A 144,179-nucleotide genomic window follows, 5' to 3' on the forward strand; every position below is an offset into this window, starting at 1 on the left:
AAGGGCACAAAGCGGTGTGGGTCTGACAGAGACAGCAGTGGTGCTTGGGAAAGCAGTTCACAGGCGGGGAGGCCTTGCCCCATCCTGAAGTGAAAGTCCACATGGAGGTCTTTGCTAACTCCCAGATCACATCTAAACTGAAAACTGGCAATGAGGATCTTGTGTGCGAGTCATCCCCGCAGAAGTGATTGCTGAGGGACATGCTTCACTAGAAACCAGACAACTTGTAATATAGAATCTGACACATTCTTTGTGGCTATATCCACCATGGGTTTACACCAGAATCCGATGTATTTGGCCTGTAGATTGCAATCAAGGATCACTGGCTTTTTGGAAGAGTTTTGTCTGAATGAGAAGGAATTAAATTGTTCTCAGATTTAAATGGAGTAAGTTTGGGATTGAAATAGACATTTAGCCGAAACCGCTTTGGCTCAGGGTAGAGCGTCGGTCTGCGGACTGAAAGGTCCCAGGTTTGATTCTGGTCAAGGGCATGTTACATTGGTTGCGGGCACAACCCCGGTAGGGGGTGTGCAAGAGGCAGCTCGTCGATGTTTCTCTCCCATTAACATTTCTAGCTCTCTATCCCTCTCTCCTCCTCTCTGTAAAAAATCAATAAAATATATTTAAAAAGAAAAGAAAAGGAAAGAAATAGACATTTAGCCCTGCCAGTGTGGCTCACTGGTTGAGCATTGACCTATGAACCAGGAGGTCACAGTTAGATTCCTGGTCAGAGAACATGCAAGGGTTGTGGGCTCGGTCCCAGGTTGGGGACATTCGGGAGGTAGCTGACCAATGATTCTCTTTCATCATTGATGTTTCTATCTTTCCCTCTCCCCTCCTCTCTAAAATCAATAAAAAATAGATATATAAAAAAGGAAAGACACTTTAAAAATAGATTGCTAGCTACTAATGGATTATCCCAGAGCTAAAAGTAAGGCCACATTTTTTTTTTTTTAAAGTCAAAACTAAAGTTTAAGATCTTTGTTTATTGGGAGATAAAAAGGTACAGTCCCCTTTGATCAGTTCCTACAAAGGAGAATGTTAAATGTTTTACAAATAGACTTGTCCAGTAAATTCCTTTATGGGAACACAGCCTAAGAAATATTTAGAGATGAAAAAAAAAAGACTTATGTACAAGAATGTTTTGGCTTTATTTATAAAGAGGAAAAATAAGAAACTACTTAAATATCCAGCAAAGGAATTCAGTTAAATAAATTATGGTACATTCACACATTGTAATTTTACATAGACTTTCAACATCATATTTTGAAGACCAATTATTTTAGAAAATTCCAATTTAATGTTAAGTGAATACATTATTTATTGTGATAAATTTAGTGTGAAGGTAAACCAAATTTAATTCCTATATGTTTTAAAATGTATAGATATAAGTCTAAAAAGAGAACAATCAAATTTATCTCAATATTTTTAGCAGTTATCTTTGTGTGTTGGAATTAATAATAATTAAAAAAAAAAATTCCCCTCTGGCCGAAACCGGTTTGGCTCAATGGTAGAGCATTGGTCTGTGGACTGAAAGGTCCCAGGTTCAATTCCGGTCAGGGGCATGTATGTTGGTTGCAGGCACATCCCCGGTGCGGGGTGTGCAAGAGGCAGCTGGTCAATGTTTCTCTCTCATCGACATTTCTAGCTCTCTATCTCTCTCCCTTCCTCTCTGTAAAAAATCAATAAAATATATTTTTTTTTAAAAAAAACAATCCCCTCTGGACCTTCTTTTATTGCATACATTCTTTATTAAGAGAATAGATTATTTTTAGAATCAGGAAAAAAAGCTAATTATGTAGCAAGATACTTATGCAGGCAGAAATTGACATACTTGTTTTCTGTGAGAAAATCTATGGGAAAAAAGGAAACTTGGAATCACTAGGGAGGAGGCGGATAATCTGCCTGGGAATTCTCAGAGCATCAGGAGAAAGAGAGACCCAGATTTGAGTCCCTGCTTCCTGATTCCAAGTAACTGAAACTGTTGGGTGGGCTGGACAGCTCTCCCCATGACCCAATGACATAATCACAAGGATAAAAAGAGGCAGCACCAAGTGGTTGTCAAAGAGGACTAGCATCTGCGACTGGTGGGGTGAAGATAGGTGTCTGACCTGCCTGACCAGGTAGTTTCTAGCTCTACCCCGATGCTTCAGGTTAAAAAAAAAAAATGCATCTCAGGCACATTAAATATTATTCCTAAAGAAGTCTCTGCTAAGGAGAGGCATTCTTTGAGAAGTGAAGATGTAGACACAAACTATTTTGCAGAAACCTTAAAAGAAGATGTAAATGAATTTTGTACCACTATTTAAAAATAAAATAAAATAAAAGGATAAATTAGCCAAGAACACATGCAAGCAAGATATGGAGAAAAACCTCTATAAAGTGAGATAAAATCCTATCTAATAAAGAGGGAATATGCTAATTGACCATCACACCCTCACAGAGATGGCTGCCTATAACCAGGCCAACAGGGGCTTTAGTGAGGGACAACCAAATGACTGAACAAGCAGGCTGCGTGGGGCAACCAGGCTGCTGGGGGTGGCCATGAGGAGCAACCAGGCTGGCAGGGGTGGCAGTAAAGGGTGACCAGGCAGGCAGGCGGGGGCCGTAAGGGGTGAACAGGCTGGTTGGGGGAAGTTAGGAGTGACCAGGCTGGCAGGGGGAGCATTTAGGGAAGATTAGGCCATCATGCAGAGGCAGTGAGTGGCGATGAGGCTGGCGGGGGTTGGTGGGGGCAGTTAGGGGTGACCAGGCAGGCAGGCAGGCAGGTGAGCAATTAGAAGCCAGTGATCCAGGATTGTGAGAGGGATGTCTGACTGTCTTTTTAAATGGGCAGTTGGACATCCCCCAAGGGATCCCAGATTGGAGAGGGTGCTGGTTGGGCTGAGGGGATCCTCCCCCAATGCACAAATTTTGTGCACTGGGCTTCTAGTGGTATAATAAAAGGCAAGATAAGAATGATCAAAATTAGAACAACCCCCTCAATAATTATAAAAATAAAACAACCAGATTAGAAATATTGAGATTATATAAATAGTAATAAAAATAATTAGCTTAAAGAATATTACAGATAAATATTGTTAATATATTCTGTATCCTTTGTGATTTTCAAAGTGTATACAACTTTTTTTTTTTAATTGATCCTTACCCGAGGATATTTTTCCATTGTCTTTTAGGGAGAATGAAAGAGAGAGGGAAAGACAGAGAGAAACATCTATATGAGACAAACACACTGATTGGTTGTCTCCTGCACTACCCACAACCAGGGCCCACACTGGGAAGAAGCCTGCAACCAAGGTGCATGCCCATGACTGGAATCAAATTGGGACCCTTTGGTCCACAGGCCAATGCTCTATCCACTGAGCCAAACTGGCTAGGTCTGTATTCAACTTTTTTAATTTAAAAATTTTCTAGATGTGGCCTGGCCAGTGTAGCTCAGTGGTTGGACATCCACCTATGAACCAGGAGGTCATGATTCAATTCCCTGTCAGGGCATATGCCTGGGTTGTGGGCTCGATCACTAGTGTGGAGTGTGTAGGTGTCAGCCAATCGATGATTCTCTTTCATCGTTGATGTTTCTATCTCTCTCTCTCCCTCTCCCTTCCCTTCCTCTCTGAAATCAATATAAAATATTTAAAAAATTTACCAGACATATATTTGTACATCAACAAATATAGCTCATCATCATCTCTCTCAATGGCTGTGTAGGATTTTTAACATTCGAATTGTGGTTATCTAACTTGGAGGTCAGGCTTATGATGGTGAACAGCATTCTGTCTGTAAGTGAAAACTTTCCTATACAGATGTTTTTCTTCTTGTTGTAAAAATATTGCAATCAAGAGCCATTCTCATATTTAGAGTTAAGATAATAAATTCCCATGGACTAAAAGATAATTTTGTGAAGGTCAACAGGACCCAGGCAGAAGAATACTCTGATTTACTAGACTTATCTCCCTATCATGCTTAAGATAGTTGAGCCAATGTTAGTTTGGCCTACTCCTCTCTTCCTGAGTCTTAAAGTGAAATATATACCAGAAACAGACATATAGCCCCTGTTCCTTCTGATAATTGCCTTGATCTGGGATAAAAAGTGATCTATTCTAGTGGACAGAATCTGCAGAGACACTGTAAATGCTGTGAGCATTGGATACACTGTCAGTATTACTTCTATCTTACATGAATGAAACCCTGATCAAACTTTTCCTTCTAAGTCATTTAGACTTGGAAGGCCTCTGGACTTATGTAGATGACCCAGAAGTAAAATACACCCATTCTGAAAAACATATCTGGATCCGTGTAAGTTCTAAAAAAACAAACAAAAAAACACACAACAAAACAACAACAAAAAACAAACAAACAAACATATATATACATATATATATATATATATATATATATATATATATATATATATATATAGTTGATTTCAGAGAGGAAGGGAGAGGAAGAGAGATAGAAACATCAATGCTGAGAGAGAATTATTCATTGGCTGCCTCCTATATCTCCCACACTGGGGACTGAGCCTGCAACTCGAGCATGTGCACTGACCTGGAATTGAACCATGATCTCATGGTTTATAGGTTGATGCTCAACCACTGAGCATGTCAGCCAGGTCCATGAAAGTCTTTAATTAAGACAAGAGTGAAAAAGTTTGGTTGGTGGGGGGAATGTCACTGGCAATAGCTATAGCTTTAAAATGTTTTTAGATGCAATAATTAGAATTATTTTCCTTTTTAAAAATATGGTGGTAAAAGGGCTTAAAATAAATGAACTCTTCAAGGGGCCTAAAGAAAATTAAAACAGGCTGAACCATAACTTATTTAGCCAATTTTAAAAAATAGATAACCATTTAGTTTATTTCTGGATCTTTTTTGTCTTGGCCTGGAAGCATTCTTATGAATACATCTTGTATATTAATTCGAGTATAGCCTAAAATAATTGCCTCAAATGCAATTGCTGGGTAAGAATTTACAAAACATTAAAGTTTTTTTTTTTTAATATATATTTGTTAATTTGCCCTCCAAAAAGATCATTTATCTACACTAATAAAAGAGAAACATGCAAATTAACCATCACTTCGCTATACCCATCAGCCAATCAGAAGTGAATTGGCTGATGGGTACAAATTAACCCAACTAAGATGGCGGCGGCCATGGAGCTGGAGCAAGCAGGAGGCTTGGGTTGCCCCTAGTAATGGAGGAAGCCAAGTTTCCCACTCACCCTGGCAGGCCCTGGCCTCCGCTCTAGGCTACAAAGTTTCAATTATAAAAGATAAATAAATCCCAGATACCTGCTTCCTGCCTGCCCTGGCCTCAGCTCAAGGAGGTGTTAGAAAAAAAGAAAAAAGAAAAAAGGAGGGGCTGGGAGCTTGGGTTGCCATGGGGTGTGGCCAGCCTGGAATCGGCCCTCAGTCCCTCACCCAGGCTGGCCAGGCATCCCAGTGGAGACCCCCACCCTGATCCGGGACACTCTTTAGGGCAAACCAGTCAGCCTCCACCAGTGCACCAGGCCTCTATCTAAACTAATAAGAGAATAATATGCTAATTAAACTAGGAGACTTTCCAGGAGACCTTCCAGATGTTCTTCTGGACAAAGCCATGGTGGCAGGGCTGAGGTAGAGGTAGTCAAAGGCCAAGAGGGGAGGGCAGTTGTGGGTGATCAGGCCAGGATGGAATGGTAGTTGTGGGTGATCAAGCTATTGGGGGCAGGGCTGTTGGTGGTAAGCAGACCAGCAGGGGCCACTTGGGAGCAAGCAGGCCATCAATGGGGATCAGTTGGAGGTGGTCAGGACAGCATGGGGGGGGGCAGTTTGGAGTGAGCAGGCCAGCAGAGGGCAGTTGGAGGCAAGCAGGCCAGTGGGAAGGGAAGGTGGGGGTGAGCAGGCCAGCAGGGGAGGCAGTTGGGGGCAAGCACACTGGAAGGGGGTAGTTTGGGTGATCAGGCTGGTGGGGGTGGCATTTGGGGGTGAGAAAAGTGGCAGTGGGGGGCAGTTGGGGACAAGCAGGCCAGCAGGCAGAGTGGTTAGGGGAATCAGGCAGGCAGGTGAGTGGTTAGGAGCCAGCAGCTCTGGATTGTGAGAGGGATGTCTAACTGCTAGTTTAGGCCCAATCCCTGTAAACTGACAGTAGGACATCCTTTGAGGGGTCCCAGATTGGAGAGGGTGCAGACCGGGTTGAGGGACATCCTCCTGCCCTGTGCACGAATTTCATGCAGCAGACCACTAGTACATGAGAATTGTTATTTTCTTAACATTATCCCCAATGTTATGTATTATATTAAAATTTAAATGTAAAAGAATGGCACATCGTTGTTTTATTGTTAGGTTATTCTTAATAACAATGATCATGATCATCATTATCACTAGTATTTATTTAGGACTTATGGTGTGGCAATCACTATAATAACCACACATCATATTTTCCTCTCAGAACAGTGCAGTGAGGTAGGTCCTGTTAATTCATATATTCATTGACCATCTATAATTTTTTTGGTTAATTTCTGTTTTTGTTTATTTTTCTTTTCTTGGTGTAGAAGTGCACCTTGAATAATAAGGACATTAGCTTTTCCCTTATAATCTCTTTCTTTGGGAAATATGTCTTTATTGGTATTTCTGTTGGTCAAAAATAATTGATAAGTTAGAAAATACTAAAAAAAAAACTTTGAAACTGAATACAAACAGAAATGAACCTCAAAGTATATCGAAATGCTAACATAACCACACAGAACAAAAATAATTAATCCACATTCAAGTTTAACCATAGTACATTGATGTATACCCTCAGTGGGATATATTTCAAAGCCAAAAAGAACTGTAAAAAGTTAAATTACTTAGTAGAATTTTTGATAGTAGAGGTATTGATATAGCAATGTTGAAATTATTTGCACATATTTTAGAACTGAGCAAATGAGAATAGATAAATGTAGATATTGATATTGTTAGGAAACAGGCTCTTAGAGATAAAGGTGGAATAAGAGATGAAAGATCTGTGATATTTTATTAGAATTGGAAACATTAGTGTGAACTTATGGTTTCATACATATTAGGCTTGTCTCTCTAAGCAACCTCTGGATTTGTAAATACAGTCCAATAGGAAGCAAGCTGCATAAACAAGCTCTGTAGTACCCAAGAAACATTTGCTCTCCAATGCCCTTCAGATGTGACCGTGGGGGCCGCTGTGCAAGGAATCACCTCCCCCGGCTCCTGAGGGAAGGTCTTCACTCCCGCCTCTTCAACATTCATCATTTGTCTTGTTCAAGATTCCTAATAGACTAGTCTTATGAAGGACACTACAATTAAATTGGTTACCCACTCCCCTAAAACTAAGAAGATTAAGAGACTAAAAAATCATTAGAATGAATTCCATCATCTGCTGATTTCCTAATAATTCCTTGTTTCTCTCCACCTCTGACCCTGAGTTTATTCCTCATTACTCTGACCTTACCTGGTGGAATGCCTCAATAAGACCCTAATTATGACACCAGGTAGGGTTACAGTTGCTGTGTAAATGTTGGGGGAATGCTATGAAATTGAATACAAATTTCCATATAGCAGACATATATCGCATACCTATCTATACTAATAAAAGAGAAACATGCAAATTAACTGTTCCTCTGCTGCCTCCACCAGCCAACAGAGATGGAGGTTAATTTGCATACACAGGCACAGGGTGAAGACTGAAGACAGCATAGAAGGAAGCCAAGCACTGCAGAAGGGAGTGAGGCAGTGGAGATGGGAGGGTAGTGAGGCATCGGAGAAGGGAGCGAGGCAGTGAGAAGGGAGGGAAGCCCGCTGAGACTTTGCTCCCTTTCTCTGCTTCTCTGCAGCCGCAGGAAGCCCTATTCTTGCAGGAATCTTCCTGCAACGGGCCTCTAGTATATATTCTATCGGCAATGATATGTAACTATATATCACTGTAAAATCATTGTGAGAAATTCCAAGAAGAATCAGATGCAGGACCCACATTAAAGGTATTAATTACTCTGATTAATAATAGGCATCACTTATTAATAGTTATTCTTTGAATTTAGTGGCCATCTACTATACCTTGGTCCTATACCTTAGTCATTTTTATGATACTAAAAACAGTTATGTTTATTGAGTCCTTAATTTGAGCCAATATTTTTATTTGTATTATTTTGTTTCACACACAGGTTATTTTATTGGCAAGAGAAGAATTAAGGTTACCAATCAGCTGACCTTGAGACAGGGAAATTACTCTGGGTTACCAGGATGGTCCCTACAAGGAGAGTCAGCATCAGAGGAGATTTGAAGATGCTATGCTGCTGACTTTGAAGATGGAGGAAGAGGCATGAGCCAAGGAATACAGATGGTCTCTATGAGTTGGAAAATGTAAGGAAACATATTCCTTTAGTGTCTCCAGCCCTGCCAATACCTTGTCTTTAGCTCAGTGAGACCCATTTTGAATGAATGACCTCTGGAATTATAATAATAAATTTGTGTGGTAATAGTTTGTTATAGCAGCCATAGAAACTAATCTGTTGTACTTGAGGAGAGATATATTGTCTAGAGAACTAGCTTTTCCCAAGGTTCCAGAAAGAATGGTGGTTTTATATGAGGTCACTTAGAAGGGTTCTATATCACCACTCAGATGCTGAGGGCGCATCGCCTAAGCACACCATGAGACATAAAGAGAAATTGTTGACAGGTAGGACTGCTTTTAGAGTTTTATTTGAGTGAAAGTTTAGCTTGATAAGCTCTGGCCTAATCTTAGGTAAAGACTTCCCTGGCGTTGTTTTCTCATCATAGTATAATAAATGTTTAAAAAATAATGCTTTTAGTGATTTCAGAGGGGTCGGGGGGAAGGGAAAGGGAGAGAAGGATCAAAACATCAAGGATGATGAGAGAGAATAATTGACCCACTGCCTCCTACATGCCTCTCCCCACCTCCACTGGGGATCAAGCCAGCAACCTGGGCATGTGCCCTGACTGGGAATTGAACCATGAACTCCTGGTTTATAGGTCAATGGTCAACCATTGAGCCATACCAGCCAGACCAGTCACTTTCTTTTTGAAATCTAATATTACAATTAACCCTTGAACAATGCAGGTGTAGATATGCCTACCCCCTCACTACATCACCTCTACCCTTCTCCTCCCCACTGCAGTAAAAAATTCACATATAACTTTTGACTCCCTAAACAGTTAAGTTGTCCCCCAGTATGTACAGGGGCTTGGTTTCAAGACCACCACAGATACCAAAATCTGTGGATGCTCACATGCCCTCTATAAAATGGTGTAGTTCAATGTATGCAGTCTGCCCTCCTCATCCACCAACTCCCAACTGCAAATATAAAACAATATAGTTATTGAAAAAAATCTGCAGATAAGTTGACCCACAACATTGAAACCTGTTTTATTCAAGAGTCAACTGCTTTCTTCACTTTAAACACAGACTAGCAGACAATATAATCCTAATTTTCTGCCAGAAAATTAAGTACCACTTTCATTATTTTAACAGAAGTTAAACCATCTGAATACAGATTATATTTATTGTGCTTTGAAGAAATATATTTCTCATCTAGCTTTATATTGGTGTATTTGGTATTTTATAGTATTTACCCAATTTGGTATATTGACTTTAATATGAACCTATTTGAGAAAGTGTTTCAGGTTGTTATGACTATGACACTTCCAAAATATTAGGATATTTTTTAGATTGTAAATCACACAATAACAAAGTTATCCCATAGTGTCAAGGGTTATAGTGTACCTGTTGAGATTTGACTTAGTTTCTGATGAAAGAGATTGGTGGGGAGGCAGGTTTGATCTGAAGGAACAGCTATGTAAAAATCATGTATATATTCAAAGAATTTCTGATAAGGATGATAATCACTTGGCTGTCTTATCTTAATATTAGAATCAGGCATCATGGTTATCTGTCCACTCAGTAGGTGGTTTTTATTTCTTCATGCTGAGCAGCATGGAGGGGAATGAGAAATGAGAATTAGAAAAAGAAACCTCAGGGTAGATAATTTATCCAAATTCATTTGGAATGGGCATGCTAACTAATAATATTTTTGAACCTTCAGTAATCATTTCCCCAAGAATGCTTGTATTGGACTTACCTGCCTCTACATGCCAGTATGCAGGTGATTAAACAATGATATTTGACAAAGTCCCCTTCTCTACTCTTATGTTAACTAACATTCTCCAGAAACAAATTTTTCCCACTTGAATTTTCAGTTTCATGTCAGGATGCAATTGAAATTCAAATTTCATTTTGCCATGAGCATTTTGGGATTGCTTACTTTTACATATTTTTTAAATATAAAATTGCTGTTTTTTATAGGAAAGAGTATTTTTTGTTGTTATTGTTTTATTTTGGGGAAAGAGACCTTTTATATTAATGCACTCTTACCTCTGTGCCTCTCATTCTATTGGTCTTCAGTTTTCTAATAGAGCTGGTTGCTTCTCAAGCCTCTAGGTGCATTCTGTTGGTGGGTTTCGTGGGCTACTACCTTATGGGGGCAAAGATATTTCAAGCATTGGAGATGGACACTCAGGAAGACTTGAAAAATACCTTTTGGGATGCCAGACAAGCTTTATTGAAAAACTATGTTAACATAACTCCAGAAGAACTTGAAATCTTTTTGCAGGTAAGAACTAAAGGGGTTTCGCTTTGAGAGTTATACATTTGCTAATTGTTGTAAAAGAGAGCTGTAGATAAAAGATTTTATAGAAAGTTTTCCTATGTGTTTGACCTAAGTTGATGTAAATAAGAACACTAGTTTTTTTGCCATCTGAAAAGAGGTAAAAAAAAATAATAATAATAATACAGATAAGCCCGTATAGTGATAGGAATCTTAAAGAAAGCAGAATGAAAAGGGGTAAAAGAGATCCAGAAAAGAGGAAAAATGACAGAGAAGATTCTGCAAGGGCATAGGAACACTAAGACAGTCTGAGGATCAGGAGAGAGAATCCTAGTATTGGATTAACTCTCTCATTGGTAACAATTATAAAGAAAAAGAAAAAAAAAAAAAAGGCACTGAAATAACTGACTGAAAACATAGGAGTATAAGCAAAACAGGACAGACCCAAAAGGGCATGGCCATTTGAAGAAAGCTCAGGAGCTGAGCTCCACATTTTCTTACATTTTCCTCTGGAGGCACTTTCTAGTTAACTCAGCTTGTTGAAGGCAATGAGCCCTCGGAGAAAGCTAGTCTGACTGGGCTGAAGCAACAAGAAGTAGAAGTTGGGGCCTGTGACAGTGGTTGGAATTGGAGGAGAAAATCCCGGAGAGGAGGAACCCTCAGAGTGAGAAAGCTCCCACATTCCAAACCTGCTATGAATTCCTCTCAAGCTGTTGTCTGGCTCCAAAGTTGTGCCAAATAAGACCTTAGAAAAACAAATGAAAGGAGCATCTGAGATTCTAACGATCTCTGTGGAGACTAGCAGCCCTTTGCTGCTGGGGAGACAGTCATTGGACTTCAAGGCTCGCCAAATCAGAGGGACTTGGTAAACACCCCAGGCTTTCTGTTGAGACCCCAGAAACACCACATCTAAGAGAAAAATTGAAAATAGAGCAAGCCCCAACAAAGGCTGATATGAACTCTCAAGAGGATCAAGGTGACCTATGGCCTTTTGGCTGCCTGCCAAAACCCACAAAACCTGCATTGAAGGAAGATAACATTATTGAAAATCTACTAACTTTCATAAACAATGGTCAACACCCAATGAAATGTTAGCAAGTGTGATGAAAAGTACCAACAGGTTATTAGAAACTAAGTGAAACCATAGATATTAAAAAGATAATCACCAATAATTTGATGTGGAGTTACCTAAAGACTTTAAATATGGTTAGTAGTTTAAGAAAATCTAGGAAAGGGGAGAGAATTATAGTACATATCTGGAATTCTTTAAAAAAGAATCAAACCTATATTGTAGCGATGGAAAATATATTAGTGCTTACAGAGGTGAGAGAGGAGGTGGTATGGGTGGATATGACCAAAAAGGAATAGACATGAAGGAGATTATTGTGTTTTGTTAATAGAATAGCTCTTTATTTTTTATTGTGATGGTGTTTACATAAAAGATAATTCACTTTAAAAAAAAGCAACAGCTTTCTTGAGATATTATTCACATCCTATATAATTCACTTATTTGAAGTTTAAAACTCAGTGGTTTTTAATTTATTCAGTGTACAATCACCATTTTATGCTATTTATTTTTCTGGTTTTGCTCTCAGAGTTATGTGAGTCCTAGAGAACATAGGAAACAAAACTCCTTCCTTCTTTCCCTCCCTCCTTCTCTGCCTTCCTTCCTGCTTGCCTTCCTCTCTCTTTCTTTTTCTTTCTTTCTTTCTTTCTTTCTTTCTTTCTTTCTTTCTTTCTTTCTTTCTTTCTCTCTCTCTCTCTCTCTCTCTCTCTCTCTCTCTCTCTCTCTCTCTCTTTCTTTCTTCCTTTCTTTCTCTCTTTCTTTTCATATATATATATAAATTAAATGAGTCTGACCTTGAGGCACCTTTGGGAGTTATGTGAAAAGCAGTATTCACCCCCATAGCAACTTAACCCTATTTTTCTTTTGAGTTTGAGGCTTTTGTCTGTTTCTTTAGCAATCAGTTTCATTTCTTTTAGAAATTCTTCACAATTCAGATTTACCTATGATTCCTGCTTTTCAATATATGTTTTACTATTTTGTTTTGTATCCTTTAGTGTTATTTTAATGGAGTTTTAGGTTAGCAGGCAAAAAAAAAAAAAAAAAAAAAAAGTAAAGGAGCCTATTCTACTGCTTTAAATCAAATCACAGGTAGCCCTAATGTGGTCTATGCCATTCTCTGTACACTATTAACAATTAACAAATGACTATGGTGTCTACCATTTCCATCCGCAACCTGCACACACTCACTAAATAACAGGGCGTATTTAAAATCTGTTCACAATCTGCTCTCAGCTTATAGAATGTACAGGTCTTTTTTGTTTGTTTGTTTGTTTGTTTGTTTGCCACAGTTGATCACTCTTTCCTTCTTGATATACTTTCTTCACATGGTTTCTACGACACCACACTGTAATTCTGATTTTCCTTCTATTTTAACAGTTGTCCCTTCTTCTTGCCTTTGCTGGTTCCATTCTTCTCAACTTTAAGGGGTTCCTGGGCTCAGTCCTCAATTTTTTTTCCTTTTCTATTTTTACTCACTTCCTTTGTAGTTCTTCTATCTTGCGCATGGCCTTAAGAACTAAGTACATACCAATAACTCCCAAATTTTTATATCCAGCCGAGGCCTTTCCCAGACATTACAGATTGCTAATGGAAATCTCCACTGAGATATTTAACAAAATATTCAGACTCATAATTTCTAAAAATGAACACTGGCTCTTTTGCTTCGAAAGGAAAATTTGCTCCTACCCCTAAGCACAACAGCCTTTCTTACTTCAGTTAATGGCCACTCCATCCTTTCTGTTTGTTTGTCTGTCTGTCTGTTTGCTAATCATCAGCCGAGGATATTTTTCTTTGGTTTTTAGGGAGAGTAGAAGAGAGAGGAAAAAACAGAGAGAAACATCGATGTGAGAGAAATACTAGATTGGTTGCCTCCTGCACTAGCCCCGACCAGGGCCGGGTCCAGGGAGGAGCCTGAAATCAAGGTGTGTACCCGTGACTGGGATGGAACCCAGGACCAATTGGTCCGCAGTCGGATGCTCTATCCACTGAGCAAAACCAGCTAGGACAACTCCATTCTTTAAGTTGCTCAGGAAAAAAAAAGTCTTGACTATGCTCTTTCTCTTGGACTCACCTTTAACCTCCCAGGGACTCTCACTAGCTGCGCTTCAAAACCACAGAATCTCACTGTCACTGCTCTACCTGGTCTCATTGAGTCACCATCTGGTCTTTTCTGGAGCTTCTGGAGTTTTGCAGTATTCTCCTAACAGAACTCCTGGCTTCACTTTGCGCACTATATAGTGTCCCAAAAATGTACACACACACATTTTGAACATTGATAAGAGTCAGTGTTCATTAAAACACATTTCATTTTTAAACTTGAGCTATCAGCTGTTAAAGTGTGTATACATTTTTTTGGGACACCCTATATTCTCTTTTAAACACAGCAGCCAAAAGGATCCTTTCGTAGTCTTTTAAGGGTGTAAGTCACCTTCTTTGTTCAAAAACTCTTGGTGACTCGCCCCACTTCATTCAGATTAAAAGCTATAGTTCTTCGAGCTTCCATGATCTTGTGCTCCTTCTCTATTTCCTCTCTTACTTCTTCCCTTACGCTGCCCTCATCTTTGTTCTGCTCATACTCATACTGCTGGATATTTCTAGAATATTCCAGGCTCTTGCCTTAAGGCTCTTCACTTCAATGTTGTTGTTTCTGCTTGGAATGCTCTCTCCTCAAATACTTGTTTGGCAAACTTTCTCACTGCCTTCATGTCCTTGTTCAAGTCTTGTCTTCTCAGTGAGGTTTTCTCAGTCTAACCCTCCCCCCCACCCCAAACTCTGCTTGATCTCTTAGTGCCTCATAACATATTTATATATGTTTATGTTTATTTCCCTCTGTCAGAATCTAAATTCCACAAAGGTGGATTTGTGTTCTATATTCTTTAAGAGAAAGATCATACATTTATCAAAATAATGCTTACTTCTTTTTGTTTTGTTTTAACTTAGAAGCTGATTTTTGCTGTAAAATATGGAGTTTTCCCCATAGTAAATGGAACGATTTATGTTAGTTGGGACTTAAAAAACTCTTTTGGATTTGTGGCATCAACACTAAGCACAATAGGTAAGTAAGGTACTTTATGTTCAGTTTAATATTTTTTTAAATTTAGGATGCCAATTATAAAATTTTTTATCACAGCAATGACTTTCTCTACATGAACCATACCCCTTCAACCTCTAAATTCAGAACCTGCTGTGTGTGTGTGTGTGTGTGTGTGTGTGTGTTCACTTATTTTAATAACACTACATGTACCATGTTATCACCATGGAATGTAATTCAGGTTAGAATTTCACAAGTGCAATAAAGCCTTCTGTAGTACACCAAAGTTCTTGTAGAATGTCTTTCCAGAGCTTGCTCTTGAGTCATTTATCACTTCCATTAATTTGTTTAGTTTAACATTTATGATTCTTAAAGAGAAAATGAACATACTGCACATATTTAAAAACTGTTTTTCATTACCTTTGTGTTAGCACTTAAAATACAAATATCTATTTCAAGGTGACATTTAAAAATTATTCTAATATAACAGCAGCAAAAATATAATTCTGCAATTAGAAAAGAGCTAAACTGGGACCCATAATTATCTTATGTTTACAAGTGTGTCTCTAAAATAAATTCTACCTTCTAGCAGCTGTGAGCATGTTAAGTTTGGTTTAAACACACACACATGTTCAATTGTGGGGAGGTTTGTAACATTATATGCCATGCACTGTTCTGAAAGGTTCTTTAAGAGCCAACCAGCCCCTAAAACTGAAGTCCTCATTCAGTCCACAAAGCAGACAGAAAAAAGTCCAAGTAACTGGGGCAAACAGGATTCCTATATAACATCAAAAGCACGTGAGATTCTGCAGCAACTGGGAGTAGTTCAGGATCGGCACGTTTTTCTTGCTTAGAACTAATTTCACCAGAAGAGTTTAACAAGGTGGACATTTTACCACTCTCAAGTGCATTTAAAAGTGATATGTTTCTTAGGTGCTAACCTGACACCCTGAATGACCTAGCTAGTGAACTAGTCACTAGTAATTTAGTCACCTGGCAAATCAAGCCTGCAAAAAAGGAAGCCAATATTCAAATGATTTATTTTCAACATAAACATATAACCTCAATATGAGATGTCTAACTATAGCAAAAACAACCAAGACAACATCTCTTCTATGGTTTAGATTTTGCCCAGAATTCCTTATACATGGAATATCCCAAGCCAAGAGTCATTGCTACCACAATAAAACCTTGGGCTTTGTGGATTAGGTGAAGGGACATTTTATTTTTCTAAATCTAGAAACGTAGTTTATTCTTCCACTTACTTAGGTCTTCCCCCGCCCCCGCTTTATTGATTAAGGTATTACATATGTGTCCCTATCTCCCCATTGCTATCCCACCCCCCTGAAGGGACATTTTAGTATTTCCCCTGGTCTTCAGTTTATATGATCCATAGGCAGTGATGGCACCATTCCAATAGGGACAAATGGTGCCTCTTTAGTTTTCCATGGGAAATTTAGATCCCCAACCTTCATCACATGAAGAAAGAGAAACATCTGTGTTGGTTGACGTACTGATTGAAGAACCTTCCAAACCCAACAGGACCACTCAAACTCCAGTTGGCTTCTCCCTGCTTTATTATTATTATTTTTATTTATTTTATTGATTTTTTATAGAGAGGAAGGGAGAGAGATAGAGAGCTAGAGACATCGATGAGAGAGGAACATCGACCAGCTGCCTCTTGCAGGGGATGTGCCTGCAATCAACATACATGCCCCTGACCGAATCGAACCTGGGACCTTTCAGTCCGCAGACCGACGCTCTACCACTGAGCCAAACTGGTTTCGGCACTCCCTGCTTTTGTTTTTAAGGTGATGTTTCATCAATACATGTAGCCTCCCCTCTATTTTGTATTTTTAAGTCATTTTTCTATTTGACAACAAAGTCTATGAGCCTTTTCTCTTTAGTGGGTGATCTTGGCAACGGAATTTCCATCTAGTCTTCCAACATATTGGTGAAATATGTAGCAAACCCCAGAACCAGTCAGATTTTTCTAGGACTTTTGATAGAATGATGATGCCTACTTATTTCTCTTAAATTCTGGGAAATGTAGCTAGAGGATTATGTGATTTAAAAACCACAGGTTCCTGCTAAACTTGAGATAATTCTAAGATGTTTTATTATTAACTAAGAGCCATTAGGATTTATAAGAAATAAGCATAGCTTAAGATAGCTATACCAAAGATTCTCAGGAGATCCCTGGCATCTTCAGACTACCAGAGACCTTTGGCACTACTATAGAATTTTCCTTTTTGTGGGAACAGGTTAATAAGTGATGACTGTTATTCTCAAGGATGGCATGCTCAAATCTATTTCCCCTTACTGAAAATAGGATGCATACCCAGTTTTGGAGAGTGTTACACACCTTCCAACTCCCAGCAAAATGGTTCTATTTGTTCAGAAACCCTTTTTACTTGCTTATTATAGTTCAATAAAAGAATTGGGAGAATCTTGAATTTCAGGGGTTGAATGAGGTCAAAGAGCTGGCATTGGATATCACATGACCCATAGTTTCTGCCCATGGAATAACATCAGGGGTCTGAACAACGCTCTTAATCTTGAGGCATGGCCTGCTTACAGAGGCCCAGTTGAATGGTGGGCATGCATTCTGTCATTGAATCCCTAAACCCAGTGAGCCACTCCAGCTCTGGGCCACATAAGATGAAGCCTCTTCGCTTCAGGCAGCTCACCGCATTCAATGGCTCTGTTCAACAAGGAATGAAGGGGGTTGAAAATATTTGACCATTCTCTATCATTTTGATGCTCTGGTATTTTTATGTTGAGACAGAATCAGTGTACCAGCTTGCCTGAAGAATGAAGGCAGTCCTACTTTGCAGTTCTGAAAAGATTCAATAAGCCTACTTTTTTCCTTTATTTTTTTTCCTTTTTATTGAATTTATTGGGGTGACACTAGTTGACAAAATTACACAGATGCACAATTCTAGAACACATCACCTGTATATTGTATTGTGTGTTTGCTACCTCACGTCAAGCCTCTGCCTATTACCATTTATACTCCTTTACCCTCCTCCACCTCTACCTACCCAACCTCCCCCCAGTAATCACCACCCTGTTGTCCATGTCCATGAGTTTCTTTCTTTTTTGCTCAGTCCCTCCACTGCCCCATCCAGCCTCCCACCTCTGACAGCTATCAGCCTGCTCTCTATCTCTGAGTCTGTTACTATTTTGCTTGTTAACTCATGTTGCTCATTAGGTTCCAAATAAGAGTGAGATCATATGGTACTTGTTTTTCTCTGACTGGCTTTATTTCACTTAACATAATGTTCTCTAGGTCCATCCATGTTGTCCCAAAGGGTAAGATTTCCTTCTTTTTAACTGCTGAGTAGTATTCCATTGTGTAAATATATCACAGCTTTTTTTTTTTTTTTTTATCCACTTATTTACTTGGCCTGTTTCCAAATCTTGGCTATTGTAAATAATACTGCAGTGAACATAGGAGTGCATATATTATTTTGAATTAGTGTTTTGGGTTTCTTGCATACATTCCCAGAAGTAGGATCCCTGGGTCATAAGGAAGTTCCATTTTTAATTATTTGAGATAACTCTATACTGCTTTCCACAATGGGTGCACCAGTCTGCATTCCCACCAATAGTGCACAAGAGTTCCCTTTTCTCCACATCCTTGCAAACACCTATTGTTTATTGATGATAACCATTCTGACAGATATGAGGCAATATCTCATTGTGGTTTTAATGAGTATTTCCCTGATTATTAGTGATGTTGAGAATCTTTACAAATGTCTGTTAGGCCATTCTGTATGTCCTCTTTGGAGAAGTGTCTATTCAGGTCCTTTACCTATTTTTAAAGTAGAAGTTTGTTTGTGTGTGTGTGTGTGTGTGTGTGTGTGTGTGTGTGTGTGTTTTGTTTGTTTTTTTTAGTTTTGAGTTTTGTAAGTTATTTATAAATTTGGATAGTAACCCTTATAAGATATATCATTTTGTTTTCTGAAGCTGGCCACTGGTTGTGTTGGTTCTGGGCCTCTTGTGAGGGACTCTTATGTAGACCAATGTCAGACACTGCCTGTGACTTGGCTCTGGGCAACCTTTTTGGAGCTCTAAGCAATCAACAGTTTGTGCTGCCTCAGAATGGCCTGCATATGTACTGGGAGGACCAAGCTGCACACGAAGTTTGCTTTTGTAAGCAGAGCCCAGGAGCAGGTCAACAATATTTCTAAGGCACCCCAAGATCTGCCTCTGCCTATCCTTTCTGCCAGCTGCCAGTTAGACTCAGTCACTAAAAGAGCCTCTGGCTATATCCTCAGCAGGGCATAAGCTACACAGGGTGGGGCAAGAGGGATTCCCAAGGATGGGGTTATTGCCTCCCACCAAACTGAAGCCACACAGAGGGGAGTGCTCCACCTAAGAAAGATGGCATCTGCAGTTTGGGAGAATGACTAAGCATAGGGATCCTGGCAGATGTCCCCTCAGCTCTATCCCCAGAGCCACAAACCCCAGACACTCCTCACATGTCTCTAGCCTTTTCCACCTCCTCCACCAGAGCCTAGGGTGAGTTGCTGCAAACAAAATTTGTTTATTGGCTCTTTAAGAGGTGAGTATAGCTTCCACCTACTCCATCCTCATCTTGGATCTCTTACCTTTATTCTTTGTTTAAAAAAAAATCAATATATTGATTTCAGAGAAGAAGGGAGAGGAGAGAGAAATAGAAGCATCACTGATGATAGAGAATCATTGATTGGCTGCCTCCTGTGTGCCCCCTCCTGGGGATTGAGACTGCAACTCAGGCATGTGCCCTTGACTGGAATCGAACCTGGGACCCTTCAGTCAGCAGGCCAACATTTTATCCACTGAGCTAAACCAGCTAGGCCTTTATTCTTAAAACAAATTATTTTAAACAAATGTGGGTCAAGGCAAACTATGAATTTATTTGTCTTCAGGCATGACTTAAAACAGGCATAAACTTCTCACTTGTAATAGCTTTGACATTGCCAGACTGTTTAAAATATTACCACAGGCAGCCAAGGGAGCTTTTGTGTAAACTCCATGAAAAACTGTGAAACTTTGGTATAGCTTCTTCCTGTGTGTGTGTGCAATAAGTATTCTTATTCTCCTTTTTATGTCAATGAAAATAAAAATTGAATTTAAGATCTGTAAGCATAAAAGGATCAAAATTGTTTAGATCAGCAATTATGTGTGTATATAGAACATTTTTCATAAAAGCAACCCCAAATCCATAATTTAGAGAAATAAGATTTTGTTAAATTTTGTGCTATACGTAAGACAGCAAATATTGACATGTAAATTAAAATTCGATTCAGTAACAGGGATTGGCTTATTCAAGTTTGTAAACAAAGTAGCAAATTTCTTATTTTTCTTTTCTTTATCCCATAAATATGTGTCATACATGGTTATAGTGAAATCCACAAAAATATATTTTTACTCAGAAATATATAATAAATTTTTCATATCATTGAATATACTTGCACTCCTTGGAGATTGCAAAGTATTTTATTGGGCCATTTTACTCAGCATATCCTTTCTAATGCTTAGAACTGTTTATGTCCAATTTTTTACTCAAATACTGCTTTAGTGATCATCTTACTTCCCACTTTTCTAGATCATTTTCTTAGGAGAAATTCTTGGATATAAAATGATTGGATTATATGTTTTCTCTTAAAAACTGTGTTTGTGGTTGAGACTCTCATAACAAAACATCAACAACAAAAATACATCAAAAGTGCATGTTCCAAGGAGTAGTAATATTGAGCAGATATTAAATTGTCTCTTATCATCCATCAGGTTATGGGATAATTGCTCCCAGAACTCCTATGGGCCAGATGTTCTGTGTCTTCTATGGTTTATTGGGGATTCCTCTAACACTTATATTCCTAAAGTTTTTGGGTAAGACAATATCACAACCATTTTCAGGACTTGGTACATACCTTCGGAATAAGGGACTGACAGAGGTAATATTTACTAAATAATTTTTTTACACATGCTTGAGTTTATAACCTTACATAGAATAAATACACAAGAGTTTATATTTTTTGTTAATTACATGCTAAAAAGACTCTCTCTATATACATATATGTTTACGTATATAAGTATAGACACATATATATAAATAAATAAATTAATGTATATATTTGATATGTTTGCCCCTTTTTATGGAATTCTTGATTAAAAAAAGGATATTCAACTCAAAATATCTTTACTGCTTTATTTTTCTTCTTTAGGAAATAGGAATATTATTTGAACTAATACTGGTAGAGTATCATAGTACAAAGGCAGTTTAATGATTTTGTTTGACTTTCTGAACCACCCTATGAAGTAAGTATATAAAACCAAACATCTAGATTTTTTAGAGGAAGTTATCAACTTGATCCTGGATTCTGATCTCCTTTTATCTCACAATTCCTTTCTCAACACTGCAAAAGGCGAGACATTTTTTACAGCTATAGATTACAAAAGCATGCAATTAGAAAAGGCTGTTTGGAAAACTGTTAGACAAATTTGTGTTGAGTTGGGACAAAGTGAGATAAAGAGAGATGACATGGATGGATAGTCCATTCCTGATAGTCCAGAAAGAGATATGCAGAGAGGACAGGGACAGGCAACTCATTGTTTTTATTGCCAGGAAGATTTGTATCAGGTTTTCTTGTGAACTAGTATGCACTTTAGCAATTATTCCTTATACCTAACTAATCCATTTTGAGTAGAAGACTGAGGCCAGATGTCCCTTTCCCTTCCTCTCTGAACTCTCACCCACTGATTTAAGAGTGATAATTAAAAGGCCAATTTGATCTCTAAACAGGCCTCAGGAAAGAGCAGTGCTGAGTAAGGGCAGGTCCTGGCTGATGTTACTTCCTCATTCTCAAAGGAGTGGAGTCCAGAGAAAGAAACTCCTGGGAGGTTATCTGTCCACTCCTCTCATAGTGGTGGTCAGTGAATGCTCTTGTACTTGACCCATTCATACCAGTAAGTCTCTTTTAGGAGTGGATTCTAGGAGGGGTAGAAAGAGATGTTAGCATTCTTTGGAAACTAAAATCCTCTGTGAAATAGTTCAACTAGACAAGTGTGTGTGTGTGTGTGTGTGTGTGTGTGTGTGTGTGTGTGTGTTTTCCTTCAAGGGAAAAAATCAGATAGCATCCAAAAAGATTTTGCCCATTTGTCTTTCCCGAGGCCATGTTATCCACTCCTCTAATTATGTCTGGTATCAAAGATTTGGCTGCTTCAGAAACTCAAGATATTTTGGATGCTGCCTTTCAAAGTCTACAAGAGGCCAAGCTTGTATCTTATTTCATGCTTATAAATATGACTAAACAAACTGGCCAGACAGGGTCACTCAAGTGCACCAGATAATAGCATGACCCAAATAAAACTCTTATCAGTGATACAGAATGCTCTGAGTTTGCCACCACCATACAAAGTTAAACTAAAGCAGCTATTAGCAGTGCTTCTCACAGAAAATGAAATTTGTAATATAAATCTCCTCTTGTTTCCAAAACTCCTTAACAGTCCACAATGTATACTAAAAGTCAGCTATTTATTTCTTTCATGTTACTCTAATTATGCTTTATTCTGCTCCAGGTATGTTATATAATTTGGCACACTTCCAAAGTCAATAATGAATCCATAGTTCCAAATTTCTAGAGAAATAAGACATAAGAATTTCATAGCATCAACTTCATATCCCTCCAAATTTAGAAAGCACTGCAATCCCCACAATCCAATGCAATCATTGTAATAAGCACTAAAGTTTACGGAAATAGTTATAATATGTCCCCTTACTATATGTATATAGAAAGTAGGTATAGCCCTTAGCATAGTGTCTATGCTATATGAAGGACTCTATAAATGAAAGTTTAAAACTGATTATTTTAATTAATTTACTTATCTTTTTCTCTTCCTCTCCCCTGACAAAAATATAATCTCTACGTGGACAGACTGACATATTTTTATATGTATATTGAGTATCTTTCATGGTATTAGTGGTAAAACTCAACAAGTACTTGTTGAATGAAGTTGAATTATTTCATAAAAAGCATTTAATCAACCAATATAATATAGAATTGGAAATGGAACATCCAGGTTTTAGATGGGAAAATAGATTAATTTTTCTCTTAGAACTTGAGGTGTTAGAATGTCTCTTAATAAAATATTATTTGTTTATTTGTCTCAAAAAGTTAATATCCTGAACTCTCAGGTGGTGATTGTCCTTTTTGCACAATCAGCGACACCCAGAGCTGAAGGTGTGAGTGAGCAGGTCACAAAGCAAAAGAACATTTGTAGTGTGAGGGAGGGCAGGAAGGGAGAAATTGCTCTACACTCAATAAATGTGAAACTGCAACAAAATGCGTGGAGTAACAGCTAAGCAACAGAGATTCATAAGGGAAATGATTCGTTTGACAGAGCTGGGAAATACTCCCAGATGCAAATGAAGTCTGCAAGTCAGAGGGTGGAATGGATATCCCAGCAAGCCCTTGATCACAAAGGAATCTGTAAAGGGCAAATGGTGGTTTAGTGGATCATAGCTTTCTGACTGCTGTTGGATTATTAATATTTTCTTTCCTTCTCTCTTTCCCTCCCTCCCCTCCTTCCTTCTTTCTTTTTTTCTTTTTGTTAGAGACAAATTAAAATTTGCATATTCACCTTTTTCTCGGTAACTGGAGTTATCATTTTCATCCTGATACCACCAATAGTTTTCAAGTATATGGAGGGCTGGTCATACAATGAAGGATTGTATTTTGCATTTATCTCCTTAAGTACCATTGGGTTTGGTGACTATATACCTGGTAAGTCAACAGATATTCATCTTAGAATTGTATTAGCACTCATAATCACAAATCAACAGGATATGAAGTAAAAGTATAATCAGAAATATAGCATTTATCTATCAGAGTTAGAGTAGAAGCCAAAACAATTGAGAAATTCTAGTCACCTGAGAATCCATGAAAGATTCCAAAATAATTCCTTTCCATCCACCTTTCTTGAACAGGCCACAGAATATACTAATTATGGGAAAATCAAACAGAGAAATTTCTCAAAGCATGTCACCATTTGCTCATATAGATATTCAAAGTTCATGTGTAACGAAAACAGTAGGTACAGAGGTTGAATTCCATGCAACACATGCTCAGTGTCTTTACCAGTAGATAAGTCCACTCTCACCTTCACATAAATACACTGAATAAGGAGATAATAAAGATCCCCAGACCTTAAGTATTAATGTACTTAACCTAAAATTCAACATAAAATATCCCACAGTCTCTTGTATAAAGGCTTATTTCTACAAGGCCTTTTGGGGCTTATAAATTCCTTAAAGGAACTAAACAAATTTTAGGCTATATATTTTGAGAAACCTTTCTATTTTTCTTGATTCATCTCTGCCTCAAATTACTATCATCTTAGTAGGCATCATTCTTACTATTAACATACTTTTTAAAAATTAGCCCAAAGAACATAGGAATAATACCTCATTATGCATACATGCCCAGGGCTCATACCTACATAGAACAATCAGTATGCTACCACAATAAGCACAGAGCCAAGGAGCTGAACATTAGATGTCTCTTCTACCACAATCTATCTGGGACAACTTGGACAAGCTACTTGACCAATAGGACTCAATTGGATCTAATATTAAGTAGCTGAGGTGAGGGAAACCTTAAACTAGTTGATTTTTTGGTTGTCAATAATCAGTCAACAAATCTAGGAATCAGTTCTTCCTGAGCGTTTCTTGCCATATGAGTCTTAGGTGATGCGTGCTTCAAAGTCAACCAGGACTGAAACTTGGCTCCTGCCTTTAAGGGCCACACATTGATGTGGGCAAGATTTAGACATAGAAAAAGGCCATTACAAATGGAGGAAACAAGCCACAGTTGAGTTAAATACATAGTGCTATGATGGCAACTAGGAAAATGAAAATGTTCTTGACCATGAGGATCTATTAAGCCTTACCAGGCACTTTAGGTATGATTGAAGGTGAGTCTTCAACTTAGCAGACCGAGAGTGAAAAATAACTGATAGTCCAGGAGAAATACTTATAGTACCCCTTTTAGCACCAATGTTTACTAATTTCTGATTACATTCTCATGTATGAATATCTGGGTATTTATTGATTGATTCCTAGGTCACAAAAATAGAATGATCTCTATGAGTCCCTTTATTTAGAAAAATAGCACTAAAAAAAGTCTGTGGACTATGTGGTACATATGGTATTGTGTGGGAATAAAAGCAGTCACACTGAAGAATGACATGGGCCAGCCCTCCTCCAGTGGCAAAATGTTGGCAAATTTGGTGTGGTGGTGTGGGGAGAATTATTTGGCTGAACAATCCTTTTGGGGTGGTTAGCATTATTAGATTCCAATTCATTCTGTGAGCCCAGCTGGCTTTTAAGGAGGGGCAAATTTTATTTTGTCTTTGTAAATTTTCACCTTCTCTAGCACCTCTGCTTGGTTTGCTGTGCCCATACAAGCCCAGGATTGGTATGGAAGTTCTTCACTGCTCTCAGCTCATTTGTGAAGAACTATTTTCTCTCTAGAATTTAGCTCATTGAATTTCTTGCATTCACTGTTTTTTTGCTAACACCATTGAGAAATAAGATTTTGGTTTTGTCTGTTCCCTCTTTTTTTGTTTTTACTGTAGAATAGAAAACCCGGCCTATTTTCCTTATTTTCTAACTGAAATTGGGACTTCATAGTTGTTTTATTAGAAATTTAAAGGGTGCTAGATAAGGGACTCTAATTAATATGCCATTTGAAGCTAGAAAACAAATGAAACCTTTTCCACATTGATCTCAATCAATAAAATCATCTGTCTTTCATAACGTTGTTTTCTAGTTAATGTCACTGATTTACATTCTCCTTCCCCTTGTTCTAATATGAGGTTAAATGCAGTTAAAAATGTGTTCTTTTGTGGAGTAGCCATTAGTTTACCCTGTGTGTTTTTTTTTTTTTTAAGGCCAATTTTTCTTTATGAGCAAATGCCAGAATGTGACCAAAGTTCATGTAATTATTTACATTTTGATATACAATATTAGTTTTAAGGATATTTGAGGCAAAATAAATAACATAAAGATTGTGGGACTGGAACTAGTGTTATTGAGTCTTAAAATAGTGTGAGATGATTGTTGGAATTATGGACATTTTTCTTTGTGCTTCTTATTATTACTTCAAATGGTTTTTTACAATAAAAAGTTGGGAAAAAATATTGCATGTTTGTAGCCATACAGAACAAACCAGTGGTAGAGTAGGAATAAACATTCATGGATGGCCACATCATTTTTAAACAAAATTTGAGTTAAAAAAAAAAGTTTGATAGGTTATTTTTGTTTGTTTTTTTAAATCCTTCACAGCAAGGAAAGGAAAAAAAAATCATATTAATATGTCCTAAAGGTTTATGGCACATCTAGGCACCTATCTATTCTGTGAGATATTCAGTCAGATTGGAATGTTTACACAAATACCGTTCAAATAATTCATAGAGTTTTTTTCTCTTTATATAATAGACATATTACCAAAAATATTATCAAAATTTATTACCAAAAAGTTCAATGTAATCTAAAATTTATAACTATAATCCCATACTCTCATTGAATATGGTATTCATTTCAGAAGTACCACTTCTTAATTTCTAATTGGTTTTCAATAATCAGTGATTAGATTCCAAATGTAGACATTTTTATGGGTTTATACTAATTTGGTATATTTTATGAGGGTCAAAAGAATATCAGAAGCAAAATCATCCTCCAGTGATTTATATGTGATTTACTTTTTGTTTTTAGGTATAAAAACTGCTGAGACGTACTCACCATTGTACACAGTATTTTTGGTACCTTGGTATGCCTTTGGTCTTGCTTGGATTGCTCTTCTGTTTAATTTGTTTTCAAAACTTTTGGAAAGAACTAATACAAAGCTCAACTGCAAACAGTTATGTCAGGATGAAAAAATAACGTCTATAAACCCTTCTTTACCTTTCTGGCATACGAAAGCATCTCCAACTCCTTTGAGGAATGGTGAGACAAGATGAAGCAAAAGAAAATAACGTGTTTTCTTTACTAACCTGCCATGTGAGCTACATCTATAATGAATTTTTGTAATTCATCTTATTGTGAATTATAATAAATAAAATGCAAAGCCTCTACTGTATTCATCAAACTTTTCATTTTCAAAAGATTTCATTGTATAATATTTAATACTATCTTCAAAACAATTTATTCAATGACATAAATTTTAAAGAGTAATCAACTCCCATGAACTCATCATACAACTTGAGCCATAGAATGAATGACAAGACAAGTGGAATTCTCCATGTGCTCCTTTCCAGCCCCATCCTCTTGCCTTCCCAGAGGCCATAGCTACATCCATCCCTGTTGTCAGCACACAGGTACCAAGTTGTTTTTTAAAGTAGTTACTCAGTTATTGCTCACATGGACATTTGCATTTCCATTATTCCATATTTTTACTTTACCTTTATATTTTTAGGTTTAAAAATGTTGCCCATATAATGGGTATACGATACTATTTCATTGTAATTTTGCTTTGTTTATTCCTGATGACTATGAGGGTGAGTACCTAGTGTTTCTTGGAATTTTTTTTGTGTTTTTTCTTTTGTGAATTGCCTCTTCATGATTTTTGCCCACTTTTTCTACTGGATTATTTTTAAAAAATATATTTTATTGCCGAAACTGGTTTGGCTCAGTGGATAGAGCATCGGCCTGCTGACTGAAAGGTCCCAGGTTCGATTCCGGTCAAGGGCATGTACATTGGTTGCATGCACATCCCCGGTAGGGGTATGCAAGAGGCAGCTGGTCGATGTTTCTCTCCCATTGACGTTTCTAGCTCTCTATCCCTCTCTCTTCCTCTCTGTAAAAAATCAATAAAATATATTAAAAAAATAAAATAAAATACATTTTATTGATTTTTTACAGAGAGGAAGGGAGAGGGATAGAGAGTTAGAAACATCGATAAGAGAGAATCATCGATCAGCTGCCTCCTGCACACTTCCTGCTGGGGATGTGCCTAACGTACATGCCCTTTACCGGAATCGAACCTGGGACCCTTGAGTCAAACCGGTTAGGGCTCTACTGGATTATTTGTCTTCTATTTATTAATTAGGAATTATTTTCTAATTAATAAATAGAAATTATTTTCTTTTTAATAAATCCTGAATACTAATTTATTTTTAGTTATGTTTACTGTACATATTGTATTCAATTTGTGGATCATCTTTGACTCTTGTGATATCTTTTGAAAAATAAAAGCTCTTAATTATAATACAGTTCATCTTTTCTCTTGTAATCACCACTTTTCCATTTTGTTTTAGAAATCCTCCCACATCCAAGGTGAAAATACTTTTTGATTAATGTACTTAACCAAATTAATTGTGGATCTAACATGGGTGACTGTCTAAGCACCCTGAGGAATATGAATTGAAGATATACATATAGTCACTGTCTTAATGGTATTTAAACACTGACTAATATTAGGTCCAAAATAATGAATGGCTGTTGTATGGCAGTGGTAAATGTTTTGAAGAACTAAAATGTATTTGAGCATTTACATCCTAAATACTTTGCATTTATCACTTTACTTAATCCTCACAATAACCTTGGAAGTATCTATTATTTATTCTGTTCTAAAAAATAAAATCTATCATGTTTTAAAATTAATTAAAAAAACCAATTGACCATAGATATATAGGTTTATATAAAAGTGTTTCCAGTTACCTCTTATCTCACTGCATTTTACTGATGAAGCAATAGAAAATTTGTCCAAGTCACCCAGCAAGTTAGTCTATTTTAAACTAAAAACAACTTTTCAATTACACACAGAAATTCAACACTTTTATTTCCCCAAAACATACTTTGTTATTGACATCAGAATTTACTCTTTAAAAATATTTGTGTGTTTTTTAATTATATATTTTTACTGATATCAGAGAGGAAAGGAGAAGGGATAGAGAGATAGAAACATCAATGAGAGAGGTGCGACTGGCATAGCTCAGTGGTTGAGGGTTGACCTATGAGCCAGAAGGTCATTGTTCAATTCCTAGTCAGGGCTTCCTTCAAGAGTGACTGAACTTTTCAGCTTGGATATCTGATCCCAATTAACCACATTATTATACAATATTTGATTTTCACATAAGTGATATTGATAATAGCAGATTATATTTGCCCAGAATAGGAGACATAAAGGATTTTTGAAATGAATGTCTTTAATTAGTTCACAGAAACCACATATAGTGCAATAGAGAAGTGACTGTCTTGGTCCTAACAGGCCTTCCTTTCTTTCCCAAGCTGGTAGACAGATACTGGCTCTTGCCAGACTGCTATTGTCAACACATTGAGTTCATGGGTTTGTAACAGAGGGAAATATGAAGGGAAGAAGTGTAAGAAGTGTCCTCATTTATGATCTCCAGGCGTGTGTCTAGGAACAGGAGGAGAGAAAACATTGTGCCTATCAACATTTGCAAAGCCTACAATAAATTTTGATTGAAAAATTCATTAACCAGGCCATCAACTTACACCATACACAAGAGTTAACTCAAAATGGGCAAAAGAGTTAAATGTCAGACACAAAACCATACAAATCCTAGAAGAAAACAAAGGAAGTAAAATCTCAGACAAGTCATGTAGCAGAATTTTTACTAATCCATCTCCTAGGGCAAGAGAAACAAATGAAAAAATAAATAAGACTACATCAAAATAAAAAGCTTCTGCACAATAAAAGTTTCCAACAACAAAATACAAAGAGAACCCACTGAATGGGAAAACGTATTTTCCAAGGATACATCTGATAAGGGGTTAATTTTCAATGTATATAAAGAACACATACAACTCAACAAAAGGAAGACAATCTAATTAAAAAATGGGCAAAGGGCAAAGTCCAAAGCCGGTTTGGCTCAGTGGTAGAGCGTCGGTCTGCGGACTGAAAGGTCCCAGGTTCGATTCCGGTCAAGGGCATGTACCTTGGTTGCAGGCACATCCCCAGTAGGGGTTGTGCAAGAGGCAGCTGGTCGATGTTTCTCTCTCATCGATGTTTCTAGCTCTTTATCTCTCTCCCTTTCTCTCTGTTAAAAATCAATAAAATATATATATAAAAAAATGGGCAAAGGACCTCATAGACATTTCTCCAAAGTGAACATACAGATGGCCAATGACATTTGAAAAAATGCTCAATGTCACTAATCATCACAGAAATGCAAATTAAAACCACAATGAGATAATACCTCACATCTGTCAGAATGGCTACTATCAATAAATCAACAAACAACAAGGGATGGTGAGGATGTGGAGAAAAGGGAACCCTCGTGCACTGCTGCTGGGAATGCAGACTAGTTCAGGCACTATGGAAAACAGTATGGGGTTTCCTCAAAAAATTTAAAATGAAAATGCTGTTTGACCCAGCTATCCCACTTATGGGAATAGAGTATATCCTTAGAAACCTGAAATACCAATCAGAAAGAATACATGCACCCTTATGTTCATACCCTGTTTCCCCGAAAATAAGACAGTGTCTTATATTAATTTTTTCTCCCAAAGTTGCGCTAGGTCTTATTTTCAGGGATATCTTATCTTTCCATGCGCTAGGTCTTATTTTCGGAGACTGTAGTATTTTGGGGGAAATACGGTAGCAGAGTTATTTATATAGCTAAGATTTTGAAACAGCCCAAGTGCCCATCAGTGGATGAATGGATAAAAAAGCGGTGGTAGCCGGACCGGTTTGGCTCAGTGGATATTGGTCCGCCTGCGGACTGAAAGGTCCCAAGTTCAATTCCGGGCAAGGGCATGTACCTTGGTTGCAGGCACATCCCCAATGGGGGGTGTACAAGAGGCAGCTGATCGATGATTCTCTCTCATCGATGTTTTTAGCTCTCTATCCCTCTCTCTTCCTCTCTGTGAAAAATAATAAAATATATTAAAAAAAAAGCAGTGGTACATTTACACAATGCCATACTTACGCAGCTTTAAAAAAGGATTTCTTACCCTTTGCAACAGCATTGGATAAAGCTGGAAAGTATTATGCTGAGTGAAATAAGCCAGTCAAAGATAAACAAATATCATATGATCTCTCTTATATGTGGAATCTAATGAACATAATCTAATGGCTCACGCTGACATATCTCAGTGGGGGTTGGGGGGAGGGAGGGGAAGAGAATGGAAGGGATTAACCAAAGAATTTATACACATAAGTACACTACCAATGGACACAGACAATAATGTGGTGCGGGCCTGAAGTGGGACAGGGTCTGTGAGGAGGGGAGCTAAGAGAGGGTGGAGAATTCAGGAGCATCTGTAATACTGTCAACAATAAAAAAAAAAAATTTCATTAACTTTCTTTTGAAATATTCATTGATCATTACCACCTTAATATAACAAAATAAAACAAAAAGCTTTTTTGTCTTTCTAAAACAAGCATATCCTCATTACTGGGAGTAATAAATACAATAATTGAGAGACCCTGATGCCAACTAAATCCCGTTAGCCAAGTATAAGAACCACTTAGGCCAAAATGCTCTGAGGAGAGTTCATTACTTAATCAGCCAGCTTCCAAAAGCAAAGCACCTTCTTCTGATTTCTTACGTATATTTTCAACCCAGCCTTTCGCTTTTGAAGTATTTTGACTTGTCGGTTATGAAATCCAGCTCCCGTGGGAATGACCCAGAGCAGTTTATTCCTCAATTTCTCTTGATCCCACAACATGATCCTTGCTGCAAAAACTACAACAGTACCAACGAGGTTCTGGAAGCACACCAACTTGGGTTCAATATTTGCTCTGCCATGACAAGTGAGGTGACCTTGAAAATTACCAGCCACTCTGAGCCTGCATCTCACCTGAGAAATGGGGATGATAACTGTCTGTTTTATAGGGTGGTCTGAAGAGTAAAATGAGGACAATGGTGGGGGGGGTGAGGGCAGAGGGTGGGGTGGGAACTGGGTGGAAGGGAGCTATGGGGGTGAAAAGCAGAAACAATAATCTGAACAATAAAGATTTATTTAATTAAAAATAAAGAGTAAAATGAGTTACTGCATCTTGGCCAGTGCTAAGTGGTTAGACCGTCAGCTTGCACACAGAAGGATCATGGGTTTGATTCCCAAAGGCATGTACCTGTATCTAAATAGTTTGCAGGTTCACTCCCCACCCACCCCTCAGGGCACATGGGGGAGGCAACCAATCCATGTGTATCTCTCACATTAAAGTATCTCTCTCTCTCTCTCTCTCTCTCTCTCTCTCTCTCTCTCTCTCTCTCTCTCTCTTTCTCTGAAAAAAAAGCAATGAAAAAAATATCCCCAGGTGAAGATTAAGGAGAAAAAAGAAGCACTTGTATGCTGCCTGACCTGGCTCAACTCAAAAAATGTTAGCGACAGTTACTGTTATTCATTTCCCAGAGTAACACACTCAATTTCCCAAGCAACAGAGCTTTATTAAAAGATGCAAAATTATTCAAAATAAATTTTTACTAATTTTTGATATTTTTAATGTTTTATTATTTTAATTGAAGGCACCAAGTGTGTAATAGCCTTGATGTAGTACCAAACTGAGCCTCCAGATGTCAGTATAAACTCAATTGATGGAAGCAGTTACTATTTCTTATGCATTAAATAGCATTGCAGATGTGCAATAACCACCCTTTGATTTTAGAAAGGTAATAAACAGACTGGCTTCTTTGACTTCAGAAGACATTGCACCATAAAACCAGTAATTAAAAATATGCAACAAGTGTATGAATCTGGAAATACCATTACAGAAAAGTTGAACACCACAAATAAAGACATGGAAGAAGGCTTATATTTACCGCTTGCTCTTGGGAAACAAATTGTTATTTACTTGATTGTGATATGTAGCCAAGGGGGCCTCCAAAAATTATTCAAGAGGACCAGTGGCCACATCTAACATTTTCTTTTTTCTTTTTTAAAAAAAAATATATTTTATTGATTTTTTTACAGAGAGGAAGGGAGAGAGATAGAGAGCTAGAAATGATGGGAGAGAAACATCGACCAGCTGCCTCTTGCACACCCCCTACCGGGGATGTGCCCACAACCAACATACATGCCCCTGACTGGAATCGAACCCAGGACCTTTCAGTCCACAGACCAACGCTCTACCACTGAGCCAAACCGGTTTCGGCACATCTAACATTTTCTACATACTACAGCTGTGCACTACACATTGAAGACCATTTCCACTAGAAAGGTAAATTGGATAAAATAATTATTCCATATCTATGAAAATCATGTACCGTCACTCTATATATACAGTGTCCCAGGTTTATTATGGCTTTTGCTATAAAAACCCCAAGAAGTTAGCTCTCAGACGGCACTGTTATCTAATTCAATCAATATTTATTGAGCACCGACTATGCCTCAAGCAAATTTCACATGTTGGGCATACAGCTGTATGACAGAGCAAACAAAATCCCTTCCCTAAATGAGTTTGCAGTTTAGGAGAGAAAGACAGTAAGTACAATAAATAAGAACAAATTAAAATAGAATATTAGAAAATAATTTCTACATATAAAAAAAAAAAAAGAGAAGAGAAACACTCAAAATGTAGTGATCAATATGGGCCACACTGAAAAAGTGAAGCAAAACCTTGGAGGGAGGGAGAGAGGCAGCTAGCAGCATGTCTGGAGGAAGAACACTCCAGGCAGAGGCACCAGAAAGGCGTCGGGGACAGCAAGAAGGTTAGTATGGCTGGAACAGAGTGGGCCAGGACTCCTGAGGGTTTGGGTAGAATCGTGATGTGTTCTGATTTATGTTTCAATAAAACCTCTCTGGTTGCCCTGATAAGAATAGACCTAAAGTGTGGGAAGGGTAGAAAGCAGTTAGGAAGCTTCTGTATGACTCTCAGGGAGAGATGTGGTGGTTTGGAGGAAGGCATCGGGTGCAGTGTCTAAAGGTTGATGTTCAAGCAGAGATCTCCTGGCACTTCTGGTGCCTGGAAAGGTCTAAGTTTAGGATGAAGGTGTTTTAAAATAAAGCCCACTTTAAAAAATCAACTAACCAACCAATAAATGAGCCCCATAATACTTTTATGCTGATGAGTTTCTTCTCGGGAACAAATTATAGTTGAAGTGCATAGACAATAAGCCTTATTTCATACTAGTACAAAAAGTAGGGTCAGAAAAAAATGTCACATCAATAATGAGAGAGAATCTTTGATTGGCTGCCTCTTGTAAGCTCCCTGCTGAGAATCAAGCCCACAATCCAAGGCATGTGCCCTGACTGGGAATCAAACCGTGATCTCCTAGTTCATAGGTCGATGCTTAACCATTGAGCTACACTGGTCGGGTAAGCAGTGATTTAAAAAAAAATTTTTTTTAAATTGATTTCAGAGAGATGGAGAAAGAGTAATGGAAACATCAATGAGGAGAGAGAATTTTTGATTGGATGTCTCCTGCCCATCCCCTACTGGGGACTGAGCCCACAACCTAGGCATGTGCCCTTGACTGGAATCAAACCTGAGACCCTATAGTCCACAGGCCAATGCTCTATTCACTGAACAAAACCAGCTGGGGCCACAGCTAGCTTTTATGGCAGACAAAATGCAAGGTTTCATTTTGACCCTGACAAAAATATTAGGATCAGATTTCACTTAACTTTCTATTTTTCAAATATTTTTTAAATGCCATATTTATCTCAGAAATACCAATTCAGTGGTTCCTTTTCAAATTAATACTTAAAAAATTTAAATTTATTGGGGTGACATTGATCAACAAAATCATATAGGTCTCAAGTGCACAATTCTATGATACATCATCTGTATATTGCATTGTGTGTTTACCACCTGAAGTCAAATATCCTGACATTGTGTGTTTACCACCTGAAGTCAAATCTCCTGCCGACGTGTATTTGACCCTTTGACCCTTTGCAATCCCACTCCTCTCTTTCCCTTCGGTAACCAACATACTGTTGTCTGTGTCTATGAGTCTTTATTTATTTGTCTTGTTCATTTGTTGCTTTCAGTTCTACGTCCCACATAAGAATGGTTCTTAACTTTTTCTGCTTCATTTCACTTAGCATGATATTCTCAAGATCCATCCATGTTGTCGTTAAGTGGTAGTATTTCCTCTTTTCTTATGGCTGAGAAGTACTCCATTATATATATGTGCCACATCTGCATCCAATCATCTATAGAGGAACACCTAAAGAGCAGTTTTAGGTTTATAGAAAAATGGAGCAGAAAATACAGAGCTATCCCATAAATTTCCTTCTTCCAACCTCTCCAAAGCAGATGCCTCTCTTATTAATATCTTGCATTATAATGGTACATTTGTTACAACTGATTAATTGGTATTGACACATTATTATTATTATTATTATTTAAAAATATATTTCATTGATTTTTTTTTTACAGAGAGCAAGGGAGAGGCATCGAGAGTTAGAAACATCGATGAGACAGAAACATCGATCAGCCAACTCTTGCACACCCCCTACTGGGGATGTGCCCGCAACCAAGATGCATACCCTTGACTGGAATGGAACCTGGGATCCTTCAGACCACAGGCCGATGCTCTATCCACTGAGCCAAACTGGTTAGGACTTGATATATTATTATTAACCAGAGTCCATAGTTTACATTAAGATTAACACTTTGGGTTGTACAGTTCTATGAGTTTTGACAATGCATAACATAATGTATCCACCATCACTGTATCATACAAAAGTTTCACCGCTCTAAAAACGCCCTGGACTCTACTCACTCACCCCTCTTCTCCTCCCCTGAACCCTTCGCAATCACTGATCTTTTCTGTTTCTATAGTTCTGCCTTTTCCAAAATGTCATATATTTGCAATCATACAGTATGTGCAATCACTTCTTTCACTTACTAATATGCATTTAAGTTTCCCCTCTATTTTTTTTTTTAACATGGCTTGATAGCTCATTTAATTGTATTGCTGAGTAACATTCCATGTGTGGATATATAGTTTCTTTATCCATTCGTCTATTTTGGCAGTTGTGAAAAAGCTGATATAAACATTTGTGTGCAGCTTTTAGGTTGAAACATACATTTTTAACTCATTTGGGTAAATGCCAATGCTGGACAATATAATAAGACTGTGTTTACCTTTGTAAGAAACTGCCCAACTGTCTTCCAAAGTGACTGCATCAATTTGCATTCCCACCATCGAGGAATGAGGTTCTGTTTGTTGCTCCACATCCTCTCCAGCATTTGATGTTGTCAGTGTTTTGAATTTAAGCCACCCTTAATAAGTGTGTTGTTTTATTCAATTACTAGAGGCCCAATGTACAAAATTCATGCAAGGGACTTATCCCCTAGGGTGGCTGCGGCTGCCTCGGCCCCCGCGGGGCCTGGCAGCTGTGGGTTTGTGCTTCGGTCCCCACCGCCTCTTGTACAGGACGGACGGACATTCGGAAGGACTTCCAGTCTAATTATCATATTATGCTTTTATTATTAAAGATTGTTTTAACTTGTAATTCTCTGATGACATTTAATTTTGAACATCTTTTCCCATACTTATTAGCCATCTGTATATCTTCTTTGATATATGTGTGTTCAGTTCTTTTGCCTTTTTTTTTTTTAATGTTGATTTTAAGAGGATTTTTTGGGATGTATTTTGCATATAATCCTTTATTGAATGTGTGCTTTGCAAATATTTTTCCCAGTCTGTGGCTTGTCTTTTCATTCTCTTAACATTTTCTTTGCCAGAGCAGAAGTTTTATATTTTAATGAGAATCCAAGTTATCAAATATTTTCTTTCATGGATTGTGCTTTTGGTATTGTGTATGTAAAAATTCATCACCAAGCCCAAGGTCACCTAGATTTTCTCCTTTATTAGAAATTTTCTTCCAGAAATCTGTTGAAATCTCTTGTCTGCTCAAGATCTCCCTCATTTCCTTTATCAGTATGTTTTACCTGAATAGAGCATTGAAAAAGACAGGAGATGAACATTTATGTCTGCCATCATATCTTAAAATAATTTTTAGTATGTAAGGAATGTATTAGGTTTTGAATATTTATTTTTATACCATTATGACACTCTTATGGTTGACTCCCATTTGATCTAATATTCTATTAATAGTTGTTCTTGGTTGACATAGTTTCTCAGTTGTTTTCTTAGATATTCTAGGGAAATAATAATGTTTGACATCCTTTCTAGAATTTATTACTCCTTTATCTTTATTGCATCAAATGCCTTCAGAATAATGTTTATGTTGTCATTAAAGATAACTTAATTTTTTTTCTGGCATATCTCTGGTTATTTTGGAAAGATGCCCTCTGTCAAGAAAAGGGATTTTTCCATATCTTTCTAGCTTAGCTTGTAAAATGTTTTCTCAAAAATAGATGCTGAGCCGAAACCGCTTTGGCTCAGAAGATAGAGCACACATGTCAAACACAAGGCCTGCGGGCCAAATCCGGCCCGCCAGGCCTTGCAATGTGGCCCGCACCGCGCTGTCATCACTGCACTCCGCTGTTCCATCACAATGACGCGCGGTGACATAGGAGGCTTGTGATCTCGCCCGGCCGCCTCGCCGGCCGGCTGCCGTACTTGCTATCTATTACGCATGCGCATAGATAACAAGTCACGCGAGATTCAGGAGGCATGACCTATAGTTCGGCATCCGATGTGGTTGTGCGGGTGGCAGAGCAGAGGAGAGAGTGAGTGTGCGGGCATAAAAAATACCCAGCAGAAGCTGCCAGTTCCTGGCATAAAGTGCAGGCATAAAAATCGCAACAGAATCTGCTATCTGTACCCAGCCAGGCATTTATTGACTGACTTTTTTTTTCTCCACTCCATCTGCCAAATCAAGCTATCCCTGTGCAGTTTTCAACTTTTTCCTTCTAACGCAGATTTCCAATAAACTACATCTTTTACTGCCAATATTGATCCCAAAATGTCCAGGAAAAGAAAAGTTGACGGTGAAGGCAGACAATTTAATGACAAATGGGAAAATGAATACATGTTTGTGCTTAGAGAGGGCAAACCAGTGTGTATATTGTGTTATGAGACAGTGTCGGTGATGAAAGAGTACAATATACGTCGTCATTTTGACACCAAACATAATGTTAAGTATGGCAAATATACTTTGGAAGAAAAGCATAAAATTGTTAAAGAACTAAAAGGCAAACTACAATCACAGCAGCAAATGTTTACAAAGGCTACAGCGAAAAATGATGCTGCAGTGAAAGCAAGCTTTATAGTGGCTGAAGAAATTGCCCGTACTTCAAGGTGTTTTTCAGAGCGTGCCTTTTTGAAGCAATGCATGCTAAAAGTGTGTGAGCAAGTATGCCCAGACCAGATACAGAGTTTTCAAAATGTCAGTTTGTCAAGAAACACCATTGCAGATAGAGTTCAAGAACTCTCAGAAAATCTATCATCACAGCTGGCCGAACAGGCATGCAGTTATCTCGCTTTTTCACTTGCTATCGATGAAAGCACAGACAACACTGATACAGCGCAGCTGTCCATCTTTATACGTGCTACGAAGACCGACCTCTCTGTCACTGAGGAACTTTTGGATGTAGCTGCCATGCATGGGACGACGACTGGTAGAGATATATTTGAGGCTGTGGAGAAATCTATAAATAATTTTAAATTACCCTGGGAAAAGTTGGTGGGGCTAACTACCGATGGCGCACCTTCAATGTGCAGAGAAAAGAAAGGCTTGGTTGGACTAATGAAGGAAAGAATGCAAAAAAGTCACTGCCACACACCCTTGATTACTTATCATTGCATTATCCACCAAGAGGCTATGTGTGGAAAACTTCTGGACATGAATGACATAATGACCACAGTCATTAAAACTATTAACTTTATACGGGCACGTGGCCTGAATCATCGCCAGTTCCAGCAGTTTTTACAGGAGGTGGGTGCAGAGCATGGAGACGTGCCATACCACACAGAAGTAAGATGGCTGAGCAAGAGTGCAGTCCTCAAAAGATTTTTTGAGCTCAGAAAACAAATTGCTCTTTTCATGGAAAGTAAAGGAAAGCCCTTGCCTGAACTGTCGGATCCCGCCTGGCTATGTGATTTTGCTATGATGTGTGACATATGCAAGCATCTCGCCCAACTGAATCTGAAGCTGCAGGGACGCAAACAAGTCATCACGAAGATGTCTGACAAGATCACAGCATTCCAGCGTAAACTTCAACTATGGAAGTCCCAACTGGAACAGGACAATCTTGCCCACTTTCCCATTTGTTTGAGCATCTCAACCACTATTTCTGGTACTTTTCCTTGCAGTCGGCTGGCTACCAAAGTTAGCCGTTTACTAAGTGAATTTGAGCAGCGCTTCTCTGACTTTAGAACACAGCACTCAGGCTTTGACATCTTTGCCAATCCTTTTACAGTTGATGTCAACAATGTGCCCCATCACCTTCAGATGGAGATAATCGAGCTTCAGTCTGACAGTGGCCTGAAATCAAGGTTTCAGGATGTTGAAATTGAGGACTTCTACCCTCTACTGCCCACTGACTCAATGCCAGAGCTCCGACTTCATGCTGCCCGTATTCTATCCATGTTCGGGAGCACCTATCTTTGTGAACAGATGTTTTCAATAATGAATCTGAACAAAAACAAGCACAGATCACGCATTACCGATGACAACCTCCATGCTGTTTTGCGGGTTGCTACAGCCCAAGAAATAAAACCGAACATTGACTCATTGATCCGGGGAAAACGGTGTCAGACATCTAGCCAGAAAACAAAACAATGAGCATTTTAGGTACATTCCAATATTACTGTTTTGCTTGATACCAATATTACTGTTTTGCTTGATAGCATGTGAGTTGGTTAACAGCACTGTTAAGGAAAAGATTGTTCCACTCATTTTAAATTCACATTTCTGGTTAACATTGTCAGTTTATGACTGTTCAGTAAACCATTCAGCCTGCGATTTAGGCTGGATTTTAGATTTTGGCCCCTTCTCTGATTGAGTTCGACACCCCTGAAGAGCATCAGCTTGTGGACTGAAAGGTCCCAGGTTCGATTCCGGTCAAGGGTATGTACCTTGGTTGTGGGTACATCCCCAGTAAAGGGTGTGGAAGAGGCAGTTGATCGATGATTCTCTCTCATCGATGTTTCTAACTCTCTATCCCTCTCTCTTCCTCTCTGTAAAAAATCAATAAAATATATTTTAAAAAATAGATGCTGAGTTAGAGCAGATGGCATTCGGTAGAAGATAATTTTTCAAAACAATGCTGAGGTTCTTAATTCTTTCATGTTATCTTCTGTGAAACCTGCATCTGCCTCTTTAATTCTGTATTTCCCCTTTGTCTGAGGATGCGTCTCTGAAGAAATTCAGTGCACCGGAAGTAAGGATATCTACATTCTGGCAATGACCCCCTTCCGGCCATCTAAAAGCAAATCTCACCAGTCATTACAGCTTTATCCGAGTGCATTCTCAGATATTAATGAATACGTTAAGGCCATAGCATTACTGAGACTAGTCTCTAAAATGAGAGACCAAACTAAAGAGTCAGAAGCAAATGGCTCTGAAGGAAATATAGATGGTTCACAGAAAAAGGGAGAACCCAATCAGTCTCCGGAGAATCTTCATGAAAACATTTCTTCTTAAAAACAAGAACTGGATGACAGGAAAAACAAATAAGCAGCACATTTTTTAAACAGCCCTTGGACATAAAAACTATTATCTCCAAACCAAAAAAAAAAAAAATTAATAGGTTAGAAGATAAAGCCAAGAAAATATTCCACGAAGTAGAGCAAAACAAACAAAAAACAACCTACCAAGACTCCCGTTAAAAAATGTGTACGTATTTTTTATTGTTTTGAGAGAATGACCAATAGTGTCAAATCCATAATTCTAAGGTGGGTGAGTTTGTAATATTCCTTTCTACAATAGATTAAAAAAGGGGGAGGAGCCGAACCAGTTTGGCTCAGTGGATAGAGCATCAGTCTGCGGACTGGAGGGTCCCAGGTTCGATTCCAATCAAGGGCATGTACCTTGATTGCGGGCGCATCCCCGGTGGGGGGTGTGCAGGAGGCAGCTGGTCGATGTTTCTCTCTCATCAGTGTTTCGAACTCTCTATCCCTCTCCCTTCCTCTTGTAAAAAAAAAAAAATCAATAAAAAATATTTTTTAAAAAGGGGAGGAGGGGCACCAAAGGAAAGCCACTTGACTGTAACATTAACAGCCACTTTAAAAGTATTTCTTATTAAGGCCAGTGCTTTAGAGACACTTCTTTGTTTTTAGATGTTATGTCTACATGTAAGTAGCTGTTGGTAGAACAAATGGTGCTCGTCTAAGTGTTGGCTTTGGGAACTAACCAGCTAGGGTTTCACCAGGCATGGGAAAATGAAATACCTTGTTTACACATAATCAAGTTAATTGGAAATTGTTTAATAAAATGGAGTAACAGAATTTAAAAAATTAAAATAGTAAGCACAACCCTTATGTCTACCCTGCTTGAGAAGGAATTGGGCATTGGTTTTCTATACCTGCTGGGGCCAGAGAAAAAAGGTGGCTAGAACAGTGTCTGAAGGTATACTTTCTGTCTGAAGGTTTATAATATGCCTAGAGGCCTCACCCTCATCACGAGGCCCTGCCCTTGCAGTGAAACCTGCCTTGAACAAACCATGTAACAGGGAGTTTGTGAAGCTTTGGTAATGGACACACTCTAGGAACTGACGGTGGTGGTGCTGGTGGTGGTGGTGGTGGTGGTGGTGCTGGTGGTGCTGGTGGTGGTGGTGGTGGTGGTAGTGATGGTGGTGGTGTTGGGGTAGAGGTGGTAAGGGTTAAATCTCAACAACGGTACTTGGGCTTTTTTTTTTTTTTTTTTTTTTTTTTTTTTTTTTTTTTTTTTTTTTTCTTACTAACATAGCCTTGACCTCTTATGATCTTTATCCTTTCCATTTCTTCTCTGGTTTGAATTCTTTTATGGCTCTGATCATACATACTTACTCTTTTTTAATGAATTAAAAATTTAATCTGAACCCTTGTTACAATTGCATTTTCTCTTGAAACATTACATCACAGCAGGTTATAGCAACTATGGGATAAAAAGCAACCAGTAAACTGTCCAAAACAAGGTTCCAAATAAGACCTCTTATTGATTTACCCTACCCATACGTATCCCAAATAAAATTTTTGATTAAAAACGTGAAATAGATCCACCCGCTTATTTGAAGCATATTGAAAAGGAAACTAATTGGACCATTTCTATTTGTTCATTTTTATACAAAAAGGCTACACTCATTCAAAATCACTCTGATTGTAATATAAATAGTATAACATGTATGCCCTGGCTGATGGCTGATGCTGCTCAGTGGTTAGAGTGTCTGCCCACTTACCAAAACCTTGCAGGTTCCATTCCTAGTCAAGGGAGAATACTTGGGTTGCAAATAGATTCCATCTCTGGCCCTTTTGGGGTACATGCAGGAGAAAACCAATCGATGTGTCTCTCTCACATTGATGTCTCTTTCTCTCTCTCTCTCTCTCTCTCTCTCTCTCTCTCTCTCTCTCTCTCTCTTTCTCTCCCCTCCCCCCTTCTCTCTCTCTTCCCCACCCCTCCCTCCTTCCTGCCTTTTCTCCCTTCCACTCTCTCTAAAAACAAATCAATGGACAAATACCCTTGGGTGAGGATTAACAAGAAGAAAAAAAAAGTGTAACATGTTTATTTATTCTTAATTTTATTATGCCATTTTATATGACTTATACTACATTTACCTGAAAAAAGATTTTAAGTTGAAGGATGTTCTCTTAACTATTTTAGTCTGCAGTTTATAATCTATCAGTCCCATTTACCCCTTGAAAGTACAAAGTAACTTCTCTTCTGCCAATGTTCTGATCAAGCTGCTGGAGGCCGGTGTCAGTAGTGGTTAAAAGGGCTTCTGCTCCTCTCTGGGCCGCCCTTCTGGAATTAATCCCTTCAAGTCTTAGAGAAGCATTTCCTGTCCAAAGGACTAATCCTGGTTCTTCCTGCTTTGTCCCTGCAACTGAACTAGACGCGTCCTCCAGGACTGTGGGGTGATCTACGGTAAGTCTGGCCTGGGCTCTCATGTTACAGCGTTTCATGTTCACGTATCAAGATTATTGCTCTCAGGAAGACAGCATCCGGACAAGATCCTCTGCTGCTTGCAGCTCTGCTGCTTGCAGCAGCAAAGGAGAAAGCAGGGAGCAGTCTGGGTGATCTTCAGGCATGTTCACCATGAACAGCTTTGTAAATACACAATGAAGAGCCCTGGGCTTGAATGAAAATTAGAATGGCCTCACTTGATTAAAAAAAAAAAAAAGCATACTTTAAAAAAAACATTGATTGATAATTAGAAATAATGTGTATGAGAAGTAAAACCCAATGAAAATAGCTCCATCATTTTGTATGTGCATTTTTCTATCTTTATTGAAATACATGGTAGAGAAACATGGAAACAGTTTTCAGGATAAGCTTCTATTTACACAAATGCCAGTGCGGATCCACCAAGGAGAAAGCCTGATGTGGGGAAAGTAGACAAGTAAAGGTGGAGATATGCATTATATTTCAAAACTATTTTTTTAAATGACAGTCAAAGTTAAATTTTGATGTGGAAAGGCAACTCACATGAGAGGTTTATGGAGGTTGTTTTCCTGGTCCTCCTTCCTGGTCTGACCCCACCTGAAGGGGCTCCGTGGAAACCTCTGAAGTCTGCATGGAAGAAACCTACTTAATAAACTGATTTTCAGGAACTGTCTCCTCTTCTTCTCCGAGTTCTTCAGATGAGTCCTCAGTTAGCTTTAATTCCATTTCATAAAAGAACTTCATTATCAAATTAAATAGAAGAGCAATCCAGACCAGACCATGGGTATTCCAAATTAATAATAAGATTGAGTAAGTGATGCTCTGATTGTCTTTCAAAGGATTTGAAACTAAAGACAGGAAGCAAATAACATGCAAATAATCAGATGATGACTTTCTCCCATAACATTTTCTTGTAACTCATTTCTACCTAGAAAAAATGCCTCCTTTAATAAAAAATAAAAAAAATCAGAAAATAAATTATATCTAAAAATGTCACTGCTTTCACGGAAAGAATAGAATTTAAATTGCAAATATAATACTAAGATTCTTTTTTTTTAGAGCCCATCTGAATTTCTTTTACCCTTTGGAAATCATTCTTTTAAATCCTGCAATAAGTATAATATTTTTCTACGAGGCAATTTATTTGCTACTGCTGGGAAACTATTAAAATGAGGTAAGAAAACAATAAACATATAACAAAATTATTTAAAGTGGAATTCATATCTTGTTGGAAACACACACACACACACACAGTACATTTCACTGGGCCACTTAATTATATTTCTGAGTCTAAAATTCTATAAATTCATTGCTTTTGTCATTAAAAATTTTGGTATAACAATTTAAAAAAGAAAAAGAAAATCAATTATAATTCAACAATCCTAATACCACAAATGCTACAACTTTTATAGTTCCTTCATGTGGTGTCATTTATTTTTCATGATGAGCCACTTACAGTATGTGTATGAGGAGGGGGGAGGGGCTGAAAGTGCATGAACTTTGAAGTCAAAGAGAAGTGACCAGAGAGAAACAACACATAATGATTTATCACAAAAATACAATTTGGCTGTGCTTATTAGAGCATAAATAACAATAAATAGTTTAAATTATAAGACATTAAATTACTCGATATTTCTTTATAATTTTATAAGTTAACCAGCAAAGCTTTATGGAGCATAATGATCAGAGAATAAATATAAATGAAAGGCTACACTCACTTTCAGTTTCAAATGATATTCGGTTAACTCTCTCTGATCCAACTTCTTCAAAACAATGAATTCCAAAACACACACGTGCACACGTGTGCACACACACACACACACACACATAGACACCAATAAAAGAAAAATATACATAAGAATGGGAGTCCAATCTATTGCCATCATCTGAGTATATATTTTACTAATTAAAAAGAAATGTAAGGAACTTATGATTTATTACATAGAAAGACACAAGATATTGTCACCCCACACTAACAAAAAGATAAAAGTGAGATAAGCTACAATATTATAGTTTTATTTATTTTTTAAAGTCTGAAAAGGATTTTAAAGGACATGAAAAAAATCCCTAAATAAACTAAATTTTAGACTAGACAATCCCTCTCTAGGAAAGAAGGTATTCATGGCTGCTTTTTTTCCTATAGATTGATACCTACTATGGGCAAGAAAGCTTGTCCACTGAAGCCTGGAGGAGAACTCAGGGAATATGTCTGAAGCACATCAGGCTTTCAGAGAATAAAGGCAGCAGTTGACAAAGGGGAGGCACTGGGGTCCGGAGAGCACACAGAACACCCCAGAAACCCAAATAGCTATGAGTAGACCATAACTAGAGAGACATCCCCCATGCTTGCCTCTAGTGTCACTGGGTCTCGGCTCCCATGCCCTGCTGAAGAGCTGGTTTTAGACTGGTCTCAAAATGCCCCAACCCAGTGATGAACTGAATCTAAGTAAAGCTGCAACAAAGCCCAGAACCAGATCATCTGAAGATTCAATAGTTTTGCCTCACCCCCACACCGCCATCTCATACTAGTAATTGAAAAGAAGGACAAAGCCTTTTTCTGAAGGTGCACATTATTTCCTGCAGTCTCCATGGCTCTTTTACACTCAGGCTTTCATAAAATGAAAACTTAGAAAAAGAAGAAAATCATGTGACACATTATCAAAAGAAAATACAGTTAGTAGTCTTAGAGATGGACAAAATATTAGAATTATCAGAAAGATTTAAAATAACCATGACAAATGTGATAAAGGATAGAATTGAAACTGTAGGTAATATAGAAAAATTTGGGGGGAAATTTCAGCAGAAAAATGGAAATTAATGGGCAAGGAAATGGGAATGCTAGAAATGAAAATACAGAATTTGAAGTAGAAAATTGTTTTCTAATTATGTGTTTTTTTAAAAAAGAATAATTTATTGATTTTTAGAGAGAGGGGAGAGAGAAACAATGATGTGAGATTAACTGCTTTCTGCATGCCTTTCACTGAATATCCAGCCCAAACCTAGGACATATACTTTTGACTGGGAATTGAACCAGCAACCTTTTGCTTCATAGGATGATGCCCAATCAACTGAGCCACCAGCCAGGGTATTATTATGGTTGTTTAAAAATATAAGATAATATGGAAAAGTGGATGAAAAGGTGAAGGATTTCACCAAAGAATGGGAAGCTGCCAAAAGAGAGGGATTAATGGATACTTTATAACTAATAAAAACATTATATTAATATTAAAAGGTCATTATATAAATTTAAAAGCACATTACATATAGCACGAGTTAGTACACTAGAAGTTGATAAATAGAAGATGTCTTAAGTGAAGTCATAGAGGAAGATGGAAAATACAGGAAGCTTATTAGAACACATGAAATGCATCAAGGGGGTCTCACATTTATGTGATTGGAGTCCCAGAAGTAGAAGAGAGAATAAGAAATAATCAGCATTCAAATACATGGTAGCTGAAAATTTTCAAAACTGATAAAATATTTCAATTCTTCTACTCAGTAATCTCTGTCATCCCCAAATAGAATCAATACAATGAAAACCACACTAAAATAAATTACAGTTAAATTGATGAAAATTAAAGACAAAGAGAAAAAATTAAAAGTATGTGGGGGTGAGGGATAAGAAAGGGAAAGGCTCTTTATTTCAAAGGACCAATAATAAGATACAGCTGACTTACCATCAGAAATGATGGAAGCCAGAGACAATGGAATGGCACCTTTAAAATATTGTAAGAAAGTAACTACCAATTTAGAATTATATACCCCAAATAATTGATGAGCTATTTTAATTGTGAGCCACAGTTATTTATGGACACATCAAATGTCAGTATGGCTCTATTCCTTTCCCTTCCCCATCTTTATTTTAGGGAGGAATTTGAAAATTTGGAAAAGCTATGTAAGGTACATGATATAGGATTAATCTCTTAAGCCTAATGTTTTGATTACATATGCCTTTTGTTTATCATGTGTGATTATACAGAAATACTTAGTTTAAAAGGAATTATTTTATATCATATTCTGATAGTGATAATTGTGTGTGACGAAAGGAAGGAGGATGGGTGTATTTATTCATACACTGGAGATTTGAAAAGACTTGACCTTTATCTTAACATTCAAAGAAATCTGTTAACATTTTTAATTTTTTTTAACTTTGTTTCAATCTGTTGCTATGATTGAAATCTTATTTCAAGATTATTAAGACTCACCTGTTGCATAGTCTCCTAAACCAATAGCACTTATTGTGGTGAATGAATAATAAATTCCTTGGACATAAGTCCAATTCTCTAATGACATAAAAACAAATGGTGGTAATACCAGAAATAAAAGTGTTCCAGTTATAATGAAAAGTACTATCTTCCAAACAGTAATATTTCTCTAAAATATATTAGAAAAAGAGACACAATGTTAGCAGTTATATCATAAACAAGCAGCATTCAAAAACTATTGTTTGCTCTATTAGTTTAGTGTTCTTACCTTCCCCTTCATTGCTCAAAGGCTTAGAGCCTATAGAGGAATCCTTCCTTTGAATAATCTTGCCCCTAAGAGTATGTTCAGGCTCTATTAATAGCCTTACCTCCTGTACAGCATTCTTTGTTTTTCCATCCCTTCTCTTCTTTCTTTACTATTCTCTGCATCTAGACTTTGATTTAAGATGAATTTTCATGTAGACTTTAGCACCTCCCACTTCCTCCTGAGATTGTCCTTGCCTAGATATCAGGATACAGTTCCTCACTTTTCTGGGCTCTGCCCACACCCCCCACAGGCTAGTCCAGAACATCCAATCTGGACAGAGTATCACGCCTTCCTGCTTGCTTGCTTAATAAGGTAAGTTAGACAACTGTCAGCTGAAAGATCAGGGTACTATTTGGAGTCAATAAATATATTATTTATTGTTTAGAGAGTCACACAGAACAAATATATTTTCAAACAAAATCAAGATACTCATCTTAAATTTTCTTTTATCAATTTATTTTTATCATATGATTCAAGTCTCTAGCCCTTTATTATATGTAATTCATCAGTTATCATTCCTTCAATATATTTTGCCTTTATTGCTGGCCAGCACTATATGAGATGCAAGGCAAACAAAAGAAATAAAATCCCATATTTCATGCCTTCACTAAGCTCTGATAAGTAAATAAACATTTAGAAAATTTGTCATTTATGTATGTACATATCATTTACTTAAATTTAAATATAACTATAAAGTTCTAAGTACCACAAATAACAGTGCTAGGTTTTTAAAATACAGTTGCACAGAAGATTTGTATTTTGATACTAATTTGTTATAGTGATCACATTAGAGACCAAGGTGTACTGTGTTTTCTTTTGTGACAATGCCAATCGAATAACAAAGTAAATCCTACAGGAACCATAGACCTCCAAAAAGGGCACAAAGAGAGAACAAAGAAAGTGGTGCCTCCATTGTGAAGTGCTCTGACCAAGAGTAAGGACTTGATCACATCAACGATTAAGGGAAATCTTTCCTGATTCCTTGGGCTCTCTGAAGGGGACTCTGTATTCCTTTATAGAAAACAGAATACCTTAAATAATATCGCAAACTTGATTTAATAATAAATTCTCAATTATTTTAATAAATTACTGCGTTGTGATTATTTTAAAAAGGGTAAAACCTGTGTTAATTATTGAGTTGACCACACAGGATTTAACATGATATGTGGTCAAAGCCTTCATCCAGCTTCCTCTTCCTCTCCTTCTTTTTTTCCTTCCTTCTCCTCCTTCCCTTTCCTTCCCCTTCCTTTTCCGGCTCTGATGACTCTATGGTGGTCCACACCCAAGTGGAGATGCCGGAGATTTGGGGGCGTCTGGCTGAGAACCCTCCACACCATTGATCTGGACTATGCCAGAGGGAAAGAACTCCAGGCCTAGGCATTACTAGTCCCCTTGAGCCAATGGAAGGAGAGCAATTCATGGGCCAATCACAGGGCTCCGGAGCCTATTTCTTCCCACCCCCAGTTGCCACTCATGAAGGACCCGCCAGGAAGACCTGGAGTGGTGAGGCCCTAGCTGGTTTGGCTCAGTGGATAGAGTGTCCGCCTGTAGACTGGAGGGTCCTGGGTTCGATTGTGGTCATGGGCACATGCCAGGATTTTGGGCTTGATCCCAAGTAGAGGGCGTGCAGGAGGCAACCGATCAATGATTCTCCATCATCATCATCATCGATGTTTCTATCTCTCACTCCCTCTCCCTTTCTCTCTGAAATCAATAAACTTAAAAATCTAGAGTGAGGATCAATAAATAAATAAAATTAAATAAATAAAAAACAACAACAAAAAACAAAGCCTTCATCCAAACATCTCTGGGGTTAGTGCCGGCACTGCCACTGGTTCTCTAGGTAATCTTGAACAAACCACCTAGTCTTTATGAAATGTTTTCCTGTTCTGTAAAAGGAAGGAGTTGACTAAATGACTTCTGAGATGACTTAGTTCATACACAATTTACCACTACTCATCTTATTGTAAGTTCAGTGATTAGAGGTTAATTACCAAAGAGGAAATAGATGGTCTCTTCAACAATGGATTTTCTCACATCTGTTTTATAACACAGAATGACTTGCTCATTCTACTCCTACAAATTGCATTCAATGTGAGTTCAGTAAGTATTTATACATGTCATATGCCTAGTAAATCTAAAGTTGTGAATCCATATATATATTTAAAGAAATAAAACTTCTCTACTAGGTGTGTGTGTGTATGTAAAAAAAAGAGAGAGAGAGAGGTCTTACCTCATTTACACCCTTATATTCAAGGTAGTCTCCAAGTTTTTCAAATGGCAGAAAAACTAATGTACTAATATAATTAAAGACTATAATAGTTAGAGGAATTCCAATTGCAGCAAAGACAATACAGAACAGTTGTCCATAAGGAGTGTTAGGAAAAACTGTTCCATAACCTGATAAGAGAAAAAAAGATAAATGCAATGCCCCTCAATATGGAAACTTGGTATAATATACACATTTATCATTAGATTTTGAGGGCAAATTTTTAGTCATTGGTATTCTAAGAGCCCCAGTACATACTGCACATTTTTAATAAAAACAAAAATCCACAATGACTTAGCTAGATCTTATCCTAAGCAAATAATCAGGAAATGTAAGCTAAAATGAAGAAAAGTTTTTCACACTATTGCTATTTTGAAAAATGGAATCAACATAAATGTTCAATAATAGTCTGATTATGTACATTATAATATGATATAATTTAATATTGTGATGTCTATTAAAATTATAATAAAGTGTAGAGAGCACCTGGGAAAGGTCCCTGAGCTGACTGTCATCTGAATTCAGTGATGCCCTGCAGAGCCATGCCCTGGAAACATAACTTGCCAGAGGCAGGTGTGTTGTCACCCTGACCTTCAGCTCAGGTCCCAGGGGGTAGGTTTTATTATCTAAATCTAGCTAAGCACCAGGAGCAAACACGATTATCTGAGCCCACCCAGAAGTGACAATTACAAAAAAGCCCCAAAAATGGAGATTATGCTTTAGTAAAACTTCCTGGTATTTTGCTGTATAAAACAAACACACTGTATCCCACCTGGCCCCAGCTTTTTCCTTCTATCTCTGCATCTGTCTCTCATTTTCTCAATTCCCAGTTGCCCCTACTCAGGAACCAGACTACTCTCTAGCAGTGCTGGATGCAGAAAAGAGAGCAATATTTATAATAAAGTCTATATGACATAGAAAGATGTTAATGACATTGCTCAGAGACAGTAGTCTAAAACTATATACTATAATTATATGAAGAATTTTCTATGACAAAGAAATTTCTATTGTGTGTGGAGCAGTGAGATTTCTATGTTTTCCAAGTTTTCTACATTTAGCACATTTTACTGCTAATTAAATAAGAAAGTTAATAGTATCAACACAAGACTCAACTAAGTTTAGAATGTATGCTCAATTTTATGTTCTTGAGCCTCACTCAGATTCTCTTGACTTTTCTGGTATACTTACCTCCATCTGCCTTTAGCATATTGCCTGCTAAGGCAGGTGCCTCCTTCTCTAAAATTATATATTTTTTTAATTTAATTGATTTATAGAGAAAGAGAAAGGGAGAGGGAGAAACATCAATATGAGAGCAAAATATTGATCAGCTGCCTCCTGCACACCCCTACTGGGGATTGTATCCACAACCCAGACATGTGCCCTAATTGGGATTTGAACCAACATCCTTTTAGTGTCCAACTAACTGAGCGACACTGGCCAGGGATATTAAAAAAAAATAAAATAAATAAATAAATAAATAAATAAATAAATAAATAAAATAAAATAAAATAATATATGAGAGAGAGAGAGAGAGAGAGAGAGAGAGAGAGTTGATTTCTGAGAGGGAAAGAAGAGGGAGAGATAGAAACATCATTGATGAAGAAAGAAGAATCATTAATGGGCTGCCTCCTATATGCCCTTTACTGGGGATCAAGCCCACAACCCAGGCCTGTGCCCTTGACAGGAATTGAACCTGGACCCTTTAGTCCACAAACACTCTATCCTGTGAGCCAAACCAGCTAAGGCCAGGGCTATCTTTTTTAAAAAAAATCTTTATTGTTTCAAGTATTACATAAGTCTCCTTTCCCCCATTGATTTCTCCCCTGCCACTCCCACCCCCCAGTACATGCCCTCACCCCCCACTGCCTATGTCCATTGATTATGCTCATATACATGCATGCATGTCCTTTGGTTGATCTCTTACTCCACACTTAATTTTATTTTTTATTTTTTAATTACAGTTCACACTCAATATTACTTAGCAGTTAGATAATCATATAGTTTACAAAGTGTATCCCCAAACATTTCCAGTACCCACTGACACCATACATAGTTATCACAATACTAGAGGCCCAGTGGATGAAATTCATGCATGGTAGGGTTCCTAGCAGCTGCTGGTTGCTGGCCAGGGCCTGCCTTCCCCAGCTGCCAGATGCCAGCCTGGGCCTCCCTTCATTCCATGCCTCCCCTTTGTGGTCAGTGCATGTCATAGCAAACAGTCAAATTCTCATCCAAGTGGACAATTTGCATATTAGGCTTTTATAAATATACATTATTGACTAAATTATCTATGCTATTTTCTACGTCCCTGAGACTATTTTGTAACTACCAATTTGTACTTTTAAAAAAATATATATTTTATTGATTTTTTTACAGAGAGGAAGGGAGAGAGATAGAGAGTTAGAAACATCAATGAGAGAGAGTCATCGATCAGCTGCCTCCTGCACACCCCCCACTGGGGACGTGCCCGATGCTCTATCCACTGAGCCAAACTGGACTAAGCCAATTTGTACTTTCTAATCCCTTTACTTTCTTCACCTGATCTACTAACCCACTTCCCTCTGGCAACCCTCAATTTCATTCTCCGTGTCTACAAGTCTGTTTCAATTCTGTTTGCCTCCTTTTGAGAATTGCCTTTAGCCCAGTGTAACTAACTCATCTGCAAGGTTTCCCCACACCTATACCAACAGCTATCTGACAACCTATCTAATAAAGAGGGAATATGCTAATTGACCATCACTCCATCACAAAAATGGCTGCACCCATAACTGAGGCCAAATTCCCAAAAGGAGCCTTAACGAGCAATCAGCAGGGACCTAAGGCTATGCCCTTCTCAGTCCCCGTGGGGCTTGATGGGAGACCTCAAGGTGCACTTCGGTTCTAGTGCTGGGCTAGGGGACCTCAGGCTGCTCCCCCTGCCCCAGCGCCAGGCTGGGGGACCTCAGGCCATGCCCCGCACCCAGTAGGGCTTGATAGGGGACCTCAAGGTGCACTCCCAGTGCTGGGTCAGGGGATCTCAGGCCATGCCCTTGCTCAGTGGGGCTTGACGGGGGACCTGAGGCTGTGCCCCCTCTTCCTGTGCTGGGCCAGGAGACCCAGGGCTGCGTCCCCCTGCCTGGCGGGGCTTGACAAGGAACCTCAGGCCATGCCCCCCACCCAGCAGGGCTTGATAGGGGATCTCAGGTTGTGTCCTCACCTGGCAGAGCTTGGCGGAGAACCTCAAGGCATGCCCACCACCCCTATCTGGGCTGGGGGACCTTAGGCCATGTCCCCTGTCCTGGTGCCAGGCCTGGTGAGGCTGTGCCTCCTGCCTGGCAGGGCTTGACAAGGGTAGGACTGGCCTGGTGTGGATCAAGCCCAATGTGGGGGGGTGAGGGGGAAGAGTGGGGGCTGGCCGGGTCTGGGTCTCATGTAATTTTGAGGTGCATGTGGGTGGCAGGGACTTGACTCTGGGTCCTGTGGTGAGCCCCAGACTCTGATAGAAGGAAGGTTTTCATATACATTTTACTAATTTTCTTTCATCTCTGATACTTCTATTATAGAGAAAGGGCAAATAGCAATAGTAAATTATTTCCTCTAATTAATCCCCTTTTGATGTGCACAAATTTCATGCACTGGGTCACTAGTAGAAATATAAAATGCCAGACCCTCTCTGCAGCATGAGACCAATTTTGTTGTGAAATTTTTGCTTCAAAACTATCCTGTTGAGTTAGACTTATATATTTGGTTATATATCCATGTGCTGATTTATGAATTTTAAATTTTAGATAATATTTTATTGATATTTTTATGTAAAATATAGGGATTCAACTCCTATACACCACCTTCTTTATGCTCCTCTCCAGGTTTGATATTTATATTGCTACTTTTCATTCTTTTGTATTTGCCTTTGTACTTTTAAACAATATTCTTAAACCCCTGTTTAAATTCTCTTTATAAATTCCTGAGTCCTGGTATTGTATAATGAAAGTTCTTACCTCTCTCTCATCCTGTTATTTTCTCCCTCTTTCCTTCCTTCTCCATCATTCCACATTCTGGTTTCTTTTCTATATAATCCTATGCAATCACATATACACTCTGTTTTGTATCTATAACCTTACCCCTTTTAGGAACATCTAGTAATAATAATAATAATAATAATAATAATAATAAAAAATAGTAATAGTTATTATTATTATTATTATTTTTTTGGCCAAAGACTTGGTGATGCAGCTTTTTGGGGAGTGGGAGAACAGAATTAAGTCCCATTTGACTTATTTGGGAATATTTTTTTTCTGGATTTGAAACATTTTGTTGTTGTTGTTGTTGTTGAAGTGTGTGGAGGGAAACCTTTCTTATTCCAGATAATTCCTGGTTCAGAGACCATAGTCTCAAGATTTTAAGGGACCCAAATGCATGGAAAAAGAAAAATTGACTTTTTTTCACAGACAGCCAAAATATTGCTAGCTTTCCTCTTTTATCTTAGTAGACATAGTGCCCCTTAAACTAACTACTTTATTTTATTAAACCTAAGGTACTGTATAAAGGTACGGGAAATATGTAGGTGTAATACTTCATGCAAAAACAATTATAAAATATTTAACATCCTAAGTGGAAAAAGAAAAGTACAATACCTACCTATTGTAGATATGATAATTATGGAAGTTATAAATGAGTTGAAAAAAGTCCAAGACACAGCATCAGTTTTATTTCCTGTGGGAGGTATTCCTAATAATACAAAAGAAGCCATCATCTACAAAGTAAAATAAGAGAAAGAATAAAAATTGGGATTGTGTAATTTATATTTCTTTAAGTAGAACTAAAGAAAATTAGTTCCATTTAGTTGGATTCAAACCAAAATCCCTATTTAATTGGGTCAAATAAAAAATTTTCCCTAGGATCAAGGGAAAAAGAAATGTGTATGATGATAACTTATAATGGCAGGCCTTATTTTAGTGTTGTCAACTGTTTTAGATGTTTTATATGGGTTTAATATATGGCTATAGCATTTTTTTTTTTTTTAGGAAATTTGTGAGAGTATGTATATAGACTTAGCACAATTATTTAAAATGTTAATAAAGTTCAATTATTTTTAAATAATTAGCAAATCTGGGTCAAAGATAGCTGCAGAGACACTTCCAGTGTAAGCAAACCAATCATGAGGAACAAAAGAAAGAAGGACATAGTAATTGTATCACAGCATTGGAAAACAAGAAAGGAATTCATGAGAGGGCTAGCATTTTTGGAAAGCCTAAAACACATAGAAATCCATTCATGAAAGAAACTCAGCCAAATAACTTTGCAATATAAACAGTAATGAGAGTCAGAGATGTTGATATCTTTATTCTCTAAATACCCCAAGAAACTTCAAATACAGAGAAGAAAAGGAAGATGGGATGAAAAAGTGGTACAATGAACAGGATAACAGAAAGATATTTTTGTACGCTTCCTGATTCTTTATAGAATGCTCGAATGAATTTAACACTAATCAAGGTCAGACCTGAGCCCTAGCCAGTTTGGCTCAGTGGATAGATGTAGGCCTGCAGACTGAAGGGTTCCGGGTTTGATTCTGGTCAAGGGCACATACCCGAATTGCAGTCTCAATCCCCAGTTGTCTAGTTGATCAATGATTCTCTTTCATCATTGATGTTTCTATCTCTCTCTCCCCGTCTCCCTTCTTCTCTGAAATCAATAATATGTAAGACCAGACATGAACAGCACCGAGAAGGAAAGAAGAAAGACCATGTAAGTGATTAGATTATATGAGACTGTAGTGCTGATCTTGCTAGAGACTCTCTCTGCCCTGCTGGCTTTGAAGAAGGAAGCTGTCATGCTGAGAAGTGCTGACTAGAATGATATAACCAATGTAAATGTCCTTCTTTAAAAAAAAAAAAAAAAAAAAAAAAAAAAAAAAAAAAAAAGGCAAAACAAACGCTTTTTTTGACAAACAAAACCTGAGAGGCTTCATCACCAGATTTTTGTGGTTCTTCATATGTTGAGTATTTTAGATTGTATTTTGAATACTATGTTATGAGACTCTGAGTCTCCCTGAAATCCTATGGAGATGGTTGGCATTTTCACTTTAGCAGGTCATTTAGTTTAGATTCAGACCGCAAGTCCCAACTCACATTCCATGGGATGTGCTTCCACTGTAAGTTCAGCTCTCACAGCCTCTGCAATATCATCTGCCCATCACTCGGAGGTCAGTCTGGGACCTAGATTCAGGCCTATCCACTAGTTCAATTCTCAGTCTTTGGTGTGAAACTAAACCCATGTACGTGCAGGTCAGATGTAAACAATTTTATAGGGTCACTTCCACAACAGCTCCCTCTCTGCGATCTCCATGCTACTGCCTTGTTCCGGATTGCTCCCCTTTAAGGTCTGCCAGCCAGAAACCAACGTTTTCCTTGATTGTGCCATGTCTGGGGCCAAGTGGTAGGAGGACATAAAAAGAAGGGAAAAAAGGAAAAGGGTTTGGCCCTAGTCTTGAAAGGACGTTTCGGGGAGCAGAGTTTTGTGAGTTCCCACTGCTTCCACTGTTGCTGCTGTCATGACTGTGGCCACCACAGCATTACTGGGGAACTGGGGTCCAAGTCAATGAAGAAAAGAAAGAAAAGGGAGGATGTTAACTCTCTCTGAGCATTAGGAGTTCCCTTTCCTGATCCTTGAGTCAGAATTAGAGGATGTCTCCTAGAACTCTCAGTTCACTTCTGAGTTTGCAGCTGCATTAAGATCAGGCTGGGGGTACAGGGCTGGGGTGGGGTGCTTAACTCAGTACTTCAAATTCTATTGCTGCTACTATTTACTATTCAGATGCTTCAATACCCAATTTATATGTTCTTCCCAGGTGTTACAGGTACATTCACTGGGAGAGAAAGAGTGGAGTGTACTCATTCCACCTTACCCCAAACTACAAACTGATCAATTGACTTTGGACAAACTTGCCATGGTAATTTCATGGGGCGGGGGGTGGGGGGGAGGAGGGGAAAGTAGTTTTTTCAGCAAATGATTCTGCAACAACAGAATATATGTATTAAGAATAATAAACCTTGATGCTTACTTCAAATAATTGACCAAAATTAACTTTAAATACATTATATAAACAAATAGAAAAGCTAAACTATATATATTTCAAAATCTTTCTGACTTTGGTTTAGCTGAAGATTTCTTAGAACACAAAAAGCACAAACCATAAAAGAAAAGAAAATAATTATGAACTGGGGTTTCTAAAACACAAAATTCTCTTCAAAAGAAACCCAGGAGCACCTGGCTGGCATGGCTCAGTGATTGAGTCACGGTTCGATTCTTGGTCAAGGTTCAAACCATGACCAGGTTCGAACCTGGGTTGTGGGCTGTATCCCTAGTAGGGGGTATGCAGGAGGCAGCCAATCAATGATTCTCTCTCGTCACTGATGTGTCTGTCTCTCTCTCCCTCTCCCTTTGATTCTGAAATCAATAAAAATTAATTTTAAAAAAGAAGAAGCCATGAGCAAAATTAAAATCAGGCCACAGTCTAGGAGAAAATATTAGCACTACCTATGTCTAACAAAGTACTCAATGAAGGAAGTCATTTCATACAATGCTCACATTAAATGGCTTCTCTGCATAGAGAGAAGTCTTCTGACTCTGAAATGAACTGGATCTTCATCTCTTACCTGCACAAATATTTCGACCTCTTGTTCAGTTTTATTAGCTCGATTTGTCAGAAATTCACTTTTCAGTTTAACTGCCAACTGTCGCATATCCACCTCAAAGTCTTCCTCCAAAACTTGAAATATAATTGCCCCAACCATGAGGTATGATAAATAGGTAAACAAGAGGATGCTCATATGCACTTTGGTGATTGGTTTCTCTTTATATAGTGGAATGAGGGTAAGAATTCAAATCACGTTAATGTCCTCTCAAAATAATCCCAATACAACAAAGCAAGACAAAATTTCCAGATATAAAATATCAACTTGTTCTTAATTATTAACCTACTATTACACAACTATACAAAATAGACAAACCTTAAATAGTCATGGAATCAGAAAATGACCCCACTCTGCTCTTAACTCTGTTTCCTGCCACCATTTTGTCCAAACCTTGTGTGTTTCTCAAGGCTCTGTGACAGAGCTCTGAGGCAGACAGGTGTTTTGGAAGTAGCAGCACCCTCCACTTGAATCTGCCTCCTCACACCTCTTGAATTAGAGAACACAGCAAGTCTCAGTAGCCCTGACCTTCATCATCTGGGTGATCTTTCCCAGTGGGCTTTTAAAAACGCAAATATATGGTTGTTTTCTATGTGACATCAAAACTCTAAGAAATAGGCCATTGTATGCCAATGATATATGATAAAAAAAAAAAAAATCCTGGTTCAGTTAATGCAGGAAAAAAATAGCACATTTTTTGAAAACAAGCACATTTTAAAACCAGTATTCTTAATATATCTAAAATGCAGCCTGATTAAATATTATGCAATTAAATATATCATAGCCACAGTTATTAATATACATTTTCAGTGTCAAATAATGAATTTTATCATACTATATGTAAATAATTCAGAATAATAATAAAAACAAAATAGTCTTGCCTAAGCAGCTGTTTTACTTTTCATTTCTATCAGAACAATAATGGGCTTTTATTATCTTCTATTTCCATGTTTAAACTAACAATAAACACCCTGAATAAAAGACAACTGAGTTCAACCTCCATAGAGTCTTTCTGAGGACTCCCTGCCTTCAGTAAAATGCTGGAAATAGGGAGCAATCGAGTGATAATGTAACCTAAATTAGTACAATGTTATATGTTCATTAGGTCTCAAAAACTACTTTCAGGAACTATTAGTAGAGGATTAAAAACAAGTGCATCTGATCTGGCCACATTTCGCAAGAGGGTCTTCACTGACCTGTTGGGGAAAGATGCTATACTGGGAAGACTAAACTTCACATTAACACTCCACCATTCAGCGGTGTCTTCTCCCATAGTCCTACCACCAAGCCAACACTGCTTCTCAATATCCCTGTCACCAAAGACCAGGCCCCCACTTTAGTGAAGCTGTTTCAAGTAATCCTACCTCTAATTTGAATTAAATGCCCTTTAAAAGTATACATTAATTCGCTGGTAAATGACATTTTGAGCCAGTCTAGATGATTATTGTCACCTTTCCTCTGTTCCGTCTGGAACCTTGGAGGTGCCTAGTTCTACACAGTCACCTCCCCATTATTACCACACCCTCCAGTCAGTGGCCCAGCTCCTTTCCCTGGTGATTCACATTCATTCTACACTCAAGCCCCTGCCCCTTGTGACATTTTGACTGTGACCTCATTCAGCTCATTCTTCCTGTCCTATCAGTCTCCCACTGACAGCTTTCCAGGTAATGGTGTGACTCTTGTGGTCAGAGGACCTCTCTATATTTGCCCCATCAGACTTACTGCTTCAAGACTAGTCCCTTCAGACTCAGAGTCAATGCTGTCAGGCCTCTGGACTTTTATATTAATAATACAGGCCACTGTGTTCTTCCCACCCTTCTCCACTTGCTAAAATGCTCCTCAGCCTCCCAGACGTGGACATCTGACATCATCTGCTCTCTGTGCCTCTCTAATTAGACATAAGGTTTTCTGCTGTTAACTCAATTATGTATTTCTATGCATAACCCCCTGGAGAAGGTATAGACTTTTCCTTATTTGAGTTGTCATACCTCCTTTGAACATCTATCAAGGCTCTACCTCCTCAATAAATGCTTCTTGGATGCAATTGAACAATTTACATATAACATATGATTGACAAGCTTCATATTTTCCCCTCCTACTGACACTATCCAAAGACAAAATACACTGTTGCAAAAATCATGGGCTTCAGAGTTTTGTGACACTGGCGTTGAGTCCTGGCTCAGTCAGTATCAAGCCTGTGATCTTGATAGGTAACTTCTCTGAATCTCAGTTTTCTTATCCTTAGTATAGATTTCATTGTGTCCTCACATATTATTTGAATTTGAGTTTCTGTGTAGACTGCCTAACACAACAGAAATTCTCAATAAATAACTTTTCTGATTTGTTGGAATGTCTTTAGGCAGAAAGAATCCTCATGGCACATTTTTATGGTGACTTCCCTCTAGTGTGTGTTTCTCTTGTAATTCCTCTTTTTCATAGATAAAGTAAAAATTTGTTGAGTGAATGAACCATGTGGTAATGAAATGAACTTGGAGCCAGATGGAGTCTTGACCAGAAGTTCCTGGGAATTAGTCTGTGAGAAATAAGAATTGGTTATTTCCTCTTCTCTTGAATCTCAAGGAACCACATGGGATTCTTCCTCTGCTAATTTACCTATGGCTGCTGCTATGAGCTAGGAATGAGATGGCGATTTTGAGTGCATGAACCAAGGGAACGCTCAAATACTCAGGGAAACATTGGTGCAATCCCAGCTTTCAGGTGCGTGTGATCTTGAGTGACTGTGACTTTAGACCCACCCCTAAGCTGGGCCATGCAGTGTGAAAGGAGACTACAGAGTCCCTGTGTCCTAACAACTGCCCCAGTAGCGCCAGAGCAGGCTGGAGCAACAAAGCAGCAGAGCGCTTCTGGACCTGGCAAATTGCCCACATTGGATGGGAAAACACACTGAACGGTAAGAGAGTTAGCTTCAAGCTTCCTGGTGTGTTGTGTGCTAAGCAACAATTGGAACTTGAGGAATGAAAAATAACAAGGGTATGCTTTTTATTTCATAATAGTAACAACAACAAGAAAAAGAAGAGTAAGAGGAGCAGGGAAGGGGGCTAGACAAAGAGGAAGAAGAAGGAGAAGAAGAAAGGGAAGATTTGTTGATGCTTGTTATGTGCCAAGTACTGTATAAAAACATCATAACAAGACTTTTCTGAATCATCATACCGCCCTATGAAGTAATTTTAATTCCTCTCTTTCATGGATAAACTAAAGCTTACACAAACTATGACATTTGTCCAAGATCACAGAGCTATTGTGACCTTAATAAGCTGAGATTCAAACTAGGTAAAGGTAAATGTCTAACCAGCTCTAAATTTATGTGTCCCCTTCACTGCCATTTATTCACTTATCAAATATTGAGTACCTATTTATCAGATGTTAGTAACTGTTTTAGCACTAAGCACGTAATAGTGGACAAAACAGACAAAAACTCTGGCCCTTCTGGAGCTTACATGTAGCCAGGGCACTCTAACAGGTTTATAGAACATCAGGTGATGGAGAGTGCCCTGGAGGAGAAAGCCAGGAAGGCTGATGGAGGGACAGGGCTGGGACTGCCATTTTAAATGGAGCAATGAGGGAATACTTCACTGACAAGACAGAAGTTGGACAAAGACCTAAAGAATGAAGGGGGGACTTGTGGGAATCTGGGGGTAAACTTTCTAGGCTGTGGCAGTGGCAAGAGCAAAGGCCCTGAAGCTGGAATATTTTTAATTCGTTTTGAGGGACAAGGAAGCCAGAGCAGCAGGAGCAGCTGTAGTGGAGAAAGAGTGGGTGCTTCTAAAAATCAGGATATGGTTGCAAAGAAGGGAGAGAACAGATGCTGCATGATCAAACACATCATGTAGTGCATACAGCATGTAGGGAGGAAATTCATAACAGAAATACATGTTTGTGGTTTACCTCCAAGGAGTCAACCTGGGGGTAGGGAGAAAGGATAGAATGGAGACTATGCTTTTCATTTAATATAGTTCTCTACTTATAATTTTCATACCAGACATGTATTTCAATATTAAAATCTAATTAAATAAAGGAATGACTAATCATATAACTGTGCCTGAGTATATGCACAAGAATGTAATTGCTTCACTGTTTATAATAACAATCAGTAGGGGAATGATTTTAAATACTGGCCTATACTACAAGTAAATATATAAATAATGATAAAGCAGGCCTACATGTTAACTGGGAAAAAGGTCTAGAATCTGGGACTCAAAACATTGGAGAATGAGGTTCATCTTGTGGATGTAATTGAATAAATGTGCCAAGGTACAAAATTCCTCCAAGTTGTTTATATAGTGATAGCAAAAAACAAAACAAACAAACAAAAAAACACACAATGAAAACTATTTATAATTATAGAATTGGGTAAAATAATTATGGAGCATTCAAATGCTAGACTATTACTAATTTAAAATTACTGCAGAGATCTATATTTAGCATGCAAGTACATGCAATGTATATTTTAAAATCATAAATAAAAGTTTTAAGATTTTAAGTGTGGAATGATTCCAGTTTTTATAAAAGATATTCAGATGTAAGCTCCATGAAAGGAGGGATTTGTTTTTAAATGCTATATTCCCTACACCTGATTCCTAGGGCACAGCTCACACACAATACATACCTATTGAATATTACAACTGAACAAAAGTGTACAAAGGACCTATTATAATACGTCAATGAATTTATCTTTAGGTAATAACATTAAATGGTTTTTCTTTATACTTATGTGTATTTCCTAACTTTTATTTTTTTTTAAAATATATTTTATTGATTTTACACAGAGAGAAATTGAGAGGGACAGAGAGTTAGAAACGTCGATGAAAGAGAAACATTGACCAGCTGCCTCTTGCACACCCCCCACTGAGGATGTGCCTGCAACCAAGGTACATGCCCTTGACCGGAATCGAACCTGGGACTTTTCAGTCCACAGGCCGACGCTCTATCCACTGAGCCAAACCGGTCCTGGCTGTATTTCCTAACTTTTAAAATGAACATATATCCTATATAATAAAAGGCTATTATGCAAATTGACTGAACAGTGGAATGACTGGTCACTATGATGTGCACTGACCATCAGAGGGTAGACACTCAATACAGGAGCTGCCCCCTGGTGGTCAGTGAACTCCCACAGGGGGAGCACTGCTCAGTCAGAAGCGGAGCTGGCACGCGCAGTGGCAGTGATGGGAGGTTCTCCTGCATCCACAGCAGTTGGACATCCCCCAAGAGCTCTTGGCCTGCAAGAGGGCACGGCAGGGCTGAGGGAACCAACCCCTCCCAAGTGCACAAATTCCGTGCACTGGGCCTCTAGTCACTTAATAAAAAGATTGCTTTCACTTAACATTTATTTGAAGGTCTATAAGTTTTAATATATGATAAGGCTAAGAGGTTAGAAAATGTACATAATTCATCATCACCAGCTCAGGTCTCAAACCAAAGGTCAGGGTGCACTTAGCAGGACCATGGGCTTTGATCAGGTAGGAATGGCAATTCTTGCAAGTGGCTGAAAAGGGGAGACTGAACAATGAAGGTTAAAAACAAAGCAGGGTTTCTATGGCTAAAGAGTCTACAGAGTGCTGCTGTATCCTCAATACATGGAGCAGGTAGCCCTAATCACCTGGGAATTTGACTTGTGTCTCCTCTGGATTATTTTCACTTATTCATTTTTAAAATGAAATATTCTTTTTAAAAAATTGATTTCAGAGAGGAAGGGAAAGAGAAAGAGAGATAGAAATAACAATGATGAGAATCATTGGGGGGCTGCTTCTTGCATGTCCCCTACTGGGGATAGAGCCCAAAACATGTGCCCTGACTGGGAATCAAATCATGACCTCCTGGCTCAGGGGTCAACATTCAACCAATGAGTCATGCCGGCTGGGCTCCTCTGGATTATCTTTAGATGCTGCAATAGAAAATTGGTTAGCTCCATTTGTAGACTACCCAGTGAGAATTCCTGAGGCATGATTGTGATTTGCACAATCAAAATTATGCATTTCCTCTTGAAAAATGATGCCTTTACTAAAATAGCAAGAGCAAAATGTGGACTTGGTGGTCTGCCTGGGCAGGAATAAAGCACAGACTTTGCATTTCCACTGGGTCCAAAAAGGAAGAACAGTGGAATTGGGCCAAAGTTGTTGTCAGTTTCTTTAATAGAAAGTTAAAAAAAAAATACCTGGAAATACCTGCCTTCAGCATGAGGCTACAGAGACACTCTTGCATTTCAAAATTATGTAAAAAATTTAAGAAAAGGTTTGCTGGCCTTCTGTAACCAACATAACCAAGAGTTGTAAACTAAGGTAATACATAATAAAAAACACACACCAACCTTTCTGTAGCTGTTGATTCTATTTTTCCCACCTTGTGTTAAGAATGTACATTTAATTGGAGTTATTATATGACTACATTTGATCTTTTTGATCTATTACTTCCTTTATTCATTACTCATGTACCTGTTCATATATTTTACCTTGTTTATCTTCTTCCTCTGTCTTCTGGCTTTTATTGGCCTATTTACTTACTAGATGCCCAATGGCATGAAATTCGACCAGCTTGTGCCCTCTTGCAGTCTGGGAGACCTTGGCAGGGGGATGTCCAGTTGAGGGCTTAGACCTATTCCCCATGGGGAGTGAACCTAAGCTGACAATCCATCATCCTTAGCATTGCTGTAGAGCACATGTGTCAAACACAAGGCCCGCGGGCCAAATCCGTCCCGCCAGGCCTTGCAATGTGGCCCGCACCGCGCTGTCATCACTGCACTCTGCTGCGTTTCCATCACAATGACAGTTTATGACTGTTCAGTAAACCATTCAGCCCGCGATTTAGGCTGGATTTTAGATTTTGGCCCCTTCTCTGGTTGAGTTCGACACCCCTACTGTAGAGGAAGGAGAGGCTCCCACCACCACCACTGCGCTCACCAGCTATAAGCCTGGCTTCTGGCTGATTGGCGCTCCCCCTGGGGGAGCACAATGACCAACAGGGAGCAGCTCCTGTGTTGAGAATCTGCCTCCTGGTGGTCAATGTGCGTTATAGCAACCAATTGTTTCAACGTTTGGCCAATTTGCATATTAGCCTTTTATTAGATAGAATAATATTTATTATTTAGTTTATATTAACTTATTTAAAAAATATTTTATCTTATCAGGTTGATCTTAATATATCTTCTTAGATAATTTTATCCCTCTGTTTTATAATAATGTAATCACATCCCATTTACCAGCATGTTAAATGGTCACATTTCTTTTAAATATTCCCATTGAACCACTTGAATCATACCTGGGCCTTCTCTCTTCTATTACCCAATAGTGTTGGGAATGCTTTCTCTCACCCAGAACACCCAGAGGTCAGTCTCTCACCCTAACCTTGACTCCATGGTGCTCCATGCCAAATGTGGCTGGGACTCCCCAATGTACAATGTTACAGTTCTTTAAAAGCATAGCTGTGTCACATGAAGGACCAGGACAAGGTCTAGTATTTACTACATCAGCCAGAAGAAACTGTGCAGACAATACTTTTTGCTTACTCAACGGCCAATCCTTTTTCCCTCTTCTCTTGCTGATATTCATTCCTGACCAACAGGGCTGAATGGGAAGCAGACCTACAATAAGAAGAAATGCCTGCGGGAAAAAAACTTTTCATATATGTTGAATGTGGTTGTGTCTACATGTGGAGCCTGGAACTACTTTACCGTCATGATACAACAAGGGGAGATACTGGTAACACACTGAGAATGGTGATGGGAAAGATGGGAAAGCACCTGGATTCATCACTGCATACTGGGCTGCTGCACCACACCTGGACCCACTTTGCCTCTGGACTTCTTGTGGAGGTAATAACTCTCCTTATTTTTTTTTTAGATGAACTCTAAAAAAATCAATTTGTTTTCCAATTACAATTGACATGCAATATTATGTAAGTCCCCGGTGTGCAATGAAGTAATTAGGCATGTATATACCTTGTGAAGAGATCACCCTGAAAATATAAATATCCTTCCTACGTAAGCCAGTTTCAGTTGTATATTGTGCAGCTTACAGTCCACAGCATTCCAACTGGGACACGCTATTCCATGGGAAGGTCCAGAACTGTAGGAGTGACTCCACTGACCTCCAACCCTCATGGAGATTTTTTTCCCCACATTTCCTTTTCCTCAGTTGTATTTCACTGCTGCTTAATTAAAGCCATGATAATTCTCCGTGACAAGTTTCAGTAACTCTGAACCATTCATAGATAAAGTCAGATCCTTGTTCCTCACCTCCCACCAAATGTTCGGGCTGCGTATGGAAATGAGCCTACAAATTTCTAAGCAACTGTCAAGTTCTTCATACCTGATTTTCTTACAGAATAAAAATGTAAAGTTACTTCCCACTACACACCTGTTGCAAAATAACTTTCTTTGTAATTAGAGAAGCAAAGTATATTCCTATAGTAAACTGGAAAATGCCCAGAAGACAAAAGGAAGAAAATGTCACTCTACCATTTGAAAATATGTTGAGTTAACATTTCAGGGTATTTCTTTTGAATCTTATACAAATGAAGTCATACTGCATGTATACTTTTGTGTCCTGGCTTATTCACTTAACATGTTGCTTTTACTCTTGCATTGATATTCTTTAAAAGCATGATGTTTAAAGTTTTAAAATGTCCTATTATGAAGATGTACCAAAACATATTGAATCACCATAGTTATAGAAAGCTATATATTATATAATGTAGTGTAGGAAGCTGCTATATGGTTAAGCCTTGGACTGACCTGTTGGCAAAGTCGCAAACAAGTCCCAGCTTGGAGGGCACAGTCCTCTAAGCATAATTAAGCTTAATCTTGTAACTGCTCCCTAGATCTTTCCTGGGTAGCTAGTGAGCTATGGGAGGGGCAGCAAGTGCTGCCAAAACAAGTGAAACTTACAAGAACATTGTAAACTACCTTGTTTGTCCCTGACTATAAAATAAACCATCAGCTTGCAGTCTGGATCTGTTCTGTGGCCTCAGCCAGGCACAGAAGATCCACCTAGACCCAGCTTTTTCTCTGTCTGTCTTTTCTTCATCCTTCACTGGCCCTCCTTCAGGTTCGTCGAACCCTTGGCTGTGCTGATGCGGCACAATATAATGTTAAAACTCTGTTCTGAAGTAAAAATCCCAACTCTATTTTTGATTAGATGTGTGAGTTTAGACAGCTATTGTATATAAGCTCTTGGAGCCTTGGTTTCCTCATAAAATGGGTATAACAATAACACTTACCTTCTAGGCTTATGAGAAACATATAATAGGAAGCCTTAAAACAGGATCTGGCACAACATTAGTACTCAAATTATTATAAAATTTTAGGGTTATTCTTAATCTTCTCAAAAACATTCATGACTTAAAACATCATTGGATATAAGTCACTTTTTTTTTTTTTTTTCATCCCTGGCTATTTTTTTGGAATCGTTTTCTAGGAAGGGAATTCTTGGCTAATGTCTTTTGTTTTTGATACTTAATCAGAGTTTTATAAAAACAAAATAGCAGGAAATTCAGGCCCCAAGAGGCAATAGTGAGAAGAATACAATCCTTGAACAAAATAAGTATTTTCCGTTTTAGTCTTCCAGTCCCCTCTCAACATTATAGAGTAGATTCACCCATTTCCTCCAAAGTTTGGCTTCCTGCCTGAAATCCAAGTAATCCAGTCCATCTACAGATCAAAATTAACTCCTAAGACAACCACCAGCCTCTTCTGGGGCCACTCAGATAACCTACTAGAACAGTATTTTCTTTTTCAGTTATGGTTTTTCACTTTCCTTTTTTTCAGAAAAATGACTTAAACAAAACCCTAGAATCTTTCCTCCACACAATTTTTGAAAATTCATGGTGCACAAGAAGTGGGTAAAAGAGTCCTTTGTGAAGGAAGCCTCATTGTAGCCCCCAGATATAATTATAATTAAGTAGTTTAATCAACTATTTAATTAACCAATTACGCATTTTCATCAACCAATTGTCAATTTCCTCACACACACTTTCATTTATCCTGTTCTGATTAAAGACATTAGTATATCTTTAGCAGCCTGCTTGCCACTACTTCAAAGAAAGGCCACAACATCTGTCCCTAATCCTTAATTACTAGTCCTAGACTTCTCTATTCATCATGGCAATGAGAAAATAATAAAAGAAATAATTCATCTTGTGTTTTTAACCCAGTCAAGAAAATCCTTTCACCCAATCCACTTCTCTGACTTGATTATTTTAATATTTAAATTGAATATGAAAGTTATTTTGGATTAAATTACATAAGAGCATTAAGAAAGACTGACTTCCAGCAGGTTTTTACATCTGAATTCTGTGACAGATTTATATCTTTAAAAACTTAGACTTCATTAAAGGATGCTGGAGAATTTACATCCATGGTGCGTTTGCTGCCCTCTTGTGGCTATATTATCGAATCTAGTAATAATTAATGTCGTTTTTAAACATTCGTTTAAAATCTTGCTTGGCGTTGACTTGTATTGACATAACCTTCAAACACGTGGTATCTACAGAACGTGTGAAGTGCAATTAACAAGTTTTGCTTGAAAAAGTTTGTGTTTGGTTTGGTTTTTGTTGCAAAACTAGGGCTAAGAAGATGGCGGATGAAGAGCATATTCGGCACTGCATGCTTTACGAGTTCCAATTAGGAAGAAAAGCAAGTGAAGCTGCAAAAAACATCTGTAGTGCTCTTGGTCAAGATGCAGTTAGCGCCAGAAAATGCCAGCATTGGTTTGAGAAATTTCGCGAGGGAAATTTTTCATTAGATGACAAGAGTGGTCGAGGCTGTGTGTCCAATTTTGATCAAGAAGCTCTTCAAGCTCTTTTGGTGCAAAATCCTCAAATTACCCAACAAGAGCTTGCGACAACTTTAAATTGTTCACAAAAAACAATTTCCAATCAATTGCGTGCACTTGGCAAAGTCCAAAAGTTTGGAAAATGGGTTCCTCACGAGTTGACCGACAACAACCGTAATCAAAGAGTCACAATTTGCAGTTCGCTCCTCTCTCATCAAAACCGTTTGCCGTTTTTAGAGCAAATTATTACCGGAGATGAACAATGGGTGCTGTATGTTAATTTGAAAAGGTGGCCTAAATGGTTGGACAAAAATGAGGCTCCGCAGCCCATGCCAAAACCTGACTTGCATGCGAAAAAAGTGATGTTGTGTGTTTGGTGAATTTTAAAGGAATTCTTCATTATGAACTTTTACCATCTAACCAAACCATTACAAGTGCAGTGTATAGTGCCCAATTGGAAAGGTTAACCCAAGCTTTAAGAGAAAAAGAACCCACGCCGATTAATCGGAAGGGCGTAATTCTTCACCACGATAACGCACGACCGCATACTGCAAGAATCACTGCTGAAAAACTGCGCCAGTTGGAATGGGAAGTTCTCCCTCAACCTGCATATTCTCCTGATATTGCCCCTCCCGATTACCATTTGTTTCGTTCTTTGCAAAACTTTCTTCTTGGAAAAAAATTTAATAATGAAGAATGCCTCAAAATGCATTGACCGAATTTTTTGCATCAAAATCACAAGAATTTTACAACAGAGGGATTAAAATGCTTCCTGAGCATTGGGCACAAGTAGTAGAAAACAACGGCAACTATATTGTTGATTAAATTTTGTTGTATTATTTAAATAAATTCGATTAAAAGTATTAGAAAACGACATTAATTATTACTAGACCTAATATTAACTAGTCCAAAATAGTTGGTGCTCTATAAACACAAGCTTGATCTTTATAGATGGAACCCATCGAAGTTGTATCTTTTTAGTTAAGTGTGAGTTCATATGAGTATGGGGACTAACCAGAATCAGCCTGGCTCTAGCCTTCCATTATTTTACTGAGGTATATATGATGACATCAGCATATACTGTATTTTTCGGACCATAAGACGCACTTTTTTCCCCCCAGAAGTGGGGGGAAAAAGTCCCTGCGTCTTATGGTCCAAATATAGCCTACACATATACTTTAAAAAAAAAGTTTTTTTACTTGCCCGGCTCTGTGTGATCTCTGTGTGCTTGCCCGGCTCTAAAATGGTTCTAAATGCTGCTGTTTACTTTACAGGGTTGATTACATGTGTTTATGACTGTGATGTTGAGTTTTAATGCACATAAAATATTTTAGAACACTATTTGTTTCAGAATCTTTTTTTCTTCATTTCCCTTCTCTAAAAACTGGTGCGTCTTATGGTCCGGAGCGTCTTATGGTCTGAAAAATACGGTATATGATGGATCCTAAGTTTACGGTTCAATCTTGACAAATGCTTACCCCTGTATAATCCATATGTCTGTTGAGAAACAGGAAACTACTATCACTCTTCAGAGTTCCTTTGTTCCTTTCTCAGGTATTCTCTTCTCTGGAAACTGGTTTGATTTCTTTCATGCTGCCTTCAGTTATTTTAGAGTTTATCCTAGTTTCTTATTTAGAAAGCCTATTGTCAGATTGGCATAGACTGATGTTTTCAATCTGTGTTTCCTAGAATCTTGAAGATCCTTGGAGGTGGCTTGAGAGTCACTGCCAGAAGATTGGTGGGAGGGTTGGAGAAGGATCTCCGGGAGAACTGGACACTTCCCCAACTCCTGTTGCAACTGGGGCAGCTTCCCTTTGAACTCCTTTATAAACTGGAATTCTTTGTGGGGATTGGTTTTAAAAGGGGCTCTGCTTCTTGTAAAAAATTATCCCGCATAAGCTATTGTGCCAAAAATAACTGCTGTGTTCAAATAAACCATTATAGAAATGACAGTTAAGACTTCCTAAGACCCAAGGGAGTGAGCAAAAGTCAGCAGCTGTGCAGAATGAAGATGGACCAAACGAGATGGCCCACCTTGAGTCTGACAGCAACAGAGCTTGGAGAGCAACCCATTGGTGTGCTTCCCAAATCAGGCAGGGGAGCTCGCTCCTTCTCAGATGATGTGCTTGCAGTTTAGGCCGTAGTTTAGGCCGTCTTTTCTTTAGTAAGGTGAACGTTTTGACTATTTCAGCCCAATATTGTGCCTTAAAACCAGGTGGACTCAGAGACAAGTCAGAGTCACTTGTGACAACATCTACTTAGGTGGTATCCCATTTTCTCCCTAAAATCCAACTTTATTGCTTTATGAATTTCAGTCTGACATCTGTCCGCCCTAGGAGGATTTGCTTTAATGAAAGAAACCCTGAATTGTATACACTATAAATGTTCTCATATTTATGGTAGGGAAAACTACATTTAGAATAAAATTTATTTTTATGAATTATTAGCTCCTAATTGCTTAATTTTTATAGAGGACCCATTGGAGAAACATCTTTGCTGGTTGGCTGTTTTGATCTTGTTTTCCTTTTAATTTTATCTCCAAAAAGAAAAAAGAAAAAAAAACCAACTTTGTATCTTGATGTACAGTTTGTAAAAATATCACATCTGTTTATTACAACAGCCTGAAAAGTATGTATTATCATGTCCATTTTACAGACAAGTGAGCTGAGACACTGAGAAGTTAGGTACTGTGCTCAAGAGGTAGAAAAATAAGAGTGTGGTACTTAATTGCTAAGTCACTAGTATAGTGTCATACCCATACCTGACATTGTTTACCTGCATTTTTAGTACTGATGTGCTTAGTTAAGAGACAATGAGTGGGTAACTCTTCTTAACCGAATATCTTAGTGTCCCCATTTACTAGCCCGTCTTTAATGTTGGTTTTATGTTTTATTCACTTATAAATATTTTTAAAATTTAATTTTTAAAGTCTGTTTTCAGCAGGAGAAGAGAGGAAATCATTCCCCCAAAACTTGAGAAAGTGCCAGGAAAGTTAAATAATGGATTTTTCATAAAGTTCTGCAGGCATTTCATTCTGAATTAGAAATCTTCCTTAGAGTGGAGATAAAATATTTGTGAGGTCTATTTGACTGGGTGGTGAAGAGGGACAAAGCATAGGAAAAAGGCTCCTAGAAAAAGTGTTGTGTTCCTCCCCTACCCCATTCCTTATAGGCATGCCTATAAGACACATGGTGAACAAGTCACAGTTTGCTAACAGATGTGTCCAGTCTGATCATTTGTCAGATGAAGGATCATGTTATAAGAAAGGATTGAGAATATCCTTTTTAAACAAACAATCACTTTACCAAGTGCACCATTCATTCCTATGAATGTACACTGTCCATCAAAGAGGAAGAGAGACTATGGTCACACATGAGAAAACCAAGACAGGAAGAGAGATAGAGACTCACAGAGGATAACATTGCCATCTGGGGGTCACTATAGAGCCAGGGCTGTGGATGAGTCATTAATGGATGAGTCCTTCAGATAACATAGAGGAGAGTAAGGAAGAGAAAGTCCACGACAAAGGGAGAGACCAGGCAGCTAGACAAAGGCTGCATAGGCTGTTAGGATCTATTATACTATAATTCCAAATAAAATAACATAGTTCAATGATTGCCATTGTTTAATCTCTAGTCTTAATTTATCCTTGATCAAGATAAAGAAGGATATAACTGCCCTTATGAAATTAATATTTTGTATCATAATTATGGTAAGGGCTACTACGATAGCCCACTAGAGACTATTCCCAGGAAAAAAAAAATGACTTCACTTTTAGTGTTAATTATCAAGTGATACTAAGAGTTAAAAGTCTCATTCCAAAACAGTGGTTCAAATATATTTTAGTTCTAATATACCTGTGTGAATCAGATAAAATATAACCCTTTCCTCTCAGATACACACACACACACACACACACACAAAATATTGGATATATTTTATAAACTTACATTCCCCAAAGCCTATCTCTAAATCCCAGGTAAGGAATCCTTTCTTTGAATTCCTTTCTCTGAATATTTTCTCAGCTTCAGAAAGTCTCATTTTAGAATAACCACTATAATGTGGTAGAACAATAAAAAAAAATTAAAAAAAATAAATAAAAACTTGTTCAGGGACAATGGTATGATTCTCTGTTCCTCAATGAGGTTTTTATTGTTGAGAAATTTATTTTCTCTAACTCGGCTCATGTCTATTAAAAGACTATCCTAAGATGTGCAGTACAGCAGTGTTTTTCAACCTTTTTTGGGCAAAGGCACACTTGTTTCATGAAAAAAATCACGAGTCACATCACCATTAGAAAATGTTAAAAAATTTAACTCTGTGCCTATATTGACTATATATAAAGTAATTCTCTTGAATAGGAATCAAATAAACACAAAGAAAGTATTTTATAATTACTTTATTATGAAATATTAAGTAAACAAAATAGTGAAAAATTATAAAATTCTTGTCTTGTCTGCACCTACGGCACACCAGGCAACATCTAGTGTGCCGCGGAACAGCGGTTGAAAAAAGCTGCAGTACTGTATGACATATAATGCCATATGACTTTCTTGGGGCTTTTGCATAATACACATCAATTGAATTAAATTTTAAGCTCATATGATTGTCCTAAGAAGTGTATCAGGTTTCACCTTCATTTCTGGATAGAAAATCTCAAATACAGAGATTTAGATGAGTTGGTTAGTCAAGACAAGACTGAAAAAGAGACTTAGTATCCTTGCTCAGGTACCAGCCCTTCATGGCTGTGTTGTCAACCAAATATTTTAAATAAACAAACACCAACAACAATAATAGAATAGTTGTCATTTGTTGAGCATTTCCAACCATTAAGCTAAGAATTACTCAAAAAAATATATTCTGAGCCATGAATTTGATTTTGTACAGAGAGGAAGGGAGAGAGATAGAGAGTTAGAAACATCGATGAGAGAGTCATCGATCAGCTGCCTCTTGCACACCTCCTACTGGGGATGTGCCTGCAACCAAAGTACATGCCCTTGACCAGAATCAAACCCGGTACCTTTCAGTCCCCAAGCCGACGCTCTATCCATTGAGCCAAACTGGTTTCGACTGAGCCATGAATTTGAAATCAGAAATTTTAAATGCGATTGATACCGAATGATGATCTTTAAAAAATAATATGGATATAGTCTTCATCATCTGGTAATTGTCTTAACTCTGACTATCGCTCCTTCATTTTAGAGTTCCAGCTTGCACTTATGTCTGCCATTGTGTTCACATTATAGGAAAGCCGAATAATTCCACAGCATCCCATACAAAGAACGGTTTCTGGCAGTTCACGTGGCAACATGTAATGAGAGATTTGTGTTCACAGTGAACATAATAGTTTGAGAAATGTGCTCAATAAATGCTTTTTGATTGAATACTTCATTTAAAAAATAATATTTAACTTTTCTTCTAGAATGCCAATTTAGCAGGAAATTATATAATTAGGATAAAAAATTCTGTTTCCATTTCCAGAAATAAATGGATTAAGTTCCTCTTTAATGTAGATGTCAATCACTTAAAAATACTAACCTTAATTCCAATCTTTAGTTTTTAATGAAAATTGGCATGTAAGAATTTCTTGTTGGCAGAATGTTGATAAATCATAAGGTCCAACTTTAACCGGAAGTATCAAACAAGCCCTCAGAGTTTTACATGTCATTTTGTGCAGCATATTTATGCTAGTGAGCCTTTCCTGCTGCAGAAACAGCAAAAACAAAATGCTGGAAGCTATACAACCAGACATGAAGACTCATCACTCTAATATTAAATTTAACGCCAGTGATTTAGTGTCAGAAAACAGCATTATCTGTCATGTTCAATAAATACTATTAACTTATACTGTGCTTTTATTTGATGCATGTGTTTGTTCTGATTTTAAAATATTTATTGTTGAATAAAGCTTACAAGTGTAAAAATGATTTCTAGCTTTAGGTTTATGTGTTTGAATAACATTATAGTAAAATTTTAAATCAATATGAGCACATATTTCCTTTAAAGGGTATATATATATATTACTCAAGTCTGAGAAACATTGATTCACATTAGCATTGATTAATTTCTCAGTATTCTTGAGACACACACTTTTGCCACGTAATGATCCGATTACCCATAAGGATGCCATGACAAAGTTTGGCAAGTACTAAGATGGAATCAATACATTATTGGTGTCCTTTGGGCATATTTGCTACATTTTCCTCCATTCCCATGGGCTATCCTTTTAGTGATGCTGTAAAAAATAATAAACTTTGGAATGAAGTGGGAGATCACTTCAGCCACCTGAGACTCAGTCAGTGAAATCCCTATATGTTCCATCTGATCCACTCGGAAGCCCATTTCTCACTGCAGAGAAGACAGAAGCCAAAATGAGGCGTAGGTAGCTTTGGTATCACACCGCAAACTTTGGGAATCTTGCATGATACCACTACACCAGCGGCGCTGATTCACACCGCAAACTTTGGGACTGTAAGAGCGCTTCACTATATTTTGGTCAAGAGAGGGCTCTAAGAAACAGAGAAGACCACAGCACTGGGGTGCAGTTTCCGACTCTCTCTTTTTCTTCTTCTTCTTCTTCTTCTTCTTCTTCTTCTTCTTCTTCTTCTTCTTCTTCTTCTTCTTCTTCTTCTTCTTCTTCTTCTTCTCCTCCTCCTCCTCCTCCTCCTCCTCCTCCTTCTTCTTCTTCTTCATCTTCACCCAAAGATATATTTTCTATTTTTTTATTTTTTTAATTTTTCTTGAGTTTTTACAGAGATGAAGAGAGAGGGATAGAGAGCTAGAAACATCAATGAGAGAGAATCATTGATCAGCTGCCTCTTGCACACCCCCTATTCGGGATGTGCCCGCAACCAAGGTACGTATCCTTGACCAGAATCGAACCTGGGACCTTTCAGTCCGCAGGCCGATGCTCTATCCATTGAGCCAAACCAGTTTCGGCTTTTCTTTTCTTTTTTTTTTTTTTTTTTTTTTAGAGAGAGAGAGAGACTGAAAAGGAGGAAGGAATGGGGCGGGACAGGAGGGGCAGAAACACGGATGTGAGAGAGACACATACCACATGGACATGAAATTTCTCCTGTTTGCTCATCTCTTTTGAGGCTATAGGTAGGTTAGGGCATGTTTCAAAGCTTGTTTATTTACTCATTCCATCATTCACTAAGTATTTATTGAAGGCCAGCTATATTCTGGGTACCAAGCTAGATGCTCAAAATAAGAAGATGAACAAAAGAAGCAAGGTCCTTGCCCTCAGAGTCCTTAGACATTATAAAGATAAACTTGTATGAGAATTCTGTTGGTTCTAAAGTTTCAGTAGCCACAGGGAGGCCCAGGCTGGGGATTGGAGCTGGACAGAATTTGTGTGAATGGGTCAGCTAGAATATGCAGCCATGGGTAACTTCTTAGAAGGGGGAACCTAAGGATGATGTTGTGAAGCCTCCCTGGTGACATGGAGATGCCACGTGTAGGTGTCCTGGCTAACTGCCCACCTAAACTCTCAACTGGCCATAGCATCACCGCTAGACCTATGAGTGAGCGAGCCATTAGGGAGTTAATTCCAGGCCCCAACTATTGCTGAATCTTAGGAGAACAGGAATGAACTAGTCCCACTGTCCTCTGCCCTGCAGCTCTGTGAACAAAAATAATTAGTGGGGTTACTTTAGGCCACTAGGTTTTGGAGTATTTGTTATATAGCAATGGACAACCAGAATAACCAAATACTATGTCATCTCATTCAATCCTCATGACCACTGAGAGGTAGGCGTGATTAATGCCATATTGCTAATGAATAAACAGGTAGTGTTCTGAGCCCTGGGAATAATTAGTGAACATGACAGACGTGGTTCCTGCCTTCACCAAGCTTACAGGGCAGAGTGACCACTTCTTCCCTTTAAAATCATAAATTAGAAGCCATTGGAAGAGCTGCTGGCCCTTCATTATTCACATGAGAGCAAAGATCATACCTTTCCCTAGATATTGTCTTCCTTAGAATATTCTACAGCAAGAATAAACTAAATCATGTGTTTCTCTTGGCTTAAGATGCAGGCTGTATGTGTGTGTGTGTGTGTGTGTGTCACAGTCGGTCATGTTCTTACATTAGAAGTTTATAGACTGAGTTTTAAACTATGCTGTTCAGCTTTCTGTTATATTTCATTTGATCCTTTTAAATATTTTTCTAAATCTTCCTATTATTCAGGTAACATATGTACATTGAATGGAAACTAGAAAATATAATTAAATCAAAAGTAAAATTATCCAAAAATGCCAATATCATAGTAGACAGATAACTTCTATTAAATATTGGAATTAGCAGGCTTCCAAGAACTTGCTATGCCTGTGTATGTCTATCTCCTTTTGTCCCTACTCTCATTGCCCACCCCTCAATTTGGACTGCTTCACCATCTCCTATTGAGCTCGCTTCCTTTAAGCAGTAACACCCATAGCACTACAAGCTTCCCATCTAAGGAAGGACGGCTGCATGCTTGATTAACAAACTAGTTGCTAAACCAGTTATCTCTGCTAAACACTCTGCATTTTTCAGGGATGGGTATTTCCTGAATAATCATATAAGATTACTCCATTTCACCTCTCAGGTTTAATGTGTGTCCTTCAATTTTTGAGTTATGACCGTGGCTCTTACCTATCCTTGCAATGCATGGAAAACCGACCTGGCTAATAACCCTACCAGCTTGACCTGATCCTGAGGTCCATCCCACCCAGACAGTGCACCTACGTAACACATCCCAGTCCTGAAGGGACAATCCAAGTGTCAAGTTCATTCAAGAAAGAAGGCAATACAAATGAACACATATTAGTCAACTGGCAGAATATTACTTAGGGCACACTAGACTGAAGTTTAATTTCTTGTATTTCAAACCTATTCACATTGCTACAAGAAGTAAAATGATGGGGGCTTGAAATCATCCCCAAGTAAAATTAACTTGGCTTTGAAAAGCAGGTTGAGTCTAGAGAAAAGAGCACTCCCTTCAAATATATTTTTATATTCTTTCACTTTAGAAAAGTAGAATAATTCAACTCAATAGAGAGTATCTTAAATGTTTTAGGATTCCCCAACCTTTTGGGCTCACATATGTTTCTGTATATTTACAATTATCTTAGATAGTCAGGGCCATTAACACTTTGGCTGTGACTTTGAATCCTTGGCTAGGGAAGTTGTACTTCACCCATTAACATCACGCCACATTCTTGAATGGCAACCTCTGAACCCTGGCTTTAGCTGATTGTGGCAATCTGGGTTTTATTACTTAAGAGCGATAAGATGACAGATTGGGCTGGTTCTCTCTATCTCAGAATAGCAGCCTTAAGTATTTGGAAAATGTGAACATGGAAATCTTTAGGGTTTTGAAGAGTGTAGGTTGTTTGCTGTCTGAATGAAGATTATCACCCAAACAATTTTGATACTGGGTTTTATCCTCCAGCAGCAAGCAGGCTATCGTTGAGTCTGTTGCCATTTGTCATGAGATGGGGAATTTACCCATATCTCTAGCCTATCTCGTTTCTTTTTAGCTCCATGTTTAGTTAGTAACAGTGGAATCTGGGTGCCAACATGCTTTTCACAAATACTGTCCAGATCTGCCAGAGATTTCAGTTGCTCGGGGCCATGTAGAGATACAAAACAAGAAGAGTAATGAAGAGGAAAGGAGCTTTCAGTGAGAGAATGTTTAGAACAGTTTCAAGGTTAGAGTTCAACGTCTACTCTGCATTTCAAATTTTGTGCCTTTTAAAGAAATCTCCTATAGTATTCATGGCTAAAGAAATAATCCTGGAAAAGAATCACTTTGCATTATGTTTCTCATCACATGGAGGGATGTTTTTAATCACCAATGACCCATATCTTACAATCTTAATTTCTAAAAAAAAAAATTACTTTCAACTAACATTCTAAACCCTGCGCTGTTCCTCAGAGACAGTCTTTCTTCTGCAGTGAACAGAGGCCATGCACACTAGATCTCAGCAGATGCTTCAGCAAAGACCAGTCCTCAGGAAGCCTGGGTAAGTTGCGTTTCCCACACTAGAATTTCCTGAGCAATTAAATCTTCATTACTGACTGCGGAAACTTCCACGTGATGCAGCTGTTCTGGCCATCCCTCCTACAGTATTCTGCACTGAAACCAGACCACCCAAATGGATTAGAAATGTGACCAGCAACCATCAGCTTGGCTAAAAATATAAAGCCCAAAATTGAATGGCCCAAGAGATATGCGCTGTTTATACTTCCTGCTTCCTCAGGGTGTTGCATGTGCACCAATAAAATTACGAAAGAGAGGATCCGAAGGCCAGACTGAACCGCTGGGAAAATGTCTGACAAGCCTATAGTCCACTCATCTTCTAATTTCATTCCAGGTCTTTGCACTCCAATTCCAGTTCCATAGCACGACACAGGCTTCTGTCCCACAGTCCTGGCCTCACTCTGCAACAGTCATTTGTGTTGGGGGAAAATAGGCAGTGAGATTGCAGCAGGTTACAACAGTTAAACTATATATATATATATATATATATTTGTGTGTATATATATGTGTGTGTATATATAATTTATCTGATATATATACAATTTATCTGATATATATATATATTTATCTGATATATGTATATTTATCTGATATTTATATATTTATCTGATATATATAGATATATTTTTATCTGAATGGGCATTTTAATGTCACTGAAAAAAAAAAGATTTTTCCTCCTTCTTCTCTCATTTTCATACCTCTGACCATAAAAGAAACCCCCCAAAAAACTTAGAAATGCTATTGTAATTATAGCTTACATATCATAATTTCTTGGTACTCTGCAGTATATAGAAAATGAAAAGGTAATGTTTTACCTTGAAAGACTAAAATGGAAAAACCTTCTGTTCCTGGAATCTCTCTGGAATGTAGTGATTTTTGTGATTGCAATCACAGGGCCAGCTAAAATGGCCTATGAATTCTCCAATGTCTTCCTTCTATCAAAAGGAACATTTCCATTAAACTACCTTTACAGCCTGGAATTTCTGTCTGCTTTTCAAAAAGAGCTCTAAATGGCTATTAAGCAACCAGCAACTTTACCTAAATGTAGGGCAATTAGAACCATTTTCAAAGTTTTGAAAGATTGTTCTAACCTCCCCTTTCCTTGGCCAAGATTATATGGAATCAAGAAAATAAGCAACTTGGAGATGAATGAGGCTGATATGTTCAGTAGAGTCTCAGAGATGTAAACGAGTCAACACAATGTTTGAAAGTAAAATGTTGTCTGCACCTTTGGGGCAATTTTTGAATTTTTAATTATTATGATTAACTGGGGAAAATTGGATGCCATAATTATAGAACATCTTCCCAATTTAAAAACAAAACAAAACCCTCAGGTGCAGAGTTGAACTACTCCATTTGTCTACGCAAACATATTATTATGCATTTGTGCAAGGCCCATCATTTTTGAAAATTATTTTTCTCTATTTGATTCCTTTTCCCCACTTCCATTCTTTACATACACTACAATTACCTTCACCAATGTGCTTGATATGTGTCCATATGTATGAATAGATACATACAAAGGCATTGTGTGTGTGTGTGTGTGTGTGTGTGTGTGTTCACTCACACAATGACATTGTAGTTTAGATATTTTTTTGTTACTTATTGGGACACCATTATGCTTTTAAGATCTACCCCTGTTGCTGTATGCACAATGAAATGCATTGTTCCTGATTACTACTGTGTTTCCTCGAAAATAAAACATCCTCCTAAAATAAGACCTACTTACCGGTTTCCTTCTGAGTGAAATATAAGGCATCCCCCTGAAAATAAAGGCCCCCCCCCCCCAGGCTCTGTCTCAGAATGAAAATTAATTTACCATAAACTGGTCACTAGGGCCACCCCGACTGGTGTCTAGCAACCAGTGAGGTTACACAGAGTCCTGACGTCACTGCTGTGTGGAGGTGGAGCGGAGGTTGGAGTGAGCCGTGAGCATGGGGCGGGAGAGAGGAGACGACTTTCGCAGATGCGTGTAGAAGAACAGGAGGATTAGAGTGGACAGGACGCAGCCAAGGTGGTGAGTGCTGGTCTGTCTCTGGGGACACTACCTGATGCTCACGGCTGCCCTCATGACGACTCAAGGTTCTCAGTCAGTGGCAGACCCTGCTCCAGCCCAGATCTAGGCCCCAGCAAGCCCAGTGACAGTCCCCAGGCAGGCCCCAGGGGGTAAATGTCTGATAAAGGGGTAGGGGAATGTTTGGTGAAGGTGTTCAATGGCACAGGGGTGGGAGGAGAGGGATCACTTAAAATAACACAGGAGGATCAGAGGGGGCAATCAAAATGACACAGGAGGATCAAAAGGAGTTACTAAAATGGTAATCACCCCTCTGATTCTCTGTGCCATTTTGATTCCCCCCTTCAATGCCCCTATGTCATTTTAAGTGATCCCCCTCCCTCCACCATGATACATGAGAGATTTGGTCCACTGATTCTGAAAGAAATGGAGTCACAAGAAATTCACCAGGAAATCCAGGAATTAGATTGTTATGATGATGTTCCATAAGATGATGACCTGATTGTCATTGAATAAATGACTAAATTCTTGATACTGTAGGATTCACAGTTTGTCTGGTTTGTGTTGACAACTACCGTACTACTGTACTGTATACAGGTAATAAATTTCCTTTATTTTCATTTAACAATAAATGTGTACTGTATTCTTCTTCATGGAAAAATAAGACATCCCCTGAAAATAAGACCTAGCACATCTTTGGGACCAAAAATTAATATAAGACACTGTCTTATTTTCGGGGAAACAGGGTACATGGTAGTCAGTCCATGGTGTGTATTCACTATATTCTTTTTATTTATTTCCCAGTATGGACACTTAGCTAGCCTCCAGTTCCACCATGACAAGCAATACTGTGATAAATATTCTTGCAGAGTTGTGTGTGTGTGTGTGTGTGTGTGTGTGTGTGTGTGTCTGTCTGTAAGAAAGTTTCTCTAAGGTATCATTCAGGAGTAAGATTCCACAGTTATATACACATACTGAATTTCACTAAGCTGTCTAGGACCTACTCTTACTCTAGGAGAGCCAGGCCAGTTGGTCTTTGACCAACAGGGCTTGGGATTTTTTTGTTTCCTCACATTCTCATTAATATTTGATAATGTCTTTCTAATTTTTGACAATTTAATGGTCATAAAGTAATATCTTGTTTTAACATAAATGTTGAGATTTTGATACATTGTTTTGGGAGGGAGTTGAATACATTTTGTTTGGGTGAGGTAGTTATATTATCTACTAGTCTAAGCATGCTGTTGCTTCAACGTTTGAGAATACAGAGGAGTCTGTATGCTGAGCTGAAGAGGGGATGTTGAGAACAGATGCCGTGGGTGCTCAACTTAGTCTATTTTCAACCCTCCCAGTGATTCTATGAACATTATAACCTTTAATAACTTCTTTCTGCTCAAACTATTAATAGTTAGAGCAGATTCTGCTGCTGGCAACTAAGAAGGCTGGTCTATACAGTAATTGGTAGCATAAGTGGTTGAAAATCCTCAAGAATAAAATGGGAATCTAGGATCTATTCATATAGGTTAAGTATGAAAGCAGTGAAGATCTGGTTCCCATTATAAAACATGTCACTGCAGGATTTTATCTGTGGACTTTTGTTTTTCTACTTATATGTGAAATAAATTGGATGTGACTGAAAAATACTCTTGGATTTTTATTAAAAATCATATTGTCAGCTCTGGCTGGTGGCTCAGTTGGCTAGAGCATCAGTCAATAACATCAAAAGGTTGCATGTTTGACTTCCAGTCAGTAGGTTCAATCCCTGGTTGGGTGGGCATGAGAGGCAACTGATCAATGTTTCTCTCATATTAGTGTTTCTCTCTCTCTCTCCTTTCCTCACTCCCTAAAAAAAAAAAATCAGTAAACATATCCTTGGTGAGGATATAAAAAAAATCATGTTGGCTTATTAAATGATTTTGGATAATTGACATCATTATAATATTGCTATTCATCAATGAACATTGTATGGCTCTCTAATGATTAGGATTTGGGCATTCTTCTATGTCCTATAATAATATTTTTTAATTTCTCTAGAAAGTTCTATTGATTTTTGTTAAATTATTTCCATTTCTGGGTGATGTCTATTTCTCCTCTAGTCCAATAATAACCCTGCTTTGATATCCAGGAAATTATGAATTACATTTTAATGTTAATCATTATTTCCACATTATATGACTACTATAAAATAGAAAGGAAATGTCAAAATGAAAAAAATTATTTATTATGTAAAAATGTATAATTTATAGATTCTTTAAAATGTGGATGATAACTGGATTTCTAATGCATTTTTCAGTTGGTTATTGCAAGTTTGAAGAAACAGTATGTGTTAAGGAAGCTTGCAATATTCTGTTATTAGTTCTATCAGTTTCTCAGTTGACTCAGTTCCCCTCTTCTCGCCCCCCCCCCCCCGTTTTTTAATTTTAAATATATTTTTATTGATTTCAGAGATGAAGGGGGGGGGAGAGACTGAGACAGAGAAACATCAATGATGAGAGAGAATCATTGATTGGCTGCCTCATGTACTCCCCCTATTAGGGATCAAGCCCTCAACATTGGCATGTGCCCTTGACTAGAATGGAACCCGGGACCCTTCAGTCCTCAGGCCGATGATATACCCACTGAACCAAACCAGCTAGGGAAACTCAGCTTTTTAAAAATGTAGATGATCTTCCCATTTTCAAATGACTGTTTACATTCTTCCCTTCCAATCTCTAACCTATTTCACTGACCAGGACTCCAACACTCTGTTGAACAGGATCAAGAGAAAAGGAGCCCAGAAATGATCCAACTGACAGAATTTAGAGACTCTTTTAGTGGGCTGTGTAGGTTTTAACTCAGTTAATAAGTGTACCAGCTGGCTTGAAACCACAGGGGTGAACATTATCTTCCCTGGACTGTAATAGAAGGCAAGGTGTTTGGCTTTGGTTCACCACATTAGCACATTCATAATTCAGAAAAATAAAATACAATCAGTCTAGTGTACATTTTAGCATATTCAAGGATCAAAGAAGTCCCATAGGGAAGAGAACCAATTACATTTTTTTCCTGTTTAACACAAGGTATCCCATGTATTTGATCATAGAACTCTTCGAAAACTATTAAAATAGAGATTTCAGAAATGCCATGGTAAGATAAAGGAATATTATTTCAAGTTGTGTGTATTCAAATTTGCTTGGAAGAAACAATCTACTTATAATGCTGTGCATGTGGCTGGTTTTCAGATACCTTTGTAGGCAGGTATAGACATGTGGTCCCCCGGCCTCTAATTAGAAACTCTTATCCTTAATATGGTATTTACTCAATCTCATGCTGAGATAAATATTTTTTGTTTATGCAATTTCCCAGGACTAATTGCTGAGTTTTTAGAACTGCCTTTCACTAAGCTTTAATGAATACAATTAAGTGAGCCACTAATAAAAAACAAACTATCAATTCAGCCACCTCTTGTGAATGAGTTGATCTTGAAGTACCTGGTGTAAATGCAAGGTCATTGGCCTTTTGCCCAAGATTTCAAGAGGCAGGATTATCCAGATAATATCTCCTTATTCCCCTTCAGGCTTTCCTCAAAACTACCCAAGAGTGGAAGGTGACTTCAGAAATCTATCAGGTTTTTCTCTACATCAATAATGAAACCCCTGTTACTACATTCACTCTTTTTTAGGAAAAAAAAAAAAAAAAAAGATATTTTATTGATTTTTTTTTTTTTACAGAGAGGAAGGGAGAGGGATAGAGGTAGAAACATAAATGAGAGAGAAACATCAATCAGCTGCTTCCTGCACACCTCCTAATGGGGATGTGCCCGCAACCAAGGTAAATGCCCTTGATCGGGATTAAACCTGGGACCTTTCAGTCAGCAGGCCAACCCTCTTATCCACTGAGGCAAACCAGTTAGAACGCTGTTACTATATTAACTCTTGCTAGATGTTTAGTAGCAAATCACTGCATCTGAATATTTTTAAAAAAATCTAAGACATAGTTAAGAACTATTTGTTTTCATAAAACACTTCCAATAAAATTATTGAATAAGACACCTATTTCTTTTTTTTCTTCTCCCCCCCCCCCCTTTTATTGTGTAATTAGCACTGTACAATTTCTTTCTTAAATGACAAAAACACTTTTGGAAGTGAAATCAGAGAATGTTGACTTTTTTAAAAAAATATATTTTATTGATTTTTTTACAGACAGGAAGAGAGAGAGATAGAGAGCCAGAAACGTCAATGAGAGAGAAACATCGACCAGCTGCCTCCTGCACACCCCGCACTGGGGATGTGCCCGCAACCAATGTACATGCCCTTGTCCAGAATCGAACCCGGGACCTTTCAGTCCACAGTCCGATGCTCTACCACTGAGCCAAACTGGCTTCATCAGAATGCTGACTTTTAAAGTTCATAAATTAAATGTGCATTCAGATGTTATTGACAAACTTCAATATTCTGTCTCCTTTTATATGTACATTTAGGGCAAATACCCAATAACTAATAAAAAATGGAAATACTAATTCGGGTTTATAAGGAATAAAATGAGTTGTCTCCACAATACCATGTAATTGTTAGTAATTATAAAAATATTCCCTAACTAAAGTAGGTTTCTTCATATATATACATGTAAATCAGAACAGAATACTGTGATTCTTAAAGAGCAGGTACTATCTATTAATGCAACAATTTGTATTTAATTAATTGACTAAATTGCTAAAAAAAAAAAAAAGTCAGTGCATTAATGTAAAACATGGTATTATTAAGTAGATAACAGCAGGGAAAAGATAATGACAAATAGATAATTTCAAAATGTCAAACTGTCATTTCTTAGTGATATTTCTTCATAGTTCTTTACAACTCTGCTGAGCATACCTGGGTAGATTGTCATTTAACCATGTTAATTAACTATCCTGATTTCTTTGGCTAACCTTGCACCTTGGCTTATGTGAAATAATAAAAAGTAAGGAAAGAAAGACAGAAAAACTAAATGGAGAGACAATGGAAAACCCAACATCCCCTGTTGATCCAAGTGACAGTTTTTGTATTAAAACATACAATGACATAATTTTTATTTCTGATAGTAAATTGTGATTTAGGAAATATCAATTACTTTTTTTTCTTAGCTAGACCAAAGATAGAGAAAATAAGTTTTAATTATGTACAAAAGAACTACAAAGTTAGAGTTTAGTTTAGTTCATTGAAACACTTCATAATCACCTATAATTCATTTATTTAATCCAGGGATTTGTAAACTACAGCCTACAGGCCAGACACCAGCTTTTATAAATAAAGTTTTATTGGAACAAAGTTATGCCTATTCATTTACATATTTTCTATGGCTGCTTTCACACTAAACCATCAGAGCTGAGGAGTTGTAACAGAGGCTTTATGATCCACAAAGCCTAAAATATTTACTATGGGGCCATTTACAGAAACAGTTTGCTGAGTCTTGATTTAATCAGGCATTCATTATTGGTTATCATTGAACAAGTATTTTGCTGTCTCACAGGCATTGGTCCCGGGCTGAGAAGAAAGCAGTGAGTACACAGCTGTAGGCTCTGCCCCATGGAGTTTATGTTCTAGTTAAGCAGCAATAGCATCAACAGCAGGACCAAATCCATAATAGGGCAAATAGAGAAGATTATAGGAACACAAAGGAAAGGCACCAAACCTATTATATTAAAAAAAAGATATTGAAATCTAAAATCTGAAGGGTGAGTAGGAGTGAGGAAGAAAAATAAGAGCCAGGAGAAGGAAGAAGAAAGGAATCTGAAGTAGGCTATCATTGTTGAATGGAAAGACACGTGGCACAAGTGATGTCCCACCTGGTCAGGGCAAAGATGTTTAGGAAAAAGTGGCACAAAGAAAACTAGAAAAGCAGGCAGGCCCCAGATGGTGCTGAGTTTTATAAGGAATTTATTCTATGAAAAATGGAAAACCACTGAAGTCTTTAAATTGTGGAAGAGATACAATTACATATGTATTTCAGAATGGTTACTTAGACTGCAGTATGGAGCTCAGAGCGAGAAAGGCTAGAGTCATAAATAACAATTAAGCTATTGCACAGATAGAATCCCTGGCTATGGTCAAGCGAGGAGTTGGAGGATCCTCTCCCTGCAAAGTAACTTAGGAAAAAATTGGCAAAAACCATCAGAAGTCTGGAAGTGAACAAAAGCATGTGGTAATCTGAGAAGCATTTTCACTTGGAAATCAGCTTCCCTTCTCAGATAGGAACTTGGGAATTTGTGGTGCTTCCCCCGCTTCCCCAGCCCAGTAGACAAGAGGGTTTTCCAGGGTGGGGCAGCTCAGAGGGACCAGCAGCTTCTCTCTGGCTGGGGAAGGGCTGGCACCACGTCATGCGGTGCGGTGGGAAAAGCCACACCCAGCAGCATTGTGGGCAGAAGTGACCATCCCAGAGATGGCTAAGTCGGGAAGGCCACGGGCCTGAGGTTGTACTCATTGTTGGAGGAGGCATGTTTCTTACTGGACTGTGTGCATGCGCAGCAGATACTGGAGAAAACCCAAAACAATCACACAAGCCTGGTCAGCCCTGAAGCTGAACACGTGCATGAGAAATAGAAAAGAGCCATGCAGAGAAGAAAAAGGCTGGGAATACTTAAAAATGCCATCCATCTTGAAAGCCTCCTCCCTATACCCACTTACATACGTATCAGCAGAGAACAGAAGCCTTATTGGCTTTGAGTGGGTGAGCACAACCTCTATCCAACCAATGTCGGACCAAAGCCACGTAGACACTGGGGTGAGGTCAAGTTAAGCAAGCCTAAAAATAAACACAAGGATATTAAAGACAAAAAACAAAACACTAAGCAAGAGACATGGACAAACCACAAAAGAGACTGATTTCATGGATCTGGCCCAGGGAGCTTGGTCAACAAAGAAATAAGCAAATAAATAAAACTGCCACAATAACAACCTTCAGGGGAGGAAAAATTGGAATCCAGAATTTCTTTAATATATTACTGAACATGTTTGGTTTCAACAAACTACTAGACACAAAGAAACAGGAAAAATGTGATCCGTTCTCAGGAAATCAAGCAGGCGATAAAAACGTGTCACACGTGACTGAGTTTTGTGCTTTGGAAGTTCACATTCTCTAAGGCACAGGCCAGGATGAGGTTAGACATGCAAGAGAGTCGCTGAGGGGAGTGCTTGTGAAGGATGAAGAGAAAAGCGTGTAGAAACAAGTAGAGGGAGATTGCAGACCACTGTGCAGGTCCGACAGCTAGAAAACGAAGAGCAAAAGGAAGGACTGGGTGGGAAGACCCTAAATTGCTGGGCAATTTCTGAGAAAGTCTTGGCTACACCAAAAAGTCTTTGAGCAAAGTTGCCTCGCAGAGAAGTCCAGCACTTGGCAGGCTCGGCTCTGGTCCCACACTACACTTAGCAATTGGCTGGGAACAATTCAGAGGTAGTGTGGCCTCCATGTGACTAGAATGATCTGAGGGACAACAACTCAAACATAATCTCTGTCCCCCCATAACCCATCCGCTCCGGCATGCCCACTTCCATCAGCCTCCTCATTCTGTCTTGCTCTCCTCTGCTGCTTGCCAGAAGAACTGAGGCTTTCCCTCACTTGCTTGGTACCACCATCACTGTCTCCAGATTGCTAAGAGCCACCCCAAGAGTGAGTTTGCCTGATCTCTGGGGCCTCACCAGAGTATTAAGTTATGTAGCTTGAGAGAAAGTCCCAAAGTTAAGGAATTCTTACCTAACCATTATTTTGTTCCAACCTTCTTGGTCAAGCACCCTCAAAATCTAATTCCAGGGATAATACATTCATTTTCAATGGTATATGCTAGCTAATTCTTACAACTCTTCCAAGGTGTAATTTCCCCCTCCCTTATCAGCCCCAGCATGTCCCCAGCCAGGTCCTGTGGAGAGTTACTCCTAGTTTTCTCTCCAGCAGCCAGGAGAGGAGGTGGGAGCAGCTCCTGAGGGGTTGGGCACCTGTTGCCTTGCAGGTGAAAGGTCTCTCCAGTAACTGCTGGCAGGAGGAGTGATAGCCTCCTCCTAGGCAAGGCATGCCATGTCTGCAAGCCCCAAGAGTTCAGGGTCCAAGGTTTTCCCATCCAGGGTCCTCACTTTAGCACAAAGAACTGCCTTAATTGAGCATTTAAACTTCTCTGGAGCTCTGTGTCTATCATAGCTCCTCTACTGGTCAACTGTTTTAACTCTCCATTTTCAGAAGATAAAGATCTCTTTCTAAGCTGTCAAGAAGCCCTCTGGCTCTCACACTTAGCCATATACGCGCGCGCGTGCGTGCGTGCGTGCATGTGTGTGTGTGTGTATTTGTGCATGGATGGGGTCCAACTGACCTGCCCCCGATTGGAGGAGGGGTGGTCAGGGGAGGGATCACTGGCAGTTGGGGGTGGCTGATCATGGCCCAGATCCAGCAGGTTGGCTGCCACAGTACGTGTCATAGCGACCAGTCATTCTGGTTGCTCCTGTTGTTCCACCATTTGGTCACGGGGATTATATATATATATAATATAATATATATATCTTTCAGAGAGGAAGGGAGAGGGAGAAAGAGATAGAAACATCAATGATGAAAGAGAGTCATTGATCGGCTGTCTCCTGCACATCCCCCACTGGGGGTAAAGCCCGCAACCCAAGCATGTGCCCTTGAACCAGGGACCCTTCAGTCCACTCTATCAACTAAGCCAAACTGGCTAGGGCTCACACTTAGCCTTTAATGATTTTCTAACTATCCTCAATTTCTCATGATCTTGTCACAGGGCATCAGAATAGCTTATTAATAAGAAGGCAACTCCACTCCTTGTAGGCATTACTTCCCAAAGTCTTTCACGTGCCAGAATCATTGCACTGTCAAGAGCATTTTTCACCTCTGGGACATTTTCCATGGTCACCATTGAGGGTATCTTCAGCAATTGGGCCCTCACCTTGTGCCCGAGTCTATATCATGCCTTCCATGTTCCACTCAGGAAAGGGTCCTTTGTGCCCATTTGACATCATGTGAGCCAGTCCTAAGCCCCATCTACTGTCAGCTTTCTCAGATCCTATTCTTGATACCACCCATGTCAATTTGGGTCTCCCAAGAAATAGATACTAAGATATACTGGACATGAAGAGATTTGGGGTTGGGGAAAGAATAAAAGAAGGGAACGTAAGTAGGTACAGAAGACTTTCAGACTGCATTTCAGACTGACTCTTGCAAAGGAGACAAGAAAGGAAGGATTGGGTAGGAAGAGCCTCAGATCTCAGCAAAGTTTAGAGGAAGTCTTGGCTGATGGAAAACCCCCAAGAAAATGTTGCTGTTGGAAGGGTCCTACATCAGGAAGGCATGGCCCGACTCAAGTACCCACCATGATCAGTTATTGTTTGGGAGCATCCAGGGTAAGTACTGCTTAGGTGTGAGTGCCCTGTGGGTCTAAGATCAGGTAGCTGGAAGCTGTCAGTCACCTGTGACCCATAGCAGTTTCAGTTGAATGACCATATGAGGAGGACAATTATATCACCACTACACATCCTTCCCCAGCACTTTGAGGACCCTAGACCAGAGTGTTTGCATATAACTGTCTCCTTTTCCTTTGAATTCCTACCCCTCATTAAGTACTCTGTCTCTTCCAGTATTCTTACCACCATTTCTTATGGCTGCCTCAATAACCTCTTGGCATGTATGTCCCAAATTTGAAGCAAGACCTCCACATCATTCCCAGTGCAGCACTATCACAGTGCTATGATAGGTGTCTAACACATGAAAGATTTGGTGAGAAGGGGGAAAATTCTAAGAGAGAAATGAATAACTTAAATTTTAATTTTAGATGACATCTTGCCTAGAGTCCACGTTGGCTTTCTCTGCCACAAGACTCTCTGATGAGACTTTTCTTCCACACACATGCACCCACCTTTCTTCCTCTGAGGTATATATATATATATTTCATTCATTTCTTACCTGTTTTTATTCTCAAAATTTCCCTTCTCCTGTGTTGTCAGGAAGAAGAAAAAAATCAATATTCCCCTCTTTTGCCTTCCAATAGGCAACGGGCGAACAATTTTGTCTTTCATCTCTACTACCTAAAATGAGGATCTGGAGTCCAATTGGGCATAAAAAACGAGGTGTTTTATTAAACACTAGAGGCCCATTGCACAAAGAGATTTGTGCAATAGGCCTTCCTTTCCTTGGCTTCCAGCATCAATTTTCCTCTGGCACCCAGGACCCAGGCCTTCTCTCCAGCCAAAGTCTACTGTCTTCGCTGCAGCACTCCATGCCTGTAGATCCCTTTGCCCCTGCCCTCCCTCTCATAGCAGGCGTCCTGCCCCACCTGGCCACTCTGCGCCTAGAGCAGCTGGGCGATGGCCATCTTTAGCCTTTTAATTTTCATACTCACTCTGATTGACTGTGGTCATAGCAGAGGTAAGTCGATTTACATGTTTGTCTATTAGTTAAGATTGTAGTAAATATTAGATTTCTGGTGCTTTCTTATATCTTGTTTTGTCTACTTCTGATTGTATTTTTATTAACAAATTATAGTCAAGCCTTGGTTCTCAAACTTCTTCCTTTTCAAACAATTTGGTTCAAACAAACACTCTAGTCTAGGATCCTCAAAATGCTAGGGAAGGACACGTGTAGTTCTCAACCAAATTGGGAAAAAAAATATCTTGGTTGTCAAACAAACTTTCAGTTCCCAACTTGACAATCCTTTCCTGCTGATGCCTGTATGATCAGTCACATGTCTCACAGGTGACAAATAAAGCAGAGAATGTGAGAGTATGAGTCAGTTAACTGCTAAACCTCATACTGTTACATCTTAGGAAATTGTGCTGTGAATATTATCATGGGTTTTGGGGTATGTTTTTTTTTTTGTTTGTGGTTGTTTTTTGTTTGTTTGTTTGTTTGTTTGTTTGTTTTGCTTTTGTTGCTGCTTATTATTATTAAACTAGAGGCCTGGTGCATGAAATTTGTTCATGGGAGTGGGAGTCCCTGAGCCTGGCACCCTTTCACAATCTGGGATCTCCCAGGGGATGTCTGATTGCTGGTCCAACCCCTATGGGATTGGCCCTAAACTGAAAGTTGGACATCCCTCTCGCAATCCAGGACCACTGGCTCCTAACCACTAGCCTGCCTGCCTGCCTGATCACCCATAACCACTCTATCTACCTGCTTCATCATCCCTAACCACTCCGCATGCCTGCCTGATCACCCTTAACCACTCACCTACTTGCCTTATCACCCCTAACCACTTGCCTGCCTGCCTGATCACCCCTAACTCCTCTACCTGCCTGATCACCCCTAACCACTCACCTGCTTACCTGATTGTTCCTAACCACTCACCTGCCTGTCTGATTGCCCCTAACAAATCTGCCTCAGCCCCCACCACCGTGGCTTCAACTGGAAGGACATTTGGAATGGAGTCCAGAAGGTTGTTCGGCTGTCTGGTCTAATTAGCATATTATGCTTTTATTATTATAGATATGTACAGTAAGTCACCCTGGGTCCCTAAGAAAGTTAGTGATAACAGCAGAGTGAAAAGGGAAATTGTGAGAACAATAGAGCTTTAAAAAAATCACCAAGTACGATAGAGATGTTTGTATGTCTGATCATTTCCTTTTTGTTAAATTTTCATTTACATATCATGTCCTTTTTGTTTTTAAACTATTTATAAATTAAACAGCACTTCAGACATGTACTGTATATAAGAAATATTAAAACAAGGAATCATTTGGGGGTCTGGAATGAATTAAGTCCATTTACATCATTTCTAATGGAAAAAAATGATTTGGTTTTTGAACATATATCACTCCTCAAACAGCCTTCCACAACAAATTAAGTTAAAGAACCGGAATTCCACTGTATTAAAAACTCAATCTCAGGTTAAACAGAAGGTTATAATAAACCTAATGCAAAGCTACAAGAAAACAAATAGCCATAAGCCACAGCCTTATCTCAAGTGCATTTCCCAACGCTTTGGTATTTTTCATCTTTGAAGGTAGGAAATGTTCAGTAATGTCAAATGTACATAAAAAGACTACATATCAATTTATGAACAGATGTAGGCACGTGGCCAACATTATAAAAGGAAAATGTTTTAAGGAGCTGATTCTTTGATGTGTAAGTTCTTTTATACAAATTTTTCTTTATCTCTTTCATAATAATTAAAAAAAAAAAGTAAGAGCCCAGTTCAAAACACAATCAGTCTTTCATGGTAAGGACAATGGATGGAAACAATTTGAAGCAAATGCCCTTTGATTAAATAAATGACTATTTGAGTTCTTAACAAATAATCAACATCAAAATAAAAGTCTAGATCTTTTCAAGTTCACATGGTTTATTTTAGCAGAATTAAAATGGCATATGCACTTTGAACCCTGTGGCTTAAATATTTTAAAAAGTCTCCTTGGAAACAATTTTAAAATAACCCAACTTCATCCATGCACCAAAGCATGAAAAACTGAAAGCAAATCAAGACCCCCAGAATATATATCTGCCTTTCAGCACCACCTGGTACCTGTAGCTTTGATTCCAAAAGTGCCCTTGCATATGTTTGTTTTGAAGTCACTTTTCATAGGGGGAAGTATGTGCTGCAATATACAGATAAGCAGGAAATGAACCATGAAAGCGAAATCTATTACTTCCAAAACTCAGCCAGTAATGGCTCCAGCGCTGCACATTTGTCCCTTTTCCAATTTAAAATGTTCTCTATTCCAAATGGTGCCATATGATTGCCCCGATTTCCAACCAACCTCTCCTGCACTTGCATGGGTACAAAGAATTTTTTCCCCCTTACCTACAGGTTTCTAAGAAAAATGATCATTTTTGCACGGGTCGGTTGCTAGGATGCCCCAGCAATGGCAGGAAGCCTGGCTGCTCTTTTACTGACAATGCCAGCTGGCCCCTGCTTCAGCCCTTTATAAGTCTAGAGTTTTGTTTTCTTCCTCAGGGTCAAGATCGGTTCCCCTCAAACACACACAAAGCGTAGATTCCAATGATGTAGTTCTCTTAGTAAGCATTGGCTGGAGAAAGAGACTCTCTAGGCAGTGTATCTGGTTACAACCTCCTTGGCTTTGCTTATGACAAAGAAGAGGGATTTCTTAAATGATTAAAAGTATTAAACCATCACTAAACTATTCACATGTAGCTGGAACCTCAGAATATGATCTTACTTGGAAAAAAAAAAGATTGCATGTGTTGTTCTGGTGGAAACTACATTTTTGGTGGTGGGCATGATGTGATATATTATTACCTGAAAGATATAATGCTATAAACCACTGTTACCTTAAAAAAAAATGAAATTAAGCAAAAGATTTTGCAGATGTGATTAAGATAAGGAGCTTGGGATCATCCTGGAATAAGAAGGGCCCTAAATTCAATAATGAGTGCTATATATAAGAGACAGAGAAAAAGCCACAGACACACAGAGGAAGTTGTGTGAGGATGAAGGCAGCAATTAGAGGGGCAGATCTATAAGCAAAGGGACAGCAAGGACTGCCTGCAGCCACCAGAACATGGAGAGAGGCATGGGGCGGATTCTCCCTCAGAGCTTCTAGTGGTAACCAACCCTGATGACATCTTGATTTCAGACTTCTGGTCTCCAGAGAGTGAGAGAATAAATTTCTGTTATTTTGAGCTACCAGGTTTGTATTCTTTCTTTCTTTTTTTTTTTTTTTTTTTTTTTTTTATGGCAACCCTCGGAAACTAATACAGCATATAATTATTGATACACACACACACACACACACACACACCACACCACAGTATTATTACCTTGGAAAGTTTCCATAAGAATCAATGGTTCTCAGTGAAGGTTATATAAAAATACATGAAGGAGGTTTCAAATAATTGGAGAATGCTACAGGCATCGAGTGGGCAACATTCATGCCAGTCCCACACAATGAGAAATTGTTCAGTCGTCTGCATGACTTTTGAATATCTCATTTGTGTAGGTGAAAAAAATATGTCTAGTGATTTGAGGCAAGAACCTTATGTTGTTATACAAGAAAACACAGAGTATTTGTGCATAGTTTAATATACACATGTTTTCTGAATTTTCAACAAATACAATTACTGGGAAGTAAGGGATGTTTGTATTTTCCTTTGTAATTGTATCAATGCAACTGTGTCAATCTGCATTTGTATCTGTTACCTTAAAGCATCTGACAGTATTATTTTACTGGTTAACTTCATTGTTCTTAAACATTACATAATGAAATAGATATTGCATTAATCAGGGCTCACTCCATTAACATGAAGAAATAAACTGTAAGGAATTGGCTCATATGATTTGGAAACTGACAAGTCCCAAGATCTCCTGGTGAGTCAGTAGATTGGAGATCCAGAAGAGCCAATGTTACAGTTCCAGTATAAAGTCCAACAGAATTGAGACCCATCAAGAGATGATGTTTCCTCTCAAGTTGAAAGACGGGAAAAAACCAGCATCCCAATTTGAAGACAGTCAGGCAGGAGAAATTACTTCTTACTTAGATGAGGGTCAGCCTATTTGTTCTTCTCAGGCCTTCAACTGCTTGGATGAGGCCCACCTTCATTAAGGAGAGCAATCTGCTTTACTGATTAAACGTTTACCCTGAAACACCCAAAATAATGTTTGACCAAATATCTGGTACCCTATGGCCCAGACAAGTTGACACATAAAAATCAACCATCACAGATACAATATACTACAAATTGCTTTTCTTTCATTTCTACATCATATTTCAGTTATATAGGTTTCAAAAGAATTGTGTAATAAAGTTATGTTATCTATGGATTTAATTTTACAACAGTAAAGGGGATATTATAAACTATGTGTTATATAAAAAGAGGAGTCACTGGTTAAGAAGCACTAATTTGGATGTGCTGTATTCTGTTGTAATGGCTTCACAGTCCCCCCTATAGGGAAATATTATACAATGATAATTAACAGTTTGGTTAGTTATTTTTCTTTTTTTAAAATTATCTTTATTGTTGATAGTATTACCAATATACCACCCTCCACCTTGACTCTCTCCACCCAGCTCCTGCCTCCTCCCCAGGCCTTCACCACACTATTGCCTGTGTCCACAGGTTATGGGTTATACATGTATGCATATAAGTTCTTTGGTTAATTTATTCCCCATCCCCTTCCCTCTGAGATTCGTCAGTCTGTTCCATGCATCCATGTCTCGGGATCTATTTTGCTAGACAGTTTATTTTGTTCATTAGATTCCACATATGAGTGAGATCATGTATACTTGTCTTTCTCTGACTGGCTTATTCTGCTTTACATAATACTTTTTAGGTCCCTTCATGATGTCTTAAAGGGTAAGAGATCCTTCTTTTTATAGCTGCATAGTATTCCATTGTGTAAATGTTTTTCTTTTTTATTATTATTACCAAAAACATCATGGAATATACCTTTCTACATATATCTTTGTACTTTTTATAATACTTCTAGATAGTATATTCCTCAAAATAGAATTCCCCAGAAAAGTATGCACATTTAAAATGTTAATAGGCACCATAGCAGTGGGATTCAAGACTAAAACTCTTCCTTCTTCTTCGACAGAAATTACATGCCAATGACTTTAACACAGATATAAGTAGAGTTGCTTTTGAAACAAAGAGAAATGTCGAGAGGATAGGATTGACGGAGTACTTTAAGTGTTTATGTTTAAATATATGTGATTTTCTGATCTGAACATATCAGCTCTCCACATTCCAAGGAGGGTTGATATGTTCATGGAACACAGGAGGGAAAATGAGTTGTAGAGATTACCTCAGGGTCAAGGGTTAATAAACAGAGATATACTAGCAGTAACAATCTCCACTGACACTATTATTTCACATTTATTTTTTATTCATGATAAGACTTCAAATCCCAGCTGTATCACTTACTAATCTGTGTAACCTTGAGAGAGTTACTTAGCTTCTCTGGACCTTCCTTTCTTCAATCTCATAAGCTACTAGTGCGCATTTCAGTTCCGGAAACTGTGTCATGGGAACTGCCATTGCCCCCTCATTTTACTTTAAAGGAGGATGAGCGGTGGTTGACATGCCAGTTAGAAGGAGCGCATCTTACCCTTCAACCCCTCCCTCACCGCACCACACCCCCACATCCCTGACACATTCCACTTAAAGAGCTGAGGCTGCTGGCAAAAGACAGGAACATCCCCTGGGTCATGAGAACACAGAAAACTGTCTTTCCGCTTGAAACTGGGGAAAGGGGGAAAACAGGGAAACAAATGTCTTGCCAAATCGCACAAGCATCCTACCAGCTGAAGAATTCGAAGCAGTACTCACTACAAAAGCCCTGGCTCAAATGGCATACTACTCTATGCCTCTGAAAGTCTGGGGTGAGAAACAGTTTTGTAAAATCCACAAATGATTATTTGAAATACATCCTTTTACATTTTTTTTTTAATAAAGTGGGGGATAAGCTTATTTTTGCTAATAAACACAGATAAGTAGCACAACTCTTGTGTCCGTTTTGTTCACTGGGAAGCTTTGGGGCCCAGAAAAAGGGCCCAGAAAACCCCATCAGGCTGCTGCTATCAAATGAATCAGGACGGCTTCTTCAGCCGTTGAATGTCACACAATATAGCACTTTGCAGCTATAAATGCAGGCCTTGTTCTATAACTGGTCTGGATGCTTCTGATTTTATTGGAACTATACTGAGAAGCCGCTTTGCTGTGAATTCCTGCCTTGTGGCTAAAGGTGCACAAAGTCAACCCAGCGCCCGAGCTGCCGCGAGGTCTCACGCCACCCACGTCCCAGGTGGAATTAAATGTCCTCGAGCAGGCTGCTTTGAAATTCTAGTTTTTAAAGCACGCTTTTCAGAGCAGCCAAGCACAAATGGCCGTGTGTATATGCACTGCACTTTATGTGTCCCGGGTATAAAAGCAGTATTGAACATTTATGAGGGTTCCTCTCTGAAAAATGGCAGATCATAATAGAAAGTATGTTTTTGCATTTTTACCAAAACCTCAGACTCCAATAGATGGAGGGCTTGATGGAGCCAAGAAATAAAAAAAGAGAGCTGGTGGCCGCAACATGCCGTTTTCCTGGCACAAATAAATCTGTTTTACTCAGGCCTCGAGGCAAAGGAACAAAGAAGCCGAGCGGTTCCAGGCCCCTCTGCCCACATCTGCCCATCCGCCTGCTCCTTCTCCCCAGAGAGCAACTGAGGGAGCCAGTGAGGCAGGCAGTGCCCACAAGCCCTGGTTCAAGGGGAATGCCAGAGCCTTTTCATCTTTTCCCATCTCAGATCTAGAACATTTGCCTTGACTATCACATTTTAAAATGATGGCACATTGTTCAGACAGCAAAGGCCTCATTAGAACCGGCCTCTACTTGTTTGCATTAAGTTGACTTGTTTCCAAGATAATCCAGAAACAAATGTTCCCTGAGTTTATTGTTTGAAAAGTATTTACATATACTTTAACTGCCTTTTTTTGTAACAGTCGGAGTCCAACAAGAAAACCACTTTATACATACATATATATATAAATATATATATATATATATATATATATATATACATATATATATATACTTTTTATCGAGAAAAATCAATGTAGAGAATTAGTTACAAGTGTGATTGATAGGAGAGCTGGAATCCAAGCAGAGATAGTGAGGTAACCCGGAGATTAACAACAGCAAAGAGAGGCCATGGGGCTTCCAGAATCCAGAGCCAAGGCCACGGGGCAGTAGCTGGCAGCACGGCAGACCTGTCCACTGGGAGCAGAGCCGTAGGGCAGATGGAGCCATGCTGGAGAAACCACTCGAGGCAGAGAGCTGTCTTTTGGACTCGCGTCCCCCCCATACCGCCCAGCCTCTCTGGAAGCCAGCTGACACAGGAACCTGGGAATCCTAGCCTGCAGGCCGGGCTCAGCCCCAGGACCACAGAGCACAGAGCTGGAGATAGGAAAGGAATCTGGGGGCACACTGAGATCTCACGTTTCTTGACCATCTCTGACGTTAAGCTAAGGAAAAATATATCTGATAGGAAAGCTCTAGTTTATCCGATAATGGGAAAGATTAGGTCCTGGAGGTGGCAGCAGCCAAAGAAACTGCCTTAGTCCTTTCTGCCAGCTCAATCCCACTCACCATCAGCCGCTAGAGTTCTCCCAGCAAAGGCTCTGTCCAAGGGGACCCGTTGCAGATGCATGCAGGGGACCAGTGCCTTTTGCTTGATTTTCTTGACATTGTTTCAGTATTTTCTCATGCTTGCACATAAACTATGAAGCAGCATTTATGAGCTGTCACGGGGAAAAATGGCTGTGGGATGAGTCCGCAGCCGACAGGGAGCTTTTGTCATGTGTCTGACAGAGCTTTGAGGTGTGGGGAGAATCAAAGGGAGAAAATGGAACATGAGTGTGAGTGAGTTATAGCTCCTTCCTCTCTGGGAAATACCCAAAGTAAAAAACTTTCCCTTTCTTATGTTTTTCATCTCTTTTTTTAAGGAGAAAAGATTTACCTAAAAGAAAGAGTTGGCCTATCTCAGGGTGGGGACCAAAGACAGTAAAGCAGAAAACAGCTGGAATATATCTGTAATGAGAGTGGACAAAAAAAAAAAAAGAAAAGAAAAGTTCTTTCTGTGCCATTAGTGAATTGCTCCCAAAAGAAAGCCAAAATAGCAACCTCTTTATCACCAAAACAATTCTCCCTGAGGCCAGTTCCCAGCTTCTCTGGCACACCCGGGACACTTCCCAGCTGTTCCGAAGCTGAGTTCTCCACCCACCAGAGCCTCCATCACAGTGGAAGCTGCCATGTCTAAGGGACCTTCATATCACATGCCATGGAGATCAGACACCACACTGGTCAACGTGAACACAGAGAGGAAACTATTGTCTTTAATATCACTGACTTAACTGGCATCTACTGAGCCCTGCTGTATCCCAGGTTCTCTGTTATCTTATTGAATCTTCACAAAAGTCCTATGTGGTCATTGTTCTTATTTTCCCCATTTCATAGATGAGGATCCTGATGCACTGCAGTTTGTTTAGCATCACACAGCTAGAAAGTGGCAGATTTGAAACTAAAACTAGGTCTGTGTCTCTCCCCCACATCCAAAGCTCCTCATTACTATGCAACGTTGTGTATCACCTCTGAGGGAAACTCAGCGGACAGTGTGTACGTTCAATGCTAACCAGCCTTGCAAACAGTCACTGACCTCGTCATCTATGATTTACGAAAGAGAGAGTAAAACAGAACCATGACTTGCTTGTTCTATTTGAATGTAACTGATCAGTGAACTCCTGCTATTTACACTCTTTTAGTCTTAATGACTGGGTCCTATTGTTAAGGGCAAAAAAATAGAATATTGAGGACTAGCTATAGTTATAAGAAATATTAATCATGCTCTGTTAACTGTGATTGCCTTGTTCTGATTAAAGAAAAGACATGCTAACATGGCTGGGGGTTGTGTGTCCTCAGGACCTGAGAGTCAATTTGAGACCTGGTAGTCAACCTTGGACCCAGGAGTCAACCTTGGAATGAAATCCATTCTCATTCAAGAACTGCCTATTAACACGGAAAGATTAACAACCTTGTGGCCTAAACAATGGAGGCCCACCCCAATCCCCACAGACTACTTCCACAAGCTTATAATTCCTACTTTCCCAAGTAATCTTTGTCCTACCCAATGTAAGCAGCTGGTTTATGGGAGTGGTGGGGAGGGGGTTGCAGAGCAGACTTTTGTGGATGACTTGCTGCTCTCCCATACTGCCTGCATTATGAGAACAAATGCTCATATACAATTCAACACTATCTCTGCTTAATTGGCTCAAGTAGTGACAGGTAGCTGGGACCCATTGGTTATCCAGTTATACTATGATATCTGCAGATGTTCTAGAAGCTTCTGCTTTAAATCTCTCCAGATAACCAAACCTTCTATTGTAGAATAAATGCTCCATTTCTGCAACTTTTCCTTCCCAGATCTCTGGGTTGGAATCAACAAAGACTGAAATCTGTAGGCTCAGATCCTAGCCAGTTCTGAGGTGACTCCTAATCTCATCTACAGTGAGCATTATTTAATGTATGTTTTGCCCAAGTCCCATTTTATCAGGGATGAGTGCTAGTTATTCAGGTGCCCACCCCGGTCTACTCTCTACCAGTCCTTGTACCCAGACTTTGCTCTGATCTCTGCTGCGTTGCTGGCATAAGACTCTTCTCGCTGAAGCTGACCCTGTCCCTTGAAATGTTACATTTATAGAATTATAGCAGCACAGGATGATGAATACATTGCATGTATTCTGCCACTTGTCTTTCCTGCACCCACAGTTGGGGTGATCATTGAATTCATTGGCTAAGCCAGAACCCTTTGAGAGTGAAAAGGAGGAATAATTACATTGAGACAGCAGGTGGAAGCAGGGCCACCCCATGGCAGACACTGCTCACTGACCCCAGCCTTCTCAGCAGTGATCCCAGCAGCCCTCCGGAGATGAAAATTATAGGTAATCATAGAGTCGGCACCTCATGACACTTCTGCTCACATTTATGTGCATGCAACTTATTTCATTTTTCAGCATCAATATGAGTGTTTGCTTTGCAAATCTTCAGATGAGGAGAAACTTAAGCTTTAAAAAGAAGGTAGACATCATCTCTGTTCACAAACAGATTATCATCTAGTTGTGAAGAAAAGACAACATCAAATAAATAAGTGTGCAAAGTAAATGCACTTTATGAACACAAATATTCTGTTCCATAAATGAATTTCCCTGCGTGAGAAGACCAGGGAGCAATTAGACAAGCTTCAATTTAAACATCCGATTGGGTTTCACTTAGAGTTGATTTAAAATATAGCCCAGATTTTAGAGTCAAAGGCCCTGGGTTCAAGTCCTGAAACTCTACATACTAGCTGTTTGAAAATAATGGAAAATAGAAAATATAGGCCAAAGGAGAGAGAAAGATGATGTAAAGGGAGAGAAAAGAAAGAGAATAATTCTGTTCAGAGATGGCTGCTTTATTGTGCTCCTGTATATGATTTCTTCCTAAAAATAATAATTATTGGGTTAAAAAATTATAAAGAAGTAAAAGGGAAGAAATGAAAATGATATACAATTCTAAAGCTCAGCTCACATTTAAAAACAATAACAAAAGAAATATTGTAGGTGCATGATTAAGAAGTTGGAACAGTACAGAAAAAGATAAAATCCTATATAATAACAGGCTAATATGCAAATCTACCAAACAGAGGGTAACCGTTCACACTGACCGCCAGGCGGCAGGATGCTCAATGCAGTCATGCACCGGACTCTAGTAAGAAATAAAAGTCTCTTTCTCCTCCTCCAGGATCACTCCCTGATGTACTAATATTTAACATTTCCTTGTATATGCTTCAGAGGAAAATAAAGATATTTATCTGCATGTATATATTCTGTACCTTGCTTCCCCCCACACACACACTTAATAGTATATTAGAGGCTTTTATATCCCAGCACATACAAATCTCTTTTATTCTTTTACCAAGAGTAAACTAGTTCATCACAGAAATTATAAATTATTTAGTCATTTTCATTTTTTATTTGTTTTGTTTTTGCTGTTATAAGCAATGCTGTGATGCTTATTTGAGCCTCTTTAAATGAATGTAGCTTAATCTCACAGGCTTACAAAGAGTGAAAATGAAAATATGCTACAGTTACTCACACTTTGTCTCCAGAGTTCATTCATCATCTCCCATTTTCCATTCCTGTCAGCTTCTCCTCGCTGCTAGTTTCATGTGTCCTCAATCACCTAACTTTTGACAGGTCATCTTATCTTCTATGGTTTGCCTAGCTCCCCTGATAAACTTTCCCCTTTGGATTTGCTGACCTGGTCTTGACCTCAGCATCCTCCCAGGACTCACTTGTCAACATCTGCCCTTTGGCTCTACAACCTTCAAATGTGATTGAGAAGCACTCTTCTTGAACAGTTGTGATATTGTGGTTTATAGTGAGAAATATATTTTTGATCTTTCTCCCTGGTTCTGGCACAGACCACCTAAAACCTTTGGAATTGCCCAAATAGTAAGAGCAATAGTTGGCCTTTGTTATGTTCATTATATAACTTTTGAAGAGCCCCTAGGTCACCTAAGGAGGGGGCTGGTCATGAAAGGATCCAACCATGTGATTAGAGGGTTGGAATGTTCAGTCCCACCTCATCCCTCAGGGAGAGGGGCTGGAGATTGAGCTCGATCACCAGTGGCCAATGATTTAATCAATTGTGACTATGTAGTAATGAAGCCTACGTAGCGACCCAAAAGGATGGGTTTGCAGAGCTTCTGTGTGATGAACACTTGGAGGTGTGGGAGTAGCACCCCGAGGAGGGCACGGAAGCTCTTCACCCCTTCCCATATAGCTGGCCTTATATATCTCTTCCATCTCCTGTTCCTGATGGAAGAGACATATTTTTTTTCTTTATAATAAACTGGTAATCTAGTAAGTATTTCTCTGAATTCTGTGAGCCATTCTACAGTGTTTTCCCAAAAATACGACATCCTCCAAAAATAAGACCTACTTACGGGTTTCCTTCTGAGTGAAATATAAGGCATCCCCCCGAAATTAAGCCCCCACCCCCACCCCCAGGCTCTGTCTCAGAATGCTATTGCTAAACATGAGAGATTTGGTCCACTGATTCTGAAAGAAATGGAGTCACAAGAAATTCACCAGGAAATTCAGGAATTGGGTTGTTATGATGATGTTCCAGAAGATGATTACATGATTGTCATTGAATAAATGAGTAAATTCTTGATACTGTAGGATTCACAGTTTGTCTGGTTTGTGTTGACAACTACCGTACTACCATACCGTATACAGGTAATAAATTTCCTTTATTTTCATTTAACAATAAATGTGTACCATATTCTTCTTCATGGAAAAATAAGACATCCTCTGAAAATAAGACCTAGCACATCTTTGGGAGCAAAAATTAACATAAGACACTGTCTTATTTTCGGGGAAACAGGGTAGCAATTAATCCAACCCAAGGAGGGGGTTCTTGGAACCTCCCATCTACAGCTGGTTGTTCAGAAGCCCTAGTGATACCTTGGATTTGAGACAGGCATCTGAAGTGGTGGGAAGGCAGCCTGTAGAACTAAGCCCTTAACTGATGGGATCTGATGCCATTTCCAGGCTCTCTCCAGGTAGGCAGTGTTAGAATTGAGTTGAATTCCAGCTGTTGTCAGAGAACTGCTCTGTGGTATGGGGAAACACTTCCCCAAACCCCCACCAAACACATGTTGGAATTTGGTGACCAGAATCGTTAGCACTTAAACCTCACCAAGTGCTCTTAGCAGGAGAATGGGAATTTGACAGGAATGTTTTTCAAGAATCAGATTCTAGGTGGCCCTTAAATAACAGGGTGAATTTTTAAAGGTAGGATAAAGTCTTTGGGGAAGGATTGAACAATTTCTCCAGATACTTTGCAATGTAGGACTCTACAGAAAGCAGGTATTCTGTGAAAAGTCAACTAGTTTAGCAAGATTCCTCTGAGTTCCACATTAGTGCCTGGAGGCCAGTTTAACGTGAAGTAAATTGCAATGAATAGTCTCAAGACAGACAAACTGTCTATAAGATTACTGAGGGCCCACGAGTGCCATAATAACTCAGAAGCAGAGACCTAAAGGCACTGGTGAGGAGCTTGAATAGAGCTGGTCTCCTGTGAAGATTCAGATGCAGGGTTAAAGATTTTATTTAAAAAATTATGATTCTTAGTGATGAATGAAGAAAGCTAGAGAAAAACCACCCTGCCAAAAATGAAAGAGTGTCTTAAAGACTTGACAACAGTGGCAATTCTGCTTGCCAACGCGGTAGAGTAATTTATGAGCCACACAGCAACTCAGAGCAGCTTAACAACAATTACTGGATGATGAATGTATACTTGGAAATGTTACTAACTCTGAAATAACATAAGGATATCAGATTAACAAATTCTATTTTATTTCTATATCTGAGGATTTGGGAAACAAAAGGGCTTATATGCATGCATATTAGCATAACCAATGGACACAGATACTGGGGCAGTGGGGGCCTGAATGACTAAGGGGTAGTGAAGGGGAGAGATGGTCAAGTGGGGGAAAAAGGAGACATATGTAAAATTTTAGACAATAAATAACTTAAAAATATATGCATAGGTACAACCCCTACTTCTTGAAGGCCCCAATGCTCTATTAAGACCTCCTGCGTAAGAACCTTCTACATTTGGAAAAATGTGGACTCTATATGTCCAAGGATGGATTTGTCTGATTTTCATATTTACCTGGTGTGGTAAGAAGAATAATGGCCCCTCCAAAGAGGCCAGGTCCAGGTCCAAATCTCCAGAACCAGCGAATATGTTACCTCACATGGCAAATGATTACATTGAAGACGCTGGGATGAGGAGACTGTCTTGGGTTATCTCTGTGGCCCCAATATAATCACAAGGGTCCTTACACAGAAGAGTGTAGAATCAGAGAAGGAGATGTGACTACAGCAGAAGCAGAAGCTGGAGTGATCTGAACAGGGAACTATGAGCCAAGGAATGCAGATGGTTTTGAGAAGTTGGAAAAAGGCAAGGAAATGGATTCTCCCCTAGAGCCTGAGAAGGAAAGCAATCCTGCCAACAGCTAGCCCAGTGAAACCCATTTTGGACTTCTGACCTCCAAGTTTGTAAGAAAAGAAATGCTTCAAGACACTAAATTGTGGTGATTTGTTACAGCAGCAATATAAACCTACAACACTAAACAGCTTTCATGATTGTTTTCTTCATTTCTTTGCCTCATAAATTAAGAGAGCCCAATAACCAAGTCAAATACTGTTGGGGAGTTCAACAAAGCCTTTTTAAGAAAGCATGAGAAAGCAGTCACATAGATCCAAATGGAAGCAAGAAAAATATAGACTAGCACTGTAAGCCTTATGCCATATTAGCCTACACCCATCTTTGGATGGTTGCTAATTCAATCTATTTCAATGTTTTTCAGTGTCTCTTACAGATTCATATGAAATATATTAAATTTATCTCAGCCCCCTAGCAAGGCTCCCTTCAGAGAAATCTTTTCCATACATTTCATGCAAATATGGATATTTGAAAGGCAATACATTTAAATTTTAAGAATTTCAAAAACTTATATTTAGATGTGATAGATTGTTTGAGAATTCTCCTGTAATTTCCCTGATAATCTCCACCTCTTTGGGAATTACCCCTTGATCCACAGGCCCTAAATTTAGTCCTCCTACTAGCCAGCATGAATTGGAGCATGCAAGGGATAAGAGGAACTCCTGACCCAAGCTGGACCAATTATTTCTCCTGGGAATCTAGAATTTGAACTGTGAAATTCAGAGTGTGGGAATTGGAAACAGAGTTACTTTAGTGTCAGAAATTGATTGAGAAGGTCCATAAGCTCCACAGCTGAATGATAAGTCTTCATAGGCCCCTTTGCTAAATTCTTCTTTGGATTCTAAAAAATACTCTGTGTGGCAAGATGATTTGTGTCAATAACAGCAATTCTCATCCCTCTCTGTAACTACTTCTCTTCCCAGTATGATTTGCAGTTACCCTCAGTGGTGGAATATGTTTACCTGTCCTTTGAATCTGGGATGACCTGTGAACAATGGCATGTGGTGAAGATGATGTACAAGCTCTACCAGCAGGCATGCGAATGAAGCATGAAGGCTACCCTAGACCTGCCAGGCCCTATTGTATCTGCCAGCTGGTCGCTAATTTATGAGCAGCGAAGCCTGGCCCAGAGCATTAGACCCATCATCTGACTCATACTTACCTAAGTAAATGTATGTTCATTGTTTTAAGTCAGAGTTTTGGGTGATCTATCATGAAGCAATGTCTCATTGATACACCCTAATTTGTGTGTTTGCCCATTTTTTCTCTTATCTATTTAATATTTGCTGAGCATCTGGTAAATACCAGGATAAGTTCTTGTGCTAAGAATATGAAATTACAGAGACATTACTATAAAACAAAGTCCCCACTCTCAGAAAGCTCACACTTGAGTGAGTATTGTTGGGGAGGCGAAGAGAATGGCAAAAGAACAAGTAAGAGAGTAAATATACACTATAACAAATGAAAAGTAATAAAACAGGATTCGGCAAATATGGAGTATGGTGTCAGGGAAAGAAATGGGTATCTTATAAAGAATGCAGAGGGAATGTATCTCTCTAGCATGGCATCTGAGCAGAGACCTAAAGGTAGTGAGTGAAAAAGCATTCCAGATAGGAGGAACAGCAAGTGCAGAGGCCCTGAGGCAGTAGTGAGCTGGGCATGTTTGTGAAGCAAGAGGTAAGTGTTTTCTGGAGCAAAGAGATATGGGAAAGAGGGACCAGGGGAGAGATCAGAGCGTTGGCCAAAGGTCAGGCCTTAGAAAACTTGAGAGTGATGATAAGGACTTTGGATTTTACTCTGAATGAGATGGGAAGCAGTTAAGCAGCTTTGGTCACAGTGATTAAATGAAAGATGACATATTTTAGAATGCTCACCCTATTTGGCAAATAATCTCTAGATGGGCAAGAAGAGAGACCTCGGAAGGCAGCTGCCAAAATCAGGTGATTTGGACCAACCCAGTAAGAGAGGAGCAGGCAAAGTCTGGATACTTTCCTACAGAGTGATCATAGGATTTGCTTCAAGTTTGGGTAAGGGCTGTGAATAAACGAGGGGATGAACCCTTATAAGGTTTCGGCCTGATAGCTGGAGGGACAGAGTAGATATTAATGGAAAGGAGGGAGGATTTAGGGAAATTGGGACTTTGGTCTTGGCCATGCTAACTTTGAGAATGTTTTCATTTATTTTTATTTAAATATATATATTAATATATTTTATTGATTTTTTTACAGAGAGGAAGGGAGAGAGATAGAAACATCAATGAGAGAGTCATCGATCAGCTGCCTCTTGCACACCTCTTACTGGGGATGTGCCCGCAACCAAGGTACATGCCCTTGACCGGAATCGAAGCCGGGACCCTTCAGTCCTCAAGCCAACGCTCTATCCATTGAGCCAAACCGGTTTTGGCTTTGAGAGTGTTTTTAGACAGTAACATCAATAGGTAGTTGGCTGTCTGACTATGAAGCTGAAGTCAGAGTGCTGAGTTGGAGACATGAGTTTGAGAGTCATTTGTGTCCACTCGGACTTAAAAGGCTCTGAGTCTGAGAGAAGTCCTCCCTGGAGCACCCGTGGAGAGGAAAAGCAGCCGTGGGCTCCCTGCTGACTTTATCCAGGGAGAGAGGAAGGACCAGCCAAAGAGAAGAGAGAGAAGGGGGCCAGCAAGGAGAACCAAGAGGGGTTTCTGCCAGTAAATTCCTCTCTCTTCCCTTTAACCTAGCTTAAGCTGGTTTCTGTTATTTACGTAATGGGATAATACATGGAGATTTTAAACAGAGGTTTTCCTTTCTGAAAATTATCCCTGCTGCCCTGCAGCGCCCCACACACTGGGGGGAGGCATCCTCGGCTGCGGGAGGAGGGGAGGCAGAGACAGAAAGACAAAGACTTCCACTGACTGCTCAGGGATTTTTTTTATTTATTTATTTTTTAAGTCATGGCAGGCATAATAGTCTAAAACCAAAGCATTTTTTTATGTGTGAGAGCCAAGAGCATGAGAGAGAAGGGGTTTTGTTTTGATTTCTAAAAGGGCTGGAGTGGAAGAGGGAGCCAGAGCCTGAGGTGGAACGTAGCTATGTAGGAAATAATGTGCGATAGGGATTAATAGCATTTGCTTGCCCCACAGGAGGGAAAGCAGATGCCTTCACGGGCAGGAAGGAGGCTGAAGGGAGGAATCAGGAGCACTGAGATGCTGTGAAAGCCTTCCCAGCCTATCCTAGGCTGCTTCTCCTCTCTCCCCTCCCCCCCCCCCCCCCCCCCGCCAGGTTGAATCAAGCCTGCTTCCAGGGGCAGACCAAGACACCCCCCCCCCCCCCCGCCCCACCCAGGCAGCAAAAAATCCCTCAGCTAAAGGGTTTGCACCCCACTTCCCATCGGGAGTGCTGAAGGGACCACCTCACAATGTACCTCATACCAACTCAGTCTCCTTATATGTAGAGTGGGGGTAACAATATATGTATTTTTTGTAGATTTTTGGTAAGAATTAGTATCAATTTCGAGAAGGTACCCAATTCTTCAGTGCAACTGATCTCGGTGAGGGGGTCAGGAAAAAAATCCAATTAAACAAAGTACTCTAAGCTATGGATGACTCATGCTCATACAACTATTTGCACTTGTAAAAGAGAAATCGTTCTAATTAAATATATAAATAAAGGCGTGTCCAGTAATTTCTTTAATAAGAAAGCCAATTAAAACATGAAGTCCCACAAAGGGAAAAGAGTTTGAAAGCAAGGTGGATGTACTGTCCGAGCCAGCTTCGTATTCTTTTTCTCAGGATTAGTCAGGGCTGCCTATACTAGAGAAGCCCGAACAGGTTTAAACAAGATAGAAGTTACTCTCTCACACGCACATAAAAGGGATCTAGAAGTCAGCGAGCCAGGACTGGTGTTGGCACTTCACAAAGCTGTCCAAGTCCACAGCCCCTTTGCTGTCCTTGAGAGTGGTTCTTGTCCTCATGGCCCAACATGGCTGATAGAGCACCAGCCATCACATCCACATTCTGGCGGCATGATAAAGAAGGGGCAAAAGCAAAGCCACACTTCCTGGAAGCCCCCACAGAATAATTTCACTGCATCTATTGGCTCAAATCAAGTCACATGATGTATCCAGCTGCAAGGAAAGCTGAGAAACATCCTTTACCTGAGTCTTGCCTTCCAAAGAAATTTCGCATTCTATCACTAAGCATGAAGAATAGAACCCCTGTTAAAAATAAGCACCCAGAGGTCTTCCCCACAGCACGATGGAGCCACTTTTTCAGTACTGGTCCCTCAGTTGCAATTTCTCCCTCTCATACTCTACTTTGTGATGTTGGAGATGGAACTCTGACCACTACAGCCTGCTCTGCCAGAGCATCTGGAGGGAGACAAGAAGACCCGAGGAGAAAGGATGCTATCTCTGTCCATGTTACCCAGCTCTGCTTCTTCACCCTGGCGCTGGCAATTCTTCCCAGGAGCGGTGGTTGGTCCCAGCTTGCAGGTTTCCCAGCATCCACAGGCCAGCCTCATCTCTCCCCACTTCAGATGCACCAATGCCAGGCCAGCTGGCAGCCCTGCTATGGACTGAATTGTGTCCACAGAATTCATCTGTTGATCCCCTAACCCTTAATGTGACCATGTTGAAGTTTGGGCTTTTAGGAAATAATTAAGGTTAAATGAGGTCCTAAGCAGGGGTCCTCAAACTTTATAAAGTGGGGGCCAGATCACGGTCCCTCAGAGAGCTGGAGGGCCGGACTATATGAACTACTAATTCCTACTGTAACACCTCGGCTGCGCTCACTGCCCAAAAAACCTGGTGGGCCGGATCAGACTCCTCTGCGGGCCGCATGTGGCCCGCGGGCCGTAGTTTGAAGACCCCTAAAGGGTTAGGACCCTAATCCTAAACTCTCTCCTGTGTCTGTCTGTCTGTCTCTGTTTCTCTCCCCCTCTCCACTAGCTGGGATTCAGGGAAGGCCATGTGAGCACACAGAGAGAAGGTGGCCACCTGCCAAGAAGAGAGCTCTCATCAGAAACTGACCTTCCTGTCACCTTGATCTTAGACTCCTGCCCTCCAGAACTATGAGAAAATAAATTTCTGTTGTTTATGTCATCCTTCCATGGTGTTTTGTCATGGTAACCTGAGCAGACAACTCACTCCTAGAGGTCTGACTCTCAGTCCCCTGGACCCCTCCTCCAGCCCTTCCTTTGCTCCTCAGACCCAGGGCAGGAGCTGTTTTCACCAAGTTGACATTTCATAACTCACATTCTATTTTCTTCCTTTCAGTTCTTCAATATCTAGTCAATTTTTCATATTAAGGGGTTTTGTTTTGTTTTGTTTTGTTTTGTTTTATTTGTTTGTATGTTTTTCTGTTCCAATAAGCAGTTGTGTTTTCTGACTGGCCCCTGGCTGATAAAACACGGCTGGGGATACTTCCAGCTATGGCTCCAGATTCTTTCTTTCTTTTTTCTTATTTTTATGTTAATTTACTTTGAATATTATTTTTTTAATTCTTTATTGTTGAAAATATTACATATGTATCCTTCCCCCTCCCCTTGACCTATCCCTTCCCACCCCACCCCCCAGCACAGGCCCTCACCCCCCTACTGCCTATGTCCATTGGTTATGCTTATATGTATGCATACAAATCTTTTGGTTGGTCTCTTACCGCCCCCTCCCACCCACTTCCCATCAAAAGCACCATTAGCACATTCCCCAACCATCATTTGCTCCCAAGCACATCCTCAACATCCAACCTGCCACTTTGTACCTCCACTTATTCCTAGTCTCCATTTCTGCCCCCCAGTGGCCCTGTGTATAGCCTTCTTCCCTGTTTACCCTGAATGATAGACCTGGGTTTTGGTTCCACGTTTCCAAAACCCAACAATTCTCACATCCTTGCCTTAGACCTGAGCTGCACTGCTTCCCTAGGCGTGGGTCCAGTGGCCCATGCTTCTCCTGGATGAGGATAAGGGTCATAATCCAAAATTACACACCCAAACCAACTCCCTTAATCAAGCTGTTGTTTTTTTTTCAAAGTTGTAGAACTTACTATTTTTGTAGCCTGCAAATTTTCAAAATAGTTCCAATTTGTTCTCCTAATGGCAGCAAAGGGAATTCCACAGAGTAGATAGGGTGCTTATGCAGGAAAGCTAATTATTTGGTTATTAAGACAGGCATTTTAGGTTGTGGGCAGCCTGAAATAACCTGTACTTAGCTGTGCGTTTAAAAAATAATTTCCAGGCAATACATCATCTTCACGCATTTTCAGGTTGTTTTTACACCCAAGATCTGTTTTTCTGCCTCACCCTTTTAATGCTATGTTTCATTTTTGGTTGTGTGTGTTTTCATGTATTGAAAGCAATGGAGCTGAAACTGGTTTGGCTAAGTGGATAGAGTATCAGCCTGTGGACTGAAAGGTCCCAGGTTTGATTCCGGTCAAGGGCATGTACTTTGGTTGCGAGCACATCCCCAGTGGGGGGAGGGAAGGGTGCAAGAGGCAGCTGATCGATGATTCTCTCTCATCGATGTTTCTAACTCTCTATCCCTCTTCCTCTCTGTAAAAAAAAAAATAAATAAAATGTATTTTTTTTAAAAAGAAAGAAAGCAATGGAACAATGAAAACTTAAAAATATATTTTTATTGATATCAGAGAGGAAGGGAGAGGGAGAGAGACATAGAAACATCAATGATGAGAGAATCTATTGGGGATGGAGCCTGCAACCCAGGCATGTGCCCTGATCGAATCAAACAAAGCTCAACCATTGAGCCATGCTGGCTGGGCCAATGAAAACTTTTTAAAGAGTTGACTTTCCATAGCTATGCTCCCACTTGTACTACCTCTGCTTCTCTTTTTTTCATTGTTTTTATTGTAGTTGATTTCTAATTTTATGCCATTGTGGTCTGAGAAAATGCTTGATATGTTTTCTATCTTCTTGAATTTGAAGAGACTTTGCCCGTGTCCAATATGTGATCTATCTTTGAAAATGCCCTGTGTGCACTTGAGAAGGATGTATATTCTGTAGCTTTGGAGTGAAATGTTCTGAAGATGTCAATTAAATCCATCTGATCTAGTGAGTCATTTAGGATTGTTGTTTATTTATTGATTTTTTGTTTAGAGGATTTATCCAGTGGTGTCAATGAGGTATTAAAGTCCCCTACAATGGTTGTGTTGTTGTAGATCTCTCCCTTGATATCTTCCAAAAGTTTTTTATGTATTTAGATGCTCCTGCATTGGGTGCATATATGTTTACCAGATTTAGATCTTCTTGTTGAATTGCTCCCTTTAGTATTATGAAGTGGCCTTTCTTATCTCTTGTTATAGCCTTCACTTTGAGGTCTGTCAGATATAAGTGTTGATACCCCAGCTTTTTTCATTTCCATTCACCTGGAAAATCTTTTCCCATCCCTTCACTATCAGTCTGTGTGAGTCCTTTGTTTTGATGTGGGTCTCTTGTAGACAGCAGATATATGGATCATGTTTCTTTATCCATTCAGCTACCCCATGTCTTTTGATTGTAGCATTTAACCCATTTACATTTAAGGTTATGATTGATAGGTACTTGTTTGTCATCATTTTTATTCTTTATGCCTGTGTTCTTCCAATCTTCTTTCTTCTTCTTTCTTCTTCTTCCTCCTTCTCCTTCTCTTTCTTTTTCTTCTTCAGTAGTCCCTTTGGCATTTTTTGCATTGCTGGTTTGGTGGTATTAAACTCAGTTAGTCCTTTGTTGTCCGTGAAGCTCCTGATTACATTTTCAATTTTGAATGATAGCCTTGCTGGGTATAGTATTCTTGGATTCAGTCCCTTGCTTTGCATCACTTTGTATATTCCATTCCATTCCCTCTGGCCTGATGTGTTTCTGTTGAGAAATCAGTTGATATTCTAATGGGAGATCCCTTGTAGATAACTTTCTGTCTCTCTCTGGCAGCCTTTATGAATCTTAATTTGTCATTGTTTGCCAATTTAATTATGATGTGTCTTGGTGTTGGTCTTTTGGGGTTCAGATTGTTTGGAACTCTGTGAGCTTCTTGGACTTGAGTGAGTTTTTTCTTCCTAATATCAGGGGAGTTTTCTGTCATTAATTCTTCAAACAAGTTTTCTATTCCTTGCTCAGTTTCCTCTCCTTCTGGCACCCCTATTATGCAGTGTTCTTTTGTTTTGTGTTGTCCCAAAGTTCCCTTAAGCTCCCCCCCTATTTTTTAAGTTTTTTTTCCAGTTGCTGCTCTGCTTGGGTGGTGTTTTTTTTCTACCTTGTCTTCTAGCTCACTGCTGCAGTCCCAGTCCTCAGCTTCTTCCAGTCTGCAGTTGATGCTTCCTATTGAGTTCTTTATTGCAGCTATGTCATTATTCCTTTATTCTTGGTTCTTCTTTATTTCCTCTTGATTTTTACACATGTTGTTAAATTTGTCTGCTACCCTTTTCAGCATCCTTATGACTATTGCTCTGAATTCTTTCTCTGGCAAATTGCTTGCCTCCATTTCATTTACTTCCTTTTCCAGTGATTCCTCCTTTTCTTTCATGTTGAGGCTGTTTCTTTGTCTCCCCATTTTCATTCCTTTTAGGGTGTCTGGTTATGTGGCTCACTTTCTACCATGTTGACCAAAAGGAACAAAAAAAAAAAAAACTCGACAAGAAATGACACAAAGGGAACAAAACACAAATGTATTCACAACACCGATAACCCCTAATAAAGGTGACCACCAGAGAAAAGAGAATTATAGGAGAAAAAAGAGCCCAAAAATGATATTGAGAAAAGGAAAGAAAGATTAGAGAGAAAAGAAAATGAAGAAAAAAGAAGGGAAAAGAAAGAGAGGGGGAAAAAAAAAGAAAAGAAAAACCCTAACCAGTTTGACTCAGTGGATAGAGCATCAGCCTGCAGACTGAAAGGTCCCAGGTTCAAGTCTGGTCAAGGGCATGTACCTTGGTTGTGGGCACATCCCCAATGGGAGGTGTGCAGGAGGCAGCTGATTGATGTTTCTTTCTCATCAGTGTTTCTAACTCTCTATCCTTCTCTCTTCCTCTCTGCAAAAAATCAATAAAATATATTTTTGAAAAAAATATATATGTGTATGGTGAGAAAAATGCCACAAAACCAACAACTAAGCCAAAATGTGCAAACCACAAACCCTCAGAAAAAGTTGGAAGAGAGCTGAATCTGAAGTGGCAGAGCTTCTTTCCAGACAGTAAGGTAAAGGAATCTAATGAATGAGGAAATGACCATGATTCAGTATAGAGGAGGTAGAAAGAGAATGAATGTATATGAAGAAAAATAAAAAATAAAATACTCAAAAACATAATAATTTAAAATAATAGAAATTAAAAATTATATATATATATAATTAAAGAAAGGGGGAAATTATATATATATATATTGAAATATATATATATAATTTCCCCCTTTCTTTAATCTATCTATACATTCATCCATTTTTGAAAAAAAAATAAAGTAGAGTAGGCAGCAGATAGGCCTGACTTTGGTGAGTGAAACTAATTAAACTATTAGTAGAAGAGAACAAATGAGGAGAGGATGAACAAAAACATAAAAATCTAATAAACTATCAAACAACAGCAAGAAAAAAAATTGGCTAGCAAAGAAAGAGAAAAGAGAAGGGTGCATGAATTTGGAGCAGGGGAGAAGAAATTAGATATGAGTAAGCCAAAAGAGACTACTGTAATAATAATAATGCATCATTTAGTAATGAAAATAATAAAAAATAAAATAAGAAAATAATTTTAGTTTAAGAAAAAGTTAAAAAAAAAAAAAAAAAAAAGGGAAGTTCATTCACTTCATCTGAGTATTTCATGTCCCAGGGGGGCTTGTCTGAGACCCCTCTCCACTGTTCTATCTGCCACATCTCAGCTTCCTGTTAGATAGTCAGACCATGTTGAAGCTCCAGGCAATCCTCATCTCTTTTGTGTCAGACACCACAGCCTTGGTGTCAGCCAGGTTTGTTTGCCTACCCGCTTTCAGTTGTATTTACACAGGCATCTATTTCTGACACTGCTTTTAGGTGGCGGTGTTTCTGTATTAGTTTCTAAGACCAAATGGCCCCTCAATGCAGTCCCCAAGGTCTCCCTGGGAATATTTCCAACCCTCCTTTCCCTACCTAGCTCAAGGCTGGGTGTGGCTGCACTGCTAGGAGGGGCCTGGTCTCCAGGAGAAAAATGTCTGTTCGGAGTTGGAGGGATAGGACCCCAGAGCTGGTCTCCTGATCGCCTCCCCCTATTTTGTTCCCCAGCTTCCACAAAACCACCTTCCCCTGTACTGAAGCCACAGTGAGTGATTGTGATTAAAAGCTCCTGGTTTAGCTAGTAAAAGCAAGGAGATTATAAAGACAGAGCAGCCATGCCTTTGTGTGTCTCTCTCCCCCAGCACTGTGTGGCTAGTGAGAACTTCAGCTGCCTTCCTGGGTGCAGCCTCCCATGGTTGTGGGTTGTTCTAGAGTCCCCCATTGCCAGGAGCCCCGTGGACCCCCTTCCACATTCACGCACTACCCTTCTTGAAAGATGAGACAGGGGGGCAGAGAACCAGGACACAGGCTTTATTAGAGAAGACCCTTGCTGGGCTACCTTCCAAGGAATAAAGAGCACACATGCCAGGGTGAACAGGCCTTTAGAGGGGAGGAAAGAGAAGAGGTGGGGCTTAGGTACTCGGCACACGCTGATTGGTGGTTTCATATAAGGCACATGGTTAGGGACTTAGGGTATTTGGCAGGTGCTGATTGTTGGTTCAATGTACAGCCCATATAAGGTGCCTGGTTAGATGTTCAGGAATGTCGGTGCTGCAGGTGGAGTTTATGTCAATCTCTGTCCATCAGTCGGGGGAAAGGAGAATCTTTCACTTCTCCCTAAAGGACACAGTGTTGGCTCAGCACAGTCCAGACTGTGTGAGTTTCTTCCTTCAGCCCAGATCCCTGATCCCTCCAGTTTCCTGACTAGCCCTGACCTTTTTGTCCACGGACTGCCTCTCCAGCTGTGTTTACCTCACCAATTCCGGGTAGATTTTATCCAACTCAGCTGTTTTTTCTATCTGCTCCCTGAGAAGGCACTGGACCCATCCATCTATTTGGCCACCATTTCGTTTCCCCCTGGACAAACTTTTCAGGAGCCTGTGGCCAGAGAGGCTGGAGTCTCAGTGTTCGTGGGTTCTCAGCTGTGGCCGCTGGTCCCAGTGTGGCTGTAGGATCCCAGGTAGTGTCCGAGGTCTCCCCGAGTGAAGGTGAGGGTGGGCTCTCAGCCACAGCTGCTCTCCCCCTCAAGATGGCCTGATACAGCCACTCTGGGAGAGATTTCAGCGGTAGTAAAGGCTGCCTTGCTTTGAAGAGCCTGGTCCGCCAGTCTCCAACAATCCTATAAAATATAACTGTCCCTCATTCACACACAGGCACACACGCACTCCCCTTTCTCTCTCACTCACTCACACTCTCTTTCTCACTGCCATCCAGCCTGCTGCCATCTTGGACCCCTCCCCTGCTTCTCTTCTTTGGCCACCTGGTTTACTTTAACAGACTTTCCTTTCCTCCACACCATAAATCCCACAATTCCTTAAAAAAAAAAAAAAAAAAAAAAAAGCTAGGGAACAAATATAAAGCACTTTCTCAAAATGCCCTCTCACCAAGTTATCTTGTACAATACCGTTTTAGGACCTATTCATGTCAAGAGTCTTGTTTTCCTGCAGAATATTTCTTGCAAATGGTTTCGTAGCCCAAGGCATGGATGAGCAGGGAGGCTGGAGGACCATGCACTGATTTAAAGCCCTCCCTTTCTCTGTGGCTGCAGAAAGTGAAAATCCTCACTTATGCTCTACCATGAAGAAAGAGCTAAATTGCAATAAGCGGGCATTTTCTAAATACCAAGAAAGCATCAGGACTAATAACAATCGTGCTGATTTAACACAGTGATCACTGTAGCCTCTGCCAACTTCTGTTTTTCTGTGCTCTTAGCCAGCCCTGGCATCCATCATCCTGGGGGCTAAATTATTTATACCAAAGAACAAAACATACTATCAAATTGGTATAAATTTCCTCATGTATATGAGGAAATATGAGTGTAATGACATTGGATAAGACTGTCCCAGAAAATTTTATATGACTGCTATGTTCCTACCAGATGAGCAAGACCCACTGCCAGCAAACCAACAGAAGCTCTGCAAGAGCTTCAACTTACTTGAAACGCACAAGGTAGCACATTTGAGCAAATATCTTGGGCTTGGTGGACCACAAGGTCACTGTTTCAACTACTCAACCCAACTGTGGTAGCACAAAGCAGTCGTAGTTTTGCAAACCAGGCAGAGGACCATTTTGGTTCATGGATTATAATTTGCCAATCCCTGTTCTAGTATATCCAAGAATACTCTTTTATATAAAAACAAACTTGCCACCAAAAAAACTATGCTTTGTTTTTCCAGTGTTCCACATAATCACCTACCCGTTATACTTGTAAAACATACACAGAAAGTTGTCCTTTTTCTTTCAGCTTCCTGAATTGAGGCAATGAACTTCTATACCCAAAGAGAAAGGCATTTACTGCCCTTTTATCAATTCCTATTTGCTAGGATTGTATATCAAGGTAAGACATTGCAACTAACAGGATCATTTATGGGCAAGGCCTGGGTTCTGACTTAACCTCTTAAGAGCATTCCAGGCCATCACAAACCAAATAACCCAATTAGGACAGGTGAAGGCTAAGGCCTCTAAGGGCTCTCAGGAAAATCAATCAGCCAAGACAAACAGAGAAAACTGTCAGTGTTTTGTTGACGAACTAGTGGGTGGTTTATTGCAAGAAATGGAAGTGGGTGAAGGGAATATTTGCAAGGGCAATAGAGGATGAAATTCTTTCTAAACCCTTGAGGCAAAAGTTCAAGTTCAGGGTTCAGATTAATGGGACTGATAGAGAAGAAGCTTCATATACTAGAGTCTAATACTCCAGTTTTGGGGGGATTTTGTTTTATTTGTGGGATTTTGGGAGCGGGGGGTAAATCATCAAGTTTTTAAAAACCAACTTTAAAATAATTATGCTTGGAGTTCTCACAGTGGGGACATTAATACCAATAACAAATATTTGAGTGTTACTATGTTCTAGTTCCACATACTATTATAGTTTGTATTTATTTTTATTATACCCAAATTAAAGGTAAGGAAAGGCTCAGAATGGCTAAGTAATTTACCTAAGAATACACAGATAATAAAAGGCAGGTTTAATAGTTGTAAATAGGTATTTCTAAGTTGGAAGTCCATATCTCAATGTTTATATTATACTAAATTATTTCTTCTCCTCATTTCTTGTTGACAGCTAAATCTTCAGGTCACAAAGGATTTTGAAAGTAATTTTTAAATATATGGTAAATTAAGTTTTAACTCTGTTTCAAAGACACCCCAAATCAAATTCTCCACCCACTGAGTTACTTAAGTTCTGATGATAAGAGAGAGGACAACATCTTACATTTAGAAATTTGGGTCAGGAAAAAAAAAAAAAAGGAAAGGAAAGAAATGCCAAGAGGAAGAGTCTAGTAAGTTTAATATTTAAATAATTTTATTAAATATTTAATTTAATTAATTTCCTTTCTGGAAAGAATGTACCAAATATTTTAGGGCCAGCACTTTGATGAAATTAAAATAGAAAATGTTTACATATGGTGTCTAATAGTGGAGAGGGAATATCAGTCAGGCAGAAAGAATGAACAATCTAAAAAAATGACTATATAGGAATTCCAAGATGGCTGCGCCCAGGTAAACACCTAGCCGCAGCCGCACACAACAATTTCAATAAAATACAACTAAAATATAAAATGGACATTACCCAGAACTACAGGAAAGTCGACTGCTGGAAATTCTACAACGAGAAGCAAGGAGAAAACCAGAAGGAAGCACGGAGGAGCTGGAAAAGCCAAAGGTATGGAGCCACGTGGCACGCGGAGAGGACGGAGCCGGAGAGGAGGGAGGCCGAGTGCCTGGCTGGTGTTCCCTAGCGGGAAGGTGATAAAACTCTGACTGTGTTGGGCCCCAGTTCTGACTGCTCTGAACCCCAGTTCTAGGCCAGACCCCGGGGACCCAGGCTCATCCATAGGAAGCTGGACTGTAAGGCAGAACCCCGGGGAAGCGGCGAAAGGAGGTCCCAGCGGCGCGCACATTGCGTGCAGAGAAGGGATGGTCGGCTGTGCCATGGGATTGCCCTGGCCGGAAGGAGACTGGGGCTCCAGTCTGCTCTGAACGCCACCTCCAACTCCACTTCCAACTGAACTGAACCCCAATACCGGGCTCATTGGGGGAGAGCCTAGACTGTTTGGCAGCAGGCGAAAATCAAGGGCACCTATCTCTCAGAGGCGCTTTGCAGGGAGTACTGAAGGACCCTGAGATGCAGGAGCCGCATAGGGCGGGCCTGACAGAAGCCAAGGCTGTAGGCTCCACCCTGAAATCCCTGTCCCATCTGTAACTGTGAAATGCAACAACGAAATAGATCACAAACGAAAGAAATGGAGGACAAAAAGCGACTGGATATAGAGTTCAAATCTACGCTTATAAGGTTTTTCAAGAATTTCCTAGAAAAGATGGATAAGACCTATGAGGATATGAAAAGAGATCAACTAGAATTAATAAGGAGTCAACAAGAAATGATAAGGAATCAAGAAATAAAGAATACATTGTCTGAAATAAAAAATATTATACAGAGTCCTAAAAACAGAATGGAAGATCACAAGAATCAAGTCAAAGATTTGGAACATAAAGAACCAAAAGACACTCCTCCACAGAAGCTAGAAGGCAAGAGAATCCAGAAAATTGAAAATAATGTAAGAAACCTCTGGGACAACTTCAAGTGAACCAACATCAGAATTATGGGGGTCCCAGAAGATGAGAGAGAGCAAGATATTGAAAACATACTGAAAGAAATACTGACAGAAAACTTCCCCCACCTGGTGAAAGAATTAGACTTACAAGTCCAGGAAGCACACAGAACTCCAAACAAAAGGAATCCAAAGAGGACCACACCAAGACACATCATAATTAAAATTCCTAGAGCAAAAGACAAAGAGAGAATATTAAAAGCAGCAAGAGCAAAGAAGATAGTTACCTATAAAGGAGCACCTATACAATTGTCAGCTGATTTCTCAACAGAAACCATGCAGGCCAGAAGGGAATGGCAAGAAATATTCAAGGTGATGAATAGTAAGAACCTACAGCCAAAGATAATCTATCCAGCAAAGCTATCATTCAGAATCGAAGGTCAGATAAAGAGCTTCACTAATAAAAAAAAAAAAAGCTAAAGGAGTTCATCAACACCAAACCAGAATTATATGAATTGCTGAAGGGGGTTCTTTCAGAAGAGAAAGTAAATAAAGATAAAAATTATGAACAACAAATACATAACTATCAACAAGTGAATCTAAAAACCAAGGAAATTTAAAAAAAAATCTGATGAACAATATTAACTGTTGAATATAATAGAATCAGAGGTATGGAAGGGGAGTGAACTGACGATTCATGGGGAAAAGGAAAAAGAGGGATGTGGGAAGAGACTGAACATAAACTGTGCACCTATGGATGAGGACAATGGGGAGTGGGGAAAGGGCAGAGGGTGGGGTGGGAACCTGGTGGAGGAGAGCAATGGTGGGGGGGGGGGGAGGAACATTTGTAATAATATGAACAATAAAAACTTTTTTAAAAAATTTTAAAAAATTAAAAAATGACTATATAAATATATTTTAAGAGTATTCCCATTATTATATCCAGCCAGTTTCTTGAAGGAGCATTCCTCTTTTTAATCAGGCAATAATTCTTCCTTTCTCCCCCTCAACACACCTCTTACAAGTTCTAACTTTGCCAAGTTAAGAAATGTTGCCATTATTATGAGGGTTGCATCACCTCATTCTCTGAAATGGCCTTCATTTCTGACAGACATGGCCTGCTTCTCCCTTTTTATCATAGAATCTGACATATTTATGTAACACTGAGCCTGAGGCCTGGGGTTTTTCTCCTAATTTGATATTTATTAGTTTATCTTATAGGTACGGTCAGGAGAGGCCACCCTTCTCTTTCCCCCAGGGCCTCCCCTCCCTGTCACTATAGAATATTACAAAGCTAGAGAGCAGGGAGCAGAGAGCCTTAGGAAGACGGTTTTGCACATACTAGTTAGAACATGCAGGCTTGCCTGGCTGGTGTGGCTCAGTGGTTGAGCATTGGCCTATGAACCAGGAGGTTGCGGTTCATTTCCCAGTAAGGCACATGCCTGGGTTGCAGGCTCGATCCCCAGTGTGGGGTATGTAGGAGGCAGCTGATCAATGATTGTTTCTTATCATTGATGTTTTTTTCTCTCCCTCTCACTTCCTCTCTTAAATCAATAAAAATATAAAAAACCATGCAGGCTTGCTTATCTATCTATCTATCTATCTATCTAATTTAGGGCTGATGAAAGTCAAATAAAGGAGGTTTGAGGAGAAACCACTTCCTCTGTGACCTCAGCTTCAGCTGCCTCTGCTCCTTTTAATAAGATTATTTTTGGTTCTGAAGTTTTGCCTCCAGAAATCCATCCAGAACCGAGTTGATTTTGAAATCTTAGGCACATTCCAGGACCCAGGACCCCGAGGAGTTAGACTGCCTGCAGATCATTTAGACCACCCAGCTGCAATGGATGCATGGTCTGTCCAGACTCCACAAAAACGCAAATGCCTGCCTCTCTCTGTCTCCCCAGACTGCGCCCAGGAGGCTTTCCTCTCTTCCGAATGAATTGCTGAGCTGGACAGGAATTTCACTCCTCTGGCCCAGTGTCACTGGCAGGTGGGAGGGAAGGGGAAATTAAGACACAAATTCCATTGTGAGTGAATAAATGCTGGACCCAGGAGACTAGTCTATCAAAAACTGGAAGGGAATGTTGGGCTTCAGACACTTATGCATTGTGCTTCCATTCAGATCCCTCTCTTTTTTTTTTCAGCCACCAGTTCCCATAAAAACCACCCCCTCTCCAGTAGCATAATCAACGGCGAACTAAGAAAACTTCCATGTTGAAGTTACTTTCAAATCTTGTTGATGGGTCATGGCAAGGAAAACATTCCTATTGCTTTATATTCGAATCCATTTTTTTAAAATAACAAATAAATTCTCCCAGATGACTTCTGGTTGTGTCCAAAGGGGCAGATACACTCTTTAACATTTGGCACTACTACTGGTGTCATTTAAAAGAGGCAAGGCTGTGAGAGTGTGGGAGGCAGAACTGTAAGAATGACACCGAAGGCCCCTCACCTTTGTGTAATTCCCTCCCCTGTGAATACAACGGGACACCCCTCCTGCGCTATGCCACGTTGCATGGCAATAGAGAATTTGCAGATGTAATTAAGGTTATTAATCATTTGACCTTAAAATGGAGAACACTTGGGTGGGCCAGGTGTAATTATATGATCCCTTTAAAAGCAAAAATGTTTCTCTGGCTGACAGCAAAAGTCAGAGAGATTCCCAACGTAAGAATAACTGAACACGGCCTCGCTCCTGGGAAGAGGGAGGGCCAGGTGATGAGGAAGGAATGCAGCTGCACCTGGCAGACAGCAATGAACCAGTTTCTCCAAAAGCCTGAATGAACTTGGGACCCAGTTCTTCCCCGAGTGCCTCCTGATACCCAGCCAAGCCCACAGGGACTGCTGGCCTGCAAAACAATGAGCTAATACATGGGTGTTGCTTTCAGGCCGCAAAGCTTGTGGTAATTGGTTTTGCAGCATTAGAAAACTAATATAGAAGGACAAAGGCATTCAGAGCAATAAGTGCAACCCTGGGACAGCATCCTCCTTACCGAGGAGGACACGCCCAGAGCTGGGAATAACGTTCGGGCAGATGTCTAAATTCTGAGGTCATTCCTCAGATGTTCTTTTATAGCCATGTCCCACTTGCTGTTTTTGAATCTGTTCCTTGGAATCCACTCCTCTACTCCAAACCCACCCTGAGGGGAGGACAGGGAGACTGGTGAGATTCCCGGCTGGGCCAGCATTCCATGGTAGCAGCACATTGGGTGCATTTGTCCCTTTGTGTCCCACGTGACCCTCTGCCTATCAAGGAAACAAGAGCTATGGCACAGCCCTCTCTAGTCTAGGATGCCCGTTCTTGTGCATCAGGCAAGTCCTCGCTGGCTGCCGAAGCCCCACCAAACATGTTAGTTGTTGGACCCATTTTCTCTCCTGCCCAAGGAAGTGGTAACCAGGATGGTTCAGAGAGGTCTCAGTAAATAGCTTGGAGGGTGTTACTGGTACTGCCATGGGAACAGAGATCAATCATGACCAGGGGTCCAAAGAGAAAAACAGCAGGAGCTACAATCAGCAACCCAAAAGCAGGAGCTGGAAACTAGACAGGCACAGGAGGTGCTGGTGAGAAGTATGTAGACTGGTCCAATCGCATTTTGTTGGGAAAGATCACACTTGCTTGAGTCATCTTAAAAGATTAGGTATCTTGTTGGATCTGGCACTTGGATCCCATTTATCATTTGGAAATATCATCCATTTGAAGTTTAGTCTCCCCCCCCCCCCAGGTTTATTGTGTTAATGTCTTTGCAGCACTCACACTATCATCTGTCCCTACATCTTGAAACTTCTCTCTTAGCTTTCCTGATACTATCTCTCCTGACTTTCCTACTATATCTCTGGTTTCTTCTTGTTCTCCTTCTCTTTTTGAGATCTTCTGCCTCCAGTCATCCAAACTGCAGTGTCCAGGAGATGGTTGTGTGTATATCTAGAACTCAAGAATTAGGACTGGATCAGGGATAGACATTTAGGAATTATTGGCATGTATGGGTACAAAAACCAAGCCATAGAACTGGATGAAATACCCTAGGACAGTGCTTAGCAAACTCATTAGTCAACAGAGCCAAATATCAACAGTACAATGATTGGAATTTCTTTTGAGAGTCAAATTTTTTTAACTTAAACTTCTTCTAATGCCACTTCTTCAAAATAGACTCGCCCAGGCCATGGTATTTTATGGAAGAGCCACACTCACGGGGCCAAAGAGCCGCATGTGGCTCTCGAGCCGCAGTTTGCCATCCACTGCCTTAGGATGAACAGAGAGCACAGGAAGCTGGACTGCGATTTGGATGTTCCCTGGGTACCTCTAACTCAAGATGTCTGTTCCCCAAACCAGTTCTCCTTCCTTGGTTCTTTTCTTGGTTTAATAAAATCATCAAACACCAAACGTTAGCTCAACATCTACCTGTTGTGGATGTCAAATTCTCATTCTCACACCCTGAGACCCAAGTTACTTAGGTTAATAATAAAGAGTTAACATTTAGTGAGGAGCAGGTAACCAATTACTCTTTAGCTTCAAGCAAAAGAAATAAAGACAGCAAGAAAAAAAAAAGGGACCAGTTTCAGAATATCATTAGCTGGCAGGGATGTAGGTGAGCAGTGTTTCCATGCTCAGGTCTATACACCAATGGAAACAGAGCTCTCATGGGGAAAACTGCTTTAGACAAGGCCCACTCTGGCACTGACAGCATAATCCTCTTCTAAAAATGATCTCAACCTAGCCACAGATGCTTATGCTTCTCCCTAAACTGTGAAGGCTTAGCCTGGGATGATTCAAAGCCAGGATCTTGGCCATTTTCTCACCTGCATTCTTACCCAACAGCATTCGCTTCCCAGCAAGATGCCAGGATTTCCTGGAACAAAAGCCCACAGACAGGGCTTCCCCACTGTTCCAGGTCCGCCCGTGCTCACTACTATCTTTCACACAGACCAGGAAAACAGCTTACCAGCACCTCTTGTTGCCATTTAATTATAACATAATCCTACATATGCAAATATGAAAACAGCAATCATGTTTTATGCCAAACTCTAATTGCATATAGTAATCATGTGCTTTCACAAAATTATTCCCACCAAGCATACAGAGCGCCATTATTTCCACATGCCCAAGGCTCACCTGCAGCCCCGCCCACCCCAGAAAGGCCAATTCGAGGTGCATATACTTGCTCTGCAGTTTCATAATGTGGACCTCCACACACATACACACACACACACACATTTTTATACCCTGTTCTACTTTCTTTTTTCACCAGCATCACAGACCTCGAGACTCTGAGTGTGCACTTGCTGTTCTTTCCTTTGTGAGTAGGGACACTTTCAGCTGGGCTTTCTCTTTAACTATTTTCTGTCCCCCTGGTTCTAATATGTTAATCTCTGTTGCTCACAGGCTTTTGTTGATCTCTTTTCTCTAGGAACACCATAAACTAGTCTTATTAGCATCAACCAATAGTCATTTTTTCTCATTCTTTGAACATCTCCCCCCTTCTCCCCCCCAAATATAGAATGGAAAAGGGAAAGAGGAGAATGTCCTTTTGTGTTTGTTCATTCTGAAGCCCCTTTCTCACTCTAGGAATTGGGCATTCTTTGCCTTATTCCTTCCCAACTTCTTTTCTACATCCCATCCTTGGAAACGAGCCTAGAAATTAGTTAATTCATGTATATAAAAATGAATGCTAGAGAAAGAAAACATGAGATAGTGAAGTGGTGAATTACTAAGCACTGGGATCAGCAAGCGCTTGGATTTTTTGCTTCTGCTCATCAACGTTTGTGCTGTTGGGCACATTCCAAGCTAGGCCTCGAGCCATTACCAGAGCCAGTCATCTCAGTAAGTTTTTCTTTCACGCGCTCTCCAAAGATGTTATCAATCAAGCTTTCCCAAAGGCTCACAGGCAAAGCAAAAGGAAGGCTGGGTGTCTCTGAGGCAGGATTACCATCTGCTGCAGGAAGCAGGACCGATACCAGGAGGATTCGGTCTCACCGGGGCTCTGATTAAGGAAAAGCCCCAGAGAACTCTGAGGACTTGCAAACAGCCAGCATGACTTGACCATTTAAGAAAGAAACCCTGCGACATTCCAGAAACATGAAGACAGCCTCAGCCGGTGCAGCCAAAGGCGGTCACTCCTGGGGGACGAGCTAGTGGAATGGAGAGAATTGCCATTAAGAAGTGGCTGTCTGAGTGAAAACAAGCAGGAACTTTCGTTTTTTCTTTTCTTTTTTTTTTTTTAAGCCTGAGTTGCACACTCACTAGTCTTAAATGCAAAGGTTAAACATAAAATGAAACAGAAAAAAAAAAATGTGTTTTCTAACTGTCTCCATGTGGCCAGCTGCCAATCTGCCTAGCCTGGGTGGCGATTCTCTCAAGTTAGCAGAGAAATGAGCTGCATTTTCATTTTAACTAATTAAAGGCTTTGAAGTTTAACAGGAAGGATAACAAATTGTGGTCTGAGTTTGGGATCATAAACTCACATCTACCATTCAACAGATGCAAAGAGTCATACAGCCTCTCTTGCCCTCAGTTTCCTGATTCACAAAGTGAAAAAATAATTCTGCTCTGAGAGTAATTCCGGATTCTTATTGTTATTCCAGTTCTGGTTTTCATATCACATCACCTAGTTCCAATTCCTTCCCCAAGGTCTGCTCTTTTTGTTCCTTGCCTGTCTCCACTCATGACAGTGTAAGGACTGTGAGGGTAAGGACCCTTTGTCTTTGCAAATTCCTTTAACACTGTTTAGCGGTTGTTCAGTGCACGAAGGGTACATCCTAAAGTAAGGCGATTAAGATCCTGTTTTCTGATAGAGGAGTCAGGCCTTGAACAAAATAACATATAGCATGTCCAGCGGCGACCGGTGCTTTGAAGAACAGGGTCGGCTAGAGGGATAAAATGGATCATTGTGGGGCGTGTAGCTATACAGGTGGGTCAACGAAGACCTGAGCCAGCCTTAACAGAGAGCTGGAGAAAGTGAAGGAGAGCCGGGACTGGTTTGGCTCAGTGGATACAGCGTCGGCCTGTGGACTGAAAGGTCCCGGGTTCGATTCCGGGCAAGAGCATGTACCTTGGTTGCAGGCACATCCCCAGTAGGGGGTATGCAAGAGGCAGCTGACCTATGATTCTCTCTCATCCATGTTTCTAGCTCTCTATCCCTCTCTCTTTCTCTCTGCTAAAAATCAATAAAATATATTTTAAAAAGAAAAAAAGAAAAGAAAAGAAAGAAAGTGAAGGAGAAAGACCTGTGACTACCAGAGCTGATGCATTCCAGAAGGTGGGAGTTCAAAGGACAAAGGTCCTGCCTGGTGGCACAAGAATAGCAGGGCCAGTGTGGCCGGAGGGGAGTGGGTAAGGAGCACAGGGTGAGGAGATGAAAAGTGAGCCCAGATTATGCAAGAATATGTAATTCACAGCACAGATATATATATATATATAATTGATTTTTTTTTTTTTTTTACCGAGAGGAAGGGAGAGAGATAGAGAGTTAGAAACATTAATGAAAGAGAAACATTGATCAGCTGCCTCTTACACAACCCTTACTGGGAATGTGCCCACAACCAAGGTACACGCCCCTGACCGGAATCGAACCCAGGACCCTTCACTCCACAGGCCGATGCTTTATTCAATCAGGGCAGTACTTTTTTCATTGTATTCTGGGTGAGATGAGAAGATGGCTGGTTTGGGGCAAAGGTGTGGCTTCTGTTTTATGAGGCTCACTCTGGCAGTTGTGTGGAGGAGTGTTTGAGTGGTGGCAGTGTAGCCTGTGACGCTTACAGCAATGATCCAGACAAGAAGCAAAGGTTCTCTGAAGGGGTGGTAGCAGTGGAGAGAAGGGCTTTGATTCCAGATATATTTTTTAAGGTACAGGATTTCCTGTCAGTTTTACTGGGGGAGAGGGAGAGGAATCAAGAATGAACCCCAGGTTTTTACTTCAATAACTAGAACAGAGATGGGAGCTTAGGGGAGATGGTTAATATGAGATGGGTGGAGGCAGGGATGTCTATTTGGTGGTAGACATATTATTTAATTTTTGGAAGGCTGTTAGAAATCCAAGTGAAAATGTTAAATATGTTAGGTATACTGACTCTGAAGTTCTAGGGAAGATAAAGAGGCTGGAGATATAAATTTGTACAAACCAGCAAAAAAGATGATACGTAAACCAACTCTTTCACCATTGTATCTTTGGTCCCAACACAGTAGGAACATTCAACAAATATCTGTCGAATGAATGTTATGAGGGGCACATAAGATAATGGGTATGAAAGTGTATTTCAAATTATAAATCCCCCTGCAAATAAATATACAATATTATCGTATTAATCATCTTACAAACAGAAAACTTTTGAATGAGCACTAAAGATTAAACTAAAGTACAAGTAGAGGGGATGGGGATTGGTAAAATATGTACACATATAATACCTTAATAAAAAAAAAAGTACAAGTAGAAATCTTGACTCTAACAGAAACACACACAACAACAACAATTCCAGGTGGCATCTTTCCTTCTCCACCTTTTGATATTTAAAATTTATACCAATACTGTAATTACAGGTAGTAAAGCATCATAATAGTGAAATATAGCTTTTTTTTTTCCTAATAACGGCTCTTCAACTTGTCAAAAAGATTGTCACAGCAATTTTTCACACTATTTCAGAAGGAATATTTTTCCAAAAGGTAATTCTTATACTATATCAGTTTTTCATGGACTCTCCCACACATGTCACTCCATAAATATAAATTCAGTTGGCATTATTTTGCATCAAATAAAAAATAATCTTGACTATCATCTATTTACATTTTAAGCCATCGCCTGATATTTTCATTTTTTAAAAATTGCTTGATGAATCTTATTGGGCAGACTATTACATTGGGGCTTAAGCAACCATCTCATGTAAATCCCTGTGTTTTTTCTTTTTCTCTTTTTTTTCTTTTTTAACAAATAATAGAAATTAGATGTCACAATTTAAATGCCTTCTACTGGTTATGGGAATATAACAAGGTTAAAGATTTTCTGTCTATGAAAGCATTTTTTTTTTAATGTTCCAGAGAATGGCAGTTTTTTGTTTTTTTTTTTAAATATATTTTATTGATTTTGTACAGAGAGGAAGAGAGAAAGATAGAGAGTTTGACACATCGACGAGAGAGAGTCATCGATCAGCTGCCTCTTGCACACCCCCTACTGGGGATATGCCCGCAACCAAGGTACATGCCCCTGACCGGAATTGAACTCGGGACCTTTCAGTCCCCAAGCCAATGCTCTATCCACTGATCCAAACCGGTTTCGGCTATGAAAGCATTCTGCTAAGAAGACAAAGTTTTTCCAGATCAAGAGACGTGGTAGGGAGGTGGATGGATGAGGGAGTAAATGAATGTCTAAAGAGAAGTAAGGTTTGGGAGAAAGAGAGGCAGGCAGACATGAGAGAGTAAAGAAGAAAATAAGATATTCTGATTTTGACGAGGGGCCAAAATAATTCAATAGTGCGAGGATAATCCTTTTAACAATTGACTAGCACAATTGATATCACTATTGGAAAAATTATATACATTTTCCAATATATCAAAATGAACTAGAAATGAATTATAGGTGTTAAGTGTTGTAACTAAGTCTATAAATGGTTTCTAAGAAAATAGTAGGAGAAAAATATTTTTAACTTTAAGTTAGGCAAAGTTTTTATGATTAAAAAAAAGCCTAAATCATAAAAGGGAAAACTTCATCAAATTGTAAATCATTTTCTCTTTGAAAATTACTAGTAAGAAATTTAAAAGTCGCACCAAAGACTGGGAGAAAATACTCGCAAAACATAAACCCAATAAAAGACCTTCTGGTTATACTTAAATAAATAAAGAAATCTTAAAACTCAAGAATTTTAAAAACAAATAAAAGATTTGAACACACACTTTAGCAAAGTTGAAACAAAAATGACAAGTAAGCATGTGAGAAGGTGCTCAACATCATTAGTCGTCAGGGAAATGCAAATTAAAACCACAGTGAAATACTACTACTTACCCAACAGACGTCTCAAGTTAAAAAACAACAACAAAAAACTGACAGTGATATTGCTAGTAGACCCAGAAGATAAGAAATGCTAAATGAAGTTGTTCAGGATAGAAAGAAATGATGCCAGATTTACAGGAACGAATATGACATACCAAAGATAGGAAATATTTGGCTACATATAAAGACTATTTTAATTAAATTCTTTAAAAGATAATTGACTATGCAAAGCAAAATAATAACAATGTGACATTGTTTTACACTGTAATAATTTCACATAGGCAGAAATGAAATGTGCAGCATCAATAGCACTAAGATAAGAAGGAAGGTAAATGGAATAAGGGTGAATATTGTAATCTCGCATGACTCAAGAAATAAGAAAACAAAAAGTTGTAGCTAAAAATCCAATAGAAGAGATAGCATACAATACTAAGTAATATTTTATTAATTCAAAATAAGGCAAGAAAAAAGGAATGAGGAACAGAGGAGACAAATAAAAAACAAACAGACTTATACTTGACAATATCAGTAATTATATTAAATGTAAATAGACTAAAAACTCCAGGACAAAGCTTATCTTACTGGGGGGAAAAAACAAAACAAAACAAACAAACAAACAAAAAACATGCAAATACATGTTGTTTGCAAATGATACTTTAACTATAAAGACACACTTACGTAAACCCTAGTCAGAAAAAAGATTGAAAACACAAATTGATGAAATAGAAGAGACATCTTTATAGAACCTGCTGCTATAAAAGCAGCATGCTGGTTATATTCCTACTGAAGGCTGACCAGCCAGCATTGTATCACAGCCGGCTGAACGTTCATTCAGAACAATGACCAACAGTTGCCATAAGCCACAGGCTGTGCTAAGCAGTTTGTGCACATCCTTTTAGTTAGACTTCCCACAGCCCTGTGGTGTGGATTATCTTTGTTCATATTCTATAGATGACAACGTCGGGCTTACAGAGGGTAACTGAGATTTGCCCAAGGTCACCCTGCCTGTTAGTGGCAGAACCACTTACTTACTGGACTCACATCTTGGGACTCTACTTAGCTTCACGCCTTTCTCATTAGAACGAATCTAAATGTATATATTGTATTTTAAGAAAGAACTGCTCCTGCCAACCAATTTTATAGACTGAAGGTCTTAAAGACAGAATGAAAAAACACTACTTACTGAATTGCTGCCTCTGTTGTCATGGAAACCTGAAAAGAGATTAAGTATGCATCAGTTTTACTAGTACAACTCCATCTTTTGATAGGTGCAGAACACAACCAGGGGCTTCTGACTCCTTGTGGAAAGCTCTCTGAAAAATCCACCTAATAAAAAAAATAAAAAATAAAAAATAAAAAAAATATCCCCAGCTTGTTTCCTAATACAAAAATCCCAAGTCACAGAGCAGGTAACTTTGCCAGGAGAGGTAGATAATGATTCTCTTTCCCAGAACAGCTGCCCCTCCTCTGCCTGTTGGGAAGTGAACCGAGACAAAAATAAAAATAAAATAATAATAATAATAATAATAATAATAATACTGAAAAGCAAGAACAAGGGGCTACAATGCCCTGGAGGCCTATGTCAGAGCCAGGTCAAGAAGTGCTGGAAAAGAAGCTGAGGGCACTGACTAAAGAGTGTGAAATATTCCGAGATAAACAGACAAAGGTCATCAGTCTCTTCCCTGACAGTGGAGGCAGCATCCTCCACGGGGAGCAGAAGAAAGCTTCTTGGGCAGCACAGACCTTCCTCTGCCGAGTGTGTCTGTGATGCGGGGGCACAAACCCTGTCCACGGAAAGTCAGCCGGCGCAGGAAGGCCAAGTCTGCTCACAAAAAAAAGCCATGTCCTTGCTTATCTAAATTTGGGCCCTTTCCTATGCCTGACAGCTGATTTGAAAAGTCAGGAAATGAAGCAAGAATGATAAGTCCAGAAAAGTGAGACATGATTGGCCTTTTTATTTTTTTATTATGGTTGATTCCGAGTCAGACAGAAGTGATCTGGTAGATGTATTCATTATAAGATTGGGTTTGGTTGCAAATGGCAGAAACGCCTCAAAAGTAATAATGGCTTAAACAATGAAGAGTTTGATTTACCTCTCATTAAAAAAATTTACATAGATCTTTCAGGGCTGATATGGCATCCCCACAATCATTAGAGATCCAACTATGTTGTTCCACCATCTGTGACTTCTAACTCATGCTCCAAGATGGCTGTTGGCATTGTAGCCTCCACATCCACAACAGAGCCAGCAGGAAGGAGGGAGGAATGAAGAAAGGCATTCCCTTTCCCTTCAAGGACACTGCTTTCTAGTTCATACATGTCTATGTATGACATCCTACGGACCATGTACCACACAGACCCGCAGTACCTCACATGCTGTACTGAAATCACCAAAGAGGACCATGCAGAGAACATGGGTCTCAAGTTTGATTCATTTATTTAGGTATTTGTTTAAGATACAATGACTAGGCAGTATGTGTCAGGCTCTGTGTTAGATTCTGGACATAACAAAGACAATGGTGACACATACCTCAACAAGCCATTTCAACACAATGTGTCAGGAATTTCATAAAGGTAAAAAAAATAAAAAATAAAAAAGAAGCTAACTTTGCATTGCAAGGGAGAGCATTCAAGGCAAATTTCATAGAAGAAATGCTGTACAAGGTAAGTGGTTTAAAAATATGACTTTGCCAACTAACCTGGTAGAGAAGAGTGGTGGGAGGAGGGAAGAGGTGGGGAGGCCAAAGATGACAGAGAGTGTTGGACGTGGAGAAGGCATTCCAAGCAGAAGGAGGAACAGACGCAAATGTGACAAAATATGGGCAACCATGGTTTGCTAGAGAGCCGTGTGCAGTCCCACAAGACTTGGAATAGGGACAAGGGTGCAGGAAGGGAGCCAGAGGGGAGAGAATGGTAGATGACGCTGAAACTTAGACAGGTTGGAGAGCTTACACACCATTCTGTGCCAGAAGCATTCTGAGACACCATTCTGGACTAGAAGTGGGATGATCACAGTGAATTTGTGTTTTGAATGATTCCTCTGTGGGGTGAGGAGTATGAAAATGTGGAAGGCGAATGGGAGATGGGCGTGATTGAAGGCAGGAAAACTGTTCATTTATCAAGCATGTGCTGAGCATCAGGTCCATGCCAGCCACTAAGTTCTAAAGATACCAAGTGGAGTGCAATCGTCACAGGAACAGGGGCAAGCACCAGTGTTCACAGTGCTCTGTGCCGTGGGGCCAGAGGAAGGCAAGGATGGCCTGGGGGGCAGTAAAGAGTGCCCAGCCCTGTGGGAATGGAGAACTACTGACAGTGAACTTTCTGCCGGCACATCCCTGGGGTCCTCCAGGCTGCTGTCCAGAGTCACACTTGCTGGCGGTCACTAGTGGAGCCAGGATGTCCTCACTCATTTCCTTTTCTCCTTCCACACTTGTGAAAGATGAACAGAAGTTTGACAGGTGATCAAGGGCTATATAGAGCATTCTTGGCAGAGTATGCAGTACCTATAAATCGAAAGAGAGGCATGAAGAAACACTGCCCGCAGTTCAGTCTAAGAGTTCAGGGTGCAAGTAGGGGGAGACAGAAAACTAGGCCCAGATCAGGACAGAGCCAGCTGGAGAGTCACATGATCAGACCTGGTGAGAGGTGATGTTATGGCAAATGTCTGGGTCACAGGAGATGAGAGCTAAATTCGAGTGGGTGGAAAGGGGCCCACTGACCTTCAGACCTCCCATTTGCCCCTGATTTACCCCTCACTTGTCCATTCTGCTCTGGTGCCCGGAGAGCATCCATGGGCTCTCTTGTCCTCTGGCTTCCAGTTGGGTTGGGTCAATGGAGAACAATAGAAGGAGATGAATGGGAAGACTCCAGAGAGCAAGGTCAGGTAGATATTCATCCCCCAGTTCCCTGCCAGTGGTGCCACCCAGGGTAGCTTCACGCTCCTGTTTGGTGCTCCAGTCTCCACGGAGCTCACCTCTCTACCCTAAGCTCTGGTTTCTCGTCTTCTCCTGGTTCCCAGAAGCGCTCCCTGCCCCTCCCCATTCAGGCATGACAGTGTGAACAACACTCACTACCTACAGGGCACTACACTATCCCATGGTTTCCCCACACTATGCCCTTTGTAAACAGTCCCTTTATTCAATTATCAAGTTATGGGATAAGTGTGCCAACTGCTTCCTGCTAGGATTCTAATATAATTAGTTATCACCACCCTCACTTAAACTCCATTTCTTCACAACTCTTGTGACTTCTCTGTGCAATCTGGAGGCCCCAGTTTTTCAGGAGAAATGATTGTACCCCCCAAAAAACAGCTCATAGCTCTCACAGATCTTGGTTGTTGTGCCAAAGAGAACAATCTGGTAGGTTCGGATGAAAACAGAGGAATAGAATCAAATTCTTGCCACTGACAAGTTCACAAATGAGTTGGGGGGATATAAGCTTGTACACTCACCAGTAAACCCCACCAAACCAATCTTTGGCATACTTCCTGGGCTAGTATAGTTTAAGCAAATAGTCCAGACTGAATTAATATAATCATTTCCATGGGAACATATTGGTTAAAGGGTACACGCTTCCAGTTATAACATTAACAAGTTCTGGGATCTAATGTACAGAACAGTGATTATGAATAATAGTACTGTATTGGACACTTGAATGTTGCTAAAAGTGTAGATCTTAAAAGTTCTCACCACAAATAAAGACCTGGTTATTGTGTAATGGGATGGAGGTGTTAACTAATGTTATTGTGGTAATCATCCTGCAATATATAAATGCATCAAGTCAATGAGATGTACACCTTAAACTTACTCAATTAAATTTCTATAAAACTGGGGTCAGGGGGACTCATTAGTTTAGGGTAGGGTGTCGAACTCAATCAGAGAAGGGGCCAAAATCTAAAATCCAGCCTAAATCGCGGGCCGAATGGTTTACTGAACAGTCATAAACTGTCATTGTGATGGAAACGCAGCGGAGTGCAGTGATGACAGCGCGGTGCGGGCCACATTGCAAGGCCTGGCGGGACGGATTTGGCCTGCGGGCCTTGTGTTTGACACATGTGGTTTAGGGAAACAAAGTTCAGAAGTACTGGAGCGTGTGGAGGCCACACAGCTGGTCATGTGGGAGGCCGTGCTGGAACTCAGTTCTAGATGTGTTGCCTTTTGCTACCTGTTTTTTCACAGTTGTTCAAGAATAGTAACAAACCCATGTTTGTTCCGCCCCATCGCTCTCCCATGCAAGAATTGCTTACTTTGGAAGCTGCTCAATATGTGTCTGTTAAATAATTTTGTTAAATCGTTTCTAATTCCCAATTCCAGGGAGAGATAACCTGGTTGTCCACCTGAGTTGGGTGTTCAATTCTAATGCAGCCAGGGTGGCTTGAGAAGGAGTTTCCAGAGCAAGGTTCTGGTACAGGCTGAGCAGACATCCCTAATAGTATCTATCACAGCAGATAGTAAGACCTGGTTAGTCTTCCTTCCTTTCTTTTTCTGTTTTGTTTTTTGGGTTTTTCTTTTTTTCTTTTTGTTAATCTTAACCTGAGGCTATCCAATGATTTTTTTAGAGACAGTGAAAGGGGGGGTGGGGGAACAGAGAAGAGAGAAAGAGAGAGAGAGAGAGAGAGAGAGAGAGAGAGAGAGAGAGAGAGAGAGAGAGAGAGAGAGAGACTTCTGTGTGAGAGAGACACATCTATTAGTTGCCTCTGCACACAGTCCTACCAGGCTAGGGATAGAACCTGCAACCCAGGTATATGCCCTTGACCGGGAATCGGCCCTGCGACCCTTTGGTGTGCGGGCCAGGGCCAGTGCTCTACTATTCAGCCACACTGGCCAGGGCTAGTCTTTCTTTAAATCAATAATGTCGTATGGCAGATTGTAATGTGCCAAGAGAGACCAGGTTCAAGTCCATCTTGCCATAAAGAATTTTAGTGCTTGTCTTAATAAAAGAAAGGAAAATGGCATTTGTTTACAAGTCAATTATTTTCTATTATTCTAGTTCTAGTCAAATTAGACATTCCTCAGTTCCACAGTGATTTTTTTTCAGGGGAAGAATGTTTGTCACACCTGCCACACAGCTGGGTTCAAGGACTGCCTGCATGTGCCAGGATTAGTTTCCATGCCAACCAGTCTAGGAGTGTTTCCACCCTATCTACCCGCACCAGGAGAGACATTAATAGAATAGGCACTTGTAAGGGAGAGTAAGAGACAGGTCAAATAAGCATATGCAGTTATTTTTATACCACGGTGATCCTAAATTATTCCTTATGCTAGCTAGTCCCCTTTATGACATAAGATAATAGAAGACAGATTACAATGTCTTCTCTGCTATGTGCTCAGAACTCTTTCAAATATGCTAACATGTTATTCTCACAGCATCCCTAAGAGATAAGAAAGGTTGAGAATCCTTTCTTGCAGGTTGGGAAACTAAGGCACAGAGTGGTGAAATGCCCATTTTACACACAGGAGGACACAATGTTAGCATGAGGGTAGAATGCAAGAATGCTACCTGTGCAATCTGCATTTTCACTCTACCTTTCTGCTCCCCTGTCTCCATCAGCCTTAAGCCCAAAGCAAATGGATTCAATACAATTCTGCTTGAATATCATCTTATTCTATGTTGTATTAACTGGGAAAAATAGCAAAAACGGTAGGGGATGTTACTGAAGGAGGAAATTGGGTAAACTAATAAAGAAAAAGACAGGTGACTACAGAGATTGGGAAATAGGAAGGCAAGCATATATGTTTAATTTACAAGTTAAACATTTTCACCTTAGTTTTCTTTCAAGGAAAAGAAACAACCTTCCAGCTTTGGAATAACAATTCACTAGCACATTGGTCGGCAAACTGCGGCTCGCAAACCACATGTGGCTCTTTGGCCCCTTGAATGTGGCTCTTCCACAAAATACCATGTGCGGGCGTGCATACATACAGTGTGACTAAAACTTCGTGGCCCATGCGCAGAAGTCAGTTTTCGGCTCTCAAAAGAAATTTCTATCGTTGTACTATTGATGTTTGGCTCTGTTGACTAATGAGTTTGCTGACCACTGCCTTAGAGCAATAAGCCCAAATGGACTCCCCACCCCATTCCATTCCCGGGTATGGGGGGGAAAGGGGACCAGTGTAGGGCTGGGCAGTGAGGCTTAAGAGATTCAAATCCTGGCCCCTGGTGAGCAGTTCGCTGACCAATAATACTTACAATGAGTGACCACAGGCAATGTTACTTTTTCTCTCTAGCTTTGTGTTCCTAGAAATAAACTATGATTATTAACAATACCAACCTCACAGGGATATTAGGATGATTAAATATGATAATCCAGCCCAACCGGTGTGGCCCAGTGGTTCAGCATCGACCTATGAACCAGGAGGTCATGGTTCGATTCCCAGTCCTGGGTTGTGGGCTCAATCCTCAGTGTGGGGTGGGTATGGGCCAGTTAATCAATGATTCCCTCTTCTCATTCTAGGTCTCTCTACCTCTCCCTTCTCTGAAATCAATCAATCAATCAATCAATCAATCAATCCATCAATAATACAATCCACATAAAGTTTTAGTCCAGTATGTAGGACATATAGCCAGCACTCAGTAACAGCTGGCTATTTATTAAAACAGCTCCTGAGAAATCTGTCTTGGTGAAGAGCGGTGCCTGTGTTCATCAGCAGGTCTTTCTGTCCCACTCCAAGAGAGTCAGCTCAGAGGAGAGAAGAGAAAAACAAATGCTGGGAAATGGAAATGCCTCTCCATTGATCCTGATTGAAAGTGGCCAATCAGGATCCAGTTAATTACCCAACACATATTAAGGATCTCTCTGGACAGAATGGAGCATAGTGTGTCTAAGTCAGTTTAAATGTGCACAATTTAAGCTCCATAGGGTGAATCCAAGAAGAGATGTATTAAGTATATTCATAAAAATATCAGACTTCGGAAAATATACTTAATTCAATGAAAGATTCACATTGAAAACTTGTCTTTTCCCAAGCCCATTAGATTGGCAAGTCAAAGATCCTTCACAGATTTCAAATGTTGCTCTTATAGGGTGGGAAGGTTAGGAGACTGAAACAGCTCAATGCATTAGCAGTAAATCTGTGTCATGTTCAGACCCTGAGCAGAGCTAACACATGTTAGGTGGTGAACAAGTAGATTCTAAAGGAGAATTCAAGAGACACAGTGACATGCTTGAAGTATGCCAAGTATATCTACAAAGAGAGATTTACTCTTTGCTGCTTTCAGTATATTGCTCGGAGCAAGAATGATCTCTTGCTTAAGATTCCTGGTTCATACTGCTTTTCCTTTCTGACATAAGACTCTTCACTTGCCACCAAAAAAAAGAAAAAGAAAAAATAATATTTCAAATCTGCCATAAGCACAGACACTCCCCAACAGTATAATGATAAACTAGCTGTTACAAAGATCTTAGAAACTAGACTGAGGGTTCCTGCATCTCTAACGCAAGATATTTTCTGTGGCTTAACATATTTTCAATAGCAGTTCAACCACATGCTCAACTCCAACATAGAATTCCTTTCACTGGCTATGGAAAAAAATAATCAAAGAGACTATTGCTTCTGTGAAAGTTCTTGTACATGACTCCAGGGGAATTATCCTCACCCTCATTCCAACACGCTTTATGAGGTTGCCCCAACCTGGCTGCACTAAGCCCCCAAACGTACAAGTCTGTGTGCACCACAGTCATGGAGGTTGGAAGAGTCCCAAGAGTCTCAGAAAGACAAGAAAGAATGCTGTAAAGCCTGAGACCATTAATTATCCTGCAGAACACCTGACCAGGCAAAGCATTTCCCCTCCATAGTCTGCATTATTCCAGTTACTCTCAACTACCATTTCTAATGACTGTGACGGTCCCTTAGACCCTCCACACATTTCCTGTCTGTCACAGGGAATGGCCTGCATTCACTTCTGGCTCAGCCTACAGCTGGCCCACTACCAGATTAAACGTTTGCGTTTGAGGCAAAATGAACTGGGTTTGAATTCCAGCTCCTCCTCTCACTAGTTCTGAGGCTTGGGTATTCCACTTTTCTGAGCCTCAGTTCCTATCAATTGAGGATAATAATACAACCACCTCTTAGAATTTTGGGGGTAATTTATGTAAAGAATTCAATTAGCAGAGTAAGAAGTCAATATATAGCTGTTGTCATAGATTACTACCTTGAAGACTCAGTTGGACTTCCCTCCTGTCCATTCCATCATTCATTAAATGATGATTGATCCATCTCAGGCAATAATAGCAAGCCATCCACAGAGCCCCGGGAGCTATGTATGTGAGAGCCCTGAGGTGCAAACTACATGCAAAGATCCAATTTTGAGGAAACTAGTACAGTTAACAAAACTCATCTCATTCTAATCCCAGATTATTTTTTTCTTGATCCCTAAGAATTATTCCACCAGTCTGCTGGGCTCAGTCACATGAAAAACCAGCAAGAAAGACAATCAGCAATTTATGTAAGAAGATAAATTATCAGTAAACAAATAAGAAATTTTAACTTTGCTAATGAATTAAAATTAACCCAATGATACCATTATACCTGGACAAAATGTATAGTTTTAAATATTCAAGGTCATCAAAAGCATATGAGAGATGCTGATGAGAATGTAAATATCTAGAGAATATTTTATTAATATGTATCAAGACCACCCCTCCCCCCAAAAAAAGTTTATATCTTTTAACCCCAAATTCAACTTCTGGAAATTTTCCTAAGGAAATACTCAGAAATGCAAACAAAGATATTCTCATATATGGTATACATGAGAATATTCAAGGCTATCTTATTTTAACAGCAAAAACAAACAAACAAATAAGCAAAAATAGCATAAATATCCAATAATAAGGAATTACTTAAACAAATCATGATAAAAATCACATTTTCAATGACCTGGGAAAGCACTTGTAATATAATGCTATTTACATATATAAAAACCTAAGCAACTGTTTGACCATTCAGCAGTTCGACCAGTAGCTATGACATACTAATTTTTTTTTTTTTTAAATTACTAACTTATGACATAAGGGGGAAGATGGAACACACAGGCATGGAAACATGGAACAGACTGATGAATCTCAGGGGAAGCGGGGAGGAGGGAAGGCAGGAAGAGTAACCAAAGATCTTCGGCCTGCAGGCATTGGGCCAAAACCAGCAGTCCAACATCCCCCAAGGAACCCTAGATTGCGAGAAAACACAGGCCAGGCCAAGGGACACCACTGGTGCACAAATCCATGCACTAGGCCTCTAGTTTTTAATAATTGTGGATAAAACTTCTACATATGTAAAGAAAATTATTAAAAGAAAATATGGTCAAATGTTAACAGTAAATATCTGTAATGAAGGAGGTTGAATATTTTTTATGTTTATTTCCTGTATAATTTTTGTATTTTAAATTTTCTGCAATAGACATGAGTGCCACTTATGATCGATTGTGTGTCTACATGACCCAGTTTCTCACAGACTTACCTTCCGTGGATTTATTTTCCATTGAATGTAGCTTTCTAAAGCAACAAATCCTCAGCCCCAAAGAATAACCCAATTCCAAAGCTGCTACCCTGTTTCCCCGAAAATAAGACAGTGTCTTATATTACTTTTTTCTCCCAAAGTTGCGCTAGGTCTTATTTTCAGGGGATGTCTTATCTTTCCATGCACTAGGTCTTATTTTCAGAGGATGTCTTATTTTCGGGAAACACGGTAGTATAAAAGCTACTCTTGCAACAAAGGAAGTCAGCCTCATCCTTCTTCACACCTTCCTGCTCAAGACACAGTAGATGGAAAGGGAGCCCTACAGGTGCCCTTAGGCTCAAAGTCTGATGGGAAAGTGACAAAGTAGCAGGCAGGCCAACCAGGCACAACCATCTCCATCAGAGACCAGGCTCTGTCAGCAGATAGTCACCAAATCAGTTGCAATAACCATAAATTATTTCTGTTTAATCAGTAGGCTGTAGCTGTGCAATTGATCCACATTTGCTATGAAGGTAGAGAGGTAAAGAGCTTGAGAATATTTTTAAACTAACCTCTCTCACCCTGGCTGGTGTTTCCCAGTGGTTAGAGCATCAGCCTGCAATCAAAGGGTCATGGGTTTGATTCAAGTCCAGGGCACATACCTGGGTTGCAGGTTCAATCCATAGCCCCCCTGGTTGGGACATGTGCAGGAGGTAACCAATTGATGTGTTTCTTTCACATTGATGTCTCTCTCTCTCTGAAAAATCAATGAAAAAATTATCCTAGGGTGCAGATTAAAAACTAAACATAAAATGATAAAACATTTCTCAGAGGTGAGCTGATCTCAGAAATAAAGATATGGTGAAACAAACCATACCTTTCTAGTCATCCTTTGACTCAGTTCTAGCCGTGGCCCAGGGTGTGAAGGACAGCAGCACATACATATTGTACTGGACTTCATTGTTTCTGTGGCACACTCTTCCAACATTGTGAAATTGTAGTATTGCTAATTGCTATTATTTAGCACTCACAGAGTGTTCTAGGGCATCTTGCCAACCATAATTAGTAATTGTTCACATGGCTCTAAAGAGGAAGGTCAACATTATTAGCATCCTTATCCTCTGAAATACACAAGAATGTTAAGAAAGCTGATGCCACAGCAGTCATTGGCAAAGCCAAAATTAAATGTATTTTCTGGCTCCTTAGTTAATAAATAGAAGTTTTGTAGAATCATATAAAATTTTCCTGCTGGAATGGAAAAAAATGCATGTTTTATATGTAAGATTAATAAATTGGTTGTGATTTGCTCTCATCTCTAACAAAAATTACTGTGTATTCTTTAAGTAATATGATCACACTGCCTTAGTTACAATAAGTGTCTGCCCTTTCTTGCTTTCCTCTAAATTTTAGTTTCTGAACCACATCCAGCATGGCCAGTGGTGAATCGGAGGAGGGGCAGTAAAGGATTAAAGAAAACAGACAAGAGACTATAGTTGGGGCAAGGTGGATTACTGTGCCTTGATGAGGAAACAGTGACACAGCCTGTAAGCCTAGCCTTTATTTTATAATCAGATCACACAAAGCAAAACAAGGACATGGTCAAGATGTTTATAATGTTCTTGCGAGTTTCTAATCTACTTAATTACATGCACCTGAGAACTCTACCAAGCTTTGTTTTGGCAGCACTTGCTGCACGTTCTGCAGCCTCAACTACCTAGAACTACAGGGTCGGACTATAAGGTCAAGCTTACAACCATAGCCTTTGGCTATAATTGTGCTGAGAGGGCTTTGCCCTCCACGCTGGGACTTGTCTGTGGCTTTGCCACAAGAGGACCATGCCCTCTTATCAGTCCGAGGCTTGAACCTGTCCAAACGCTATAACTGCTCTCCACAGGTTTCTTCAAATTATTTATGTCCATGGATTTTGCTGGCTTTTCTGTTACTCATCTATTGCTGCAAAACAAATTACCCCCCAAGTCTAGCATTTATTATCTAACAAACATTTATTATCTCGCACAGTTTCTGAGAGTCAGGACTATGAGAGTGGCTTAGTTGGGTGGTTCTGGCTAAAGATCTCTTCTGAGGTTACAGCCAAGCTCTCAGCAGAAGCTCTGGTCACCAGCTTCACTAGGGCTGTGGATGACAACAGGAAGCCTCAGTTCTTCGTGGGCTTTTGGCTAACCATCTCAATCCTTATCCTGTGGGCCCTTCATTGGGCTGCTCCCTACATGGCCACTGGCTTCCCCCAGAGTGAGTAACCCAAGAGAGACCAACACTGCAAGACAGAAACCAAAATGGAAGTCACCCAGTCCTTAATAACCTAGTCTTGAAAAGAGATGTACCATTGAGCCTAGCATATTCTTTTGGTTACACAGACTTACACCTGCAAAATGTGGAAGGGAAATTTACAAGGGTGTGGACATTGAAAGACAAGAACTGCTCAGTGCTACGTTGGAGCTGTCTACCACAGCTGTTAAAGAAAATGTGATCTGTTTGTCCAATGACTTCTTCTTACCTCAGTGGCAGTAGGTCTTGCACACTCTTTTACATCTCAATCAGCAGCACAAAGATATCTAAGGAAATGCATTAAAGTACAATATTCCAAAATAATTGTCTTAACATAAACTTTTTTAAATATACATTTTTATTGATTTCAGAGAAGAAGAGAAAGGGGGAGAAAGATAGAAACATCAGTGATGAGAGAGAATCATTGATTGGCTGCCTACTGCGTGTCCCCTACTGGGAATTGAGCCTGCAACCTGGACATGTGCCCTGGACCGGAATCAAACCTGGGACCATTCAGTCCTCAGGCCAACACTCTATTCACTGAAACAAACTAGTTAGGGCAACATAATTTTTTTTTTTATTCAAATAAGATTTTGATCCTTCATAGTAGTTTTACTGGCCATAAGACAGTGAACTTGTCATGCTGACATCATCAGAATTTGGGGTATATTTTTCTTGAATTGCATTTCTAAAAGAAAATGTTAACATTATTCTAATAGTGAAAGCCATTTGAAAGACTAGAATAGCAATGAAATATAGCAATTAAGACTCAGATCCTGAGTCCCACTGGCCTATTTACAAATCCTAATTCTACCCCTCACAAGGTATTTGACTTTGGGGAAACTGAGCATCACAGTGTCAGTTTCCTCATCTATAAAACAGGCATACAACTTCTGAGCCTTGCTGCATGAAATCAGAAAAGTGCTTAGCCAAGGGTGGTTGCTGTCAATCATGTCGTTTTTGTGTTAAAGTGCTGTACTGTCTCTGGGCAAAGGGTCTTTATAAATTTCTTCCAACCTCATACCCTCCTCCCTCTCCTTTCACTTTAAGGAAGTTATTTAGTCCTTTTTGCTTTTTATACAAGGCAGATGTGTCATAAGACCTTTTTTTTTTAATCCTCACCCAAGTATATGTTTTTATTGATTTTTAGAGAGAGAGAGAGAGAGAGAGAGAGAGAGAGAGAGAGAGAGAGAGAAACGTCATCAATGTGAGAAAGAAACATCGATCAATTTCCTCCTGGACTGGGATCAAACCAGCAATGTAGGTATGTGCCCTGGTCAGGAATGGAACCCACAACCTTTTAGTGTATGGGATGATACTCCAACCAACTAAGCCACCTGGCCAGGGCTCCTAAGAGATTTTTAATTTTTACAGTCTGTGAGCAGCAAGGGAAAGTAGTGAAAAGGTGTTTTATTTAATTTAAAAAAACAAATTGGAAGAATCTGTCAGACAGAGTCAGGCATTTGGAACTAGACTGTTGTGAACATTGCAGGTTGTTCCACTGCTTTCCTCTACTCTGTGCCTCATCCCCAAAGTGTGCAAATGTGTGTCCTGAATTGAGGTGGCAGCTTTCACATGCCAAGGTCCTAGGGGAGGGAAGTGGCTGGAGTGTAATCAGAGGCATCTGTTTGTTCCCAACTGCACAGACTCTTTGCTTAAGGCTTGAGCAAGGTCATTATTCTCAGCTTGCGATGCATGAGTGCACAGCAGGCTCAGCTGACAGCACACGTCCCATTAGTATTCTGCACATTCCATCTGCTAAATTCGCCATTTCATTTAGAATGTTCTGATTGCATTTTTTTTTTAATATCCCCCGCCTCCTCAGAGAAATGAATGCCATTGTCAGTGATCTGACAGGCAGCCAAGCACCGAGGGATGGATGTATTTGTCATCAAACTAAAAAGAAAAGTTACTAAAACACTTACAATTCAATCAGAATCATTTAAGCTATAAAAGTACATGCAAGAGCCAAAAGTAACTAAACATAAATAAAGGAATTGTAGAGAGAGAACAAAACAATTTTTAAAGGTTAGAATTTACTAAAAAGACTGTCTTTCTTCTGTACCTATGTCTGAATAAAAGTAAGTGAATGCAGACAGACATACGTTTCAGGCCACAAAATCATTTTTTGACCATAGAAATTGATTACTGCTCAAGGCATATATAGCAATACATACTTGGCAAACACCAGGAATTATTCATTTTAAAGTAGGTACCTTTAAAGAGATAATTAATATTTATATCTCATTATACTTTTCTCAGCATTTCTTAGGTGCAATAGGCAAGAAGACATCAGA

General features: G+C 39.5%; 2 protein-coding genes and 1 pseudogene across 2 annotated transcripts; 1 reads left to right on the forward strand and 2 right to left on the reverse strand.

The window, feature by feature from the left end:
* The first annotated feature begins 8,638 nt into the window (after positions 1 to 8,638).
* Positions 8,639 to 40,230, forward strand: LOC118709349 (potassium channel subfamily K member 16-like). Its single transcript, XM_036421361.1, has 7 exons — positions 8,639 to 8,666; positions 10,439 to 10,617; positions 14,618 to 14,732; positions 20,487 to 20,653; positions 23,314 to 23,482; positions 26,473 to 26,703; positions 39,935 to 40,230. Exons 1-7 carry the CDS (start codon positions 8,639 to 8,641, stop codon positions 40,228 to 40,230), a joined length of 1,185 nt encoding a protein of 394 aa, XP_036277254.1.
* On the reverse strand, positions 15,744 to 17,789 carry LOC118729897 (annotated as a pseudogene).
* A 2,802-nt stretch (positions 40,231 to 43,032) lies between the features above and the next one.
* Positions 43,033 to 57,255, reverse strand: LOC118709356 (potassium channel subfamily K member 16-like). The gene is made up of 5 exons (XM_036421374.2): positions 57,082 to 57,255; positions 54,065 to 54,179; positions 49,412 to 49,578; positions 46,872 to 47,040; positions 43,033 to 43,514 (listed from the first exon to the last, which is right to left on the reverse strand). The coding sequence occupies exons 1-5, from the start codon at positions 57,253 to 57,255 to the stop codon at positions 43,309 to 43,311; spliced, it is 831 nt and encodes a 276-aa protein (XP_036277267.1). The 3' UTR covers positions 43,033 to 43,308.
* Between the last annotated feature and the right edge of the window lie 86,924 nt (positions 57,256 to 144,179).

Source organism: Pipistrellus kuhlii, unplaced genomic scaffold, assembly GCF_014108245.1.
Source record: "Pipistrellus kuhlii isolate mPipKuh1 unplaced genomic scaffold, mPipKuh1.p scaffold_m20_p_1, whole genome shotgun sequence".
Classification (NCBI taxonomy): domain Eukaryota; kingdom Metazoa; phylum Chordata; class Mammalia; order Chiroptera; family Vespertilionidae; genus Pipistrellus; species Pipistrellus kuhlii.

What these genes read in the sequence shown, in the direction of transcription:
- LOC118709356 (XM_036421374.2), bottom strand. Translation starts at nt 57,255, where the DNA reads ATGAGCATCCTCTTGTTTACCTATTTATCATACCTCATGGTTGGGGCA. An exon ending in AGGTCGAAATATTTGTGCAG is followed by an intron (nt 54,180 to 57,081) that starts GTAAGAGATGAA and finishes TTTACTTTGTAG; the next exon opens with ATGATGGCTTCTTTTGTATT. An exon ending in AATTATCATATCTACAATAG is followed by an intron (nt 49,579 to 54,064) that starts GTAGGTATTGTA and finishes TTCTCTTATCAG; the next exon opens with GTTATGGAACAGTTTTTCCT.
- LOC118709349 (XM_036421361.1), top strand. Translation starts at nt 8,639, where the DNA reads ATGAGACATAAAGAGAAATTGTTGACAG. An exon ending in TAAAGAGAAATTGTTGACAG is followed by an intron (nt 8,667 to 10,438) that starts GTAGGACTGCTT and finishes TTGCTTCTCAAG; the next exon opens with CCTCTAGGTGCATTCTGTTG. An exon ending in ATCAACACTAAGCACAATAG is followed by an intron (nt 14,733 to 20,486) that starts GTAAGTAAGGTA and finishes ATCATCCATCAG; the next exon opens with GTTATGGGATAATTGCTCCC.